Genomic DNA, 140,041 nt, shown 5'->3' with positions numbered 1-140,041 from the left:
GGATTCTGAACTTCACAAGAGAGATTCTGAACTTTACAAGAGAGATTGAGCCCCTATAGGAGTTTGAGCATGAGAATGAAAGGATTCCAATTGTTTAATCCATTCAACTTGAGGTGATCTATGTTGTTTACAATCTTCTTTAGCATCTCAACATGATTCTCAACATGATGTTGGGGGTAAAGGTGCCTCCGCCTAGCTGCCCATGTATTACTACACTGACAGTACCCGCCACTACACACAGCAAGTGGCGGGCACCCATCACAGTCACTTATTCTTTATTCTCTTAGTGATAGTTTGAATAAAGGAAGGCCCGGTCAAACATTGTGGTTGTTAAAGTTCACACTTTTGAGTCTCTCTCTCTCTTGGCTCTTGCTCTCCATCTACCATAGCTCTCACCGCCAAGCTTCTTCTTCCTGGGTACCACTTCCCTTTCAACTGGTATCAGAGCAAAGGCATTGGAGCTTACCCGGCATTCTCTTTAGCCTGGATTCGAAGAGCTTCAACCCGAGCTTCAATGGCAGCCATGGCACCTTAATTTGGAGGTATGTTTTGACCTCCTACCTCCTCCCCAGGCTTCTGGACCCTCATCGGCTTCTTCCCGGGATGCATTGGAGCCCCCTTGACATTGCCAAGTGCCCCCGAGGGCTATTGAAGACCCCCCAGCCCCCACGAATAGCCATCGCAATTTTCAATGCATTTTTAGGGGGCTGGGCTGACTTGCTCCCAACATTTCCCTGCTCTTTCTTGGCTTTCCGACACTTTTGGCAACCTTCTTGACTCCCCGGCATTAGTGCTTGGCTCCCAGTGATCGATTTGAGTGCTTCCCCCTTCAACCCTTTGTTGTATACACAGTCCCAGGACTGTCAAAACAGGGCAGCACTTGACATTTATGTTTGATGCTTCTTGGCATTGCCCGTTTGATGCCTATTGATGCCCAGTGATGCGCGGATATTATGGGATGCTATGTCTATGCTTTGGGACTAATTTGGAGCAGATTTGAGCACCGTTTGAGCTTCATTTAACAGTAAATTGCTTGCTGTAATACATTGGGTTAAAGCTCATTTACTTGGTGTATGCATTGGTTCATGGATACAGGGTGTTTCCTGGAGGTTTGAATGATCATACCGATGTATTTGGAGGTTGTCAAATGCTTATTCTTGGTTCTAGAATGCTTTTGAGCTTGGATTAAGCTCCAACTTGGTCGTTCTTCACTAGCATTTGGCTTCAGTTGGCATGCTTTGGACCGGTCTATGCCTATTGTCACTGCTTGACATTTAGATTTCTTGCATTTATGCTTTGGTCAGATATGGATGCCACTTGGTTTGCCCATGCTTGACAGTTACTTGGAGCTTTGTCTTCGGATGTATTTAAGCATTTTGGATCTACTAAGCATTACATTTGGTTGTCATTACATGCTCTTTGAATGTTTTCAGGCTTATGCTTTACGGATTTGAGATAGCTTGGGATTTATGCTCCGGATGTACCCTACTGGGATTTGGCATGTCTGATGCTATATATTTGATGTATTAGAGTGTTGCTTGCTCTCTTTGCATCTGACTTCACTTCCAGTGGGAGCCTCTTGATATACATAGAGTCTTATTTATAGATGAGCTTGAGCTTGTGGGACAGTTACATGCATTTGCTCTCTTGAGAGCTGAATGTCTGTAGTTTGTCTATAGTGGGGTGATTTGATACGCCTATTGGGACAGGCACCTATCTCTGTCACAGGTTTGTTAGTTTTATATGCATCTCGGATGGTTATGTATTGAGCTTCTTGTTCTATTAGTTGTGCTTGTGCTTGGTCTCTTCTCTTACCCTGAGACCCATTACATGCATGACTTCTAGACCTATGAGATGTCTCTTGCCTGACACGTGATTGGTTTGACAGTTCTTGGTATCTTCTTGCCCCTGGAAACTCAGTGTTGGATGTATCTTGCTACCTAGCAGCTGCAGTGACATATGTATTAGTGATTGCTTCATTTTGGGACAGTTTTACATACTACTGTCATTTATTAGAGCAAGCTGAAATTTACAGATTTTGAGCACTTCTATGAGGGTAATGCTTACTATTTGATGTTATCTTGGTCATATTTGGTGGACATGTGCTTCTCTTGGTGAAATCCACCCTTTTAGCCAGTTTTAGCAGTGATTTTAGTGCATTTTTTGCTAATTACAACAATCTACACTTTTGCTTTTTTGCTTTGATTTGGGACAGTATGGTTGGTCATTTGAAAGACACAGCTCTCTTTAACATTGCCAAGTTGGATGGTACCAACTATGGGTATTGGAAGTCCCAAATATGACAGATTTTGGTTCAGAAGTTGCAAATTAAACCCTTGTGTTTGAAGGGTGTTAAACCTGAGGATATGGATGATGATGTTTGGATGGAAGTTGATGAGCTATGCAAGTCTACCATTATTTTGTCACTCTCAGAAGAGGTCCATCATAATGTTGTTGAAGATGAAAATTGGAGTGCATGGAATTTATGGGAGAAGATTCAAGAGCTCTATGCGCAGTAGAGTCCTGCATCACATATGTATTGATTGAAGCAGTTAATGGACCTTCGCATGAAGGAGGGACCTCCCTTTCGTCTCATTTCAGTCAGTTTCATGCTATCATGAAGAGTCTGTTGTCACAGGGTATTGAGTTCAAAGACAACTTGCACCCGTTGTTTCTGCTTGGCACCTTGCCTGAATCATGGGATGTATATCCGTACTACCATATGCACGAACAAGCCTGATGGGCTGAAAATCAAAGATGGTGAGAGTGCTTTATTGACTAAGGAAATCAATAGGAGAACCAATGATGCTTCCTGCTCTTCACATGCATTAACAGTTAGAGGTGGTAGACATGGCAGGCATGATAATGATCATAAGGGTAGGGACTCTCAGAAGTCCAGATCTAAATCACGTGGTCGCAATAAGTCCCTGGATGGAAGTCTGATCTTACCTGTCATTATTGTGGGAAAGCAGGACATATTAGGCCATAGTGCTATAAAATGTGCGATGATAAGCGCAAGGAAAGGGGAAAAGAAAAAGTGTAGGAAAAGTCTTCTGAGCACAATATATTACCTGCAAAGTCCAGTGTGAAGATAGAAGAGGTTAATGTCATGCAGGCCACTGATTTAGATGATGATTACATACTTGTAGCTTCTTCATGCAATGCCTTACAGACTTTTGAGTTACACTCTATGTATGCACAGTGCTGGCTCATGGATTCGGGTGTGTCCTTTCATGTGACACCCTATAGAGATTGGTTTCATACTTATCGTATCATGTCTGGTTTTGTGTGTCTTGGTGATGATAGGTCTCTTGACATTGTGGGCATTGGAGACATTAGGCTGCAGTTTTCCTCTAGTAGTTCTTTTGTTTTGCAAGATGTACGCCATGTACCTGCGTTGACTCATAGCCTTGTGTCAACTGGACAGCTTGATGATGCATGGTATTTGTATGCGAAGAAGGATGGTAGTGTAATCCGTCGATGGAAACAGCTTAGGATCTATATAGTGGTGTTCTGCACAATGGGATGCATAGTATGCTATATGCTGAAGAATGCTCATGTAGCAAGTGCCACTTCGATATTGTCCATCGTAGGGAAATTATTCACTTACCCAAGGACCCTAGTACACATATGATGAGATCATGCGACACATAAGAGAAGGTACAATAGAGGAAGGCCAATGTGAAAGATAAGTGTTGAAACACGTAGAATACCAAGAAGGGTAGGAATCCCCTCTCAACCTGGATGTGGATACTGAAGAAGGAAGAGAAGCCTGAGGATGTTGGTTTTCATATGGTGCTGAGAACCATGTGGATGAAGATGATGCAACATCCCTACTAGACAAGCAAGGATAGAAGTCACCGCCATGATAGCATCAAGAGAGATGCTGCACAATCCGCCTTGGGAGAGAAAGCCTCCATGCTAGTAGAAGAGCAAAACTCCAAGTAGATGGAACCATGAAATGAACGGCGTGCAACTCCCAAGAAGGATTGGTGCAAGCCTACATGTTAGCCTTCCATTGAAATACAAAACCCTCCAAAAGATATCAAAATTTGCAAGCACAAAGGTGCATAGTGAGATGCTCCAAAAAAACAAAACTAAATTTTTGAAAAAGAAAAGCTAAGTGCAATGCAATGAGTATGTATGTATGTAGCAGAAGTCTAAAAGGGAAAGGCTAAGTGTGTAGCCATCATCGCGTAGATTTAGGTGGAAGGGGGTCCTAGAAGATGCAATGGATGCCCTAGGAATGGATATGTAAAGTGCAATAGGCGAGCCACTTATAGACCAATCATCTAATCCTTCAGGAGTAGTGAAGGATATATGTTGCTGACACTGTCTGCATGCCATATATCCAATAGCCGTTGGGATGGATGCAATAGATGATGTAACAGTGGGAGGCGTAGTCCCATTGGACTGGCTAGTCGTCACATCAATCTACGATGGTTTTCTAGGAGGAAGATCCTAGTCCTTGGTACGACACTTCTTGTCCACATGGCTTGACCTCTAGCAATGGGTGCAAAACCTATTTTTCTTAGAAATCTGTTGCCAAAGGGGTTGTGTTGCTTTGGCTCCATCTAAGGAAGTGGTGGCGTCCTTGTTTTGACTTGCCTTTGCATCTTGCGAGTTCTTGCATAGCTTAAGTCCATAAAGACTTTTCTTCAATTTAAATACTAGGTGTTCCGTATGCTTTTTCACAAATCCCTTGGGCTAATGCATATAAATATCCTCATGCATGTCCCCATGTAAAAAAGTTGTCTTAACATCTATTCGATAAAGATCCAAATCCAATTGAGCAACCAAGGCCAATATGAACATAGAACACTTATTATCCATAAGGGTAAATATATTATCAAATTCAACTCCCTTTTTCTACTTGAAACCCTTAATAATCAATATGGCCTTATATGCTAGCTTACATCAATTAGGGGTAGTCTTTGACTTGTACTTCCACTTGTACAACAATGCATGCTTCCCATAAGATAAGGAAACTAGGTCCCATGTATGATTTTTCTATAATGAATCAAACTCAAACTACATAGCTCTCTCCCAAGAATGAGAATCACCTCTATACATAGCCTCCTCATAGGTAAGTGACTCAATAAAGTCTATCACCATGACGTAGTCTATAAAGGACTCATAACAATCAAGAGGAGGTGAAGCTTTGGTGGAGCATCTTAAGACTAGCTATGGGGCTTGTACTGCTTGTCCTCTCTGTCAAGCATCATGATCCTGTTCAACAAATAGATCCTGGTCCACCACATCATTAGCAACCACTGCAAACTGTCACACTAGGGTTGGCTATACTATAATAGGAGGCTACTCCTAAAATATCACCCTGTGTACCTCAATCGCATGCTCTAGTCTCATATGCATCTTTTTCTCATATAATATAGTAGCATGGCTATGGGTAGCTTTCTGAGCCTAAGCAAAACATCTAATTTCTGCTTCATAGAATATGTATGCCCAAACCTTATGTGAATAATCATTTATGAATGTAGAAAAGTACTTTACATCACCCAATGATTAATAAGGCATGGGACTGCAAACATCTAAATACACAAGAGTAAAAGGCTCACCCATGCATATAGAGCCAAAATTTTTATGCAAATTACAAGTCTACCTACCATACAAAAAATAATCACATGAATCAAAACATGAATAATCCAAGGGTGGAAGACACTATAAACAAGTCAATATTTTCATTTCTTTCAAAGACATGGTGGCAATGCCACAAAAATACATGTGAAAGATTAGCCATAGCCAAAACATGGTCAAAAGACCTAGAGACAAGCAAGGGGTAGAGGCTAGTCTCTGCTAACCTTGGCACCTCTAGTAAAAATAAGACTATCACGATTGACCTTCCATGAAGAATCACCAAAAGATACATGGTACTTGTCATCACCCAATAGCTGAAATAATGATTTTAACCAAAGTTGAGACATGATGTACATCATGAAGCACAAAAGGAGCACCAGTACCCTTCAGTCTAACATCACGTATGCTAATAAAATGCAATGCATTGTTATCTCCTAGTTTAACAAAACCCGTAATAGTATGATAGCTATGAAACCAACGACAATGTTAGGTAATATGGAATGAAGCCCCCAAATCAAGAAGCCAATAGTGGCAATAAAAACATAGAGCATTGGTTAACTAAGCAATGTCATGTGATGAAGAAACAAGAATCTAGTCATCAAAACTGTACTCCAAGGTGTTTATCTCCTCTATCATCACATTGGACTTAGACACAATCTTAGTGGACTTTGCATTTTTTTGCACTTTCCCCTTGCCTTTCTCATTGCATTTATCATTGTGCATTTTATGGCACTATGGCCTAATGTGACCCTATTGCCTATAATAATGACATATCAAAGAGGATCTACGAGCATGTGACTTACTACGTGATTGCCAGGAGACTGAAACTTGCCCCTGTTGGGATGTGAGTCTTTACCACAATTATTATTCCTATTTCCACCATTTCTGCCTCTCACTGTAAGTGCACAAAAAGTGTGGGTTGCATCAATATTGTTTCTACTCTCCACATCATTGCATTTAAACCCATCTTCTAGAGGTTTAACACTCATAGTAGCACAAAATGTATCACATGACTCTAGTAGTGTGACAAGTAAGAACAATGACTTTATGTTATCTTCAAACTAAATCCTCTATGAGATAAGCTGGCTCAAAATAGAGTCAAACTCATTCAAATGTATCACATGACTCTAGTAGTGTGACAAGTAAGAATAATGACTTTATGTTATCTTCAAACTAAATCCTCTATGAGATAAGCTGGCTCAAAATAGAGTCGAACTCATTCAAATGAGTAGACATAGGAGTATCCTCCTTCATTTGCAAAGGTTCATAACCTTTTTTAACTAATACAAATGAGATGTAGGACTCTGCTTGTCATAAAATTCATATATATTCTTCCGTATGCACCACTACTAGTCAAAATAATACTAAAGCACACTTGTTTAGACAAAGATAGTATGATAGTGGGCTTGCAACTCATCAAGTTCATCCCAATCATCTCTATCCTAGTTTTCTAGTTTTATGCCATTGGATTTCAATGGAATAACCTACTTCTTTTGCATCAATACCTGCCATATTTTCATCTTCCAATATTGGAACTTGTTATCATCCAACTTCTCAATGTTGAAAATAGCACTACCATTTGACGCATTGGAAGTACCTACCATTATGTCTGCAAATGACTGCAAACTACAAGAGTGTTGGTTGCTATAATCATAGCAAAACAGCCCCAAAATTGAGCCAAAAAGGAAAAGAGGTGGGGAACAAAATAGTATATGGTTGTCCACAACAATAGGCACTAGAGTTCTCAAAGAAGGTGTCTGCTCTCAAAGAAACTGCTCATAAATAATATTCAACATTGCTATCCACAAAATTACAATAAATGGCCATGCATCTATATACAAATGACGAAAGGATTAAGCTCCCACTACTGCGAGTATCCAGGTAGCAATCATGATATATAAAATGCAACTAGCAGTGTGGCAACCAAGTACCATAACTTTAAAACATAGATGGTGTCAAATACATAGGTACATACAACAATGTGTATCAAGCATATATCCACCACTAATAACCCATTGACAATGGTAGATACAAGGTATCCAAGTGCTCAAAAACCAAATTAGGATGCAAGAGTCAATATTTGCAAGAACAATGTATGTGTAGATCAACTAAGCATGTACATAGGTAAGAGACTCTCATTGTTTCTAAAGAACCAAGCTTCACAATGTAAATACAAGTGTCTCCGACTAAAGTGAGCAAGCAAATCTCAATATATAAGTGTCATAGCATCCAAGAAGCCGAAGTATATTATAAATACATTCGAGAGCATATACATCCAATATGTCTTCAATATGCAAGTGAAGATTAATTGAAGGAAATGTCCAATGCCCAAATAATCCAATTGAGCTCAAATATGAAGCTCAAAGCACATCATAAGCATATCTGAGCACATACATTAATGCCAAGCATCCATATAAGTGTGTAGAATCCCCAAAGCGCTTGTAGGCATGTAATACATAGACCTTCACAGTGTGTGCTTCTTGTCCAAGCTTTGTTACAACAAAGAAACCTTTAAATTTTGTGTGCATGCTTGCCCATTCTTTTAATATACATGGACAGCTAGCCCTTAATGTAGTGATGGAAGCATGATAGGGTTAGGACTTAATGACCCAAGGCTAATGACTCTAAATGTGGCACACCAAGTGAAATCTACCCTAGATATAACCAAGTGCACCTAGGGAATTAGGAAAACACAAATGCTTTGTACCTAAACATACAAGGTTAGGATGTGTCAGTAGAGGGGTGACTAAAGGTGTACCTAGGGCTTAATCAAGAACCATATCTAGGGCTACTTGTAGATAGATTACCTAGGTTGAAGTATCCTAAGTTGTGAGTGTGCTGGAGATCTCAACTACAAGGAGTGCCACAAGGTTCTACTATGGCTTACGCATTATTGGATGGAGTGCCTATGAGGTGGGAGTAGGGTGCCTAGGGTGAGATGTACTCCTCATGGAATGGCATAGTTGTGTGGGACCTAACCTTGAGTTATGGGGTACCAGTCTAGACCAAGGGTTGCATGTGTGATGAAGTATCTATACACCCTTAAGGAGAGGTAGATGCCTATGCTTATGTGCTAATATAATTGGCCTTACAATGAGTGACTGGGTTTTGGTTTGTGTATGTGACTAATGCCTAGGGCTTATGTATGCATGCCTAGCTAGGCTTGGAGATCAAGCAAGTCTATCCCTAACACAATTGGCCCAAGGTTAGGATGTGCTAACTAAATTCCCAAGGGAAATCTCAAGGCTAGATTCTAAAAGTGTGCCCTTTGTGAGTCTCTACTTACATGGAAAAAAGTGTCTTTAGAGATCCATGTGTGCCCATGTCCTCACCAGGACAACTCTATCTAAAGTGTACATAAATAGGTGCTCTATGTTCCAATAGTAAGTTGCCTTATAACCCTTGTGCACAAGTGCCTTTCTAGTGTATAGAAATGTGTCTCGAAATAATGCATTGAGCATTCCTAAGTGAATCAGTGGCTTGTTCATGCCCTAAGATGCCTTAATTCCTAGATGCACATACACCTAACTACCTATGTTAAAAGTACTTGAGTACACAATTGATCATAGCCATGCGCCCCCGCCCCCCCGCCCCCTTATGCATGGCTCCAATCATCTTTAACCATAACCTTCATACATGGCTTAACCTTGCATGCACATGTTTGATCATCTCTACTTGTTGCTTCTAATCTTGCTACTCCTTGCCTATTTTAGAGTTTTCCATGTTAGGAATCAAGGGGCTATATTGAATTAGGTGAGTAATAATCCACCTAGAAAGGAGTAAGGTTTACCTCTGTATGAATTTTTCTTGGCATCTCTCCTGACTATAGTTGGTTTGAATTAACTCTTTCCAATAGCCATAAGGGAGGGTGTTGTAGTTAGAACCCTTGGCAACGATCACCTTTACAACCACAAATTTGATTGCGATCACTCATATTTGAAGATATTCTAGGGTTTTATGGTTTCATCCTCTAATCCTAAGCAATATACTAACGATGAATGCTCTGACATTGAAGTGTGTTGGAATGGGAGAGAGTTTGACTAGGAGCTAAGTGTGTGTCACTTCAATTGTTCATACTAGGATTGTTCAGTCACCTTCATGGACTTGACTTAGATGTCAAGTTCGTTCATAGGTGGCTCAAATGATGCCTTGGAGGATAATAAATTTTTATACAACTTTCATTAAAGCGATAATATATCCATCCAAGGTTTCCAACTCAACATTGCTTTGTGTGTATGGGTCTATGTGCACTATGGTTCTTGAGTTGATACAAACAAGGATGTATACAAGTTTGTAGGGGCTCCTATGCACAAGGTGCATGTGTAGAGGGGGTTTACACATGTATAGGGATGTACACATGGTGCTGGGGTACTAGTGCATGAGGGTTGTGTAGGAGTGCTTATGTAGGGTGTTCCTAGTGTACAAACATAGTGCTTTAGATATCTAGTGTACCGAGTGTTTGGCATGTGAGAGAAAGTGCGAGGTGATGGGCTAGTGCAAGGTGTGTGTACACATGGTAGTGCACAAGGGGGGTGCACATTGTGCATGGGGGTGTGCACCAAAGTCTTGTGCACAAGACTTTCTATCTACAAGACTTTGTGCACAAGGCCATGTGCACAAGGGTCTTAGTATACGAATTTATGTGTGCAATACATGACTTCTTGTGCACAAGAAGGAGGTAGGAGTGCCAATGTACTTGTGGTTAAGTGATTTGCAAGAATTTATGTGCAAGGGTCATGTGCACATAGTGTGTATTAGACTTCGAGTTAAGGCTTATTGTGTGCTAGTACGTGGGAGGTGGACGAGCACACTAGTGCAAAGTGCAAGGGGTTGCACGTGTGCATAAGGGGCATGTGTTATGCTATGTGCACAAGGGGTGTACACAAGGTGGGATGTACAAGGTGTACACTAGTGCATGTATGCACATAGGCATGCAATAGTGCAAGTGGGCACTGTGCAAGGGGGGTTTCATGTGTGCATTGTGCACTAGGTGTGTACTAGGATGATGCACTAGTATACATGTGCACTAACATACACTTATGGAATGCACATGCACACTATGGCGTGAAGAGTGCACAAGGTACACGAATGTAATGATGTGCACTTGTGTACAAGGTGTATATAAGTGTGGTGATCATAGAGGTGTGCACAAGGGGGGGTACAATGTTGTGTTGACTCTTAGCTAAGTGCACTTAAAGAAACATGTGCACGTCCTATTATACATTAACTACAATGCCAAAGTTGTTAAGGTAAGGACAAACTTATTAACAAGTAATCAAGGAAAATTGTCGACCTCCTATTCTACTATATATCAATGTAGTTGTGAGTTTCTAGATACACTAATTTCTACCTTAAGTACTACTCATTGTAGTTTCTCCTTACCTAGGTAGTCTAACTTCTATCTTAAACTACTAGTCATGGTAATCACTAATGTAGATTCTACCTTAACAATTTGTCATTGTACTTTGTGACTATCCATGTATTCTAAACTCAATGTTGAACTTATTGTCATTGTAGTCTATGATTATCCATGTAATACATTGCACTTCTGGTAGTCTATGATAGCACGTGGAGTCTAAATTCTAGCTTACCCATTTTCATTATAGTTTTTTTTCCCATGTTACCTTTACCTTGAACTACTTGTCATGTAATCTATGATTATTTATGTAGTATAGATTTTACCTCAATGACCAGTCATTGTAGTTTGCTATTACTTAGGTAGTCTAAACTGTAACTTACCTACTTGCCATTGTAGTCTGTCATTACCTAGATAGTCTGAATTCAACTTTGACCACCTACCAATATAGTCTTAGATTACCTAGGTACATTGGATTGTACCTCGATACTTTGGATTCTACCTTTACATTTTATTATAGTCTATGATTACCTAGTGCATTGTAGACTACCTAGCATTACACTAAAAATGAACATGAACAAGATGATTTTCATTCCTTACATAATTTAAGAATTAACATGGATAAGATGAAACATTTACCTCTAGGGCTTTCATATCAAGCTTTGCACTTGGAATGGCATCAACCCACAATAATGGCAAGATTTCATGGAGGGAAAAAAAATTTGCATCAATATTCATTTTGTCTCCTACCAAGAAGGGGTCTTTTTGCTTTGTTTGAAGCAGCTCTGTCTTTGACATCATCACTACAATGACAATTGAGACTCCTGCACTTCTCAACGCACTATCTCATTCCTCTTGAAGCTCAACTATGTTTTTTCCTGAAGCAGTATATAGAATTTTTAAATCCTAGCCTTTGTTTTTATAGCTAGTGATGCAGCACATGCCACTTGTGCTAGATATCTCATTATCCAATAAGGACATGGCATTTGACCTCTCATGCTCTTTTCCCTTAGTGTGGTGAAGATTGTGCGTTTTATCTCACCTCTTGAAATGTAGATTAATGAACCTATCATTTGAATATTTGAAAGTCTCAAAATTTCCATCTTTCTTTGTATGCCCCTAGGCTTACTCTTGCAATGCTCTAAACCTAACTCTCTAAACATTGCCCAAGAAACTTTATGGCATGGGTTGCACTATCTCTCACATGCAAAACATACTACAAATTTCCAAGTGATCTTGTTGTTTCATGATAGTGCTTTGTGGACCTTGTGGTATAAAAATTTGCAATCATCAACAAATTTCGACCACAACATGTACAAGTAAACCCTTGATCCCTTTGTTCCATTGAATATAAAAATAATTTAGCCACGAACTTGGGTAGAGCTTCTTGATTGATCTTCTTGACTAATGTCCTAATAGAGCTTCCCCCCCCAAGTTGAGGCCATACTTAGCATGGAGTTCCTCCTTTTCCCCAATAAAACTATTTCATCTTTAGATACTCAAAAATTTTTAAGCTTGTTGCATGAGATAATAACCAACAACCATGAGACTTCAAACAAACCCTTTAAAAAGAAAAGCACATAATCATAGGCAATGTATATCAAACCTTGTTTCTCTATTCAAGACTCCTTCTCTTGTAGAGTATGTTTAGGCTTGCACTTGCAAGTTGGGGTTCTCATATTACTAGCATAGGCATTGTACATCAAACCTTGTTTCTCTCATTGTTTGTTTGCTCAAGACTCCTCTTCTAGAGTATGTTTGGGCTTGCATTTGTGGGATGGAGTTCTCATATTACTTATTTTTGTGCACAAAAAATGAGGTTTAGAAAACATAAACAATGTGTGGAGAAGCATGCATGCATTTATCTAGGCAAACAAATGTCAACTTATAAGTGATTTTACTCAGTAAATATATTACAAATAAGCCAAACACTCATTATTTAGCATTTATCCCAAGCAAAAAAATTACACCAATAGATGGCATTCCTAGTTCCATATCGATGATAATGCTTTCATGCTAATAGAGTGATGAGCACACTAACTAGACCAATATTTATTCACAATGCTTTTGAATGCAAATATCAATGTAGTGGGCATTATTCTAGAGCAAATGAGACACACCAACCTATAGATTCTATTGAGATTTTAATAGCTAGTGTGAAGACAATAGACCGAGTATTAGTTAACTTGTAAATATGCTAGGTGAAGTATGTGATTTGATGAGATCAAATGTCTTTTAAAAATTTTATTAAGATCAAATCCAATATATAATGGAAAATATTCTTTGTAAAAATTTCAAACATATCAAAATATAGTAGAAAATTAATATTTAAATTATTGCATATAATGCATTATTAACCATTAGAGAGGTAAAACTACTTTTATTTGCAAGCCAATGTAGATTTCATTACTCGGGTGAGAGAGAGATAGAGAGCAAGTCAATAGATTTCATTACTCGGGTGAGAGAGAGATAGACAGCGTCAATAGATTTCATTGAAATGGAGTTTACTGCTCACCCACAAAGAGAGAGAGAGAGAGAGAGAGAGAGAGAGAGAGAGAGAGAGAGAGAGAGAGAGAGAGAGAGAGAGAGAGAGAGGAGACGTGCCTCAAAATGGGTGTGTGTTTATGTTTGTGATTGCAAAGTGGACATGTGGAATGAAAATGAAGGATAGAGCACACTAGAGTCAGCATTCAAATTTGTTTATGAGCTCTGAGGGAGATAGATTCCTAGTCTATGTGCAAGAGAGGATGACCTATTCAAAATTGAGGCTACTTGTCAATTTGTTAATTCTTCACAAATGTTTATCGCATGATCTCCTCAAATTGGTAACATCAATAATTCGAATGGAAGCATCAATGATGCAACATGCAGCCTCAATCATCCAAGCAAGAAATGCTCATCTTGCCAAGCAAGGAGAAGAATAAAAGACCATGAATTTGAGTACTCACAATTCCTTTTCTCTTTCCTTTTGACCCTCCAAAATATTGTTGAAACATTATGCCTCAACTTGACTTATATCCTACTTTGCCATTTGCCTTTTGCCATTTACAATTAACAATCAATCTAAGTTTAAGGTACTAAAGGTTATCCTAAATCTTTACTCATAGCAGGTTTATTGAGATAACTACCAATGAAGCTAAGTTGTCATAAAGTATGAAAGTGAAACAAACAAATAGAGTGCAATCAAGGAGAACAAGAGAGAAATGCATAAACACTTAGTAGAATTAGAGTATGAGTGTGTGCATAAAACAACATGAACTTTGAGGCTATCAACTTATTGGTGGTCCTCTAACAAATGATAAGATATATAAACTTATCAACTTACATCTAGTAGCTATGGACTTACAATTGGTAGCTACCAACCTACTAGTGGTAGCTACCAATTATAGTAGATACTAGAAGGCATAGGTTTTGAGTGATATATCTTTAGAATAGCATGGAATTTTTAGATGGTAGTTTTCACAAATGATAAGGTAGAAAAGCTTACCGTTGGTAGCTATAAACTTACTATTGAAAGCTAATAGCCTATTGGTGATAGCTACCATGATCAAGGCACATATAGAAGGCACAATTTTTGAGTCATAGGTGTTCAAAGGAAGTTGGTTGCAACTAAAGTCATTGGTGGTAGTTTTAACACGTTATCAGGACTAAGGTAGGTGATGTTGAGAGTTTGGCAATCACACTTGTTTGTATGCCTCTTTGTATGGAGCCATGGACAAGAGAAATGCAAGTAGTCTAGGAAGATATGCCTAAATCCCATAAGCATAGTGGAGAAAAAGGGAACCATCATGAACCTATAAAGTATTGTACTTTCTTATCACTTGAATTTATTGTCATTGTCATTTTTCCTTTCACTCTAGTGTCAGTGTCATTGTGTCTCACACTCAAGATTGTGTTTGTGAGTCTAATCTTCCGTCTTGGAACCTAATTCACTTGAGTAACAGTTAGTCCTTCTTGTCCATGACATCAGGAATATTGTCTTTGTGTTACACCGTCCATAGCTACCATGCTCTAGATTCGTGTTCTTCAACATGGTATCAGAGCTCAGTTGAGCGTGGCTCATCTCTCCTCTTTGCTCCTCTAGCTTCTCTTAACCTCTGCCCAGCTCAGTCTATTGAGTATGTGACCTCATCTTCCACCTCCATCTTCACTCTGTTTTCTTATCTGCCATAGCCAGCCTACACCCTGTCACATTGGAGCACTTGAATCTCCCAAACCAGGCTTCCTTCTAGAGACTTCTTGTTGGACTCAAGGACGCACCATCCTACCACTTTACAACTAAACATTGTGTAGTGCAGGGCCCGGCATTGCCAAATTCGTTTCATCATTGTCTCAAAGAGGTGCTAAGTAGGTTATACTATTGTTGCTATGCGCACACACCGTGATCTTCCCTACAGCCATAGGGCTTTTGAAGCCCACCTCATAAGCTTCTCCCCCATAAAATCTTGTGGCAAATAAATGTGTCTACACACTATGCCAATAGAAAAACTAGTTGATTACTAAACCCTAGCAGAAGACTCCATAGCCATTTCACTTGAAGCTCAAATTTTTCATCATTTTCTCACTCCTACCACTTGGACCAAGTCATGACCACTCTGGTTTGGTTAACCACTCAATTTTCCAACAAGTCTACACATCAAATCCACAAGGAGGGGAGATTTAAAAGATTTGGAAGACCCAAGGAACAACATCACAATTCAAACTAGTATCTTTTGATACTACACTACCATTGCTTGTCTCTTGACACATCCAAAGCTAGCTCATCCAAAGCTTGAGAATTTTGGTGCTAATTTTATGTTGTTCTAGTCACTCAACATGGGAAAAGACTCACCGACATGTCACTTTGATGGAGTCGGGCTTCATACCTGGCAAACACAGATAACGCTTATCCTAATGAAGAAGGGCTTATGGACAATCACTAGCAACCAAGAGAAGAAGCTCCAAGATGTTACTCTTGCAGCAGCTTGGCAGAAAAGCAACGACAAGGCTCAAGCCATCATAAAGCTTAAGTTGGATGATAGCTACATCCATCATGTAGATACTTGTGAAACCTCTCATGACACATGGGACCAGCTAGAAACCTTGTTTGAGCTCAATCCAAATTCTCTAAATATAGGCTATTAAATTGAATTCTTTAGACTTGATATGAATAGCACTACCTATCTGGCAACTCACTTAAATTACATGGAAAGTATTTTAACTCAGCTTGTAGGAATTAAAATAAATATGGATGAGTATGTATGCATTGGTGTTTTGTTGAAAAGTCTTTCTCCTGAATATGGTAATGTTTTCACTGCATTAATTAACATGCCAAACCCTAAATTGGTTGACATTAAGGCCTCTCTATTAGAAGAAGAAAAGAATATTAGAAGCAAAGAAGAGCCAAGAACTTTAAGAGATGAACAAGTGATATATGTAAACAATAAGAAAGAAAGACCACTTGGTTTGTGACTTTTGCAAAAGTACTGGACACACTGAGAAGTTCTGTCAAGCTCGAAAACAAGTCTCAAAAGGCCTACCTTGTAGCTGTGAAAGAAGAAGAAAACCATTAATAGAAGGACAAGCCTCACCAGTCCTTCTATTCCCACTACTTTGATCGACTCTTTTAAGTATTGTATGAACTGGCCTTAGTGCCCATTTCATAAGATTTGTAAAACTCCTCATGTAACATATGGCACTATAGCCTCTGCACACTTTGTGAAGCCTTTGTTACAACCTCTGGATGTCCACCATGTTTTTAGTGCCCACACTTAGCCTTGTTTGTGACAGTCTTTGTATGATTACCATGTTTGTGGTGTACCCACACTTTGCAAGTGGTTGTTCACTAAAGCCTTTACACACTTTGTGCGTTCTTGGTTGTGATTAAGGAGGGGTGTTGAGAGTTTGACAATCACACCCATTTGTATGCTTGTTTCTATGGAGCAGTGGGCAAGAGAAATGCAATCACTCTAGGAAGAGATGCCTGAATCCCATAAGCACAATGGAGAAAAAGGGAACCATTGCGAGCCTATAAAGTATTGTACTTTCTTATCATTTGAATGTAATGTCATTGTCCTTTCTTCTTTCACTCTGGTGTCAGTGTCATTATGTCTCATACTTAAGATTGTGTTTATGAGTCCAAGCTTCCACCTTGGAACCTAATTCACTTGAATAACAGTCAGTCCTTCTTGTGCATGACATCATGAATTGTCTTTGTGTTCCATCCTCCATAGCTACCATCCTCTAGATCTGTGTTCTTCAACAAGGAGACACATGTCTTGAGTGGTAGGTAGTTTATATTTTGAGTAGTATCCTAGCAATGTTTGAGCTACCAACTTACTAATGGTAGTTTTGTGTAGTATCTAGCAACATGTAGTTGGTAGCTACCAACTTGCTAGTGGTAGTTTTCACAAATGATAATGTAGGCACACTTACCAACTTATTGGCAACATGTAATTGTTGGTAGCAATCAACTTGTAGTAGAGACTAACCAATATAGGTAATTGAACGCACAAATTTTGAGTGATAGGTGTTCTTTGTTTTGAAGTGCCTAACAACATGAAGTTGGTAATTAACAACTTACTAGTAGTAGTTTTCAAAAAAGATAATATGGTATTTTTCACAAATTATAGGGTGTTGTCTATTTTTAGTTGTAGCTAGCAACATATAGTTTCTCTTTAATGTGACAAAAGATAGATGTATTAATATTAAAATGTAAGTAAAAATTATTATATTAGAGAATTTTTTTAAAGCGTCTTAGGAGTAGAGTTCAAATTGCAACCTTTGAGGCTTAGCATAATGGTCACGTTATCCTACCTTCATAATGTTGATTTCTCAATAGTAGAGATATTGGAAGAATTAAGGGAAAAAATATCAATTCTTCCTCCATCTCTAATTTTTCCTTATCTTTCTTTGCAAGCTAGAAGTTTTCCTTAGCCTCTTCCTTCCTTCCACCACTATAAATCAGAGTCGAGGGTGTCTTTTCGAGTTGTGGCTACTACATAGCTTGATCCCCCTTTGGCACACACTTCCCAATCATGGACATGTCTCCATAGATTCTACCTCAACTATCATGCGACATGCTAGGAGCTTTCTTAGAGGACTCTAAAACAAGGCTTTAAGGGTCCTTAATGGGCAAGGAAAGAACTTCAAGTGTCTAAGTCATCTTCACAAATAAATAGGCATTGTCTATTTCAAATTTTAGCAACAACATGCAATTTTTGGTAGCAACCAATTTGTAGGTGGTAGTTACCAACTAAGATAGATGCTAGAAGGCACATGTTTTAAGTGATAGGTGTTCTCCCTTTTAAGTAGTTTCTAGCGTCATGCAATTCAAAGCTACCAATGTGATTGTGTAGCTACCCAACTTGTTCGTGGTGGTTTCCACAAATAATGTGTTGTCTATTTCATAGTAACCCACATGTAGGTCATTACCAATCAAATTAGTAACCCACATGTAGGTCATTACCAATCAAATTAGATACTAGAAGACACAAATTCTAAATGATAGGGGAATTTTGGATTCCCTTGTATTTCTCAATATGCATTTCAATTGCTCTTCAACAAGTATAATCCCCCAAATTCTTGAAATTTTGCCAAGACTTGTTACACTATCTTCATTAGGTCTCTTCCAACAAATGAAGGGTAAGACTAGGAAGTGGCATTTCTTTCATGGACCTATCACTTGCAACAAATTTACGAGCCACATCATGAAAATCACCTCCCACACAAATTTGGGAGCATTTCAAAGATGTTTTTAATGTCTAACTTGTTGAAAGTGATTTATTATACCATCATGATTCATGCAATGCTTTATTATATAAACGTCTTTCCTTGCCAAGAAACTACCCCTACCACTGAGTTGTATGGCGAGCGGGGGTTAAAATGCCGAAGTCCAATAGACATCATCCTCACCTTTAATGGTCACTTCAATAGCTCTAGGCCTAGCTTCCTTGACAATAACTTTTCAATCCTCCAAAATATTTTATCATGCCATTTGTTCTTCACGTCTCCATAGCATGAGAAATCTTGGATGTCCAATTTGCATCTAGCACAATATCTTTGTTTTGACTTGAGAGTATCTCTAGAAGTATTTCAACCCAAGGAGTGGCTTGCATAAGACAACTTCTCACTAACTTGATCTTGCTCCTGGCTACTTCCAACTTAACATCCAATATCTTTCAACCCTTGTACTCATGGGGCGTCATCAACTCAATTGCAACTATAGGTACAAAAGTGAAATGTGTCAATCTCCATGATTTAAAGGACTTTTGCTCTAGAGCATAAGAGGCATGTTTGTTCACACATACATGCATTGAAATCCCCATTGACATACCATAATTACATTTCTTTGCACATGCGAGCACATAGAGGTACAAATGCACAAACAAAATCATTAATCCATTTTACATATGAAAGAGAGATTCCAAATATTGGAGTAGGTTGTCATACATCACAAGCAAGTTCTAGCCAAAGCATGTTAGCAAGGGGACCAAAAGAGTGTAGCTCAATTGGTTAAGTGGTCACCAAAAGGTCTTCACTTAAACTCCTACATCCCACATGGTCATTCAATATAGGTGTTAGAAAAGGGAGAATTGAACCCAAGTCAGTGGGTTATTAAAACAAGTGGCTTACGACTAGGGCAGCCACCTGATTACAAGGGAGGGAGGGAGGGAGGGAGGGAGGGATTGCTAATGATCGTATTAAAATATGTTACACTATCTTTATCTCATTGCATTGGTAGATACATATCACAAACACCCAATTACATTTAAGCCTTTTGTGCTACCTTTTAGACATTTCTAGAGTCCTGTATTTATTCTAACAATATTTCATATGTCTGAGCACAGTACACACTTAATCAAAGCACAATCAATTTTTATATGTTTACATGTGCCACAATGTCATTATTTTTTTATTTGCCAGCGTCATCGTCCCCTACATATACACATCGTTTTCTCATGCATCTACGCTAACATTAATTAGCTATTTGATAATAATTACTTCTTAAAACTAATCAACTAATGTTAAAATTCGTTTTGTAAGCTAAAATTTTAGTTTTGTATTATCATGACAAGGAGGGTTGAGGCATAGGTAGTTGGACATGGTAATTACTTTTAAATAAAACTGAAAATTAATTTAAACATATGAAACTAATAAATTTTATACTTACAAGCGTAATATAAATATAGGTAAGCTTACTAGTAACTAAGTTATTTAAACTGACTAATTTATTATTTGTTAGTCTCCATTAACTAAGTAATTAGCACACTAACTAATTTATTGACTAACTTGCTAGTTCATGAGGATAAACTAACTAATGTACTCACTTAGACTAACTAAGCTGGTTTGAACTAACTAATTCATTTAGTTTGTTAGTATAAACTGACTAATTCATTAACTAGCTATGATAAACTAATTAATCCACTAACTTAGTCTACCGAAGTGTTAGTTTCAACTAACTGATTCATTAACTAATTAGGATAAAATATTTAATCTACTAACTTAGTTGGACTAAGTTAGTTTAAATTGATTGATTCATTTACTAACTAATTAGTAAACTAGTTAATCTTATGTCCATACTTAGTTGTTTATTATTACTAACTAATTAGCAAACTACCTAATTCATTCCTGACTACTAACTAATTTGTTGATCAACCTAGTTTAGTGCTTAATTAGTTGGTGGTAGTTATTTGTCATTAAATAATTTATTACTGGCTATTTTTTGTCATCAAACTAATAATTGTTTTACTTAAAATTGATCTAGTTTTCTCACTTACTTTTGTCTAATCATTACACACTTCAGTTTAGCAAAGGCAATTGCAATTGTCATGCATAGAATCTTTTGCCATTGTATGATAAATTATCCATTTGTCTTTTATTGTTGATGTATCATTCTAGTTTTGAAGTTTGTATGGTAAATTATTCATTTGTCCTTTATTGTTTGTGTATGTGGGCAATCTAATATGAAGTTCTCGAGGTCACTTATGCACTTCATCATTTACGGCAAAATGGCAATGTCGTGCTCTTCATGACCATGTGATATAAAGACACAGACAGTGCACATTTGCGCTACATAGGAACCTTGACACCACCCACACCTGCACGAGCCTAGTGCAAGTATGGTATTCATATAGTTACAAACTTGTTTGCTTAGCAGCAACAGCCACTCACTGCGAGTGGCAAATGACTGCCAGCAACAAAGATACAAATACAAGGACCCATTGCCAGGGTGTCCAGCATCCAGCTCTAAAGAGGATGGTGTGAAGGTTCTGCTGCTGAAAGTCTGTGAGAAAAAGCTAGCATTGCAAGGACATGCCAGTGCCAGCTCTCCCCAACCCTCCATCGAAGAAAATAAATTACAAATGTGATAAGACGCAGTGCAGAATGCCTTTCTCTGCACTCTAATATGAAGTTCTCGAGGTCACTTATAGTGTGATAAATAAATTATGGTATCTCCCCAACCCTCCATAGAAGAAGGCGCTGGAAGCTAGATAAATTACAAATGTGATAAGAGGCAGTGCAGAACGCCTTTCTTTGCACTCTAATGGAGAGAGGCCGAATTTGAACCAACAAACGGCTCACAGGCCTGCTTGTCCCAATTTACGAGTGCTGAGTCAATAATTGTGTGATGCAGGACTCCCTAGGCATCATCTTTTGATGATGGCGGCAATGCGGCCCACTCAACTTCTCTTCCATCCAAGCGATCATCCGATCGAAATCTGCTTCTAACATGCTGTCCCATCATTGACAAGGCTGCCCACATGAAATAAAACATTAGAATCCTCTGATAAACGGTACACAATTTCAGCTTCATTGTTGGGGAAAGCCCATCATTGTACAGGCGTCAACTTTATTGTCATGCAAGTAACATTCCCAAAATTTTATTGTCAGCTACATGTAAGTATTTGCTGTCGCAACAATTTGTCAGTTTCCAGACATTATGACGCAACAATCGTGGCCATACAGATAAAGATAGCCTAGAAAGGGGCGGAGAGAGAGAGAGAGAGAGAAAGAGAGAGAGAGAGAGAGAAGAGATGACCTTCGGTTACTCTCAATAAAGAAGACCACCATCTCTCTGCAGGGACTTCCTGCATTGATAGCTCCTTAGTGATGTCCTCATCATGTTGCCCTAGCAGGACATCTTGCAATGTTCTGGCAGCATCCCTTGTCCTACACAAAATACCATCCACAATCCCTCTCTCAGCAACAGCCTGGAGATCTTGATGTGAAGAAGTAAGTGACCTGGCTAGGTCTAACGGGGCAGCAGCTGCCCAGTTTTTCTTGTCTGCGTTCTTGACCGTATCTGGCTCGACATCTGCTTCACCCATGACGATACTCTGCACATTTAAAACTGCGATTAGGAGATGTGGTCGCTGCCTTGAGGATAAAGAGGAACAAAACACTTCAGGATAAAGTTTGTGGGACTGTTGATAATTGTGTATTGATCCTATCCTTCACGTCTGACCACAACCATGGGTTCTGAACAGACCCACCCTTAGATATTCCGCATTTGCAGCTCCTGTGCTTTGCAACATCCCAGAAAATATGCTGTTTTCATTGAGCAGCAGATTTTTTGGGGTATCCATTTCCTTCACCTACAAATACAAATGGTTAAAACACACAAAGTCGCTGAAACTACAAATGGAAATTGAACATTGGTAGTCTGCTAGCAGACTGGGTGGATACATGAATAGAATACCTGCCCAGCATCCAAAACAAGGATTCGGTCACAATCAATGATGGTGTTGATTCTGTGAGCAATGATCAGCATTGTGCATTTTTTGAACTCTTCGCGAATCGTCTTTTGGATGAGAGCATCTGTTCCGACATCTACAGCAGCTGTAGCCTCATCTAGAACCAGCACTCGAGAATGCCTCAACAGGGCACGTGCAAGGGTAAGGAGTTGCCTTTGACCTACGCTAAAGTTTTTCCCATTCTCTGCAACCTTCAATGATTAAGGCAGTATCTCAGTTATCTAATTTAGAGTAACTAGAGATCCTTCAGAGACAAGCCTCAAAAGATAAACAACAAAAACAGTTTTTCAAACAAAACATGCCTCAGCATCAAGTCCCAAAGAGTTTCTCCGAATCACATCTTTCAGGTGGGCCCGATCCAATGCTTCCCATATGTCTGCATCATTATGCTCTGAATCGAACTGTGCCTGTTTTGCACATGTATCAGTACAACATGGATGCGAGTAAATTGGTAGAGAGCAAAGAGGATGATTCATTTGAAACGACTGGAGTGTAGTACCTGAGAAAAGAACAGGCATCTGTGGTATGATACTGAGAGATTTTCTTAAATCATTAAGGCCGATCTTACAGATATCGAGCCCATCAATAAAGATGCACCCACTCTCTGGCTCAACTATTCGAAAAAGGGAGTTAAACATACTGGACTTTCCCCCTCCTGTGCGTCCCACTACACCCACCTTTTCTTTTGGTTGGATGCTTGCAGTAAGGCCGAGAAGAACAGGAGGAAGATCAGGGCGATAACGCATCACCACATTCTCGAATTTAATGGCACCTTTAGAAGGCCAGCGAGAGGGTGGTCTGTTGCTCTCTATGATGAGAGGCGCTTCAGGAGTCAGGTCAGTGTACGTTCCAACCCTTTCGACTGCGTTGAAACTATTCTCACCAATGCTTGCTTGACGCAAGGTGGATGTCATCAGATTGGTTATATTCAAGGCATAGGTCAACAACAGGCCCATCTGAGCAGCAAAAGATGCTTGACTAGCACGGTGATTAGCTAATACAGCGAAGGTTGCCGTCATCCATATCATCAGACCTCCTAAAAACTCCAATCGAATCCCTAACCATCTATTTGAGCTCATATTAACCAGTGTAAAGCGAACATTATTGTCCATGGTATTTCCATTGACCTTTGCCATCCGGTCATGTGCCTTGTATGCTCGAATAGTAGTCAAGCCATTCAAAGCCTCCCCAAACTGTGCGTAGACTGGAGAGCGAGTAATTGAATCCAAACGTTTTACTTCCCGAGCAGTACTCTGGGGATGCATGCACATCAGACATATATCAGTTTCAAGGCAGATGATCTCAAATCAGGAAGATCACACACAACCATTGTCAAGACAACTGATCCTATTTTAAGAGAACTACAAGCGATCCTGAACTAGAAATTACTCGTGGCAGATTTCTTTACCTGATAATAAAGATAGATGGCATAAAACACAATGAGTAATGGTAATATTCCCCACAAAGAAATCGTATTCACTAATCCAATCATCACAAAAGTTGTTGATAATTGGAAAACAGAGCTTAGAAACGCGTTTGCTGAGATGGCAACGTTCCGATCGATATCTCCGGTGTCTCTTGCAAAGCGGTTGATAATTCGACCCAGAGGAGTCGAGTTGAAAAATGACATAGGGGCTCGCAATATAGCAGCAAGCATACTGTTGTGCAACCGTTGAGCTGCTGAAAGACTGCATGTTATTACCCAAAGAGAGTTGGCTAGTGTAGCGAGGATCTGTAGTGCACAAGCCAAAAGTTCTAATACATGAGTCGTCTACAAAAGAAGTGAGTAATTGACTCAAGAAAAGAAGAAAATCAAATTCTATGACAATGCAATGTACGGCGTACAAACCTGAAGAGAAGAAAATAGTGCATAAACACCCGTATAGAATAAAGGTCCATGGATCTTGATAGAGGTACTGTCTGTCCAAACAGAAAGCCATGTACTGCTAGATGCACGGGCCACTTCCACCATAATGTAAAAAAAGAATAACACACCAACAACCCACCCACCACCCAATGCATTTTCGTACCTGAAAGTTCAAGGAATAGTTCAAGTAAAGACATTGGTGAGCTCATTTAGGTTATTTAGAAGCCTTTGGCATGCTTCATGCCAGCACAGATTGTTTAGAGATATGTACATGAAATCTTCCTTCTCAGCCAAGAAAACGAATTCAGATATTTGCAAACATTTGTTGCTAACTTCTTATGAAACTGCATACAAAGAAACAAAGGCAGTGCATGTTGTTCTCAGTTTTCTTACAACTGATAACCATGCTCCACAAAATTTCTCCCTAAACTTGGTTCAGGTAATAAGTGCTCCTCATTGATCTACAACAGTTCTAACTGTAAGCACAACTTGCATTGGTTGCAGTAACTCCTATAGCGTTTTCAAATGATATTGCTTAAAGAGATGATCACAGAGGTCTATTGTGGCAAGTTGAATAAACATCATAGCTGAGCCTGTGCGATAACTCAAACCCGTTACTCTATTGCAATTTCCAGGAAAGTAATTTAATGTGCAAAGTTTGAATCCTAACATGGTGATGACAAGACCGCCAAACAAAGAACCCACTTGAACAAAGATTCAAAGGAACAGAGAGGTCAACACATAACATTACAAAGAGCTCATGTGTATGAAGCCTGAACTTTGAAGAGGACACGAAGAGGTATAGAATCATTGATGGTTGGATGTTTAATCTGAAGAGATTCTTTATGTTCAATGTGTTTCCTTGGTTCTTAATATCTGGACCAACTTAGACAGTTAAACACAAGGATCAAATATTTCCAAAACTTTGTTCCAGAGACGGGCCTTCTGGTTTCATGTTTCCATAGTGGTCGTTTGTAACCCTAAGTAGAGCTGAGATTATCTGTCAATCCTCAGCAATGCAATAGAGAGGAAAAAAGAAGAATCTACTGGAGATCTTTCTGCAGTCAGATCTGCCTCCAACCAGTAACAAAGTTATCCTCAGAAGACAAAGATCTTTGGAATCCAGAATCAGTTCAGAACACCAGTCATAGATGGGAGCTGGATCAAAGCAAGAACTGCTTGTCAAGAAAATCGGCCTGTTGTAGATCAATCTGATGAAAAATGAAGCCAACAAACCATAGTCACAAGTAACACAAATGGCAATGGCAACTGCAAACCCTCCCACACAGCCATCAACTTTGAGGTCCTGAAGATGTCAAAAAATCATCCATCACAACTTATCAAATGGACTGCTAGGGTTACCTACTCAAGTAAGCCATCCATAATACCTCATATTATGAGCTGCACAGTCAATTGGCAATGCATTGCCTAAGACCAAGAGGTTGTGGGTTCAAGAACAGCAGGATAACTTCTCTTCGTGAGGGTTTTACCATGATTGACAATGCTGTGTTAGGCGTTGCTTTACCCCTTTCAAGGAGAGCCAAGCTATTTTCTTACATGGTTCGTTTCATACTACTGTTAGAGCAATCATCAGTCCTTTCCTCGATCCACCAAGTCCTTTAAGAGCCCATGGTTGAGGAATGTGCTGGTCATCAGTGCAGATATAAAAGGAAGAAAAGTAGACCACTAAATTGCCCTATAGTATGTTGATTTGGACGTATTGTCTCCCAGTTGTCCTCATCTTCTAAGTTAAGCTGTTTCTGTGCAGCATTAATAAGCTGCTAATGTCTGAGGTATCTCATTTGCCATTCTATAAGGCCTTTGACAATATTTCACTCTAGTGTATAGTTTAATGTGTTTCCATTGAAAAGGTTGCTGATTGCAATCTTCATGTCAATTGTTTCTATTGCAAATACAATGACAGTACATCAGTCTTCACTACTTTAACCCCTCGCTGTCAGGATGACTGAGTCACTCTTGTTTCCATTTTCATTTCATGTAACAGCCTTTATTGTTCCCTTTTTTGCCCTTTGGCAATCATAGGTGTTTTAGAAGCATTATTTCCAGACACACCCGTTTCTAGGCTTCCAAAGGAGAATGGTGTTTCTTGCCATCCCCATTTTCGGGACATGCATTTTGGACCCCAATTTTTTTGGGACAAAAATTCTCTTCTGGCCACAAAAAAATATTGTGTGTCATTTGGGTAATTCTATACCTTGCAAGTTGCAAGAATGTGAAATTGTGCATCCTGAAACTTGTGTTTTTGAACTAGTCATATCCACTGCCTCAAGATTGTTGAGTGACTAGTATGCTTAGCACTAGTTTGAAAGTTGATAGTCTACATAATGAGTATGTGTGTGTATACACACAGAAATGTACACATTTATACACATACATTATCTATGCATATTATTTATATATTCCAAAACTCCATTTGCACACAAGTTTCAAATGGCCGCAGCTCCGTTTCTTCCTGTTTCCAAAACTCATCTAAACTATGATTAGGCTTAACCATTCAACATGTTTCCTACTAGCAATGTTTAAAAGGGTACACAATTTTCTCCAAAAGTAAGACCCAAATATAAAACACCTGAAGGCAACATTTTTGTGAGCAAGAGGAGACTGGTGACTGCATCATACAACAAGAAATGGAGGAGATAGTTGAAATGACAATGTGAAATGTTGGAGCCCTACCCCCTTGAAGGACCAGGGGTGGTATTCGGCAAGAAGAGCCATACATGTCCTGGATGCAATCCCAGAAGCCACGTATTTTTGCCAATGTGTCAAATGAGATCTGTTGGATAGCAGCTGCATCTGAAGCAAAGACTAGATTGCCTGGAGACTCAACAATTTGGTTTTTCAGATGTACCAAGCTATGACGTAATTAATGATCTTCCAGGAGGAAAAGAACATTGAGTCCAAGTGGAGCCGTCAATTTCAGAAGTAATGATCCATGCTACCCTTTATTTCGACACAAAGCATGTGCAACTGCCATGAGTGTCCTCATTGCTCAAGCTAGTGCTCGCTATAGGCCATCTATGAAGTTTGAACAACAAAAAGAACAACAAATAAAATAAAGAATTAGTGGGATGGGACACTGAAAGACTGCATGCCACACCAATCAAGTTGTGTCTTGTCAATACTTTTATTCTTGGGTCAATTATAAGAACATACCATTCGCCAAGATCCTGCAGAGACAATACCAATCGTAGACTCTCTCCCATCGAGAGAGAACAAAAAATATGAAATCTCTTTCCCGGTTGAGATGTAAAATCCATTAATTAAAATATTTTCCTCTCACATCTTGACTCATGCTCTAACAGCCTTATCATGCCTCACAATGTATCTTTAAGCTATATAGTCTCTCTAATTTTTGGTGTGTATTCTTTAGAATCCTCCATACCGTCTACACTTTTATACCCTCAAGACCTTTAGGATCTTCCACACTCTTTCAAAAAATCCAGTTCTCATACCTCATCATTCACATAACGTCCATCACATTGACATAAGATTGTGTTGTTCATCCCATAACATAGTAACGTCCCCGTCATCACACATGAATGTGTCCATCACAACCACTGATTATGTCCATTACATCTACCTATGAATATTACATAACACAATGACTAAAGATTTGTCCATGACAGCTCATATAATGGAGCTGCCTTTTTTTACCCACTTCACAGGGCTGTGTCTTCACTGTTGCCATTTGATCTGGACATGATTTTATAAATTTTAATTTTTCTGTTTCACTATGGTTTTCATGCCATTCGCTGTTTCCCGCTGTCAGAGTGCAGTGAATGTGGAAGCATATGACCAGACTGAAAGAAAATGAACACAGAGAGAGAGAGAGAGAGAGAGAGAGAGAGAGAGAGAGAGTATATTAACATCTCTAAAAGGCCAATGTGGCCTATGAGACCAAAGCAGTACATACAATGATGGTGCGTTCCTCATCTGGAACGAGAAAAAAGATGAAAAACATGCCTATAAGACTGAAAAGGAAATGAAATAGTGTCCTATAAAAGGGAAACATGTCAGTGATCTGAAAGTGAGAGTAGAGAAAGGAAAACTCTCCATCAATGATATGTCTGTTCTCTAGGGAGGTGTATCTCTGCATGGCTGAGGCATCTCGGCATCTGTCTCCTGTGGCGCTCAATGATGGCTTTAATTTGTCTGTGGTGTGGTGTAGAGAGAGAGAGAGAGAGAGAGAGAGAGAGAGAGAGAGAGAGAGAGTTTCGCCCACGCAAGCCGCTTTGGAGACGGATATTTGCGAGGAAGAGGTTATGGACGTTTTGTTGCACCTGCCGAATGATAAAAGTCCTGGCTGGGATGGTCTCACTAATGAATTCTTTCAGACCTCGGCCACGCAGTTGGTGAAGCCATTGGTGGCCATGTTTCAGCAGGTGTGGGAAACGGGGGTCATGCCCTCCTCATGGAAAGAAGGCCTTATCAAACTAATTCCAAAGGTCCCTTCGCCGTCAAAGTTGCAACACTGGAGACCAATCTCTTTGATGGGCTCCATGTATAAAATCTACTCCAAAGTGCTGGCGAATCGGCTCCACAAGCACCTTCCAGCTATTGTGCATCCTCTCCAATATGGTTTCATTAAGGGCCGCAACATTCTGCATAATATCTTAAATGTGCAAATGGCTATTGACTATGCGCGGCACTCCGGTCAGGAAGTGGTATTGATCCAATTGGACTTGGAAAAGGCGTTTGATTATGTGGACTAGTCTTTCATTGCAGACCTCATGTCGGCTATGGGCTTTGGTACCCGAATGTCCCGATTGATCTACACCATTAGTGCTGAGGCTTCCTCCAGAGTTATGCTTAATGGTGGAGTTACAGAGCCATTTGTCCTTGCACGCTCGGTCAGACAGGGTTGTCCTTTGAGCCCTCTCTTCTTTGCCCTGGCGACTCACCCGGTCCTTTCAATGTTATCCTCCATGGCAGCCTCTGCTCAGCTGGTCGGGCTGTCTCTTCCGTTGGGTCAGCACTTCGTTAGCCAATCTTTGGCTGATGACACCTTTATGATTTTGCAGGCGGACAGGGACAACATTCGAAGGGCATTAGATGTTTGGACACTCTTTGGTCAGGCCTCTGGGCTTCGCATCAATGCCCTTAAGTCAGCCATTCTCAGTTGTACGGAGCCTGATTTGCAGTCCTTAGGCTGGCAAGGCCAGGTGGTTTCCCGTGGCTCCATTGTCAGGCATCTTGGATACCCATTGGGGGTGGATGTACGGCCAAAAGCCCTGCTGGAGTGGATTTCACAAAAATTGGCGGCGAAGTTTATGTATTGGAAGTCGCAAGCGTGGCCATTCCATGTCCGCCTCAAAGTGGCCCAGACAATCATGCTTCCAATGCTAACGTATTTCCTGCCTTTGTTGCCATGGACGCCTGCTACTTTGAAGGCCCTCACTCATCCCATCCGTTTCATGCTATGGAAGAAGGATTCACTGCAGGCCGGCATTTCCTGGATTTCATGGTCACACGCATGTACCCCTAAGCGCATGGGTGGAGGAGCTATTTTGGATGCACACACTCATATGTTAGCTCTCCGTTGGTCCCTTTTTTATGCCATGTGTGTGGATCATCACCCATGGACCATCATAGCCCGTTATTTTCTTGAGGACAGCGGGCTCCGCCATGGCAACACACGGCTTCGGGCCTCCTGGTGGCATGTCCTTAATGCTGACTCTCGTGTTTCCAGTCCCTCTTCCTTTTTGTTACTGCACTTGGTCGGCTCTTCGAAAGTGGTGCTCCAAAAGGCCCGTTGGCACCCAGTAGGGGACCGCTTGCAGACTAACTCCTTTCAGCTGGAATTGTTGGCAGTATCGAGACTCCTTTCATGGGAAGATAAACATCAACTCAGACCAAGATTTAATCGCATGGCCCTTTAGGTGTGACGTCGGTTGCGGATGCTACCCTTGCCACTCGCAATGTCCTCGTATCATTTCGGACTGCTCGGCGACTCTTTAAGATCCCGCGTGGATACCGTGATTTGTGGGAGCAGCTTTCGTCGAAGCTTCAGGGTCGGCAACCCTTTCCTGCCTTGACTGTGGATCGCCCTTGGCAGGACTGGGACCTTGCAGGCCGCCTGAGTCTGGAAAAGGCCTCTACTAATCGGGTGTATCATCTTCTTGTTCAAGATCACCAATGGCTGGGAGAGAAAGCTAACACTGTTTGGGGACTGCGGAAATCGCTGTCATGGTGGCACAAAACGCTGATGGAGGGCTGGCTAAATAAGACACCTTTCAAATGCAAGGTTTTTCTTTGGTGGGTGATGATTGGTGGTCTTCCTCTGGCCTCGGCCCTTGCCAAGCGTCGCATCTCGAATGGCAATTGTTTCTTCTGTACCACACCGGCGGAATCGGCCCGACATCGTTTTCTCTCTTGCCCGCTCGCCCAGAATATCTGGTCACTATTGTCGCACATTTGGCGCGCGGTGGTGGAATCCTCGCTAACTCCTTTCGACTGGGTTTTTGTGCGCCCGAAGTATCCCGCACCGCCACAGTTGCATGAGAAGATCTTATTTCACTTTTTCAGATATTGGGAATGCTGGCACATTTGGACCACGCGCAATGCTTTTCTCTTTGATTCGGCCTCTAATGTACCCCGACATATTGCCAGGCTTAAAGGGCTCTTGCATTGCCAGCTAGATATCATCCGACACTCCGACTTGCTCCCTCGGGAGGATTTGCATCCGTGGCATATGGCAATTGCCTCTGGGTCGTTGCCATGATTGGTGTAACCTTTTCAGTGCATTACTACGGGGCTTCCCCACACGTTGGCCTAGGGCCCTCGTGTATCTTGTAATCAGAAAAGAGAGAGAGAGAGAGAAAGAGAAAACCTCTTCACACGATGGCTTTGTGTCATCATGTATCTTGTAATCCAGTAATCTTGTATTTTTTTCGTAATTAATACAATTACCTTTTACAAAAAAAAAGAGAGTTTCGCCGCTCCCAATCACTCAGACCTTCCAACGCAGAGGTAGGGGTTTTTATATGAAACCTCAATCTTTGCATACCCCAGAAGTGGAAGATAGAAGGACTTCTGATTCAGCCTTGCAATTCGATGCCCGTGGAAGGCTTGTGCCTCCTCGAGATGTTTTTCGCTCCCAGCAACTGCAATTGCCTTCCAGAGCTTCGATTGCGGGTCTGCAGAGAGCAGATCTTGTAGATGTTATTCGTACTAAAATGGAGAGATTCCAGGCTGCCAAGGTTATAGATGTAAAAGGGAAAGGGAAAGCAATGGTTCAGTAGTTTTTCTTATTTTCTAATTGATCATGAAACTTGCTTTGTGGAATGTAAAAGGTATTTCTTCAGGCAGCAAGCAGTATCGGTTGTGGAAAGTTGTGCTTGCTGGAAATTGGGATGTTTTTTGTGCTGTGGAGCACAAACAGCATTCTTTGGCTGGATCTTCTTATGTGTATAAGGATTATGCGGTCTTTTTTAGTGGTCGCGCTCCATACAAATCAGGAGTTATGTTGGCTGTCAAATCCTCCCTACAACCAGCATTGGTTTCTCAAGATACCCGCGGCCGATTTCTGATCTTGGAAATATGTTATGAGGGGGAGGTTCTGTGGATTGTAGGCGTGTATGCTCCTTCTAATGCACGGGATCGTCGTCAACTTTGGGATGACCTGCACTGCCTTGCCTTGGCTCGTCAAGGCTTTGTTATGGGTGACTTTAATGCCTGTGTTTCTGCAGATCAGGCGACCTCTCCGCATTAGGTATGGATGGTCCTGAGTGGCAGGCTTGGGATGCTTTTGCAGCAGCATCTTTGAAACAAGACATGTGGTCCTGGTTGTATCCACCACAAGCAGGATATACTTATCACTCTTTTCAGCATCCAAATACTTGGGCCAGACTGGATAGAATTTACATATGCCAAAGTGACTTCTTTCTTCCTGCAGCCATTGATATGCGGGTGGAAAGACAACATGTTCTGTTAGATCATTACCCTTTGGCCTTGGAAATGAGCCACAGACCTGTTCATGCATTCAAGGCTCTCCTTGCCCATTTGCCTCTCCGGTTAATCAATCTTTTTTGCAGCAAAATTAGTTTTTGGTAGATGTTCAGCACCTGGTAGCTTCTTTTAGCTTGAAGGTTCTATCTACAAGAATGGAAGCATGGGGGGTTTTAAGGGATAATGTGCGAGCATTATCTCGACAATATGGTATTCAACATGCTTCCTTGTTTTGAGCTGAATTGCAACATGCTCAAGCTTTATTAGCCCATTCCTTGGCTTTGTGTCAGACTAGGGTTTCCGATGATGACCTACTCACTTGCATTGAATGACTGAAAGGCAGGGTCCAATCTCTTCAAGAAGAGGAGTATGCAAAATACAAACTGTTAGCCAGAGCCAAAGCTTTACATGATAACAACAATCAAACTCATCAATTTTTTGCTCGTCTGCATCAGAAATATGCTCGGGAAAATATTGTGCGCGTAGAGGACGAGCAAGGTGATATGGTGACTGATCCTGCCTCCATTATTCGGATGACAGTTGACTTTTATAGGGCCCTGTTGGGTCCGCAAGAGATCCTTACAGATGATGTTCTCTCTCCTCAAACATACATTTGTGGCCTGGTTAGTAATCAGGTCGCACCAGAATGGGTAAATCTAATGGAGGCCGATATTTCTGAAGAGGAAGTGGAAGAAGTGTTGTCTCACTTGCCTCCAAGGAAAAGTCCAGGCTGGGATGGGCTTCCTAATGAGCTGTTTTCAGCCAATGTGCAAATGCTTAAGGACCCATTAACTCGATTGTGTCGCAGGTGTGGAACTCGGATATGATGCCTTCAGATTGGAAGATTGCAGTCATCAAGTTGCTGCCCAAAGTTCCCTCTCCGTCCTCTTTGAAACAATGGAGACCCATTTCAATTATGGGATCGTTATATAAAATCTTGTCCAAGATCATTGCCAACAGATTGCAAAAAGTATTTCCGCACCTCATTCATCCACGTCAATATGGCTTCATTAAAGGTCGAAATATAATGCACAACATTTTGAATGTCCAGCTGGGAATCGATTATACCAAAGCGTCTAGCCAGCAGGTTGTTATGCTCCAACTGGATATTAAGAAGGCATTTGATCATGCCAGTTGGTCATTTTTGCGGCAATTAATGTCTACAATAGGTTTTGGCCCCCGTATGATTTCTCTAGTTGATAGCATTAGTCAAGGTGATGTGGCCCATATCGCTCTTAATGGAGGGATTACGGAGGAAATCGCCTTATCTCGGTCTCTTCGGCAAGGCTGTCCACTCAGCCCCTTGCTGTTTGCTTTGGTAACCCACCCGATGCTCTCATTATTGGATAAGTTAGCAGCTCAAGGTGAGATAGTTGGCTTATCTCTTCCTAGCGGTGATCAGCTGGTGGACCAATCTTTGGCAGATGATTCTTTTATGTTCCTCAAGGCAGATCCTATTAATGTCAATCGGGCAATGGTGGCTTGGAACCTTTTTGCTTTGGCATTGGGTCTTCACATTAATACTCAGAAATCCACCCTTCTCTCCTGTACAGAGAATGATCTGCAAGCCTTGGGATGGAATATAATTGTGATCCTGAGGGGCAATATAACTAGACACCTGGGATATCCTATTGGTGTGGAGGTTGCTCCCCGTGCTTTGTTGGATTGGATGGCATCCCGAATCCATGACACGTTCATGTACTGGAAATCTCAGAGTTGGCCTCTTCATGTTAGGCTAAAAGTGGCCCAATGCATCATGATCAGTATGATTTCGTTCTTTCTGCCATTGCTACCTTGGACTAAGAGGTCCCTTTTGGAATTGGTCCAGCCTATCAGATTTATGCTGTGGAAAAAGAAAGGCAATCGTTTGGGACAGGTATGGATCTCCTGGCAGCATGTGACCACTCCAAAAAGGATGGGGGGTGCAGCTTTGTTGGATGTTAATTTGCATATGGCGGCTTTGAGGCTGTCCCTTTTGCAGAGTCTATGTATTCAATGTCATCCTTGGTCAGATATTGCCAAATTCTTCATAGAAAAGACTGGCATCTCTCATGGAAGCACGGTTATTCATGCTTCTTGGTGGCATACACTTAATTCTACGAGGCCCATAAAGGTCTCCCAGTCTTTTCTCCTTTCTCATCTAATTGCTTCATGGCAGGAGATGCTTTGTTTTGCTGTCTAGCGTCCTCTGGATATTCGTAAGGGGGAAAATTCGCTGCAAGGAGAAATATTGGCTTCCTCAAGGTTGTTGGATTGGCCACACAAAGATTTGCAACGAGATAAGTTTAATCGGATGGCTAGGTTAGGGTTAAAGACACTTTGTAATGGTGTTATTCCGGGGCAGCCCCGCCTTTATTCTTTTAGGCGTATTCATCAGTACTTTAGAGTGCCTCATGGATATAGGGACGTTTGGTCGTCAATACAAGACTATCTTCAGAGGTTCCCTCCTTTGCCTACGTTACAACCATTGCATCCATGGCGGGATTGGAAGTTTATGCTTCCTGATGACTTTCAGAAAAGGTCAGTGAATCAGATATATCATCAGATGGTGGAAGCTAAAAGATGGGTCACGAGGAAGGTTAATAAGTTCTGGCATCTCAGGGATAGCAAAAAGAAGTGGCGGGACAGATTTATCCAGCTTTGGAAGTTTAAGGTTCCGTTTCAGGGTAAAGTGTTTATGTGGAGGCTGCTCATTGGGGGTCTTCCAACGGGAGAAGTGCTCCGTGCCCGAAAGATCTCTGCAGGCCGCTGTGTTTTCTGTACTACATGCGATGAGACATTGCTTCACCTCTTTGTCTCTTGTCTTGTTGCGAGACAGATCTAGAATTTCATTTCCCGTGTGTGGTTCTCGGTGTCCCAACAACGCATACCAGTTCGTTCGTGGATTATGGGAAATATGTCCTCTATGCCCTCCTTGTCTTCAGATTGTTCCTGCCTATTCCATTTCCTTAAATGGACAGCCCTGTGGCACATATGGCGTACTCGCAATGCCTTGTCTTCAGATTCGGCATTGGGCATCCATGGGCATGTGGCCCGTGTGTGTGGATTGGTCTTATGGCAAATCACTTCTATGATGTCAGCAAACCTGGTCCTTCCGGACATTACTGCTCCCTGGCTGGCAATTGTTCGCTCTACTCCAGTTGTTCTTTCTGTCTGATTTATTTGAATTGGTCATGTAATAGGTTGTTCTGAGAAGCCTGCTCACATCTTGTAAATTTCTACAGTGACAGTGTGGGAGAGATTGAGTATGCTGACCTGATGGTCTGATGTAATAGCATGTAAGAGATACTATGAGAATGTTGACCTGATGGTCTCATGTAAATATTTACTACTTAATTCAATTATCTTTACGAAAAAAAAAAAAAAGAGAGGAATGCAGAAATCTGCAGTGAATGAATGCTGAGATGAAGGAAACAAATATGTACAACAGTCTATCAAGTGTATCTCCACCAAGGATCTCTCTCCACCTGCAAAACTCAAGTGGGAATGACAACTGGGGCAGGCCAGCAACGTAAAGGCAGAAATAAAATGATAAAATATGCAGGTTGGCCAGCCAAAAACTGGCCAACTGAAGCAGATAACAATAAATAAATAAATAAAACTGCAGCAAAACTGCTGCCAGCATGCCACATGGCACTGCCCAACTGCTGCACACCTTCCGAAGTTCCCAGAACTCCTGGCAATCAGCTAGCGGCTGCATCGAACTATCTAACTTGATCCTGGAAATGCATAAATCTTCCCGAGAGTAATAACTATACAATTATACATTGCTTGGCCACCAGCCTAGAAGCTAAAGGACTACAATTGGTAAAGTCTCAAAAGAAGAACCACACAGGAAGAAAACCAAGATGTTTAACCAAAAGAAGTCACGTAAACAAGAACCAAAGCATAAGGATGGAGGTACAACACCTTTGCCATCCAAAAGGAAGCTAACATATCAACAGTTAGTAGAATATACAAGAGAAGAGTGATGTTTCTCTTATGGAGAAAAGGGACACATGGCTAGTCAATGTCCGAACAAGGCAAAGAAGGAAAACCAGCCCCAAAAGACAGCTCAAGCGAATGTTGTGCCTAAGGAATCCTTGCAACAAGATAAAACTCCGTCAAAGAAAAGGAAGCTTTTTATGAATTGCGGTAAGATTGCTAATCATCCTATTCGCATTCATTTCGATATAGGGGCTACATATCATTATATCCATCCTCGAATTGTTGAAGCACTAGATCTACCAAAGGAGAGGTTCGGAACACCAAAAATGTTAGGTGTTGCTTTTCAATGAGTGGAGTCTCAAGTTACTTCCATTTTTGGAAAACTGCGAACTGAGATAGGAGATCATGTAGATCATGAGAGTTTTGTCATGGGAGATCTTGGTCAATGTGATGTTGTATTAGGAATGCCCTGGCATAGAAGAATAGATCCAATCATTGATTGGAATCAAAATAAATTTAGATTCCCTTTCAAGGATAAAGATCTTTCTTTTGATATGGGAGTGGAAGAAAACTCTATTTCATGTACAAATTGTGAGAGCAAGAAGAAATTGAAGCTCAGCTGAGAGTGGAGTAGACAGTGTAGAGTGTGAAAGCACAACACCTAATGCAATAATCTAAAGTGTAAGGTGCAAGCACAAAGTACAACCCGTAAACCTTAGGGTTGTAAGAGGGTGTTTACGCCCGAAGTGTCTGAAACACAATAAGTGCCAAAAATTATGTAACATAGGCATATAAAATAAAAGGAATAAATCTGGGGAAAAAAATCTCTCGTACGGAGAGTAAAAAGTGCCCTAGTGTCCTACTCAAAATCACCCACACTCCTTTGTGAGCATAGACGTGAGTCAAACCCAACAAACCCCCCTGGAGTGAAGAGTGATCAAAATACAAGGGTCATCCACCAAAGGAGATCAAATTTAAAGCATTGTGAAACGCTTCAAATTTGTCACAAGGAAGAGCTTTGGTGAAGATGTCTACCACATTTGTCAATGGATTGATCTACATTCATTTTCAGCTTATAGACCCATTTTGTTCCAATGGCTTTCTTCCCAATAGGCAAAGACACTAAATCCCATGTTTGATTCTTTATGATGGAATCAAACTCGTTTTGCAATGATGCCATCCAATGCCTTCTAGAGCTGTCCATTACTGAGGTGCGGAGGTGCTAGCTGCCTCACAAGCATCCGGTAATACTCTGGACCTTTGCTCTGCTGAACCTGATTGAGCCTGAACTAAAGTCGGCTCTAACTGGAAAGCATCAAGGTAAAGCTGCAACAACTAAGGATGGTCTACCAAGTCATCTTCCTCCATCCATTTGGCATCCATTGGTGAATAATTCTGAAACTTTACGAAGTACCTTCTAGAACCCTCACCCCTGATCTTCCTCTCTTTGTGTGCCAAAATTTGCTCTAGTACCAATATTTCATCAAACTCTTCAACCTCCGACTCAATTTCAACAGATACATCCTCTGGCACATCTCTATGAAAAGGTCTAAGCAAGCTCACATGAAAGGCATTGTGCATCCGCCAGTATGGAGGCAATTTCAACCTATAGCATACATCACTGATCCTCTCCAACACTTGAAATGGCCCATAGTATCTCATAGACAGCTTTGGATACAATCACTCTTTGCCCTTCATCTTTTTCAGCCATACCTTTTCAAATTGCAGCAATACATAATCACCCTCTGCAAAGTGCAAAGCACGCCCATGACGATCATCTACTCTCTTTTACTTATTTTGTGAAAACTAAGTAAGCTGAAAGATGATTTTTCATTACTTTGGAAATAGCAGAAGCAAATATAACAGGGACAAATTCCCCTTTCAATTTTACATCCAAGTTATGAACTTTGCCTCTATGGAAGAGGGTCACAATCTTATCGTGAATATCAATCACTGCATGCAGACGATGATACCAAGACATACCAAGCAAGACATCACATCCTTCCAATGGAGCAATAAAGAACTCTTCGCTGTCCATATAACTTTGAATATGCAAACGAAGCTTTCCACTGATAGGAGTGACCAGCTCTGCATGTCCCTTGCATGCCATACCAATCTCATCCATGGGCCCCATCTCATCCTCTCTGATGCCTAAACGGGCTGCCATATCAACAGAGATGAAATTTGACCATGCCCTTGGATCAAGAAAAATCAATGCATGTTGATCTCTGATTTTGCCCCGTGTCCTGTAAAGTTCAGTACTATCTTGATTAGGTTGATCTACCACTACATCAAGCACTAAACCAGCAGTGGTTTTGCCTTTCTTTCCCTTATTATCATACTTTTCAGCTTGCTATTTATTAGGACAGTTGCATGCCATATGCTCATCCTGTTCACAAATATAGCATTTATTTGCAGCCATCAGTTCCCTACATCCCGAATCACTTTTCCCACTCTTTCTCTGCAATCTGTTGGTCTTTCCAGCCCTATTTTCACATCTTCCCTGGTTTTCAGCTTTATTTTCAGATTTACCCTTTTTCTCAGCCTTTGCCTCTTTGACATGTGACTTGCATCATCATCGTGGGATCCTGCATCCTCTCCACACAGCAATGTGTCGGCTGTAGTAGCAGTTTCTATGAGCTGAGACATGTTGAAACCAGTGGACTTAATGCAAAAATCCCGAATACCCTTTGGCAAACCACAAATATACTTCTCCACCTGCTCATGGAGGGGTACTGTGCGATAAGAAGTAATTGGCAACAATGCATCCCAAAACTTCTTATTGTACTAATCCAAGTTCTTGCAATCTTTGGAATTGAACTAATTCCAAGCTGTCATAATGTCTACTTCAAAGGTACTTGTCAACCAATTTAAAGCAAACATTTGCTTGAACTGGACCCAAGTGGTAGGTGACTTCCCTTGAATAAGAAGTGTAGTCCACCACTGCAATGCATTTCCCTTCAAAAATGTGGCTTCCTTGCATATGTTAGATGCCTTTGTAAAGTTGCCTCCAAAATAGGCTGCATCAAACTATTGAATAAAAACAAGTGCTTTTAGTCTATCTTGTGCACCACTGAAAGGCTCAAACTTCACGCTTTTGCCACCTTCATCATAGTCCTTTGGCGGACCTATGGGAGTCAAGTTATCATAAATGGGCTGCTGCAAAAGGGTGCATTGGCTGTATTTGCATAAAAACTAGTGCAATCTAAAGCATCTACATGACCAGCACCAAATCCTTGTGCTTCCTCCAAGTCCCTGGGGGTGCTAATACATATCCATAAGGCCCGCTTTGTGCCCCAAGCATCATGTCTATGCTACCATACATGAAATTAGGCATTCTACTTGCATTACTCGGATACATTGGGTGTTGTGAGCCATGCATTGGCTGTTGCATACCAGAGGGATTTGTGCCATACATTATCGTATGCGGTGCCTGTCCAATCATAGCATGAAAAATGGTACCACCACCAAAGTATCCTTGCTGTCCCATGCTTGCATGTGCATAATTGCCTTGTTGCCCATATTCCCATGGATTGGCACTACCAAGTTGGCCATGCATTTGCACTTGCTGCCCCACGGATACGAATTGTTTGTGCTCATCAAGCATTTTGGACTCTTCTAAAGAAGGCTTAGGCATTTCCTTCGGTTCTTGTGGCTGTCCCAAAGATGTAGAAGGTGTCTTATTCTCTTTGCCTTTGTTATCCTTCTTTAGGGCATTCAAGAATCGAGTAAACTGGGGATCCTTTGCCTATTCAATAAAAAGATTTGCTGTTGTACGCATTTGATCCTTGAAGCTATCATCAAATTCTCCAGCCCCTTGCTGGCCATCAACCTCTTTATGCATTGAAGTGCCAACATTTGGGTCATTTCCAACATTTTTAGCATGCTATCCATGCTGAGAACCATGCCCAACATCAGTCATTGCATTTCCCCCTTCACCATGTGATTGACCAAGGGGTGATGCATCCTCTCCACTTGATCCCGTATCACCACGTGAAGGCATGCTTGCTATAATTCACTGCTGAGAACAATTTCAGCAATAATGCAATAGTCCCAAGTTGCAATCAAGTACCATGGGCCCATCAATTCAAAGGATTTGATGGTATCCCGGAAATGGAACCATGTAACCAACCTTCCTCCTCGGATAGGGTGGTAAATCCCTGATTACAACTTACAGCAGCAAACAATTAATGCAAATCTGAAAATACAAATTTACCTACTGATTTTGGACAATGCACACCTGATTGGCCCCAAAATTGGTGCCCCTTTCGGCATTTCTTTAGCTTTTTATTGAAGAAGAAGTTGATTTACAATGGAATTCTCCCAATCCATTTCGGTATTTCAACTCCCTTTGCTGTCCAAAGTGACCAATAAGTCTTCAATCTATTTTGCCCCTTGATTCGGGCACTTAATTGGCCTTCACCCACTTCATAAATGATGGAAATGCCCCAAATTCAATGGCTAGCTAGTGTTGAAATTCACCTTTAGCCTTAAAAAATCTAAGTCTTGGAGCTTCCAATTTCTAACACGCTTCCCGAGGCTGCTGTTAAATCCTAATTTCTGCTATAAATTAGAGTTTACAACAAAGAAATTTGCAATTTCTTAGTCTCTAAGGATCCAAATGCTGAGATCTTCGGAGCAAGACTGTGAAATGGCTGGGAGATAAGAGAGAAAGATGTAGAGAGAAAAAATTCACAATTTTGTCGCAAAGAATGACTGAAAATCAGTCAAATGCAGCTGCTGCCTTGCCACAACAGCATGTAGATGCAAAGAACTAAAGAAAATCAGTTATTTACTACTGCTGCCCTATTTCAACAGCCTGTAGATGCTGTGACCTGCTGCTATTGATTGGTCTTCTCCTTCCCCCTGACTGCCTCAGAAGGTCCTCCAATGGCTGCAAATCAGACCAACAGCATTTCCTTCCTCTCTCTTGCACACTAAATATACTAAAAATGCCTCTCTCCAACCTCTAAAAACGTTTTTCAATCTTGCATGGGCATTTTTAACAAGTGGGAGCCTTCCCAAATGGTTTTTTCAGCATTATCCATAATTAAATATTAATTTTTAGTCTTTAAATACTGAAAATTTATGTAATAATTATTTTGGTGCCTAGAAAAATAATCTGACTAGCCAATAATTAAATTGGCTATGCAACTTTCATTCCCAAGTGTCTCTATGCCAACTTTGACAATCAGATTGGCATTAGGTACCATTAAATACCACTTTTCTAGTATCACCAACTAACACTTATAGCCAAATGAATGACCTAGACCAACAACTGGCACCAAATACCACCAAGTACTTGTACGGCATAACTTATAGCAACTTTTGCATTTGACATCCCGTGATTTCCTTGGGTCTTGGGCTCGTAAATTTACTCTAACCCTAGTTACACCTCACATGTGTAACATTTACTTAACCATGTGATTAAAACTTAATCCACATGTTAAGTGAGGTTTCAAAAATACATGTTCTCATGACAATCACCCTCATCCATCTTCACTATCTGAAGCTCTTTCTTCAAGACAGAGATGTAAGTCTCTTTCTTTCCAGCAAACATCTGCTCCAAGGTCAACCAAGCTTCTCATGAAGAAGCTACAAACCGAATGTGAAGGATAATAGACCATTGAACTGCCAATGCAATCAGCGACAAAGCTTGTGCATCCCGTATATCCCATGCCTTTTGTACTGCTGATCTCTGGGGAAGTGGCTGAGTTGGAGCAAGTTGAAAAGGCTAAGTTGCTCGTTGCCCACGTCCTCCTAGAGAAGAAGTAGCAAAAGCCACAACTCTAGGCCTAACTTCTTCACCACTAACATAATCCCAAAGATTCTTCGCAATCAACACATTCTTCATGATGAAGGACCAAAGTGAATAGTTATTACCATCCAATCTATCCTCCTTGGATGCGTAAGTAAATACATCACCTGCTTGATTTGCCATGATAAAAAATGTTGATCAAAGAGAAGAGCAATGTCTCTAGCTGGACCAACCTAGAAATCTCAGAATTTCCAAAAATTACAACAAGTACCTTGCTGTAATTAGCAAATTGAACCACACTTTGTCAAAACTGTCTGAAATGCATACAGTCCAAGGTGCACTAAATTCTTGGCAGCACTGTAGATGCAAAAGCCGCAAAATATCTTGTCCCAAAATGCTTAAAATCATTCTGTTCAGACTATCATAGATGTACATGTGTCAATCAGTGAGCTAACTGCAAAAGCCCTAAATGTTTGGCCCAAAATGCACAAAATCTCTGTTGTAGTTGTGTCCCAAACACGTGCTGAATTTGAGATTGCCTGCCCGGGTAAAAAGTCCCTTCCCTAGAAGTGAATCTAAATTAAAAATTTATTTTTAAAAAAACTTGTACCTCGATTTTTGAGCTGCTGGACTAGCGGATGCAGATGGAGGTCGAGCTAGAGGCAGGATGGCGGCCTGTGCAGGTGGCGTGCTGGGGAGCTAACTGGCGGACTAGGCCAGGTGGCGACTAGTGGGTAGGCGTGCACCAAGAGCAAGACGCTTCAAGCTGGGGCGACTGTGCTGGTGGCAAGCGGACAGGTCGCAGCTGGCGGGCAGGTCTCAGGTGACGTCTGGGCACAAGGGGCGGCACAAGGACAGCATCAACAAATGGGCATTGGCTGACTGGGCAGCACTAGGCTGACTAGGCGGCGCAGAACAAAGGGAGGCATTTGCTGCAGAGAACGGACAGTAGGCCTGGCAGGGCAGATTGGCAAATGTAAGAGACACTACAGCACCCCCGCCTTTTGGTGGTTCTGTTGGAGATGGTGGAGCTTCTAACAACGGTAGAGGAGCCGGAGATGAAGGCTCTCAAGTTGATACCAAATGTGAGAGCAGGAAGAGATTGAGAGTGGAGTAGACAGTGTAGAGTATGAGAGCACAACACCCAATGCAATAATCTGAAGTGTAAGGTGCAAGTACAACACACAACCCTTAAACCTTAGGGTTGTAAGAGGGTGTTCACACTAGAAGTGTGTGAAACATAATAAGCACTCAAAACTGTATAACATAGGCACATAAAATAAAGGGAATAAATCTGGTGGAAAAAACCTCTCGTACGAAGAGTAAAAAGTGTCCCGTTGTCCTACTGAAGATCACTAATGTTGAGAAATAACAAATGATGTATACTCCAAGAAGAGATGTCCTGAATCCCGTATGCACAGTGAGGATAGTGGAGAAACTGGAAAGCTATAAAAGCATGTACTTGGTTCACTTTTTAATGCAATGCTATTGTACTTTGTACTTAGAGTCTATAACTCTATCTACTCAAGATTGCGTTTATGAGTCCAAGCTAATCTATCTTGGAACCTAATTCACTTGAGTGAAAGTCTGTATCTAGTCATTAGTCTTCGTGTCTCTTGCTTAGGAGTTTAAGCCTCCATAGCTAAACTGTGTTCAAGTCCCATTTTTGTCAACATGATATCAGAGCCATGGTGAGCTCAGTGCACAGTGAAGATAGTGGAGAAGCTGGAAAGCTATAAAAGCATGTACTTGGTTCACTTTTTAATGGAATGCTATTGTACTTTGTACTTAGAGTCTGTAACTCTATCTACTCAAGATTGTGTTTATGAGTCCAAGCTAATCTATCGTGGAACTTATTTCACTTGAGTGAAAGTCTGTGTCTAGTCATTAGTATTCATGTCTCTGCTTACGAGTTCAAGCCTCCATAGCTAAACTGTATTCAAGATCCATGTTTGTCAACAACTAACACTCCTCTGTGAGCGTGAGGCGTGTGTCAAATCCAACACAAATTTGTAAAGTAATGAAAATTTCTATCTCCTCGTTCTTGATGTTTGTCAAAGATTCTAACAAAGAGTCTAGAATTGAAGAGTCCCATCTCATATATAAATGAGGAGTGAATGAATTTCTTAAAGGAATATAAAGATTGTTTTGCAAACACTTTACCTAACAAGTTACCACCAGAGAGCCCAGAAGATCATCACATTGACCTCATTCCTAGGAGCTCGCCTCCAAATACGCCACCCTATCATGTGAGTCCAACACATCAAGAGGAGATTATAAAGCAAGTAAATGAGCTCTTGGCAAAGGGTTTAATAAGACCTAGTTCCTCATCTTTTTTCTCTCCGGCCCTCTTAGTGCAAAAGAAAGATGGATCTTGGTGCATGTATGCAGGCTACAAGGCCCTCAAGTAAATTACAATTCGGAATAGATTTTCCATTCTAAGAATTGACGATATCTTGGATAGGCTAGATGGATTCAAAGTATTCAATCGGATTGACTTAAAGAGTAACTACCATCAAATAAGGATTGCTCCTCAACATATTCATAAAAAAGTATTCACGATAAATTTTGGTTTATATGAGTTTCTTGTGCTACCACACTCCTACAACCTTTAATAGAATGATGGAAAGAATCTTTAGAGATCTTTAGAGCATACCAAAAGTTTACAAGTACTTTTCTTTGATGATATTTTGGTTCATACAAAAGATAAAGAAGAGCACAAGCAACACTTAAAAATAGTATTTCAAAAATTCAATATACACAAACTTTACGTAAATGGCAAAAAGAGTGAATTTCTTTACGAAAAAATTCATTACTTGGGCTATATTGTATTTAAATATGGGATTCGAATGGATCCAAAAAAATCAAGGTTATTGTAGAATGGCCAAAATTTACTAGTGTTCATGAAGTTCGATGATCCTTGGGATTGTATTCTTATTACAATAAATTTATTAAATGGTTTGCAGTGGTTGGTCCATTGCATGATTTGACTAAGCAAGCAATGGCATTCCGATGGACCAAACTAGAGAAGGAAGCTTTTAAAGCTTTGAAGTCCTATATCAGCAAAGGATATGTATTGATTATTTCTAATTTGTCAAATTCTTTCTTTATGGAATGTGATGCTTCAAGAGATTGTGTTGGTGTAGTCCTAAACCAAGAACATACATGGCTTATGCAAGTAGATGGTTACAAAATGCAAAAAAGAATACTACTACTATGAAAAGGAGTTTGTGGCCATCATTCGACTTTTAAAAAATTGGAGACACTATCTTTTAGGTAAAGAATTTCTCATTAATACGGACCATGACAATCTGATACATTTTCTCAATCAACCAAACAATTATGAGAAGCATTTTGATGGGCCAATTATTTAGCTCAATTTAAATTTCAGATATTACATATTCCTGGGAAGCAAAACAAGGTAGCTGATACCTATCAAGAAGACCTCGGATTCAAACAATGTCCATGATTCATTATACACATTTAACCAGTACAAACAACATGTACGCTTGTAACGAAGACTTTGAAATCATTTAGAGAGTTTACAACTTGGTAAAAGGGTAAACTCTTATGTTATCAAGGATGGATTTCTTTTGATGGAGAATAAGTTGTGCGTTACTAAAGATTTTAAGTCTTAAGTCATAGAAGAATATCATGTTGCTTCTTACATGGGTCATCATGGTATTTTGGCCACAATCAAACATGGTAACCGCAAAATGCATTTCGCTGACACTAAAACACGAAACAGCTAAAATGCCTGAAACATTTCACTAAAACACAAAACTCCCAGAGTAAAATGCAACGTGAAACATTTTAAGAGTGAAACTTTTCACAGCTACCTTGCGACCAAGGCACTTGAAATGTATTTTCTTTAGGCCAAGTCTTTGATGAGACATTAAACTATTTATCTAAGAATATCTTCTGTGCAAGCCTGCAAGGCTTTTACAACCATTACCAATTCCAAGCTAACCTTGGGAAAGCATTGCTATAAATTTTATTTTTGACTTACCAAAATCAACAAATGGCAATGATAGCATACGGACTATTATTGACTAGTTTAACAAGCAAGGCAATTTTATTCTCGTCAAGAAGACTATCAAGTCTCAATAAATGGCTAGAATATTTATTCAACAAATCTTGGAAGTATCATACGTTACCACCATCCATCCTAGTGATAGAGATCCTCAAACCACTAGTCTCTTTTGGCGGGCTCTTTTTGAGAATTTGGATCCAATCTTCTTATGGTTAAAGTATGAGATAGCTAATCCACAATATTGGATATGTTGGAGTGCTATTGCCATGAAACCAACCAACAATGGGAGAAGTATTTACCTTTGGTAGAATATGTCTATAACAACACAATTTATACTTCTATAAGTAAAGTATCATTCGAGATCATATACGGAAAACCACTTTTACTACCTATTCTTAAAACAAAGGAAAAGATATTTCATGCCAATGAGTTCATGCATGCTATGGATATAGCTTTTGTCCAAGTCAAATGAGCTATCCAAAAATCTCAAGAAAAACAAAAGAAATCAACAAATGAGTATCAAAGGCATTTGATTTTATAAGGAGATTGGGTGTGGCTAAAATTTGACAAAGCTCATGTAAGAAGCTCTAATAAGATTTGTCATACAACAAACCTATCGCTCCCGACTGACACGCCGCTGCTCTCGCCCTTGCCATCGCAACCCATGGAACCCCCCCCCCCCCTCCTCGTTGACTGGCCCCCTGTCTCTCTCACATGCCGCCCGCCATCGCGTCGCATCTCCAACAACTCCCGCCATCGTGTCGACAATCCTCCCCGCCCTCCCCGCCCTGAGACCGCCTACCCTGCCTTCCGCTCAACAATCCTCCCCCCTCCCCCGGCCCTGCGGCTGCCTATCCACCCTGCACCCCCCCAACCCCCGCACGCCCCGAATCATGCCCGCCCTATATCCTCCCCGCCACCTGCCCTAGGTGGGGCGGACGGGGCCCGCCCTTCTCCCCTGGCCGTCCGCTACCCCCGTTTCCCTCCCCCCCCCCCCTGCCTTTTCCCTTACCAATCCCCCACATGTTCCCCCATCCCCCCCCCCCTCCCCGTGCGCTCCCCCACCTCTTCCGCCTTGAGGCCTGGCCAGGCGGTCACACCACCTTTTTGAAAACATCAAATTTTTCCTCCCCCCCTCCTCACCATCGACTCCCCCCCACCTCCAGTTGCTCCCTCCCCCTGCACCAACTCCCCTCCCCCCCAGTAGCACAGCAACGTGATAGGTAGATTCCCAATAAGGACACCGGCGCATTCTGCGAGTGCCCCCCAGTCAAACACCTTGCGCATCATCCTCTCTAAGGAATAGCTCTTAGCCATCTGTGCCACAGAGCTTGAGTTGAAAGAAATTGCAATCTTCGGTCAGGTCGTTGGACACTCCCCATCGAGGTCCCAGCTGTGGGATTGGCTCCACTCCACGTTACGCATTGGCACACCACAGATCGTGGAGGCAGTCCTCATGGACCAAGGGATCTTCATGGTTCGACTCACCTCTACAGATGCAGCTCGTGAGTTAGTGGAGAGCTCGCCCTATGACTCCACAAAGGGGGTCATCTACATGGTTCCCTGGTATAGCGGCTTCACAGTGGAGATATTTGCACTCCACAACAGATTTCTCAGACACCCAGTCACCTTACTTTTCCCCAGACTGGTAGTAGAGTACCGCCAGTTAGTTGAGGACTTTGAACGGCTCTTCAGCACAGTTCTTCCTGCCTTCTTCACGGATGCATTGACAGCTGCAGGAGTCCCAAAGATACGAGTGGCCGTAAAAGACACAAAGAGTATATCAAAGTTCGTGGAGATTGAGGCAAGAGGTCACTCCTTTAGGCAGCAGGTCATTGTGACTGGGCAACCAAGGCATTGTCTGTGTTGCTACGACTTTGGGCACCAGGCAGTAGATTGTACGCGTTTTGGAGCCAAGGTGGCTCCGCCGACAGGCCCGTAGGTAGACACTGACGGCTTCACACAGGTCTAAAGACGATAGAGAGAGAGACGGCAGGGGGAGCCGTAGCCAGCTCCTCAAATGCAACCTCGACAATAGGAAGCAGAAGGGCGAGCGATGGCCCCTCGGCAGAGCACTCCGCAGCCCGCCCCACCCGACAGGACCGCAATCCTCCACAGCCACCACCCCCGCCACAGACTACCTCACCTGAGATCCCACAGCCCCGACATCCACTCCCCCCCACTTCCCAGGCTTCCCCCATTGACTCTACCCCACAACCCCTCCCTTCCAGGGCCACCAACCCCTACCACATATCTCCGACCATCCCACCATCCCTCGACCCTCGTCCCCCCACCACCTCCCCTGCCGACCACCCCCCTGATCCGCACCCGTTTCAAGTGATCCCCCCCAAGCCCACCCGCCCTCCTTACACAGAAGGTAATGAGCCACACACGCTTATATCCTCCTCGCACCAGCAGTTTTCCCCCTCCCACACAGCCACCAGCTCATCTGCCCCTACCGCTCGTCACACTTTTCCAAGACAGACACAACTATTACCACAGGAGTTCTTCCGCAGTGGCCCATGGTCCTACCTGAGAGTTACGGAGCACGGAGAGTTTCCACTACCTCTAGAGGTGGGGATCTTCATGGTTCGCAAGTCAAGAGAGCAAGGTCCATCTGCTAGCACCATCGGATGGACCAAACTATGCTTTTTTCCTTCAGTCCTCTCACTCAGGGGATTGAATGACGACACAGATAGAGAAGGAGTTGAAGAGTCAGGTGGCGGACCACATCTCCCGGTGGATGGGAGAAGGACTAGCACTGTTTGCATAGTAGTGGCCTGGTTGCACGATGGACATTAACTGGTGGGTTGGTACCGAGACCCCACACTTGAGCATTATCTTTCGAGCCCCTTCACAGTGGAGAGCTCCGAGGGATGTGATCGAGTGGCCCCTGGCACAGGCAGCCTGTTTCTACCAGTGTACAGAGTCACAACTCGCAACATGACTAATTGATGCATTGATAGTACCACCTGGAGCATCTATCACCCCTATGGTCCAGCCGAGAGCCACCATGGGGGACTGGAGTTCGCCGTCCAAACCTGCAGCAAAGCGTACTTGCATGCCCATAGTTTCTCCTCCTCATTAGCAGCCTCCACACCGAACAGATGTCTATTTAGTCAGTCATAAGTTTCCCAATGAGCTTACACCTTGCATCCTGGAATGTGAATAGTCCCAACTACAGTGGGACACGTGGTTCCAATAAGTTGATTATTCGGCAGGAGTTGCAGCCTGCCCTTGCCGGACGGATCGACATTTTACTTCTACAGGAGCACAAGCTCACTCCCTCCCAAGCCCACCAGGTAGGGAAGGTACTCCCGGGCAGCTCACACACTTACTAGGAACACGCCATAGATGCCCACGGCAAGAGTGGAGACGTATGCACCTCTATTGGCCAGAGTCTCATCGCCTGTGTACGAGACCACAGGACGATAGTGGCAAGGAGGGTTCTATGGATCAGATTGGATATTGGGGACTTGTGCCTTGGAATCCTCAATGTCTATGCCCCTATGGAGGTTAGGACACGCAGCAGGTTCTGGGTGGAGATTGCGGATGGACTCCCAGAGGTGGACTCCTGGATCGTTGAAAAAGACTTCAACAACCTGGAGGCTTTGAAGGACCAGCAAGGCAGAGAGAGAAACCGCCAGGGTATGGCCAGGGAGGAGCTAGAGGCATAGGAGGTATTTCTATTGGCAGTAGGAGCACGCGATGCCTGGAGACCCGGCCTTCCACAGGAGGGAGAGGTTGTTGGACTTCTCTTGGGGATACAGGCGGCTAGGTGGAGTCCTGCTGGAGCAATTGGACAGGTTTTATGTGGAAGAGTGGGGAGTCTCTCGTGGAGGCCAGATTGAGTAGTTGGCGGACACCACTTGTCCAATCATTGCCCGGTTCTCCTAACACTAGATTCCCCAGCATCTGCCCTAGACACACAATCCTGTCAGATCCCTAACTCGATCTATACGAGAAAGGAGGTGACGTCACAGATAGAGCAGCTTTGGACTAGGGAGTGGGGCAGGAGGGACCAGATCGCAAAGGAGGTTGCAGAGGTCCTAGCTGAGTCGAGTAAAATCTGCCAAGAGGCAACCATACAGGCCAAGCACTAGAGCTGGGAGGAGAAGAGAGCACTCCAGCGGGACCTTGCAGCCACATAGAGATTATTACCAAAGGCACCAGGGGATCCCACCCTCCACGCACAGGAGGTGCGCGTGCAAGCAGCCATTGTTGGCCTAGAGGACAGGCGCTCAGAGTTCTCTTTCCACACCTCAGCAGCTTTCTGGGCGCAGAAGGGGGACACGATGTACAGGGAGTTTTTCCAGATGCACCAGCCTTACACCTCAGGAGAGCAGATACGCAACCTTCGAGATCAGTATGGGAGGACTCGTTCTAGCCCAGACGAGATGATGGAGATTGCCACTGACTACTACAGACGCCTTTTCCAGCAGGAGACAGCCTCAGCTAGAGAACAGCAAAGCAGGTCTGGGATGACATACCGTCCCTCATCACAGAGGAGATGGGACGCTACCTCCTAGTCCCCTTCACACAGAAGGAACTAGAGGAGGCTTTCCATACACAGGACGGGCAAAAATGACCGGGAGAGGATGGTCTCTCTAAGGCCTTCTTTACTACCTACTAGGAAGTGGTGAAGGACCCCTACTAATGGCCTTCCAGGAGATTTTTACCTCAGGACAGATGCCAGGGAGCCTTTCGGCAGGCCTTATTAGTCTTTTCCCCAAAGGGGGAGACTGGTTGGAGCTTTTCCAATGAAGACCGATCACCTTATTGTCAATGTTTTCCAATGAAGACCGATCACCTTATTGTCAATGGCCTATAAGACACTGGCAAAGATGATTGGTAGGCGACTACGCCTCGTGCTCCAAACATCATCCATGAGACACAGACAGGATTTGTCCAGGATAGGAGCATCCTAGACAATGTATTCACCTTCTTTGAGGCGACAGAGTGGACTCAATACAATGGGCAGGGACTGGCCATACTACTCTTGGATTTCAAAAAAGCTTATGACAAGCTGGACTGGGATTTCCTAGAGGGCACCATGGTGAGGTTGGGTTTCCCCCAAGCTTGGATCCGCAGGGTCTCTGCACTTTAGAGATCAACCACCAGCACGGTTCTCATAGGTGGTAGGCGAGAGGAGGAGTTTCGACTGGAGAGATCGGTCCGGCAGGGTTGTCCCCTGGCCACGTGCCTGTTCCTACTCTTTGTAGAGGCGATATCTCACTTCCTCAAGTCATGTGTGAGCAGATTACGCGGCCTCCAACTTCCAATGAGAGAGGAGACTGAGTTGTTAGACTCAGAGTATACAAGATAGACGCAGCAATACCTCAGGAGTGGCTTGCTCCCCCGATACAAGAGCCGATAGAGCCCGAGGAGGTATGGGCCGCTAGGTATTCACCAACAGACATCCCCCTACAGGTGGCAAGTAGAGTGGGCGGTGCTCCACCTGGGACCTTCTTGACCGTACAGGAGGGGGGGCATCTTGCTCTTGACAGAGGGCAACAGGATGAGGGGATAGCTGTCCTCCATGGAAGAGAATCTGGGTGATTGGCCTTTAGGGGAAGACATGGCGGCTCGACCCTTTTGTCTTTTGGCAAGAGCTCCGAGAGTGGCGCCTCTAGATCTGGGAGAGCAGACCACTTGATGAGCTAGAGTGGGATCCGAGAGAATGGCACTGCGGTCGCCAAGAAGCCACCGAGGTTCCTGGAGTACACCGCCAGCCTCCAGGATTGGCAGACACGTACTGATGCAGGAGGATATGGATTGGGCGCTGTCACGTAGCAAGTGTTGGGCGGAGCATAGCATCACGAAGCCTTTTCGATGGACCTTCTGGCGCCGCCTATGGGATTCATGGAGGCCAAGGAGGATATTGTATTTTTTATGGCTGGTGGCGCATGTGGCTTAGCGATGGGAAGCTAGCTTGCCCAAATGCAAGAGGGAGGTTGCAAGCGCTGCACACAACAGTCTCTGGAAACCCCAAAGCACTGCCTTTGGTCGTGTGAGGCGGCGCAACTCGTGTGGAGAGGAGCATGTTGCATCCTTCACCATATAACACCGAACCTTGGATGTATCTCATGGGGAGCTTTTTGCTCGTAGGCGATCAGTCAAGGCCGTCACCTTCTGTATGAGGCCGGGATGGAAGACATGATATTCATTATCGAGACAGGGTCATGTGCAGTGGTCAGTTTAGAGGCTCTACCCATCCGCCAGGTACTGAAGCCCACAGCAGACCGCTTTGAGGTATGGGAGATCATAGGGAGTCTTACTAGTTGGCATATCTGGAAGGCGCAGTGTCAGGTGGTTTTTGGCGAAGAGAGACTTTCAGTACGGGCGACCTTAGCAGAGCTCTGGGCCTCTATAATCCACTCCCTCCGCGGCCGATGGGATCAGGTGCAAGGCGAGTCCAAGGCTCGTCACAAGCTCTGATGTCATTTCACGCACACTTGGGGCGGCCAGGACCTGTTTTTTGTGATGCAGGCAAGCAGCCCGAGATGGCGATACACCCCTCCTCCATGGCTTTTTACCCCCATCCCTTCCAAACCACCTTGAGAGGCTTGTATACATGATGTACTTATGACTTCCATCAGCTCTAGCTAGTCTATTGAGCATGAGCACTCCGTTGTAATCAATTTTTTTTAGTAATATAATCAACCACATTTTACTTGCACAAAAAAAGCTCTAACAAGCCTTCATCCCAAGTCACTAAGCTCGTAGCAAGAAATTATAGGTCATACCAAGTCACTGAAAAGATTATGATGTTTATCACAAGTTAGAACTTCCAGAGCAATTAACACTGCTTTTTATATCTATCTACTGAAGCCTTAAAAAGAACCTCCACCATTGGAACTTGTTATAGAGGATCCAACTGAAGTAGATGAACAAGAAGAGATACTTCAATCAAAGCAAATAGTCTTTCACATAATCAAGAAATGCAAAAAAATATTTCGAGAAAGTTTCTTTTGAAATTTAAATTTTGCTCTCATTTAGATTCTAAATGGATTCCAAAAGAGTATTTTAAAGACTATCTAGAACTACTTGCACCTTATGAAAAAGTTGTAAGACTAGAAATACTTCAAGTAACGTCTTGGGGACAAAACGGATTTCAAGAGGAAAGAATGTAACTAATCTTTTGTATATCAATTGTTACAAAGACATATTGGTTGAATTATTCAAATTAATTTGATCCTCGTACACTTTGAAAGGCAATTTGTATTATTTGAGTATTTTGAAATATGATTAGATATTTATCTTTTTATTCAAGAATTTATACTTGGGTTGTCATTGACAAGATAGCCAAGAAAAATTATTAGTTTAGTCAAGTGGTCAAATTGACCAAAAAGCTCAGATGACTAAGACTTTTTACACTTGAGTAGTCACATTGACCAAAAGCTCATATAATGAGTCATAGTAGAAAGTGAAACCAGAGCATTGCTCATGATCAAAGAAATAAACCATAAACTAATAAACTATATTATGAAGCTCTCTAGAATCTAAACCAGATGCTCATGATCAAAGAAATAAACAATGAACTAGCAAACCTATATTATAAAGCTCTCCAAAATCTAAACTTGGTGACTCTTAAAATTCAGGTGATTACTATTTTTAGACGTTACTCAAATAAAAATTATGTTCACATCAAAGACTCTTGAATTTTGCAATGAACAATTTTCTCTTCAACAGTCATCTCAAATTCTTAATCATTTAAGAGATTTCTAGAGTAGAAGGTCTATAAGCTTTTTTCTCTATAAAAGTCACGTAGCATCTAGAATAAGACGTATCATTTTGAAGAGAAAAGTGTCATTACACTTGTGAAGAAAAATACCCTAACATAGAAACACAAATAACACCATACGACAAAGCACAAACTAATAGAAGAATACTATTAGGGTTAGGGTAATTCAGAGACAATGAACACAAAGAATGAATGAAGTGATATAACTATTCAATATACAATGCTCATGCAACAAATATACTATACAGTGAATGAATATTGTACCTTGAACTCCTATATCTCAAGGATCAAGGCAGGGGTAATGAGCTGGAGAGTATGTCGTACTTTGAACGAATCCTGAATCACAACAAGGCAGCCTCCGAATATCAAATACCAGCGAACACAAGCTAGGAAGGCTGGATTTGATGCAAACGACAATGCAAGAGAGAGAAAGACTAAAAACACACGTGAGGAGAGAGAAAAAAGTGAACGCAAGCTGCAAGAGAATAGCAAACGCAAGCTGCAGGAGAGAGAAAATTTGCACGGAGGCAGCTAGAGCCTGCAAACACAGTAGTATGCTAACATGGCAGACTGTACGACAACTGAATGATGGACAAAAACATTCATCTGGCTGAAAGCAACAACAAACTGATAATGGAGGGCTGGAAATAAGCGCCAGATGAGTGAAGATTGCAATAGACAGCTTACACTGTGATGTCCTCCGCGAACAGAGTGTTAGCAACAAGCCGAAAACACCTGAAACTTGCAAAAACAAGATTAGAGCTGAATGGAGGGCAGCATACCTATTTATAGAAAGTTTAGGCCCTCCCAAGTGGGTTTGTGCTTATGGGATACAAACACTCTCTAGGAACACGTTTCTTTTTAAATAAAAAAGGTTTCTTCCTTAATTAAGCATGTTTTGGGATTGTTTTAAGTGAAGCTAATCATTTTTAACTCAACAACACTTGTCATTTGTAAGCTCTACTTTTCATTTTTGAGCACCCAAGGCCCGCATTTGTATATTAAAAGTCTCTCTCTTCATTTCTAATAAGCTCTCGTGCTGAAATTTTAAGCACATGCTTTGTACTCTCCTATATATTTCTCATCCAAGAAATACTTTCTACTTACCTTGATCTAGTCCAAGCACTAAAGAAGAAAATCAGCTTACTGCTTGGAGTACGCAGAAATTAGGGTTTCAAAACTCAAATTTGTACTAGATAAAACTAGCAAAAATCAATTGGCTTTCAAAGCTGCCATTTTCTCTACAAGGCTAACATGTAAGGTACCATCTTTCTCACACTGGTGGCTCCTACACTTGTTGGCCTAGAAGCCTTCCCAGCTTACATGTTATGCAACCCTTTGCTCCTATGATATTGCTATAATTAGTCAAACCTAAAGGGAAAAACATACTTTGCTCCTATGGTCTTGCTTTGATTAGTAAAATCTTGAGGGGGTACAATGTTTCTTTCCAAATAAAGGCTGTAAAATCATTTATTCTAACATAGATTCATTGAACTTTTACTGTGCTGGTGCATGGAATAAAATGTACTGATTTGGTGGATGTTATGGATGCATACTTGTTTTAATTATGGGATAAGATCAGAAATAAAAACTCTCTGTTTTGTGACACTGCCACAGCCACAATATTTGAGTTTGCTTCTTGCAGCCCAGAAGTGGAGCCAACTGAACACTGACCCAACTGTGCATATAAAAGATATGTCCAACTACACTTATGCAGTAGCGTAATATTCATATGCACAAGCACAACTACCCACAAGGTCATGAGTGCAAGAACTGTCTCAGTGTGGGACCCTGTGTCTTGCTGATGCAGCAGATAAAAGATAGAACACAACGTCATGGATGCAAGTACATCCTCAGTGTGCAACCATGTTTCTTGTTCATGCAGCAGATAAAGCACAGGAAATTGAACTACAATGAGTTCTTATAAAGAAAACAGATCTGGCCCTTTTCAGACAGCCAATGAACGCTCTCTAGGACCCCCTGAGCATGAAGTAGCAGAAGGCCAATGAATTTAGGCAATCCCATTCACCCTCTTCTATGTGGCAGAGGAAAGAAAAGAATGCAGGGAACTTCAGATCTATCATCCCCCACTAACAACCCCCTTGCAGTGCATGAGCTCCTCATAACAGCCTGAGCATGAAGTGGCTTAGTGGTGTAAGAGCCAAGAACTATACACAGTCCTAGAACCCATAGGATAAGGTACAGATCATACCATTGTTAAGAAAAACATTTGTGGATCACATAAAAGAAGTTTGTTTTAAAGTTGAAAAGTCAAAATCCAAATATAAACATTGGGAGATGTAAAAGATAATATCTCATGTGTATGCAAAGACCTTTGCAAGACACTCCAGTTGATGATCCCTGTCTCACGTTCCTCTTGCTTAATGAGCACAGACTTTCCACCTTTCCTTCTCATGGAATTCTCTTTGAAGGGTTTAATACTTTCGTGTGTCTCTTCGCTTGTAGTAGAAATTGTGCTGAGGGAATCCAATGACTTTCTGGTGTCAATGTTATTCATGCCAGTACTTTCTTCCATCTTTCCAGCATTCTCCATAAGCTGCTTGAACAGTTGACCTGTTGTTATCATCTCCTCATATGTGCCTTGCTCTTTTATTTTGCCTTCATGAACAAGTACAATAGTATCAACTCGTGACAAAAATTGCAGCTGATTGGTTACAAGGACTCTTGTTTTGTTGCCAAGTTCTTCATGGACACACAACTCAAACACCTGAGAAAGAAGCATAATGTGTGAATGATGAGCAATAAAAACAGACTTAATTCCAGTCCTTCGAGATGCTGTATAAAGGGAAACAAGGCTTCATCAATATGGTTTTTGGGCTTTGGATGTAAGCACAACACCAAAATAAGAAACATAAATACCTGGCGAGCAACATGTGCATCGAGAGCACTTAAAGGGTCATCAAAAATGTACACATCTGCATCTGCATAAACAGCCCGTGCAATAGAGATTCGTTGCTTTTGTCCACCACTTATATTGACTCCCCGTTCTCCTATTTCTGCAAGATCACCACCCTTAAAAGGCAATGACCAGGATTCCAACTTCCAAGTCACACACTTGTGCTAAAACTCGTTTTTTCCTTCACAGTTTTATTTCATTTAAAATGTGTTTGTAGAAATACTTACTGGCAGCAGCTGCAGATCATGAGCCAAACAGCTCACATGAATAGCTCGTTGGTACCGCACAGGATCATAGGAGGAACCAAACAGAATGTTTTCACGTACCTGTAAACCCAAGTCTTGAATATGTGCTGAATATGCAACATAAAGAGATAACAAGAATCCTTTTGTTTACAGTCCAAACAATGCATCATTCAGAAAACAGAGCTTGTCACTTGCTTGCATCTATCACAAAAGGCAGAGTTTTAGGTTCCAGACGTTGTTAGATGGTCAGGAGATCTGAACAACAGGAAGAAATATTGATTTATCTCAGAAAAGTGGAAAGTACAGCATCGTTAAAAGCTCAATCTCCTCTTGGTAGCAACCAATCTTCTCTCAGTGTGACCAGAATGATATGGCAAAATATTTGACAAATGCAGAACATTCATTTGAGTCCGTACGGAAAAACATGTTGTCATAATCAGATGCAAGGCTAAACCTCTAGAATCTAGCTTCCATTCATTCCAACCATTACTTTTCTACTTTTCTGATGTCGCTTCTGTCACCTATAGACATGTTATCAACTCAGACTTGCAGTGAAGGCAATGTACACAGGAGGTGCAAGGGACAGACGAGACTAGACTTTAATTTCAATTCAGATACTGTTTCTATAGGGAAGACCTCTTGAAAAAAGAGTCCACTTAGTTTTTGAGCTGAAACTGACAGATATAGAGGAGGATAAGGCTACATTTCCACTCCTTATAGAGCATCTAGATGATACAATGCCGTTTGGGAAGCATGGAGACTTCATGTTTCTGATGTCATTCCAGAATGCGCCAGAGACACTTGCATTGTCAGATGATGTTGATAACTTGCTGAAATGAGAGAATAGAGAGCTACTTGAGACTAGTGCACCTTCTGTACACTGGCAGGATTAAACAGCGCAAGTTCAAAGCAGTCTTATATGACTTCAGAGCTGCAAGCCATGCAAGAGTGTTCACACTTGCAGGCAATCAGACACACTAATGAAAAGGATACTAGGAATGCATTGACCAGGACCCTATTATGGAAGCTGAACCCATTATGGAACTCAAAAATACTATTGTTTGAAAGGATTGCTATTGTCAAGACTATTTCATTATTAACCGGTTATAGTTCAGATTCAGATAGCAGGAGCTGGATCATGAAATACTCTGGACAATAGCCCTACATGAAAGGTATTAAAAAGCTTCCGCTGAACACGCAACATGTCTGTGACATGATTTTTCCAGGACTTTGGACGAGCCACATCTTTGACAGTTTCTTTTCCTATATCTTCTAGCGAGCCCTTTGAAAAACATGATCTATGCTTATCAGCTTAGGTGATCTGTTTGAAGTGACTTGCCTATGTCTTCCTGCACTTGCTTGATGAGTCAATCCATGTCATGGGACCTTGTCTTTACAATCGACTATGCATACAAGCAGTTATGCTACGTGTTCACTTCACAGATATTACATTAGAAGTGATTGGAGAAAAGTGTGATACAAAACATTGATGGTGTTTGACCTTGAAATTGATATGTTGGATTTCCACTTACAGTTCCATTAAAGATCCAAGAAACCTGAGAAACATAAGCAACACGGCCCCTAAGTGTAACTTCAGTATCCCCCACTGAGGGTATCTCTCCAAGCATTGCTGAGATAAGAGAGCTTTTCCCTTCTCCTGTTCCTCCAACAATGGCAACCAAACTTCCCACATACACTTCCAAATTCACATTTGAAAGCGTATTGTGTTTTGCCTAGAACAGAATTTTCACCATCTTAGAGTCAAATAGAAAGTCACCTGGCCATCTACAATGTGATTCAACTGAAATTACTTTAGATTTTGCTGAAAAAGAAGTGAAACCTTTCTATCCCAGACAAAATTCCCATTTTTTATAGATATTGCAGGATGGCGGTCATCAAGTGGAAGATTTGGCTGTAGTATACGATCCTCAGAAAGGAGAAAATCTTCCAGCCTTTGCAAAGAAACTCGAGCATTGGCAAGCTACAGAAAACAAAAAGCACCACAAAATTTTGGACCGTTAAAAGCAGCCACATGATTTCAATCACCATAGTAACTCGAGAATTTACAATCTACAACAAAACAAAATATGGTTAAAAGCAGTCGTGTTCATGAGATGATTGGTAGCTTGATCAAACAACAGTAGAAGCTCCTACAAGTTCATTCAATTATAATTCCATTCCATTGGAACAAGAATCCATATCTGGAATGCAGCTTCTAAGAAACTCCAGGGACAACAAATATAAGTCATGCTCAAGCTTATGTTGGAAATGCAAAGCCTATCTTCCAAACTTTACAAGGATGGTCAGGCAAGAAGCATTAAGTACCTGAGTTATTAAGCTCGGAAGCATGAAAAGAGGAAACCTCAGCACTGCAAAAAGTGAGAGAGAGGTAAAAGCTTTGGCTGGAGTAAGATCACCACCAAACAAGGTGTATGTCCCAAACGCAATTACCATCACCAGAACTGGAGCACTGTTTAACAGGAAACCATTTATCTGCACAAATCCAGTGGTTGTATTAGTGCTTCAGAACAACCTGAAACAAGCTACCAGAAAAGCTACATTTTTAGCCTAAGGCACTTCATTTCAAACACATAATTAACTGTTTACAGAATCACAATTCAAAAACACTGTTTTCTTTCTTCGAGAAAAATATATTTCTATCAATGATAACTTGGAGAAATTCCTCCTAAGGTACACAACAAAGTACAAAGAAGGCCCTGAAAAGAGCAACTGAGAATATCATAAATAAATGTTGGTGAGAACAACCAGTCTGGTGGGCTATCCTGCCAAACCATGCGAGGGGCTAGGTGAAAGAGGGTGCCAAAATCCCACGTCTGCAAGAAAGCACCTATCCACCTCTTCATCCTGTCACGACCACTCTGCAGCCTCTCCCATTCCCCACAAAGTACAGATGCTCTCTGTCCAAATCCTAGAAAAAGTCTCTGAAGATGAAACACCATAGAGGTCAGTAGCAAATGTAAAACCTCTCCTACCGAGAGTAAAAAGTGCCCCAGGACAAAGTGCCCCAGTGTCCTACTGATCACCAACACTCCCATATGAGAGTAGGCGTAAGTAAGGCGTGAGTCAAATACCCAACAAACCCCCCTGGAGTGAAGAGTGATCAAGAGCACAAGGATCATCCGCCACCAAAGGATATCAAATTTAAAGCATCTCGAAATGCTTCAAATTTGTCACGAGGAAGAGCTTTGGTGAAGATGTCTGCCACATTACTGGTGGTAGGACAATAGACAAGGCTGATATCACCTGCATGTAGCCTCTCTCTGACGAAGTGATAGTGAATCTCAATGTGTTTCGTGCGAGCATGAAATACTGGGTTCCGTGCCACTACAATGGCACTCTGATTGTCAGTGAACAATGGAGTAGGCTCAGTAACAGATACATCCAAATCAGCTAGCAAGCGTCTAAGCCATACGCATTCAACTGTGGTAGTGAAAGCTGCCTTGTATTCAGCTTCACATGACGATGTGGCAACAGTGGATTGTTTCTTGCTAAGCCAAGAAATGCAAGAAGAGCCAAGAAAGAAACAATTGCCACTAGTGGAGTGACGTGTATCATAATCACCAGCCCAATCAGAATCACTGTAAGCATGTAACTGCAGTGGTCCCCCCTTGGCATAAAGCAACCCAAGAGAACGAGTACCCTGCAAGTAGCGAAAAACACGCTTGACAGCTTGCCAATGTGACATACATGGCTGATGCATATACCTGCTCAAAGCTGAAACTGCAAACTGTATGTCCGGCCTAGTATTGCATAGATAGATAAGACATCCAACTGCAGGAGCATATGTATGTATATCAAACAAATCACTGTCATCATGTAATGACAGTTTCAGTCCAGGTTCCATGGGAGTACAAACTGGCTTGCAATCCTGTAAGCCAAACTTCTCAAGAAGCTGCCCAATATACCTTGACTGTGATAACCCAATACCTCGAGCATTATGTATGAACTGGATGCCCAAGTAGTAATGCAAAACTCCCAAGTCAAACATGTCAAAAGTTTGCTGCAAATTTTGTTTGAATGCTGAAATCTGATCAGCATGTGTTCCAGTGAGCAGAAGGTCATCAACATAAAGACATAAAATCAGCATAGATCCCCCTTCTTTACATACGTAAAGGGTAGACTCAGATGAGCTGTTTAGAAACCCCTTGCGACTGTCCGCAGCTCCACTGTCTGCCCATCAACGGACCTTCCACGTCATACAGTCCGCCTGTCAACGAACCTGCCACACAACTGTCCTGCGCCGCCAGACTGCCCGCCGTTTTGAAATCTCCACGTCAGCTCTGCTCGTGACTCTTCGCCCGCCTGTCTGACTAGCACACGCCAGTTTGCTCCACGTCAGGTAAAATTTTAAACAAAATTTTTTTAATTTCAGCCCAGAACACAGTTCTGAACGAGGAGGTTCACACGCGGCAAGCACAGCACAGGTGTGAGATAAATTTCATGCAAATTTCTGGACTGGATCGTCAGAAATTTTGGGGCTTTTGTGTATTTTGAGGACAATTACATTTGAACCGCTGATACAGTCACAGAAAGACTGTTTTTGACAGAAATTTTGGCAAAAATTTTGGGGATTTTGAGATAACAGTGATGCAATGCACTGTTTGCACCTTGGGAAGCGTGCATTAAAAGACAGTTTTCTGACAGAGTACGCCCTTGCACATTAATTGCAGAAACCTATTTGCTGCAATTTCTGAAAATTTGCAGATTTCCAGTTCATACTGCTTTGACATTGCTCATTTTGTCTTTGGAAATTTGTCATCATGGCAAATCAGGGAGGTGATGTTTTTACGTATGTATCCAAGGAAGACAGACTGGACGGAAACAACTATTCCCTTTGGTCATTCATGATGAAGAATGTATTAGTAGCCAAGAATTTATGGGATTATGTCAGTGGAGAGGAAACTCGACTGGGAGTTGTAGCTCCCGCTACTCCTCCTCCCCATGGCGCACGTGGACAACGGGGACCTCAGCCCGCTCCACCTCAGCCACTTCCTCCAAGAACTGCAGCTCAAAAAGCTTGGGATACCCGTGATGCACAGGCCTTGTCGCTGATTGCTCTGGCAGTTCAGCGGTCCATCATACCTCATATCCATTCGGCATCTTCTTCACGAGATGCATGGTTGACTTTGGAGCATATGTTTGCAGGAAAGAATGAGACTCGGATCTCTTTCTTGAAAAAAGAGTTGGAAACTCTGAAGATGCATGAAGGTGATTCTATGCAGGATCACTTAAACAAGATTCAAGACTTGAGGGAGCAGCTCATGAATGTAGATGAGTATTTTTCGGATGCACAGTTGATATCCACCACCTTGAATTCCTTACCTCCTTCGTACTTGTCTTTTCATACTGCATTGAACCTCACCATGAGGATTGCTGAGCACCCACTCACTTTTATTCAGCTGGTTAGCTTGCTTCTAGAGGAGGAGCAAACACGGAAAAATAGTGGTGTGGATGCTATAGTCTCTGAGCAGGCTTTTGTGGCAAGACAGAAAGGCAAGAACAGCAAGGTGAAAAATGCTCACAGAGTTCTGGCACTTCAGGCATATCGCAGAATCAATCACAAGGGGGGACGCAAGCAAAGAAAGGAAAATGTCATTATTGTAAGAAGCCCGGGCACTATATCACTGAGTGCAGAAAGCGCATTGCCAAAGAGAAGAAGGAGGAGTCAGGAATGTCTGTTTCTACTACTCCTTCCACTGCTAGTGAGTCCGCATCCTTTGTTGTGGACAGGGACTATTGTTTTTACACTTACAGTTATGACATCTCTTGGGCCGATAGAGCACTTAGCTCTACAGAGGATGCTGACACTTGGTTCTTTGACAGTGGTGCTTCTAGACATATCACATCTCGCAGAGATTTGTTTGCTTCAGTTAGTGCACCTCCCGTTGGGAAATCGGTACAGTGTGCCAATAATGCATCATACCCTGTTCGTGGTATTGGGGAGATTCAGCTCACAGCCATTGATGGCTCTATTCTCCGCCTGCAGGATGCTTTGTTTGTGCCTGGAATAAAGAAGAATTTGCTTTCTATTTCTTCTTTGGCACGCTGTGGTATGCAGGTCACCTTTGATGATGACCGTTGCATGGTTCGAGAAAAAGAATGCATGACTTTGGTCTTGACAGGATCTTTGTGTCATGGTTTATATGAGTTGGATGCTCTTTCAGTAGATCAGTCAGCATACTTGACATCCACTCTTACTCCTGCTATGATACAGGCGGAGTTATGGCATGCTCGCTTAGGGCATGTAAACTTTGGCAGCTTGATGCTTTTGCAGCGTACTCTGATGCTGGATGGCTTACCTCTCTTGGAGAGACCTCCTGAGCACTTATGCGAGGGATGCATTTTGGGAAAAATGCATTGATTCTCATTTCCTCATGATGTTGCTTTCAGAGCGACAACCAGATTGCAGTTGGTGCATTTAGATGTTTGTGGGCCTATGCAGACCATGTCATTGGGTGGTTGTTATTATTTTGTGACATTCATTGATGACTTCACACGTTTTTGCTGGGTCTACTGTTTGAAAAAGAAGTCAGAAGTGTATGATGCATTTTTGGCTTTCAGTGCACTTGTTGAAAACCAATCTGGATGCAAAATTAAGACTCTCCGTTCGGACCGAGGGGGGGAATACATGTCCTCTATGCTGAATTTTTTTTTGCAGCAGAAGGGCATAGTACATCAGTATACTACAGCTTATACTCCACAGCAGAATGGGGTAGCAGAGAGGAAAAATCGGTCACTCATGGAGATGGCCAGATGTATGCTGAAGGCAAAGAGCTTGCCTCATAGTTTTTGGATGGAAGCAATCATGTTTGCTTGCCATATTTTAAACAGATGCCCTACCAAAGCCTTGAAGACCATCACACCATTTGAGGCTTGGAACAGCCGTAAACCTTCTGTTGGTCAATTTCGTACCTTTGGGTGTCTTGCCTATGCCCATATTCCACAGGTACTTAGAAGAAAATTGGACAACAAGGCTGTTAAGTGCATTTTTATGGGATATAGCAATGAGAGCAAAGGCTACAGACTCTATGATCCCGTTACGAAGAAGGTTTTTGTCAGCAGGGATGTTGTTTTTGATGAAAAATCAGAATTATCCTTGGCTGGTTTGGACACATATCAGGCTGCCCGTGATGTTTTTGAAGGGCTGCTGCCCATTACTTTTGGTGATTCAGCTGGAGGTTCACAAAATGAACCTAATATTCAGCAAGCTGCTCCTATGGAAAGTGCAGAAATTCAGCCATTGGCTAATCGGAATATTCAGCATCATGCTGAAACAGAAATTCAGCAAGAGCTTGCACACAGCCAGGATGCTAGACAGCTACCTAGATGGTATTTGCAGACTATGCAAGATAGTCCTTTGGATGCACCCATGGCTGGTCGTACTAGAAGGCAAACTCGCTTGCATGATTCAGCACATACCATGGAGTTTATTATGGCAGCAAGTACTTTTGATAATGAAGAGCCTAAATGTTATGAGGATGCACAACACAGTGTGCATTAGATGTCAGCTATGCAAGCTGAATTAGATTCTATTACTAAGAATCAAACTTGGGATTTGGTGTCCTTGCCATTTGGGAAGAAAGCCATTGGAACGAAATGGGTCTACAAATTGAAAAGAAAAGCAGATGGATCCATTGATAAATACAAGACACGGCTGGTAGCTAAAGGCTACGCACAGAAAAAGGGCATTGATTATGAGGAGACATTTGCTCCTACTTCCCGTATGACGACCATCAGGTCTATGATTGCTTTGGCTGCACATTATGGTTGGACAGTACATCAGCTAGATATCAAGACTGCATTTTTACATGGGGAACTTCAGGAGGAAGTTTATGTACAGCAGCCCATTGGTTTTGCAGTTGAAGGCTCAGAACATTTGGTATGCAAGCTTAAAAAGGCACTATATGGTTTGAAACAAGCTCCTAGAGCTTGGTATGAGAAAATAGATGCTTTCTTGCTTGGTCAGGGGTTTCTAAACAGCTCATCTGAGTCTACCCTTTACGTATGTAAAGAAGAGGGATCTATGCTGATTTTATGTCTTTATGTTGATGACCTTCTGCTCACTGGAACACATGCTGATCAGATTTCAGCATTCAAACAAAATTTGCAGCAAACTTTTGACATGTCTGACTTGGGAGTTTTGCATTACTACTTGGGCATCCAGTTCATACATAATGCTTGAGGTATTGGGTTATCACAGTCAAGGTATATTGGGCAGCTTCTTGAGAAGTTTGGCTTACAGGATTGCAAGCCAGTTTGTACTCCCATGGAACCTGGACTGAAACTGTCATTACATGATGACAATGATTTGTTTGATATACATACATATGCTCCTGCAGTTGGATGTCTTATCTATCTATGCAATACTAGGCCGGACATACAGTTTGCAGTTTCAGCTTTGAGCAGGTATATGCATCAGCCACGTATGTCACATTGGCAAGTTGTCAAGCGTGTTTTTCGCTACTTGCAGGGTACTCGTTCTCTTGGGTTGCTTTATGCCAAGGGGGGACCACTGCAGTTACATGCTTACAGTGATTCTGATTGGGCTGGTGATTATGATACACGTGGTTTTGTTGACGGGCGAACTGTCTGATGGGAGCTTCGGACAGTCACATGCTGTGGGAGGAGTCAGGCAGCACTGAGGAACAGCGCCTGACTGCTGACAGGATTGACGACGGGCTGTACCTGTGCTGAGGCAGCGCTGAGGAACAGCGCCTGACTGCTGACAGGACTGACGACGGGCTGTACCTGTGCTGACGTGACGTCTGACAAGGTTTGACGTCAGGCAGTGTCAGACCCTGTGCGCTGGAGACACATTGCGTGGAGCTGTGTGTCAGCGGCCTGGAGCAGGACTGGCGTGGGCTGCAGACTGCAGACTTGCACTCTGCAGGCAGAAGCTGAGTTCAGAGCTAAGCTCTGATACCAAATGTGAGAACAGCGGATCGAGGTACAGCAGGGATTCAGTAGACAATGTGAGAGTGAGAGACAGAGTTGAAGCACGACACCCAAGAGAATAGACTGAATGAGTGTAACTTGAAAGTACAAAGTACAACCCTTAAACATTAGGGTTGTAGGGGGTGTTCACACCCGACACACACTAAGTGCCCAAATGTGTGTAACATAAGCACATAAGTACATACGACAATAAGACCATAAGTCTGGGGGAAAAAACCTCTCCTACCGAGAGTAAAAAGTGCCCCAGGACAAAGTGCCCCAGTGTCCTACTGATCACCGACACTCCCATATGAGCGTAGGCGTAAGTAAGGCATGAGTCAAATACCCAACATTGAGCTCTTGGACAATCTCACAAATAGTGCCCTCTGGTGACAACACCAAATGTTGGTGTCAGCATCAAATACAACAGCAAACTGTAGGCAACAGCTCTAGGGTACCAAGCGAGAGCTGCAAACAAGTGGTGAAGCCTGGAATCAAGCGCCACATAGTAGCAAATGGCTAGCAAAAGCTCTAACCGCGATATCCTCCACAAATGGGGTGTGGGCAACAGAGATACACCTCCTAAAACCTGCAAAAACAAGATTGAAGGAGAGTGGTGGACTGCATGCCTATTTATGGAAAGTTTGGGACACCCAAATTAGGATTTTGCATCTCTCTAGGATCGCATTTCTTTTTAAAATAAGAGGTTTTCTTTATTAATTAAGCGTGTTTTGGAACTTTTTAAGTCAGGCTAATGCATTTTTAGCTCAACACCCCCTCTCAAGCCCAAAACTAAGCCATGAGAAATAAGCCCGTGATATAGATTTTCTTTGTATCCCAAGGCGCCACCCCAAAGCAACCAGGGCATTGGGCAAATGGTACACATCGGCAGCCCAATGATCTACCAAGACTATAGAGGTAATGGTTATCTTACCAAGGAAGCCCAAGTGATCACCCCAAAGAGGCAAAGGCATCGGACCAAGGGTGCTAGGAACCTACTAAGTCCTACAAAGGCAAATTGAAAGAATCAGCAATGGACTTTTTGATTGTTTTTGTTTGTATTTTTTGGAGAGCTTTTGAAGTGATTTGTTTAAAAGATATAGCATTAAGTGATGGTTTTAAATCAGTTTCCATCCCATTGAGTCACTATGCCCCAAAGTCCGGGAAAATAAGTATGGATAGCCCCACTACCTTCGTAAAACAAGCAAAACGATTCCACACACTGCTAAAGTAAGTGCCTAGGGATTTCTAAGTGTATGTGTGTGTGTGTGTGTGTGTGTGTGTGTGTGTGTGTGTGTGTGTGTGTGTGTGAATCATATGAAAAATATGTAGAGAGAAAGGCAAAACAAGAAAGCAAGCAAGACGAGCAAAGCTAGCATGCAAGCATAGGAAAATTTGCGTTTGAAGACTATCATGTGCAATGCCACGAGTATAGTGGATCCGGACCACTCGAAGGGGTGACCGAAAAGAGATAAATATGCACACATACATGTTTACATGAACACAATGCCGATGCATGAGATAATGCAAAGAAAGATGCAAGTTTTATTGCTCATCAGAATGTGATGCAACAATGCTAGTTCGATAATGCCCTCGCAAGGGAATTATTCACTTTCCCAAGCATCCTTTTACAATCATGACATCCTAACAGTGCGAATGAAGTTACAAATGTCCGTAATAGATAATATATAAAAAATAAATATCTGAAAGTGAAAAGCTATAAATATCATCACAATCACTATTAAGATAAAAAAATTGCCCCCTCTTAAATAGGAAGGAGAAGTAGAGAAGGGTATATCAAGCCGATCCGCAGTAGAATAGAAGATACTGTAGAGCCGGCCGGTTAACTGCCTTGGTCAAAAGATTTGCAAAATTATCACTTCACGACACAAACTCTAGGCGAATGGTGCCTAGGTCAACCTGCTCTCTAGTAAAGTGATACTAATCCACCACATGCCGTATCTAAGGGGTGATGATAGGATTACCTGCAAGGACAATGGCACTCCGGTTGTCACAATAGATAATTGTTAGTGACTCGCATCAAAACTGTAATGCGGCCAGCAAGTTTCACAGATACATGACCTCCGCGGTGCCAGCGAAAAGAGCTTGATACTCTATCTAGGCTGTGGAGGCCGCCACTATCTCCTAGTTACAACTAGCTTGAGAGATGGTTGTCGTGCCCAAGATGTAGAGATAGCTTATATGGGAACATCGAGTGTTAGGATCTTCCACCTAATCAAAATCAGTGTACCCACATAAACCACGGCTATAAGTTAGTCCATAATTATAGGTACAACTTAAATAACTTAACACACAAAGAAAAGCAATTTAATGAGACATTCTAGATGCATTAAAATACTGACCAAGCAAACTAACTAAGAATGCAAAATCTGGCCTAGTGTGAATCAACCAGAGTTATTTTCCTACAACAGAATGATAAAAATAGCCCACAAAAATCAAGAGATCAGCTTGAGGGGTAGGCTTTTCTATCTTGTCATCAAGAGTGTGCATATAAGTATGACTATTGAAAACTATAAAGTCCAGAAAAACAAGCCAAGCGCCGAAAAATGCATCATACGGAGTCTTTTTAGAAATTGTTGTAGTCGGACATTGATTGAAAATGTACATAAAAGTATTAATCGCCTCAACCCAAATACGCTCAAGGAGCTTTATTACGAACAGTATAGAGCGTATCATATTCATGACTCTCCGATTCCTACGCTCTACGGCTCCATTCTCGGCAAGGGAGTTGATAGAGGTAAGCTAGCACGCAAAGCCCTGCTCTTATAGAAACTCAAAAAACTTGTGGGAGATAAACTCCCTACTAAAATCTCTTCTCATATTACTCACACAATGACCAGTTTGGTTATGAATGAGCAGTACCTAAGCACTGAAATAAGTAAAAGCATCAAACTTGTGCTTAAGAAAGTATATCCACATGTATCTAGAGAAATCATCCACTATCAAAAAAAAGTACAATGCACCATTTAAGGCAGCCACGGATATGGGACCACAAAGATCTACATGAATGAGCCTAGGGGTTCCACAACACAAGTGATGGACTACTGTGGAAAGGGTGTACGATGCTGCTTACCTAGACATGCTTAACAAACCTCTCGAGATAGTTGTAGGTGTGAAAGGCTCTCAATCATCCCTTGACACGACAGCTTACAAAGAGAGTCGTAACCAAGATGTCTTAAGCAAAAACGCTAGAGACGCTTAGAGCCTATGGGCTTCCGTGTGGTGACCAAAGCTTGGAAGCAATAGAATTCCAAATCATTGGCAATCGACTCAATAAAAGCCATTAAGTTGTGCCTTGCCGTGAGCAATCACTAAACCAATCTGAGTCTAGGACCTCGACTATGGTCGTCGTGAAAAAAACCGCTCGCTCCAACTGGCAAAGCTATTGAACAAACAATAAGTTCACCCCAAGCGAGGAGACATGATAGACATCATCCAATGAAGCGAGATTTGGATCCAAGTCAATGGAAAAACTAATATCACCCTAGGCCTGAACCTTGACCAAGTTGTTTCCTATGCGAACACTCTCGGCTGCTGCTCGCTCCAACTGGCAAAGATGTTGAACAGACAACAAGTTTATCCTAAGCTAGGAGGCATGATAGACATCATCCAGTGAAGCGAGATCTGGATCCAAGTCAATAGGAAAACTAACATGACCCTAGGCCTGAATCTTAACCAAGCTATTTCCTACACGAACACTCCCGGTTACATTGGCTCAAAAAATGAATACTAACGTGCGCTCGACTGTGACGATTGGGCCTTTGCAAGCACCTTATCAAGAGGCAACTCGCAAATGTGAACGAGACTCGCATTTGATGTCTCTAAAGAGATGATGTGGGCCTCTGCAGACCAATCAAACAAACCCTCTAGAGTTTAGTAGTTCGCTGATTGTGATGACTGACTGGTGGCAGTGTGGATCTAGACTCACCACTGCCCCCTGTTGAGGGTTGCCACCACCCTACTTCCGTTGTTGGGGGTTACTTGACTAGGATACAGGGGTCTGATTCTTAAATTTTGGTTGTGTGTCTCTCACCTTAGATTGACATTCATCATCATAATGGCCAATCTTTTGACAACGTTGACAATACCTATTCTTTCTAGATAAACTTCTACCATCCAGGTTTAAGTGTAGATTGATTGGTTCCTTGGGATTCACTAGCCCTGTTGTGATTCTAATTTTGATTTTAATTCAAGTTTTGTGTGTCCTTGCCCTCTTGCCCCCTCTGAGAAGATGCAACTAGAGTCTCTCTCTAGCGAAGACGTGTTATGAAATTGATTGAACAACTGTGCATAGCAAAAGAGCTGATACTCAAACTCATAAAATGTGGGCATATGAGGCTGTGAAATCACATACTGCACAAAATGGAAATATTTTCTTAGCAGCTTATTAAGAACAGAATAACCTAATAGCTAGAGAACTTAGGAGCTCCACTGGTTGAGAACTCGATAAGGAGGCACTGATACTCAGTCAACTTGACTTTCAAGTCATCCTTATCTATGATTTTGAAATTTTAAAAATCATTATCTAAATTGGTGCAAGGGGTCCTACCTTGAGCCGCATAGCAGTCAATCAAGTGCACACAATGCTTAGAGGCTAGGTCGAAATACTAAAGCGGAGAGTGAAACTTGGACAGTAAATCTTGCATAAGCTCAATAATAGCGGAGGCATTAGGAGCCTTCCATGAGCAAACAATCTCATATGGAACAAGTACAAGATCATGTTGGGGTTTCAACCCTTGCACTAAATCCCATAGGTTCTGAGAGTCTAAGACATGTCTCATCAAATTTGACCAAGTGGTATAGTTTGATCCATTGAAACGAGTCTTGTCATTAAATGCATACTTAGCGGATAAGAAGCTAGAACCATGAGGTGTCTATGAAGTTGGATAGATGGAATAGGATGGAGGATAAGATAGTGGTGGTGGTGTGGTGGATAAGGAGGAGGGGTAAAGATGGATAGGCAGAAATAGGCCGTTGATATCCAATGAGTGCCTATTGCTACGGAGGTACTGAAATGGACGTAAATCCATATGATACTATAGGTGTAGGTGGAGGTACTGGGACATGATAGCCTTGTCCAAATGTTAGCCAATGCACAATATAATGATTAGATAGTCCACTAAGTAATCCCATAGAGGCAAACTGCAATACCAAATGATCCACACTTAAGTATGTCTGAGATGTACTCTTAGAGGTATAGCCCGAAAGAGTGGGGGTGGTAGGTTAAGCCTCCATCACGAGTACACTACCTGAAAACGGATATATAGAGGTCCTAAAGGTTGTGCCTAAATGTATAGAACCCCCAATATGATGTGTGGTGAATAAACTGGTGCCCTTAATGAAAGCCCAAAGGAAGGTACAATGAAAAATGAGGGAGGGATGGGGGTGGGGAGCCCAAACGGATTTGCGATGGATGTTGTGGAAAACATGGTTGGTTCCTTTTGTCCATTAAATGCACTAGATGAAGATGTATCTACTCCATATTAACCATGAGAAAAAAAATCATTTGAAGGAAAATAAAAGGTAGAAATACTTACAAGTTTAGCCTCTTACCTAATTTTGAGTTCATGAAGAAATAACTATATTCCTTGTTACTCACAAACCAAAGCTTGTTTTGAAGAGTTCCTTCTTGATGAGTATCTCACGATTCAACCAAGAATACATGATTAGTTGGCATAGAATCTGAAATAATAGGATTCGTACCTAACATTGAAAAAAAATATTGTGAAAGTAATGTGTAATCCAAGCCAGATTCCATTTTGGGATGGCCAATCCGTAGTGGAGATTTCAAAGGTCATCAAGATCATTAGTTCTGTGTATCAATTCTAAAGGAGAAAACTCAGGCTTACCTTCAACCTCTTGCTAAGCCCTATGCATAAGGATGAGATCATACTCAACGGTAGAAATTTAATATGGTCTATAGACTCCATGGTAAACCAATGGTTCTCCACCCATGTCAAATCGGATAGTAGCAAGCTGACACACTTACTCCCGATTATTTCTATCCATGTTTGGCTGTGGAGACTGGAGCGATATTGCGAATGTGTTCAAAGTCATCTGACCCTTTTGTTGCTCTTGCTTTTGTGAATGAGCTTTCTAATCAAAGGCCAAGGTTTCTCAAAGAGTACCTAGCTCCAATACGATGTGAAAAAATGCTCTAAACGCAAAAAGCACAAAACCAATCGTACGACAAATCATAGACTGATAAACATAGAACACAGTTAGGGTTAGTCTTAGGGTAACTCACAGACAGTGAACACAATGAATAATAAAGTGAATGAATAATAAATATACAGTGCTAATACAAAAAACACACTATGCAATGAATAATAAACCTTGAACTCTCATATCTCTAGGATCAAGGCAGAGGTTATGAGCTGTAGAGTATGTCGTACTTCGAACGGATCTTGAATCACAGCAAAGGCAATCTCCGAGTTTCAAACACCAACAAACGCAGCCAAGGAAGGCTTGATCTAATGCAAACAACAGTGGAGGAGAGAGAAAGACTAAGAACACAAGCACCTGAGAGGAGATAAAATCTGAACCACAGTTGTTAGGTGCAACCATAGGAGACAAAGGTGAGAGTGTCAGGACAACAACTAGAAACTAAAAACACAATATTTAAAGGAGAGAGAAGATCAAGGCAATAGTTCCATGCATCAGGGCAACAGCACCAGATCTGACATCAACATCAAATGCAATAACAAACTATAGGCGACAATTTCAAGGTACTAAGCAACAGCTGCAAACAAGTGGTGAAGGTTGGAATCAAGCACCAGATGGTAGCAAATGGCTGGGGGAAGCTCTAACCACAATGTCTTCCAAGAACGGGTTGCGGACAGTGGAGATACGGCTCCTAAAACTTGCAAAAACGAGATTAAAGAAGAGTGGTGGGCTGCATGCCTATTTATAGAAAGTTTGGGGCACCCAAAATAGGGTTTTGCATATGGGAGATAGTAACTCTCTACGATCGTGTTTCTTTTTAAAATAAGAGGTTTTCTTCATTAATAAAGCATGTTTTAGGGCTGTTTTAGTCTGGCTAATGCATTTTTAGCTCAACAATCCCTTCCTGGAAAATTAAATTAAGCTAAAATGCCAAGCACTACATTAAAATTTCACATCCCCATGATATCCCAAGACACCTTTTCACTTATTAGGATCCTATCTCAATCATAAACAAATAAACTTCGTGATGAGACATCTCACTTGGCCAATGCATGACCTAGAAAATATCCAACATAAAATTATGTATCACATGGTTGCGAGAAGAACCTAGTCAAAAACCACCACTCTTATAGGCTTTTAAAAACCTTGTAGAACTGCAATATAGGAGCCTCTAGTCGTGAAAAGAGTTACCAAATACTTCTCATGTTGAGCTCAAGATGCATTACAAACTAATTAGCTCTTTAAAACACCCCCAAAATATCTAAATTACCAAAGTTTCATTAAACGAAGAGAAGTTCTAGAGAGTTTTTGTGTCCCACATGCAAAACCTTGATTTGGGAGGATCCTTCTACATCTATAATAGACAGGCTACCTGTCATTCAGCACGATTCTTGTGTGCAAGTTTCTCCCTCTCAGATGCAAATTTCATCCATTAGCCCTTATCAATAGGTTGACCAATCCCTAGCAACTGCAGCCCTCCACCTTCTAGCTATCAGAAAGAACATGCATGCTTTAATATCATGTCAAAATACGTGACAATGCAAAGAGATAGTAGGGTTTGTAGGGAGTAACACGAAGTGTGTACGGTAAACACTGAGAGAGAATAGAAACTCATAAACATAAGAAGAACACGGTGATGATGCATTGAACAATGCTATGAGAAGAAAAGTTCATATAGTGGAGCCGAAGCTCAAAAGATAACTGCACTCTCCTGTGTGAATCAAGCAACAACATTGTGGGAAATTTGCACAGTGTTCAGTCCTCCGGGTTGTGAGCTATCAAAGTAATCACTGGAAGGTGAAAGAAAACTGTCAAGGGAACGACCGCAGTCCTCTAATGCCATCGGAGATATGGAAGATGATCACCAGCTGTCATGGGAGCGAACCATAGTCCTCTAATGCCAAGGAGTAACCTAGGCAGCAAAACACAAATCCCAGAGTGTTGCAATTGTCAAACACAAGGAGAGTGTTGAGCTAAAACACACTTTTCAGTCGATTAGCATTCTTAAATAGCCCCAAAACACACTTAATTAACGAAAAACCCTAAAAAGGGGAGTGGTCCGAGATAGTTTCAGTGGCCTCCCAAAAACCCGAATTTTTTGGGACACCCTTCATCTAGAAATAGACAGGCTGCCCCCATTCAGTCTCATTCCGTCTGTGCAAGTTTCACACTCTCCAGTGCAAATTGCAACCATCAATCTACCTCCACGTGGTTGTCCAGCCTTCGCAACTGCTACCATCTCTCCTTCCAGCCTCGCAGTGCCCTGGCGCCTTCTTCCAACTGTTGCCCATTGTCTAGCGCCATCTCCCAAGCTATGTTTGGCCTCCAAATGCCATCACCAGCATCTCCACCATCAAGCAACATCCTACAGCTTGCGTTTGCGCCTTCCTGGAGTCGCCTGGCATCATCTCTCCATTCTGCAATTGTCGCCTCTGTCTCTGGCAGCCCTGGTGTCAGTGTTTTGCACTTTTCCTCTCTCTTCACACTCCTACTGGTGATCACAGACTTAGAATTCATCTCCGATGAACATCTCCGATGGATGTCACTCTCCGACATTGCTCTGCCCTTGAGCACACTGTACACTCTTACATTCATTTACAGCATTCATTCACTTCAGAGTTGTGTTCTCTCTCTCCCTTCTTCTGTTTGTGTTTGAATTTCCATGTTTGAGTTTTGAGTTTTACGTTTAGCGTTTGAGTTTGAATTTCTATGTTTGAGTTTTGAGTTTTACGTTTAGGGTTTGAGTTTTGCTCTCTATGTCTGTGTCTATCTCTTTGTGTTTCTGTCGTGGTCGTACACTCTATGTCTCCTCATTGCAAACCCTAGCATTTTCACATGGTATCAGAGCCAATGCTCTTGTAAAGAGTATCCTACCGATATTGTGGAGAGCTAGTCTTTGTGCAAGGCACACAATACGACTCGTAACCGAATCACAATGTCCTAGACACCTTCTTCTCCAGTTCCTATGATGTCCTATTAGGCTTCTCCATCACTGGAGGCCTTCAAACAGCATTATGGACTCAGTGAGGAGGATGACACTCCACCTTCTTTTTCTACTCCTATTCCAGATTTCACTAACATGACAGAGGAGGACTTTGAGGAGTACTATCGCAACAAGTACGATGATGTTTACACCTCTCCTACCAGTTTTGCTACCACTTTCGGATTGGTTGGTGAGGCTGGCCATCTCTCCGATCATGGGGGACATACGGCATTCGAAACGTTTAGCAATCCATCTTCATCATCCCAGTCAAGTCCAATGTCAGGTTTGTACAATCCTTTTGAATTGCATGAATCAAAACCCTCACCTATTTTTTCTTTTGAGGTGTAGGATCCGGATGGCTTTGCGTATGTGAACTTTAATAGAGGGGGCTCACGAAGCAGACGAAACTCAAATACATCTACAACTTCTGTTTCATTTGAGCATGTCACATACACTTCTCACTTCCCTCCCATCCCACCCTCTTCTATATCACACCTCTCATCATCTTTCCAAAACCTTGGATTACACTCCACATCTGCATCACACACCCTAGGGGTTGGATCTTCCATCTCCGCTCTTAGTACCTTCTCCTTCTCTACTCCATTCTCTACCTCTTTGCACCATGGTACTTCGTTAGGGGAAATGCCACCCTTTAACACAATGCCTCTCACCTTTCAGCAAATGAGCACACCCATAGCTCCTGGATCGACTATGATGGGTATCCCCCTCACTATCTCCAACTTCACATCTCACATGACCACTCAAACACAGGGGTTTCCATCCTCAGCTTATGATACGTCTTCACACTCTCCTTGGGTTACACCTACGCAAGGATTCCCATCTTCTACTCCTCGTGTTCTCATCCCACCTCCTTGGGTTACTCATGTGGCTACCATGCCCATGCCTAGTTAGCCCAACCCTACCAATGGATCCACCTTGAACACTACCCGCATGCCTGGTGGGAACTCTAGGGCCCATTCCCAAGTGTACTCCACTCCCCCATCCTACGCACACTACCCTTTTTCACACTATCCATCTCCGAGCACTACCACTCCTGATGCAATAGCCAAGAATGCCTTCACAGATAAGACACATTTTAACGGGTCAAATTTCATCACTTGGTCGAATTTCATTCAACAAGTGCTTGATTCGCAAGGTCTTTGGGACCTCATCATTGGTTTAGAGCCTATACCCCTCGACTAGCTCACCCTGACTACATCCATCAATGGAGAGCCCGCAATGCCACAACCAATGTTGAGCTAATGCAGGGATTGCTTTTTGAGTTTCACTCTCAATTCCAGCACTTCCCGCTCGTGTCAGAGCGTTGAAGTCACCTTATCGACTGCTATGCGGCTCGAAATCGTACTCAGCACATCAATCTCGACTTTGAGCTTCAAAAGTTCTCTATCAAGAAAGGGGATGATCTGAAAGTCAAGCTAGCTGAATATATGCGATTACTTGCCGAGTTCGCCACCACTGGCTCTCCAAAATCAGATGATGATCAGGTTACATTCTTGAATAAGTTGCCCGAAAAGTACTTCAATTTCATTCCAACACATCATCTCCCAACCTCAATTGCCAACCTTCTACGAGTTTCAATGCTAGTTATTGTGTTACGTGAGGCTGCATGATCAAGTCCACAAGAAATCCTCATCACAGCCTTATTCAGAGAGAGGGGGTTGGTTGCCTCTTCTTCAGGAGGGAAAACCACCAATGGCAAGAACTCGCAAGATACGAAGGCAAGCCAATCAAAGGGTAACTCCTCTTCTTCAAACGGAACCAAAGAATCTAGACCTATCTAGCAGCAACTCCCTAAGAAAAAACGGATTTGCACACACTACCGGAGAGCATGCCATGTGGACGGGGAGTGTCGCTCCAAGGCCCAAGGTCTTCCATCTAAAAAGTCTCAGCAGACCACTGTGACTACACAGTCTAGTGGAGCTACACCTTCCACTCCTGCTTCATCTGCTCCTTCAGCACCTGTTATTGCTGTTGGACATGTGACTCGAGTACAACCGCAGCAAACCATCTCTTTCACTATCCCTGAGGGATTGGCTGATTGGTCTGCAGATTCCAATCCCATTGCACTTCATGCATCCATCTCACCTTCCTCTCCACCTCGTCAGACATTCCCTTGGCAAAGCCTTGCTACTGGATGTACGTGATGGTGGCCACCTTCTTAGACTAGCATGTCTCTAGGTCCTTTCGGATACCCTAGGTCAGTCTAGCATTCATTTTTCGCACTCTTAGAGTCGGGCCCATAGGATTCATTGTCCTTAGTTTTTCCATTCTTTTATCTTCCGCTACATGTACTCACACACATACACATTCACTGCATTTATTTTGAGTTCGGTTTTATTTCTGTTATGTTTTGCTTTGGAGCATCTCACCATTGACCTCTGTGTTTGTGAATTCTCATCTCTTTTGCAAGGTTTTGTCTTTTAGTGTAGGGCTAACTTGCAGATTGCTTTGATCCTACTTGGGCTAGAGACGTGGAGATGCGCACCGTTCCTTTCATGGTTTCATCATCCTAAGAGTGCTTGCTCTTCTTCCAACATGGCAGTTTCTCCTCCCAAGGCGGATCGTGCAGCATCTCTCTCAATGCTATCATGGCGGTGACTTCTACCTTGCTCTTCCAGCAAGGTGCTTCATCAACTTCATCCACTTCATCTTCTTTCATTCCTTACGGTTCTCGGCACCATATGAAGACCGACATCAAGCTCCTCTTCCTTCTTCAGCATCTATATCCAAGTTAATAGAGGGTTCCTATCCTTCTTGGTATTCTACAGGCTTCAGCACTTTGTCTTCGACATCGGTTTCTTCCCTCTATTGTACCTTACCCTTTGCATTGTATGATTTTATCATCCTTGTATAAGGGCGCTTGGGCAAGTGAACAATTTCCCCCACGAGGGACACTGTCCAAGTGGCACCTGTTGCATGAGCATTCTTCAACATGTAGCATACTTTGCATCTCATTGTGCAGAGCACCACTTGAGCGGATCCTAAGCTGTTTCCACCGGCGGTTGTTGTCACCACACCATCATACTCCATCACATGGATACCTCATCACCTATTTTTCATAGTCATCGACACCCTTGATTGGATAGGTAAGCTTGTATTGTTTTGTGATGTGTTGGGTGTACTCTCCCTACTCCCGTCTTCTGAGTCACTATTACTCAATCGGCCACATCCCATAAAATTTAACTCACTTATTCACAAAAAAAAAAAAAAAAAATCAATGTAGTTCCATCCACCTTTGTAGGGCTTGGTAGGCCATTGGACAACCGATGTGCACCCTTTGTCCCATGCCTTGTCCTCCCTAGGGTGACTACTTGGATACCCTTGGTAAGATAAACTACGCCTCTGTAGTCTAGGTAGGCCACTGGGCAACCAACGCGCACCCTTTGTCCAATGCCTTGGCTGCTTTGGGATGGGATGCCTTGGGGTCAATAACCATCACAGTGGTAGCCTAACCTTTCGGCTCAGTTTTGGGCTTGAGAGGGGGTGTTGAGCTAAAATATGCTTTTCAGTTGATTAGCATTCTTAAACAACCCCAAAACACAATTAATGAAAAACCCTAAAAAGGGAAGCAGTCCGAGAGAGTTTCAATGGCCTCCAAAAAACCCTAATTTTTTGGGGCACCCTTCTACATCTAGAAATAGACAGACTGCCCCCATTCAGTCTCATTCCATCTGTGCAGGTTTCACACTCTCCAGTGCAAATTGCAACCATCAGTCTACCTCCACGTGGCTGTCCAGCCTTCGTGACTGCTGCCACCTCTCCCTCCAGCCTCGCAGTGCCCTGGCACCTTCTTCCAGCTGTCGCCCACTATCTGGTGCCATATCCCAGGCTACGTTTGGCCTCCAACTGCCAGAGAACAGCCTAGATGCTGATCCCAAGTGGATAATGACGACACCAGATGATGGAGGATAAGCCGGCGGGCTGGAAAAATGCAGGTCTCAGCAGCCTCTATGGCACACGAGTAATGCCAAGTGATGGAGGAGGACCCAGGCTGCAAAAACACAAGTCCCTGCAACCCCTATGATAGACGAATGATGAAATCACTGACACTCGATGATGGAGACTGTCGCCCAAGGCTAGGATGTTGATGCCAAGCTGGAGATGATGACGCCATCTATGGCACACGAGTAATGCCAAGTGATGGAGGAGGACCCAGGCTGCAAAAACACAAGTCCCTGCAACCCCTATGATAGACGAGTGATGAAATCACTGACACTCGGTGATGGAGACTGTCGCCCAAGGCTAGGATGTTGATGCCAAGCTGGAGATGATGACGCCATGCAAGAAGAAGACATCCAGCTGAAAAACTCAAGTGAAGGTGGAGCCTGAAGGAGAAGGGTGCTAATGCCAAGTAGATGATGGTAACGCTAGGTGGAAGATGCTCCAAATATAAGGCCTGATGATGGAACAGGGCACCTGAAGCAGAATTGGAAGGGTGAAGACAGCCACGAGCCACAAACCAGAATGTCAGGCAGTGGAAGGGGCTGGTGAAAATGAGCCCAGATCTACATGTGGCAAGAGGCCAAGTAACCATGTAAAGGAGTTTCTTTGTATGAAGTGCCAGTTAGCACTTTAAACTACCAAGTCAGGCAGTTGTTCCAACTTCCTAATGCATCTCTTCATGTGTAAGGGGCAACATAGAAACACAGCATGTAGTCATGAAATGTAGGCCTGAAACCAATGATAGCTAATTTCAGCAGCAAACTTAGACACCAACAACATTAGTACTGTATCCTTTCATGATTTGCATGTCTCATGTTGGCTTCAGCTGATCCAGTAACGACTACCATAGTACATCAGTCCATATTTTTCAATAGTCTCAAAAATCGACCAATCTGGATTAAAAAACACATTGTAAAACAACATATCCCCTTTCACAACATCATAGAAAATCTCAAACCAAAGCATTTATACTTGCAAACAAGTGAACTAAGACCTGTAAAGAACAAATGTTAACGCAGCTTTTAAGGATTTAGACCATCTTGCTAAAGTTGAAGAGAGGAAGCATATAGTTTAATGCTGGCCACACGAAAAACTAGTCCATCTACATTACAACCAACTCCAGTACATAGGCATCAACATGGGGTCAATGAGAAGAGGTTACTGATCCAAATGTCATTGCACTTCTAAACCATCCAAGCTCATCATTACGGATGTCTAGCACCTTCCTGTTAAAGCTATTCTCCCAAGCATAGCATCTACACAAGAACACAATAAAGAAGTTCACACCTGTACCATAGTGATAGGAAATTTAGGGCGATGATGCTCTAAAACAAGCTGCATGCTCATAATAATGACATTTATCTTACTTAACAATGTCCATGGCAGCAAGGATTTCGTTCATGAGTCCAATACGCTTATCTGTACGCAACAAACCTTCTCGAGTAAACTTCTTCATCCTGTTTATCATTACAGCCTATAACACACATTGATTAGTGGTGTACCTGATGACACTCCAGATTCTAGAGGAAATATTCAGTTAAAACATTGCAACTGACAGAAGATTAAGTTTATGAGCTTATGTTGAATTTATCAATTCAGAGATATTAAATGGGATGGTAATCGGATACCTGCACTGGGAAAAGCAACAATAGCACTGAGGCACCAGCAAGACAAGAATATCTAAGCTGTCTGAATAGCAGATATATGGATATGACTATGCGTATGGGGGCTGACCAAACAGCATGGAGCTGTTGGAATACTTGCTGCAAAACAACCAGAATTGATCAAGAATGGGATAGAATACCAGATGTATCGAAAGTCATGCAATGTTGGATGATAGGAGGACTTTAAAAATATAAGAGCATAAGCATTCTCTTTCTGACATATAGATCAGTTTGTTGCATATGATAAGAAAATAACTGAGCATATTGGTCCTATACATGCATAATCAAGAGTCAGAGGTAGCTCTGTCTCTGGCTGAGATCCTGGGACAGACTCCAGCAGTGGAGCACCTTGCCAAGGGAAGATAACTGAATGCTTCTCTACCATATGCAGTCTCTGCCATGTTTATGCATGCCAATGTACTACCTCTTTATACATCTTATTCCAATATACACTGAAAGATCAAATGAGCACAAATCTTCTCCTATGACAAGTAGTGCACCCTCAGATTAATTACTTTAGAAGTGAGCATAGTGCTCCAATGCCTAAGTTATTCCCCAGTGGTAAGCAGTGTCCCCACATAGATTTACAATGAAATCAAGAAAGAGATAAGATAGATAAAGATTTTACAAAGTGAACAAAGAAATGATAAAGTAGGACACCTTGGTAAAAACACTGTTTTCTCAAGAAATCTTAACTCAGACTTCAGATGGCATTGAAAACACCTCTCCTTCCACAGATATCACCATCTCACTTGTCCATGCCAGCGTGCACCTAACAATACAGCTTCCACAATTTACCTTACCATCCACACCTCAAAATCATAAGGTGATGGATGACCTCAAGCCTACCCCTTTCGTTGGAACTTACTCACATGGACCGAAACCCAATCCAACAATGTTTAGGTGTATAATGCACCTTCAAGATCAAAAACTTCAACAAAAAACATAAGACACCAAAAAAGCAGCAGTGCATACCTGAAGAGCCTCTGCATCACTAGTCATTAGATTCATAATTCTTCCAGAAGTGAATCCTCTGCGACCCTCTTGAGTTATCCGTAATGTTTTACGGAAGATGGCTGCAACCTGAACAAGGAATTAAACTAGAGTACCAAATAAACATAATAAACAGAGCAAGATTGCAGTGCAAATGTAACCATTTACCAAAGTTGCTCGAGTTCGAAATCCAACACGAAGAACATTTTGAAAATATTGGCCCTCACAAATAACTCCACCCATCTGCAAATGTGAACCCACAAATTGAACAAATGCAACAGAGACCAGAGACAACATCAACATGCAGAACCTCACAATTCTGCCCATCTGTGAAAGTAGACCAACATGCAGAACTTCACAAAGTCAAAGGCAGATTCTTACCACACCAGCAAAAATTGATGCTGCATACATACAGCCAATCCATGAAGGATCTCCTCGCTGCATTGACTGGTAAATTGAAAATGTAAAAGGCCAACCACATGATATCTTACTGACGGAAAGCAAAGGACTTAGCTTATCAATATTCACAAGATTTTGATCCGAAACAGAGTCAAGCTTTAATCAAAAATACCAACCTGCAGAAGTAGACTCAAGAAAGTAGGCCCAACAAACTGGGAGGCATCACTACCAATCTGAAAACAGTAAGCCTGACCAAGTAAGGACCTTATGGGTACAGCTTGTACATTGAGTTTAACATTTATCCCAAGAAAACCCAAACGAAAAGGTCAGCTGCTTCAACCTTATTTTACTTCATATATTGAGCATCAATCTGATCAAACATATGATTCAGTAACATATTTCTCCTTATTGTCTACTCTTATACTATTGAATGTCCAAGTTTGGAAGAGATGTATTAATGTTGGAGTTCAACAAAATGTGCCTTACAAAAGTATGCCGGATGGATTCTCATCTAACAATATCTCAAAATCGTTTTTTGATGTCAGTGCTCTTTAAGCAAGTGTGCCACAAAACAAAAAATAAGAAAGAGCTGCATCTAAGAGCATATGCTCTCCTTGACCACCCAAGCAAAGTGAACTATTGACCATGAATTTTGTTTGCAAGTATCAAAATCACATGCAAGAAGAGACCTAAGAGATGACTTGCCAGCACACTGTTGTAAAAAGTAGGCATTACTGGGCGAAAATTAAAATGTTATGTAAGTGCAAAATTAAGCAATACAATGGATGATCCCCAACTAGACTACAGGCTAATTGACCAGCAACATGTTTCTGACAGCATGCTTTTTTGCAACTCTCTTGTACTTTCAGAAATCAGATCTATTTATCTATCGAACTGCAAGTTGTCAAACAAGTAGAACCTTTGGAAACTCAACACAACCATTGCAAATGAAGAACATATGACAAGTAAAGAGGCATAAGTCTGGCAAAACAGATTCGGATATAAGCTAACTTATGTTTCACCTACTGTGAGTCATGACATGTAAGCTTTATGCATATCTATTGATTAACACAACCATTCAAAATGAAGAAGAAAGGACAAGTAGAGAGACATAAGTCTGGCAAAAGAGATTCAGTAATATGCTAACTTATGCTTAGGTTATTGTGATAAGCTTTGTGCACTGCTACTTAACCATAAAGTTAACAATCAACAAGCTGATCTTTTCATTGAAACTTTCTTTGCAGACATAAATAATATTTTGCATACCTTGAAAAGGCCACCCAACCAGAACCTATAATTAAAGAGAATCAAAGAAAGATGTTAGAGTTAGGGATAAGTTTCAGATGAATTATTAAAGAAAGAAATATGACACCTAGCAGAACTAACCCCAATCCACAAAAGATATACCTGGCTCCCAAGCTCTTATTTAAAGCTCTCGCCAGAGAAGGCCTTTCTTTCAAGCACTCTTCTTCCCAACATTGCTGAAACCTAGAGAAGTAGAGGATTGTAGTTCAAAACCTTAGATGTCTGATAAACATTTGAACACACCCCCAAAATAATATGGGGACAGCCATAAAAATTACGGACTTTCTGTAAAGTTGTTCCGTCTGGTCCCACTGATCAAGTTGCCAGATGTCTGATTCCACTAAAGGTCGTTTAAAACCCTGCCTCATAAGAGGAGTCATCCAACTAAAAAGCAGCCCTGCATAAGAACAAATGTAATAAAACCAAATCAAAGAGATGTCTTAGGATTTTCAAAAATTCGAATTAAGGTCAAAGCTTGACACAGAAATTTTTGGCCTGTGTCACAGGTGATCCATCTCCCACAAATACAGGAATGCAGATTTCCAGAAAGCAGACTTATGAACCAAACTAGTACACAAATGCACAAACATGTGTAATGCAGGCACATGTACGTGCACCACAAAGGTGCCAAAGACAAATCAATATTCTGTGATGTGACTTTCAGACTTCACCTTATCAAGTGAAGTATGTCTTATCTTTAAGGACAGGTGAGCAGATAGAATACCACAGAAAGAGAGACCATTGCTTCTGCCACAGTGAGGCAGTGGAGTCAGAAGGGCAGCCCATAATTGAAGAACTACCAGACAGGTGAGCAGATAGAATACCACAGAAAGAGAGACCATTGCTTTTGCCACAGTGAGGCAGTGGAGTCAGAAGGTCAGCCCATAATTGAAGAACTACCAAACTGACAATTCCAATGCTTCCTCAAAAACTGGTTTTGGGCCAGTAAACAAAGATCATGAACTAGAGCCTCGGATAGGTTTTAGCCTTTTCTTAGGGAGGTGTGCAACAATATTTATGTCATGGCCAAGCCCTAGAGCACACTACCATTAAGATTTTATGCCCAGCTCCAGCTTGGTTGTACCCACTTTTGTCCTGGGTATCCCATACTTTTGGACACTAAGCCATCTCAAATACATTTCCATCAGTTGTGCATCTGTCTTTATTGTGCTCTCGTTTTTATCTGGCCAAAAGTAAGTGACATTAGTGTTTCTTGCGTCTGACAATGAGTGAATTGATAGTGTGTTGCAAGTGTATTCTTCTGCAATATTTTAGGGCCAGCATTCATACCATAGCTACGTTTTCAAGTTTTCTACAGGTATCTTTGCATTAGATAATCAAGGCCCAAGTGACTTTTCCCGCTTTTGATTCACATCAAGATTCAACGATGAGAATTATGGCGTCGGAAAGAAGAAGATTGCACCCACACTAGGATCAAATATCCTCATCTCGTTTGTCTTATTCTTCCTTCACTTCAGCTTATCAAAAAGCACATTGGACCAATTGTTGTAAGAACAATGTATGCTACTCTGAAAAGTACTTTTGATGTTCTGGAGAGGACGTTGGTCAAAAAGGATATCTCACCAATTTTTGTTGGAAGTCTGCATGTTACTCTGTAAATTGTTTTTGGGGTTCTAGTGAGCCACTCATAGTCAGTCCTCTAAACTCTCATCTATGTTGACCCTCTCAACTCTCATACCACTTGTAGCCCATATAAAGGAACCCTATTCAGCACTCCACACACATGATACAATGATAAAAACGCCCAAGAGTTAACCCGAAGCAAGCCACTAAGTACGCTTCCAAAATGATATCAAAGGACTAGGCTCTCAATCCCAGCCTTGGTGAGATTGGACTTAATATAAACTTTGAGTGGCAATGTGAAGCCCAACTTGAGGAGCTGTATTTTGGTTGGCAATTGGCAGCAAAACAGACTAATCACAAGTTCCTATCATCCTGACCTGGTTCACATGCCTGGCCTAACTGACTACGACAGCCTAAGACCTGACACACAATCAACCACTATGGTAATCTTGGGTCACATTCATTCCTGCATGCAGCAAGTCTTCATTTGTGGACAGTTTCACTAACAGCATCGCCGAGGCTAATGGTGAGCCACAGCTCACTCATCCTTGGCATTTGTCTCCCTAGGTCCATGGTGCCCTACCACATGTTACATAGCATCCGACAGCTTGGCACTCACTGAGGCTATTTGATAAACTTAAAACAAACTAATCAGGTTAAAATGTTCATTTGAAACACAAGGCTTAAGGATTCCAAAAACTTAGGAAAAGATAGCACTTTACAACTACTAATTGCACATCTATATGCATTTCTTGACTTTCGATGAACTTCTTTTTCCATCAAGTGATTGGCATTGTGCCCATGATGCATTTTTTGTTAAACCAAAATGACTCACTTTGGAAGACACTACTTTCATCCAGATTTTGTTAACATTTCTTGTATTCATGCTGTTCATCTCCTGGTTGTGAGCTCTATCCAAGTCTAACAAAGGCAAAAGAGCTTTGACAGCTATCGGTGCATTTGCATTACAATTTCCAGCTTAGTCAATCAGTTTGTAGCTACTCAGTCGGTTTCTCCCATTTCCAGCTATTTATAGCTGTCACCAGCCAGCCTGCACACATCTTCAGACATCACCAGCACACACACACTCTCTCTCTCTCTCTCTCTCTCTCTCTCTCTCTCTCTCTCTCTCTCTCAGCCTTGTGTTCACTTTTCATCTGCCCATTTCAGTGCCCTCACTGATGCATAGCAGCTACGTGTAGGGGCTGATCAGGCCAACCTCGTATCTACCATTTGTTTTCAGATAAGTTTAGTCCCGTGCCTTCTTTCTCTGCATTCTTTCTTGTCTCTCTCTTGCCTTCTCTCCGTGTTTGTGATTCTCTTCTGTTGCACTCTGTCACATGGTATCATCACCAAACAAGAGGAACCAGATCTGCCCCAAAGTGGAGATGACATTGAACTGCTGATTTGCAATCAGTTTTGCTGCATTTACAGCTCCTGCCATCCAGGCAACATCAAAATGCAACATCTTCACCATAATTTTGACAATTCCAGCCCAACAAACCTTCTACAGCTTGCTGCCCTCTTTTCGCAGCATTTTATACAGTTTTCTTCCCTTTCTAGAGCATTCTGACATCAAAACAACATCAGTTTCTTTATGTGTTTTTTGCATTTTTTGTAGGTTCTATTTAAGGACAGATGGCTAACCAGTACAATTGGCAAGACATGGTGGATCATCTCTCATGATGACCATGAGGACCAAAGAAGCCACAATCATAATTGTGAAGACCGACATACGAACATTGGTATGATTGTCCCAAAGACCGTTATGATCGAGAAGATCGCAAGGATCGTTATAAAGACGAAGGAGATCAGAGATCCAAACAGGATCAAAGACCAGAGTACCTTAGTGTTTCCACCACCAAGGGACCTCACCTGGCTATCATGGCACGGTCTGTGCAGGTGTCTGTGATTCCTTGCCTCCCCAAGAAAGAATGTTTTGATGATTCTAACTACCCTTCGGTCATGCAAAGTGGAGTGCCCATAAGCACACTCCTCCTCAAACTGTCGAGACAATTGATGTCCTAACAAAGGAGGGAGCATGGCAAAGTAAATGATTGAGTTGTCCAGCTCTGCCAACTCACAACATAGTAATCCACATGAAAATGCCTCATTTTCCACCTTAGAGTAATTTTCATCTTTATTCCAAATCCTGTTCCATTCCACAAGTTTCAAGTATATAAGAGAGAGCAACTAATACAAATCCGCACCTACTTTTTGGACTACGATACTTTCCCATTCGTTTCTTTTGTCCTTAAAATGGGGCAAGTGAAAGAACATGGGATTAGAAAATCTAGTACAAGTAACAAGAAGTTTTATGATGTATATTTTCCTATTAGATGACAACTCACTTGATATAACATTTGCATGTTGTTCCGGGCAAATTTGCTCCTTTCCAGGGAGAGCTTGATAATCTGCATGGTTTTGAGGCTCCTCATGTAACAAAGGAATGTAGTTTGTGTATGGAACCAAGTCTGGGAGATGAAGCACAAACAGAAAACCAAAAATGGCCTGCAAATAATACAAATTAGAATGACATCACAAAGCAAAGTCAAAAACATTTGATGTACATGCAATAGCTCAAATAGCACGGCTACAGAGAGAGAGCACTGGGGTCCACTACCCACAGATAGGCACAGATACTCTTTAGATGCCTCACACGGTGGAAGAAGAGAACATTCTTGGCCCAGCTGGAGCGAGACCTATATCAGTTATTCTTGAGCCACGACTCTAGAGAGGCTTGGAGGCTTTTCAGAGAGCATTGCCTGACCACACCTATTACGTCCACTGCTGTATGGGAAGAGTATGCAGCTAGTCTCTATACTGTGGAGGGTCAGCCACCTCTTCCTGACCCACTTGAGCCTTGTCCAGAGACCATAACTTTCTTTACAGAAAGTAGGGTCCGAGAGGCCATTGACAGACTTAGCAGAAGAAAGGCATAAGATCATGATGGACTAGTAGCCGAACACTTGATCCATGCTAGAGATTTGGTGGCAGGATTCCTAGCTTACATGTTTAACAGAGCCATGTGTGAAGGCCTACCAGAAAGTTGGAGCACGAACACTATTTTGCCTATCCTCAAGTCAGGGGACCCTACTCTACCCAGTAACTATCGGACTATCATGGTTGGGCATACATTGGCTAAGTTATATGCTTCCATCCTTGAGGATGAGTTAAGCAGGTGGGCAGAGATGTGGGGTCTTAAAGCACAGGACAGGCTGGCTTTAGGAGAGGCTTCTCCACATTGGATCACATCCTCGCACTCAGAGAGATCATTGAGGAGGGAAGGGCCCATGGCCGACGGACCTACTACTGCTTTGTGGACTTCCGCAAAGCCTTTGACACAATACCGAGAGACAGGCTGATACATAGATTGCATGCCATGGGAGTACCGAAAGAGCTCAATTGGGGTATTTTGGCACTATATGAGAGAGTTGTGGGCAAAGTCTAGACACCTGAGGGCCTTCGGCACCTGCTTACTCCACCATTGGGGTGAAGCAGGGATGCCCCCTCTCTCCGACATTATTTGGCTTGTACATTGATGGGATTGCTGATTACATTTCACATGAAGGAGATAGAGGAGCTCCACTAGCTAGCACTTGGATACCTCTCCTATTGTATGCAGATGACATTGTATTGATAGCTGACTCTCCAGAGGGTCTACAGAGACACTTGGATGCATTACACTCCTATACTTTGGACAGTGGGCTTTCAGTGAACCTTGGTAAAACCAAGGTGATGGTATTTAATACTACACCACAGTGGGTCAGGAGATCAACACCTAAATTCACATATGGATCTAAGGAGTTGGAGTATGTGGATTCTTATACATGGGAGTCTTATTCACAAGGCCCACCTTTTCTATGCGAGAGGCAACAGACACTAGACTCACTCGCGGATACACACCACTAGGTGGTTTGGAGAGGATGTGCTCACAGGTGCAATTCCAAGAACCCCACACAAAGCTATGGCTCTTCGATACACTGGTCACATCCACACTACTTTATGGAGTACAAATATGGGGGCCCAGTCTTGACCACCGTAGTAGATCAGGGCGCACTTATGACAGATGGAGGTCGATGGAGAAACCCCTAGTATCCATGATGTCGGCCTGGTTTGAGCTGCATGGCTTTAGCATGGACAAGTTACCCCCCTTCCAATTCTCCCTTGATGCACCATCTCTTGATCTGAGCAGGTTAGAGATTCGCAAGATCATCAGAATGGATCTTACCCAGTTGGATATCAAGCGGACATGGTTGATATACTAGGGCAGGAGCTAGGGACAAAGATGGCTTTCTACCGCGAGCATTTCCTTCATACTACAGATAATGGATTTATTGCTCGCCCGAGATACATGGACACCCACCTTTTCCATGGGATCAGATGTACTATTGGCAAATTGCACGCCTCCTCACATTTGCTAGAGATTGAGACTGGCAGATATAGATCCATCCCATCAGAGGAGCACATATGCCAGATATGCCAATTAGAGCTAGAGACAGAGGAGCATTATATCTGCCACTGCCTAGCATATTACGAGGTTCGTGGTCATTTCCACTGTCTCTTAAGAGACGGATTTGAACCACTATCTAGAATCATGGATTTTACCAATCAGCGATGCCTTGGCCTCTTTCTTCTTGAGATACGACGGCTTCATGACATGCGCCTCAGGAGTACAGCTGCTCCAGGACACCGAGACCCTCCACAAAGGCAGCTCACAGACTTCTTTGCAAAGGAGACTCAAAAGACTTCAATACAGTTACAGCCACAATCCACATGAGAGCCTCTCTCACCGCCACAGTCCACACATAGACAAGGAGTACTGATTGATCGAGCCGTTCAACTTAGCTGATCCAGACGTCCTAGGTCTCGACACAGACATCAACGACACCTTCATAGGCAGATACAGGGGATTATTGCTCGGGCTAGAGCTAGGCTCTACATACCCACATGAGATTGTACCATTTGGAGCTCATTGTTACTAGATAGAGCTCTATGTTTTACACATAGCCATAGTTAGTTTCCTTTCTTATTTTGCTTTGTGCTACATATTTTGCCCAGATAGTTGTACCATCATACACATGATTGTAACTCATGGTCTCATAGGTCATTTTGGCCTTTTGTAGACGTTAATATATCATTTCATCTCTCTCTCTCTCTCTCTCTTTTTTTTTTCGTAAAAGGTAATTGTATTAATTACGAAAAAAATACAAGATTACTGGATTACAAGATACATGATGACACTAAGCCATCATGTGAAGAGGTTCTCTCTCTCTTTCTCTCTCTCTTTCTGATTACAAGAGACACGAGGGCCCTAGGCCAACATGTGGGAAATCCCCGTAGTAATGCACTAAAAAGGTTACACCAATCATGGCAACGACCCAGAGGCAATTGCCATATGCCAAGGATGCAAATCCTCCCGAGGGAGCAAGTCGGAGTGTCGGATGAGATCTAGCTGCCAATGCAAGAGCCCTTTAAGCCTGGCAATATGTCGCGGTACATTAGAGGCCGAATCAAAGAGAAAAGCATTGCGCGTGGTCCAAATGTGCCAGCATCCCCAGTATCTGAAAAAGTGAAATAAGATCTTCATATGCAACTGTGGCGGTGTGGGATACTTCGGGCGCACAAAAACCCAGTCGAAAGGAGTTAGTGAGGATCCCACCACAGCACGCCAAATGTGCGACAAGAGTGACCAGATATTCTTGGCGAGCGGGCAAGAAAGAAAACGATGTCGGGCCGATTCCGCCGGTGTGGTACAGAAGAAACAATTGCCATTCGAGATGCGACGCTTGGCAAGGGCCAAGGCAAGAGGAAGACCACCAATCATTACCCACCAAAGAAAGACCTTGCATTTGAAAGGTGCCTTATTCAGCCAGCCCTCCATCAGCGTTGTCTGCCACCATGACAGCGATTTCCGCAGTCCCCAAACAGTATTAGCTTTCTCACCCAGCCTCTCTCTCTCTCTCTCTCTCTCTCTCTCTCTCTCTCTCTCTCAACATGTTTATGTTTCTCTTCCGTTGCGCACTCACATGGTATCATCACCTTAGTAAGGACACAATCTGGAGATGTCTTGCAGAAGAGCAAGTTTTCATTGTGGAGGAGCAGCCTAGATCTTCAAACTACCATCAAGAAGGCTCTTACACAAGATATTTGGCGCCACGCCATGAAGAAGGAGCTCAATTCTATAGAGCATAATCAAACTTGGGAGTTGGTTCCGCGTCCCCCGAAGCAAAATGCGATAGGTGTGAAGTGGGTCTATAAGACCAAGTACCTTGCAAACAGTTCCTTGGACAAGCACAAAACCAAGCTCGTTACCAAGGGTTTTGCTCAAAGGGCAGGTTTGCATTATTTTGGGACTTTTGCACCAACAGCTCGGATGTCTACAATTCAGGCTATCTTGGCTCTTGCAGCCCACCACCACTAGTCTATTTATCAAATGGATGTAAAGTCTCCCTTCTTGAATGGTGTCCTTGAGGAAGAGATTTATGTTTCACAACCTCCCGGTTTTCTTATGTAGGGGAAGGAGAACCATGTCTATACATTGTGAAAGGCCCTCTATGGCCTAAAGGAAGCTCCTCGTGCTTGGTACCAGAGGATCGATCGCTTCTTTCTACAAAGTGGCTTCCATCGATCAACTCATGACCCCAACCTATACTTCAAGGTTGAGGGTGACAAGTGTGTTTTGCTCAACTTATATGTGGATGATCTTATCATTACAAGGAGCTCTACTCAAGAGGTTGATCGTACTCGGGAGACTTTGTGACAGGAGTTTGACATGACGAATCTTGGGATCCTACATTTCTTCCTTGGCTTGGAGATCTATGAGATGGCACCGGGCATTTTTATTTCACAACACAAGTACATTACCAAACTTCTCTCGAAGTTTGGTTTAGCCGATAACTAGCCTATATATTGCCCCATGGACCCAAATTCCAAGCTTTTGGCAATCGGAGCTCCCCTTACAGATGCCACCTATTACAGGTGTCTTGTTGGCTCCCTCCTGCATTTTCTTTATTTGTTGGCTTCTTGTGTGCATTCCTAGGCGAGTTTCTCCTTTCCACACTCTGCCTACACCTGCCACACATTATCATTGTCATCTAGGATTTTTCCAAAGTCTCCCTTATTTTTCTGGGATTTTTCTCTTCAGTGACCAGCATTTATTGCTGATGGGCCAACATTTATGGCCCCTAGAAGAGCAGGTCGGCCAGTGTTTTGGTGTTTTGGCTATTTATACCCACACCCCCACTTGGCAAACACACTCTTCAGTCTTCAATCTTCCCTTTGCAAGTGCACACTCCAATACTCCAACTCTCCATGCTTGGAGCTACCATCGTCATCAGCCTAATTTGTGCCCTCCATGATGCTGTGGGCTGCGTGAAGAGACTGATCAGCGCATCTCCAATGTATTAACATTCTTCTTTAGTCAGAGTAGTATTCTTCCTTCATCTTCTACGTTGTGTGTGTGTGTGTGTGTGTGTGTGTGTGTGTGTGTGTGTGTGTTTCTCTTCTTGCACACTCTCACATAGTTGTCAATGCAACTGCAAGGAAAGTTGTAGGGTACATCCACCACTAATAGCCTCATAGTGAAGCAAGGAAAGAAGAGCAGGAACAAGAACCACTATTGGGTTTGTGGGAAGAAGGGGGAAATCTCACTGAAGATTGTCCGTCCTCACAAGAAAGCCCAAAACAGAGACAAAGCTTGAGACCCACACTGAGGTTGCCACTGGCCAATATGGCCTCCCCCATCTCAAAGCTTCCCTTTCTCTATACTATCTCAACCTTTTTCAAAGCAGCTCAAATGGCTCTTCAGCATCATGTTGCTTGTAATATGGAGAGGACATTTCATCGGTAGACAGGCAAGGGGAACACTACAGCTGGTAGGTAGACTGAGCATGGCACATTTTCATGATTGGGCAGCCTCAATCCAAGCAAGGCAAACACGCTCTAGTAGGCACATCAACATCTTGGGAGGCTAGTCAATTGCATTGCACTCATTAGACTGGACCCAACATCATTTGCACTAGTCAACAAGTTTCTGCCTTGCTCCCTATAGATAGGGCTTTCCTCTGCTATGTATTCCATCACATTTTCTTCAACTTTCTTCTCCTTTTGTTGTCATTGGGTGACTATGGTCATTTCTATTGTCACAATCAACTATAGCTTAGGGTATCCTCTCATGAGCTTGAGATCGAGACAAGGAGGGCAGCCCACATAACTAGAGTTGAGTGGATCTACAAATTATACTAGGAGGAGGTGGAGAACGAGGAGCACTACATCTGCATATGCAAAGCCTATAGCATAGTCCAAGCCAAACACCCCATGCTATTTGGAGGAGACACCTTCCTCATAATAGTCATGGAGTCCCCACACCAGCACTATAATCCAGAGCTGAGCGGATCTACAAATTATGCTAGGAGGAGGTGGAGAACGAGGAGCACTACATCTGCAGATGCAAAGCCTATAGCATAGTCCAAGCTAGATACCCATGCTATTTGGAGGAGACACCTTCCTCGTAATAATCATGGAGTCCCCTCACCAACGCCACTTGGGCTAGTTCCTAGTTGGGATTCAAAGGCTCCACACATCACTACTATAGGAGGCTAGCACTACATAGAGAGGGGGCGTCAGTCAGACCTTACCGATTTCTTCCAAACAATAACCACACATACAACACCTAAACAGAGAGGGGTGACAATCCAAAGAGCTAAGGAGATCACGCCACCCGCAAATACAAGGGTACCAGACACAAATGCTACATCAAAGAGAGACGAAGGAGCACTATCAACGTGAGCAACAATTGACAGAGTTGAGGGCCCAATCTAGATGCTACCCTCATACTATTTCATTCAAGATGTATGACATACTCTGCCCACCAATTCTGACTAGTTGGAAATAGATATACGAATATCATTTAGTCACATGGCCAAACATGTACTACCTCATCCTCACATCGTATCCCTATATGAGCACTATTTTGTCTTGTACACCACCTTAGCTTCTTCTACAATATATCACTAACCATCTTTCATCACATCACATTTTGATGTCTAGTGATCATCAACTTGTACGTGATTTTGTCTCATACACCGTAATCTTTTTTTTCCTAAAAGGTAATTATATTAATTACGAAAAAAATACAAGATTACTGGATTACAAGATACATGATGACACAAAGCCATCATCTGAAGAGGTTTTCTCTTTCTCTCTCTCTCTCTTTTTTCTGATTACAAGATACACGAGGGCCCTAGGCCAACGTGTGGGGAAGCCCCATAGTAATGCACTGAAAAGGTTACACCAATCATGGCAACGACCCAGAGGCAATTGCCATATGCCACGGATGCAAATCCTCCCGAGGGAGCAAGTCGGAGTGTCGGATGATATCTAGCTGCCAATGCAAGAGCCCTTTAAGCCTGGCAATATGTCGCGGTACATTAGAGGCCGAATCAAAGAGAAAAGCATTGCGCGTGGTCCAAATGTGCCAGCATCCCCAATATCTGAAAAAGTGAAATAAGATCTTCTCATGCAACTGTGGCGGTGCGGGATACTTCGGGCACACAAAAACCCAGTCGAAAGGAGTTAGCGAGGATCCCACCACCGCACGCCAAATGTGCGACAAGAGTGACCAGATATTCTTGGCGAGCGGACAAGAGAGAAAACGATGTCGGGCCGATTCCGCCGGTGTGGTACAGAAGAAACAATTGCCATTCGAGATGCGACGCTTGGCAAGGGCCGAGGCCAGAGGAAGACTACCAATCATCACCCGCCAAAGAAAAACCTTGCATTTGAAAGGTGTCTTATTTAGCCAGCCCTCCATCAGCGTTTTCTGCCACCATGACAGCGATTTCCGCAGTCCCCAAACAGTGTTAGCTTTCTCTCCCAGCCATTGGTGATCTTGAACAAGAAGATGATACACCTGATTAGTAGAGGCCTTTTCCAGACTCAGGCGGCCTGCAAGGTCCCAGTCCTGCCAAGGGCGATCCACAGTCAAGGCAGGAAAGGGTTGCCGACCCTGAAGCTTCGACGAAAGCTGCTCCCATAAATCACGGTATCCACGCGGGATCTTAAAGAGTCGCCGAGCAGTCCGAAATGATACGAGGACATTGCGAGTGGCAAGGGTAGCATCCGCAACCGACGTCACATCTAAACGGGCCATGCGATTAAATCTTGGTCTGAGTTGATGTTTATCTTCCCATGAAAGGAGTCTCGATACTGCCAACAATTCCAGCTGAAAGGAGTTAGTCTGCAAGCAGTCCCCTACTGGGTGCCAACGGGCCTTTTGGAGCACCACTTTCCAAGAGCCGACCAAGTGCAGTAACAAAGAGGAAGAGGGACTGGAAACACGAGAGTCAGCATTAAGGACATGCCACCAGGAGGCCCGAAGCCGTGTGTTGCCATGGCGGAGCCCGCTGTCCTCAAGAAAATAACGGGCTATGATGGTCCATGGGTGATGATCCACACACATGGCACGAAAAAGCGACCAACGGAGAGCTAACATATGAGTGTGTGCATCCAAAATAGCTCCTCCACCCATGCGCTTAGGGGTACTTTGAAGGCCCTCACTCATCCCATCCGTTTCATGCTATGGAAGAAGGATTCACTGCAGGCCGGCATTTCCTGGACACCGTAATCTCTCTCTCTCTCTCTCTCTCTCTCTCTCTCTCTCTCTCTCTCTCTCTCTCTCTCTCTCTCTCTCTCTCTCTCTCTCTCTCTCTCTCTCTCTCTCTCTCTCTCTCTCTCTCTCTCTCTCTCTCTCTCTCTCTCTCTCCTTTTTTTTTGTAAAAGGTAATTGTATTAATTACGAAAAAAAGGTACAAGTTGACATGATTACAAGATACACGATGGCTCTAAGCCATCGAGTTACAAAAGTCATGGCAAAGACGCAGAGGAAATTGCCATATGCCAAGGAAGTAAGTCCTCCCGAGGGAGTAAATCAGAGTGCCGAATGAGATCTAACTGCCAATGCAGGAGACCTCTAAGCCTCACAATATGTCCCGGAACATTAGAGGCCGAATCAAAAAGAAAGGCATTCCGAGTGGTCCAATTGTGCCAACAGCCCCAGTATCTAAGAAGTAAGTCCTCTCGAGGGAATAAATCAGAGTGCCGAATGAGATCTAACTGCCAATGCAGGAGACCTCTAAGCCTCGCAATATGTCCCGGAACATTAGAGGCCGAATCAAAAAGAAAGGCATTCTGAGTGGTCCAATTGTGCCAACAGCCCCAGTATCTAAGAGAGTGAAACAAGATCTTCATATGCGACTGTGCCGGTGTGGGGTATTTGGGCCGTACAAAAACCCAATCAAAAGGGCTTAGGGAGAAACCAACCACTACTCGCCAAACCGCTGACAAGAGTGACCAGATATTCTTCGCGAGAGGGCAAGAAATAAATCGATGACGGGCCGATTCCACACTGGTGGTGCAAAAGAAACAGTTGCCGTTAGAGATGCGACGCTTGGAAAGGGCGGAAGCAAGAGGAAGACCACCAATCATGACCCTCCAAAGAAAGACCTTGCATTTGAAAGGTGTCTTGTTCAACTAGCCCTCCATCACAGTTGCCTTCCACCATGACTGAGATTTACGCAATCCCCATACAGTATTAGCTTTAGTAACCAGCCATTGATGATCTTTAATCAGAAGATGATACACCTAGTTAGCTGAGGCTTTTTCCAAATTCAAGCGACTTGCAAGGTCCCAATCCTGCCAAGGACGATCCAAAGCAAGGGCAAGAAACGGTTGTCTGCTCTAGAGCACTAGCAAAAGCTGTTCCCATAAATAACGGTATCCATGAGGGATTCTGAAAAGCCTCCTCGCTGTACGAGATGATATCAACACATTGCGACTGGCAAGGGTGGCATCCGCAACTAAAGTCAAGCCCAAACGTGCCATGCGATTAAATTTTGGTCTGAGCTCATGTTTGTCTTCCCAGGAAAGTAATCGCGAGGCTGCCAACAATTCTAGTTGAAAAGAGTTTGTATGTAAGCGGTCCTCCGTTGGATGCCACCGAGCCTTCTGGAGGACCAATTTCCAGGAGCATACCAAATGAGCAAGCAGGGATGAGGAAGGACTAGAAAACCGAGAATCTGCATTAAGAACATGCCACCAGGAGTTCCGAATTTGGGTATTACCATGCACAAGCCCGTGATCCTCAAGAAAATAACGGGCTATAACGACCCACGGGTGATGATCCAAGCACATGGCACGAAAAAGAGACCAACGAAGAGCCAGCATATGAGTTTCGGCATCCAAAATAGCCCCACCACCCATGCGTTTGGGGGTACATACATGTGACCAAGAAATCCATGAAATGCCTGCATGCAAGGAGTCCTTCTTCCATAACATGAAACGAATGTACAGCATTCAAAGTAGTAGCAGTCCAAGGCAGCAATGGCAAGAAATATGTGAGCATTGGCAACATAATTGTCTGAGCCACTTTGAGGCGAACATGGAAAGGCCAAGCCTGCGACTTCCAATACAGAAACTTAGCTGCCAGTTTCTGTGAAATCCACTCTAGTAGTTGCTTTGGCCGAACATCAACACCCAAAGGGTACCCAAGATGCTTGACAATGGAACCACGGGGAACAACCAGTCCTTGCCAGCCCAATGACTATAAATCTGACTCCGTGCAACTGAGAATGGCTGATTTGAAAGCATTGATATGAAGACCAGACGCCTATGCAAAGAGCGTCCAAACATCCAATGCTTTACGAAGATTATCCTTGTCCGCCCGCAAAATCATAAAACTGTCATCAGCCAAAGATTGGCTAATGAAGTGCTGTCCAGAAGGAAGCAACAATCCAGCCAATTGAGTCAAAGCTGCCATAGAAGATAACATCGAAAGAACCGGATGAGTCGCAAGGGCAAAGAAGAGAGGACTCAAAGGGCAACCCTATCTCACTAGAGCGTGCAAGGACAAATGGCTCGGGAACACCGCCATTTACCATAACTCGCGAAGAAGCCGCACACTAATGATATAGATCAATCAGGACATCCGAGTGCCAAAACCCATAGTAGACATAAGTTCTGCAATGAAAGACCAGTCTAAATAATCAAACGCCTTTTCCAAGTCCAATTGAATCAATACCACTTCCTGATTAGAGTGCCTTGCATAGTCAATAGCCATTTGCACATTTAAGATATTATGCAAAATGTTTCGGCCCTTAATGAAACCATATTGAAGAGGATCCACAATGGCCCGAAGATGCTTGTGGAGCCGATTCACCATCACTTTGGAAAAGATTTTATACATCGAACCCATCAAAGAAATTGGTCTCCAATGTTTCAACATTGACGGCGAAGGAACTTTGGGAAGCAGTTTGATAAGACCTTCTTTCCATGAGGAAGGCATGAACCCCGTTTCCCAAACCTGCTGAAACATAGTCGTCAATGGTTTCATCAGTTGAGTAGCAAAAACCTCAAAGAATTCATTGGTGAGACCATCCCAACCGGGACTTTTATCCTTGGGCAGGTGTAACAAAACATCCATAACCTCTGCCTCACAAATATCTGTCTCCAAAGTAGTTTGCATGTCATGTGGAACCTGATTGCAGACCAAATCATAGAAAACTGAACGTGCATGAGTAATTGGTCAGAAGGTGAAGGAGAAGAACCAAGAAGGTCGAGAAAATAATTCCTGCACACGTTCACAATAGTCTAAGGATCAATGACCATTTGACCTTCTGGATCCTGGAGTCTAGTCATATTTTCTCGAGCAGGAGATGCATGTAGAGCTCGAAAGAACTTATGAGTCTGACAAGCACTATCTTGCAAAGTCTCAGTCAAATTTTGCAATTTGGCCTGCTGATAAGATTTCAACTGAAACTCTTTAATAAGATTGGCCAAACGCATCGCCAGTGGCAGCAGAAATACATCATCCGGAGTGTCCATTAGCAGAGAACGAACCAAAGCCAGTAAGTCCTCCGCTGCTTGTCGACGCCGCCGACAAAGAGAGGTATGATGGATCCCATACTGCCGAGCAACCCGCTGCACATTAGAGAGCAATCATTCAAACGAAGCATTGCCCTCAGAGGAGAAGTCCAATAGGAATCTCTCAATCAATTGCTGCATATAGCCTTGAAAGATTGAATGCTTCAAATAAGACGAGTTGAAACGCAAAGGGAGTCTATCCAGAAACTGCTTAAAAGATGCAATGGGTTGTGCAAGCATCTCAAGCTGTAGAGAGAAATGGTCCGACAAGGCATATTGCTGCAACACTTTCATTTCGAGCATCTCAGGAAGAAAATCATCATTCTGCATGATGTACATGCGGTCCAACCGCGACCATATAGTTGCATACTGCGCAGAATGGAAAGTAAACCCTGTAGAAGAAGGGTGTAGCCAAGACCAGAGATCTTGCTTAAGTACGACAAGAGCAAATGCATTCCACACACGACTTTCTGGAGCGTCCATCACCGAATGCTCTGATGTGGACTATGAAGAATCAACACACATATTAAAATCCCCCATCAAAAAACCCCATCTACCAAGTGACAAGGAGGACTGCAAAGTATTCCAAAGATCCCGGTGGGATAAAGGATCATTTGGAGCATAAAGGCCAAGTAACCATAAGATCTCTCCTTCAAATAAAACTTCAATCACCACAAAACGGCCATGTACATCATTTTTAAGAAGAACAGGCTAATATTTCTCATGTACAATCATAAGCACACCAGAATAATCCATGGCATGTGTCCCCGCATAAAACAAGCGAAAGCCATGGCAATCCACAACTTTTCCTGCTTCACCGTGACTCTTGTGCTCAACAGCACACAAGACATCCCACTGATTCTCATGCAATACAGTCCACATGGCCTTCAAGCCATCCAAACAAAAAGGATACAAGTCTGACATCACACCTACTGGCTAGCCATCCAAACATCTGGCCTTCAAGCCATCCAAACAAAAAGGATACAAGTCTGACATCACACCTACTGGCTAGCCATGAAAATCCTATCAAGCACAAGTCAAAGCCAAAAGGCTACTATAAAATAACACACAAAAATCATGGGGGCTGCGGAACTAGAGAACAAACAACATCCAACCAAGGTGCAGCCACATCAAGGAAGACCACATCTGCTGAAATCATGGAAGAAATTCGCCATAAGATTAATCACAAACACAGACCTTATGACCACGAATACCCAAGGCCAAGTCAAAAATAAAGGCATTACGGGTACACCAAATGTGCTAGAGGGCTTGAAGCCCAAGTCTAGAACATAAAGGACTTCAGCTACCAAATGGGAACCCTATCTATCAAGAATCAAAGGAATAGTGCCCAAACCTCAAACGTGCACTAATGAGTTATTACCTACAGTGAGACTAAGCGCCCTCTAATCATGGAGTTCTTAGATATAGTTACATATGTATGTCATCATTCATGTGATTGGTCCTTGGATGCTCCATTGTCCACTAGCCATGGCTTCTCGAATAAAGAAACAAGGTCAGTGTCATCCACCTCATAGAGATGGGACCAAGACTATCTTTGATGTCATGGCTAGTGTAGCGTTCTAATCCTTCAGTCCTCCATCCCAAACCAAATGTGGTGTACTACTTTCAATATTTTCCTTTCAAATGAGTCATCTTCCCACACTATGGACACTTGGGATGACTCTTGGGCTTCTATGTTTAGCCTTCTCTCATTGCTACTCCTTCGATGCATTTCCTTTCTTTTCCTTTTGACTACTCCCCCTGAAGATGTCCAAGATCATGCAAAGATCACACAGAGGATTGTTATCCAAGAAGCAAAGACTGTGCCTAGATGGATGTTGGATACCTTGCAGGACAGCAAACAAGCTTCCCCTCTTCCTGGATGTACTAGAACACCTTCTCATCAAGCATCAACGAATTTTACAGATCGTGCTTTATTGGCCATTGCTAGTGGTGAAGGACCTCTCTGTGTTGAGGATGCTTTGGAGGATACAAATTGGTTGGATGCTACACAATCAAAGTTGCAAAGCATTGATAAGAACAACTTGGGAGTTATGCGACTTGTGTAAAAGCAAGCATGCCATCATCACTAAGTGGGTCTTTAAGCTTAACCATCATGCAAATAGTAATGTTGATCACTACAAAGCTAGACTTACGGCAAAGAATAATGCTTAAGAAACACGGCATTGATTAGGAGGAGACCTTTGCACCCACATCGTGTATGACAATGATCCATACATTCATTGCTTTGGCTGCACAGCATGGTTGGAATGTACATCAGCTTGGCATTAAGACTCCTTTCTTACATGGCGACTTGAATGAGGAAGTTTATGTCAACCAATCACCACAATCTATACAAGAGGGTATGGAAAAGAAAGTCTACCAATCTTGTATGGGATGAAGTAAGCACCATGGGCATGATACGAGAAGATTCATTCTTCCTTAATTAGGCTTTCAAAACGGCCCAACTGAGAACACCCTTTACATTAGACAACAAGGACATGACCTCATTTTGATCTTGTATGTTGATGATATGCTCATGATTGGGGGCGATATGCAGAAAATTTTTGCATTTAAGGCTGATTTACAATAAGCATCTGCTATGATGGATCTTGGCCACTTCACTAATATCTTGATATTCAATCTGATACTCTTGAGGAGGGTATTGCTTTTGAAAGGGATGCAATGTAGGTGCTGTCAACAATGTTATGACAGCCTTATTGCACTTTCATATATATATGAATAAAGAATATGGGCGGTCACTGTACACGGGCAGGCCCAAGGGCCTTTTACCCCAACAACCTCCCACTAAAAGGCCAATGGGCCAAGGAGTGAAAAAACAAAACAAAAGAAAAGAGACAGGGTGAGGAATCATGACATCTCACCCAACACCCAATCGGAAAGCAAGATGTGCAATAAGTGTCAGGAATCTCTGAGTCCAAGACATCCAAGAGGCAAGTGATCCCACAACTCCATACAACGAAGCAATCCAGCACAACTCATGAGTGCAAGGCTATGCATCATTATCATCAGAGTAGCGCATAGCATCAGCGTGGCGCATACAAGATAACGGAGAGCATCCAAACTCTCCAGAGTCAATCATTGAAAGAGGGCCAACATCCTGGACACAAGTCTGATGGGGTCTCAAGACAGTATGCGGCCTCAGCGAAGCGGAAAACTGACATACGGCTGTAGAATCAGCCATGAAGCACACTGAACGCGCATCAAAAGGCCTGAGAGGTGTCTGTATCTCATAAAAGACAGCATGACGGCTGCATAGAACCTGCTGGGCATCTAAATCCCAAAACCTATAAGCCGTAAAGTCACCATCTCCATAACCAAGGAGTATGCATCTGCGTGACATAGGCTCATGTGGCATACTGACAGATGCCTAGCAGCCAAACATCCTCAAGAGATCATAGGAGGGTCTCATGCCACTCCATGTCTCATGCGGAGTAATAACATTCAAAGAGAAACACGACGTCCGATTAACCAAGTAGATTGCCATCATAAGGGCCTCAGCCCAAAAGCCATAAGACAACCTAGCTGTGGTAAGCATAGAAGCAACCTTAGCCTGTAAAGTCAAGCACATGCCATGAGCAATCCCATAATACCGTGGGCACAAGAAATCAATGCCATACTGTTGACGAGAGGTCTGAAAGCTGGGAGAGAGAGCATGACTCTCATAATCCATCTGCAAGCACCTAGGCCTGCTACCAGCAGAATCCATAAACCTGTCAAGCATAACTGCAGCATCCTCAATCCGTACCAAAGGGTAAGCCCAAACACGGTGGATAGCATGATCCATGAAGGTCACAAAATACAACGCTTCACCAAGTGACTGGGAAGGCATAGGTCCATATACTGCAACATGGACTAGATCTAGAGGAGTATGCCTCACACGATCGCCATAAGCTAAAGAGGCTCTGCACGGATCATGAGTACAATGAGAGCAAGTAGCATAGGGAAGAGCAGGCAATAAGCCCATATCACATAAAGCATCCATCTCAATGTGTCGTACATGGCCTAGGCGACAATGCCATAACAATGCATGTGGTATCTGCTTAACTACAACCATAGAATCTCCCACATGAGAGACATGCACTACATAATCACTACCATATCTAGCACCTCTGGCCAATACCAAGCAACCACAACGGATTTTCCATGAAGTATCCCCAAGAGAGACATAATATCTTGCACCATGCAACTGACCGACAAAGATCAGGCTCTTACTGAGCGTAGATAGTGCGGCGTAATCTATTCTACTCTCTAATCCACTTGAAGCATTTACGCTTCACATGCCCTGTCTTTCCACAATGAAAGCAAACAGAACCTGTAAAACCTGTAGAAGAGGACAACTGCTCTGTAATAGCATGAGTAGGGCTGTCCAATACATCCAAGGAGCTCAAAGAATCAGGGGAACTCTCATTAGAGAGAACAGGCTCATCAAGAGGACTGTCTGCATGACTAGAAGAGCTGGAAGTCGTCATAGCATACTGCAAAGGAGACTCATCCAAACCAGAAGGGGAGAACACAAAGACATCAACCACGGATACAAAAGCTCCCACACAGACAAGCCTAGCAGACAAAAGCATGACATATCCAACCACTGTAGCTCGCAACCATAAAATCATAAGCATGCCTTGGAGCCATAAATGCATAAGCATCCCCAAAACATAGGAGTATACATAACTTTGCAGTGTCTCATACCATGTACTGACATACATGTCCAGCCAAGAACGGCAGGTGGCAAATAAACCTGCAAGAATCAAGCTCCAATAAAAGCCGAAATATCTGTGTAAAAGCATCCAGGTAAGAGGCTCTGTAAAATATATAGTAGCAGACCATGTGCATACACGGGTGGCCATAAAGATCAACTGCTCCCTGACATACATGGACAATAGCAACCCAAATAGCATAGATACCATACAACAAAGAAGCAGGACGGCCATAACTGTAAATCCCAAGCACTATCCAAGTTCACTGATCAGTAAGTATTCCACATATCAAATGCAAACGAGCAATCACAACTCAATAGGCAACTGCCAAAACAAGGGAGCAGTTCACTGCTCAATACCTGTAAGTGCATCCGAGTAATAGCCAAGATCCATAATCGGAGCATCAAATCCCATATAGCATCCAAGGTCGTAACGGAAAAAGCCAAGTCAATGTTGCTCAAGGGGATACTCAAACCGTGTCATGACAGTGAAATGCCTGCTGTAAGAAAGTGACAGTGAACCATAAAATCGAGCTCTAATCTCAGCTCAAAACAATTTCGGAGCATAGAATAACCATATGGCATCATCCAAATGCGTAAATACATCAACCCAAGTAGCCGGGAGCACCCCATACGCAATAGGCATAACCTCACAAATCATTAAATAGCTTCAGCCTTGAAGTTTCCAGCAGCATATAACCTCTTTAAACTGAACAAATCAGTGCTCAATCCAAGCTCAAATCCATAGGTAAACCATAAGCATACATTCCCGTATGTATAGCACCAACCGGGCATAATTAGACATCAAATGCCAAGACCTGTAAGCATAAAATTGAAGTAACAGGTGACTACCCTGTTTTGGACAGATCTAGGATTGTTCAAAGCAGTCAATGGCTGAGCTAAATCGGCTCCAAATGCGTCTTACATAAGAGGCATAACATCCACAAGTGATCCGGTATCAATAGACATCAATAGAAGCATCACATAAGCCATAGGCATACAAATACATGCTATCTCAAACCTGAAATCTGTTGCAGAATATTCTGTCATTAGAATTTGGCAAATCCGACATCACCATCGCGTCCGAAGCGTGCCAAAACCCCAACTTAGACTCTTACCTTACCTGAATCAAGTTCCGAATGTCCGAGATATAACAAAAAGAGTGATTTTTGAGCCATTTTTGCAAACAAGCGCAAATAAAATGTAAGCATGCTGCTGTACTTGAGGGGCCAAATCAGGGTGGGTAGGGGATAAGCAAGAGCCCAATGAAGGCCTACAATAGGCCTACACAAGCCTAGGACAAGTCCAAGCAAGAGGTGAAGAGAACAAGCTTCAATGATGGAAGCTATAGCTGCCTCTTCATGAAACCCTGTTGTTCACGTCAAAGAATGGCTGAGAACTGAGTGAGAAGCAAACTCTCATACCTTGTGTAGATACAGGGGAAGGCCGGGAAGCGCTCACGAAGGACCTGCTCTGATACCAATTGAAAGGGATGTAGGAGACGCGAGAGAGAAGAACACACACAATGTAGGTGCTGTCAACAATGTCATGACAGCCTTATTGCACTTTCATATATATATGAATAAAGAATATGGACGGTCACTGTACACGGGCAAGCCCAAGGGCCTTTTACCCCAACAACTTTGAGGCAATCCAAGTGCATTGGACAATTACTGCAATGCTTGCAGTTTGAGGACTACAAACCTATCTCTACTCCAATACAATCAAGCTTCCATTTTAACCTTGAGGATGCTAGTGATCCTTTTGGCACTTCCCTTTATCAACAAATACTTGGTTGTTTGATCTATTGCTATGTCTCAATTGAGCAGATTTATGCATAGCCCAAGCTCATGACATTGGGAAGCAGTTAAGCATGTCTTTGATACCTAAAAGGCACACATGCTCTAGGGCTGTTTTACCCTTGCAGCACCTATACTTCCTTGCATGCTTTTACAAATAGTGACTAGGTTGGATGTTTTAACATGAGTGTACACTAGTGGAAACTATTTTTTACTTAGCGATGATTGCATCTCTTGGCTTGTGAAAAGGCAGCCTACAATGGCCACTTCAAGACGTGAAGCTAAATATAGGGCAACTTTTACAGCTACAATTGAGTGTGTTTGGCTCAGACAACTTCTATCAAACCTACGAAAGTGTCCACAAGTGAAAACTGTTTTTTACTTAGCAATGCTTGCATCTCTTGGCTTAGAAAGAAGCAACCTACAGTAGCCACTTCAAGCTATGAAGCTCAGTATAGGACAGCTTTTACAACTGCAATTGAGTGTGTTTGGCTCAGACGGCATTTATCAAACCTGCATATTGCACTTTTGTCAAGTACATGAAAGAATTTGTTGACTCTCCACCCACATGCCAATCAATACTAAAAGAATGGAATCATTTTGGCAAGCAAATGTACATCCTATCCAATCTGACCTAAATATCCAAATGCTAAAGAGATTGGCATGTAAACCCAAACTCATAAGGAACTATGACCACATGTCTTGTTTCAATGACAAGGCTATTAGAGCATCCCATGCCTAATACTCAAGACCATCCATAACAAAGTGAGGCCAAGTTACATGGTCTGTTGACACACAAACATTAAAGTCACCCATAACAAGCCCTTGATGGGTCATAGAAGGGCACTACAATTCTTTCCAAAGCTAACAATGGTCCTAGGTTGTATTAGGAGCACACACCCACCAACCACAAAACCTCCCTCTCATACATAATCTCTACTACCAAGAATCTACCCCAAATGTCCTAACAAACCAATGATGGCTGCAATGAAGATCAAACAGCCAACATAACTCCAAATTTATGAGAAACCCGGCCACTTCATGCTCTTGCATATCCATCTTAGGATCCAAACCACACTGCAACACCTCAAGAGCATGATCACATTCGAACACAAAGTGGCCCAACTGGACACATCTAAAAGAGTGTCCTACAAAAGTCTCCCATTTCATCTAAAAAACCAACATATGCAGCCTTGGTTCCTCAAAAGCAAATTTTATTGGGCCAAGGTTTTCCGATATCCCAAAGCATGCAAGCTCTATTTCTATACGTGAGGCAAATTTTATTGGGCCAAGGTTTTCCGATATCCCAAGGTCTTCCGAAATTCCTCCATGGGCTTGTTGAGCTAAGAAATGCATTCCATGCTGATTAGCCATTTAAACAGCCTCAAAACAAGCTTAATTTAACGAAAACCCTAAAACGAAGCATGGTTCAAGAGAGAGTAGTGAAACCCTAATTTGGGAGGGTCCATCCTCATCTATAAATAGATAGGCTGCCCCCATTCAATCTAATCCCTTTTTGTGCAGGTTTCTTGCCTTTGTGTGTAGATTTCAGCCAACAGTCCCCCACACCCATGGCTGTCCAGCCCCTTCCTCTACATCTAGCACTCCTCCATCAACATTGGCGACCGTTTCTAACCCTCTTATGCTTGCGTTTGGAGCTGCTACATCTTGGCGACTGCATACACAGATTTGCATCAGCCTTCCACAGCTTGCAATAGCCTCTCCTCATCAGGCGGCAACTCCACTTCATCATCAAGCAGCTCCTCACTGGCTGCATTTACAGCCTTTGACTGTCACCAGCCCTCTTCCACACACCCCCTATTTGCATTTAGGTGTTCAGCATCAACTGACACTTGCATTTACAACGTCCTCTTCTTCCTACACTCCGACCGGTGGTCACAGACTTGGGATCCATCTTCAATGGACGTCACTCTTTGACACACTACTCTGCCCTTGGGCACACTATATACTCTCACATTCATTTACAACATTCATTCATTTCAAAGTTTTTTCTCTCTCCCTTCCTCTATTTGTGTGTGAATTTTTGTGTTTCAATTTTGAGTTTTGCATTTAGGGTTTGAGTTTTGCTTTCTAGGTCTATGTCTATCTTTTTGTGCTTCTATCGTGGTCGTACACTGTGTTTCCTCGGTGCAAACCCTAGCGGTGACTCCACAGTTTTCTTCACATGGTGTCAAAGTTGGTACTCTTATAAAGAGCATCCTGCCGATATTGTGGAGTGCTAGTCTTTGCATGAGGCACACAATACAACTCGTAACCAAATCACAATGTCACAGACACCTTCTCGTGACCCCATGATGTCTTGTCAAGCTTCTCTATCCTTGGAGGCCTTAAGGAGGCATTATGGATTCAACGAGGAAGACAACACTCCACATTCACCCTCGCCACCACCCTCTATGTTTACACCTATGCAAGATATTCGAGATTTCATTAACCTCACAAAGAAGGAGTTTGAGTACCTACACAACAAGTATGAACTAGAAGAAATCCCTTCTTCCAGTTTTGCTACTCCTTTCGAACTAGTTTGAGAGGCTGGCCACCTTTCTAATCATCGAGGCATTATGACATTTGGAATGGCTAGCGATCCATCTTCATCATCTTGGCTAGGCCCTGTGTCAAGTTCGTACAACCCTTTTGAGTTGTTCAAATCAAAATCCTCTCCTATTTTGCCTTTTGATATGCAGGATCCAAATGGTCAAATGTATGTAAATCTTGATAGAGGGGGCTCAAGAAGCAAACATTCATCATCAGGTATACCTACATCTTCTATTTCATTTGAGCAAGTCAATTACTCTTCTTCTCTCCCTCCCATCATCCCACCCTCTTCTCTTGAAGCCATATCACATTCATTTCAAAATCTCGGCTCACATTCCACATCCACCTTTACCACACTGGGAGTTGAACCTTCTATCTCCACTTCTAGTACATTCTCATTCTCTTCCATATTCACACTCCCCTACCACTTTATATCACAGTGCCTCATTTGGGACATCCCACCTCTTAACATTGTCACCTACCCTTTCCCACAAGCCACTTTGTACCATTGGGCTTTGTTACAGGGAATGCCACCCTCTAACACAGTTCCCTCTAGCTTTCCTCATGTAGGCACATCTTTTCCAACTGCAATGGCTGTTATGGGCATCCTCCTCACTACCCCCCCTACACACACACCATGACCTCTCAAACACAAGGATTTCCGTCCTGCTTATGGTGTGTCATCACACTTTCCATGGATCACTCCTATGCAAGGATTTCCATCCTCTACTCCACATGTCCCTATTCCTTCACCATGGGATACTCATGCGGTAACAATACCTATACCTAGTCATCCCATGCAAACATTTAGATCCTTCGTACACACTTCTCATATACCTAGTGGGCACTTTGGGACCCCTTCCCAAGTGTACTTTCCACTGCAGTACCCACTGTGTCCACCTTATTTGAGCATTATCACTCCTGTTGTATCGGCCAAGAATGCCTTCACGGACGAGACCCGTTTCAACAGGTCGAATTTCACCACTTGGTCAAATTATATGCAACAAGTGCTCGAGTCTCACAGTCTTTGCGACCTCATTACTGGTCTTAAGCCTATGTCTAACCCTCACCTAGCCCACCCTAATTACATCCATCAATGGAGAGCTCGCAATACCACAACCAATGTTGAGCTAATGCAAGGTTTGCTTCCTGAGTTTCACTCTCAGCTACAACACTTCCCTCTTGCATTGGAACATTGGAGTCATCTCACTGACCGCTATGTGGATAGAGATCGTACTCGATATATAAACATCGACTTTGAGCTTCAAGAGTTTTCCATTAAGAAAAGGGATGAGTCAAGTTGGCCGAATATCGGTGGTTACTAGCTAAGTTTGCCACTATTAGCTCTCCAAATACAAATGGCAATCAAGTCACGGTTTTCTTCAACAAGTTGCCCAACAAATACTTTCATTTTATCGAGCACATTATCTCACTATCTAGATTGCCCACCTTCTACGAGTTTGAGTTTCACTTCTTGCATTATACGAGGTTGCATGATCAAGTCCACAAGAAGTCCACACATATCCATTTCAAGGGGCGAGGGTTGGTGATCTCTTCTTCGAGCGGGAAAACCTACAGTGGCAAGAACTCAAGCTAAGAAATGCATTCCATGCTGATTAGCCACTTAAACAACCCCAAAACAAGCTTAATTTAACGAAAACCCTAAACGGGACGCAGTTCGAGAGAGTTTAGTAAAACCCTAATTGGGAAAGATCCATCCCCATCTATAAATAGGCAGGCTACCCTCACTCAATCTAATCCCTTTTTGTGCAGGTTTATTACCCTTATGTGCAAATTTCAGCTATCAACCCCCACACCCATGGCTATCCAGCCCCATCAACTGTTGCCACACCTTCCTCTACATCTAGTACTCTTCCATCAGCATTGGTGATAGTTTCTGACCTTCTGCTTGCATTTGGAGCTGCCATATCTTGGCAACTAGATACACAACTTTGCATCAACCTTCCACAGCTTGTGACAGCCTCTCCTCATTAGGCGGCAACTTCTCTTCATCAAGCAGCTCCTTATTGGCTGCATTTACTGCCATGAGGACATGTATTTTTGAAACCTCACTTAACATGTGGATTAATTTTTAATAGCATGCTTAAGTAAATGTTGCACATGTGAGGTGTAATTGGGGTTAGAGGAAATTTACGAGCCAGGGACTTGTGAAAATCACGAGATGTCAAAGGCAAAACTTGCTATAAGTTATATCGCACAGGTACTTGGTGGTATCTGGTGCCAGTTGTTGGCCTAGGTCATTCATTTGGTCACAAGTGTCAGTTGGTGACAGTAGAGAACTGGCATTTAATGTTATCTAACGCCAATCTGATGATCAAAGATCGCCCAAAGACACTCGAGAATGGAATTGCCTAGCCAATTTAATTATTGGCTAGTCATATTATTTTTCAGGGCACCGAAATAATTATTAGATTAATTTTCAATATTTAAAGACTGAAAATTAATATTTAATAATGGATAATGCTGAAAAAACCATTTGGAAAGGCTGCCACTTGTCAAACATCCCATGCAAGACTGGAAAATGCCTTTAGAGATTGAAGAGATGCATTTTTTGTATATTCAACCTACAAGAGAGAGGGACGAGATGCTACTAGTCTGATTTGCAGCCATTGGAGGACCGTCTAAGGCAGCCAAGGGCAGGAGAAGACCAATCAATAGCAGGTGACAACTTCTATAGGTTGTTGAGACAAGGCAGCAGCAGTAAGTGACTAATTTTCTTCAGTTCTTTGCATCTACAAGCTGCTGAGACAGGGCAACAACAATAAATTACAAATTTTCTTCAATTCTTCACAAAGAAAGTCCGAATTTTCTCTCCTCAATATTCTCTCTCATCTCCTAGCCTTTCTACAGCCTTGCTCCCAAGATTACAGCACTGAGATCACCAAAGGCTAAGAAATTTCAGATTTCTCTACTCTAAACCCTAATCTGCACAGCAAAAATTAGGGTTTAGCAGCAGCCTCAAGAAGCATGCCAAAAATTGGAAGCTCCAAGACTTGGATTCAACAGGGCTGAAGCTGTTTTCAGTCAAACTTAGATGGAGATACTACCAAATCAATGAATTTAGGGCCTTTTCCAACTCCCTCAAAGCGAATGAAGGCCAATTGACTACTTGAATCAAGGGGCAAATCAAATTAAAGACTTGCTAGTCATTTTGAACAACAAGGGGAGTTGGAATACAAAAGGGATGTTGAGCTAAAAATACATTAGCTTCACTTAAACAATCCCAAAAGATGCTTAATTAAGGAAAAAACCTTGTTTATTTAAAAAGAAATGCGTTCCTAGAGAGTGCTTGTATTCCATAAGCACAAACCCACTTGGAAGGGCCCAAACTTTTTATAAATGCCCTCCATTCAATTTTAATCTCATCTTTGCAATTTTTAGGTATTTCAGCTTGTTGCCCACACCCCGGACGTAGAGGACATCACAGTCCAAGCCGACCATTGCTGTCTACAATAGTCTGGCACATGTTTCTAGCCTACCACACACTATTTGAAGCTGATTTCAACATGCTAATTGTTGTTGCTGGTTTTTCTTGCGTTTTTAGTCTCTCTCTCTAGCAGCCTGCATTTGCTGTTTTCTCTCCTACAGCCAACGTTTTTAGTATTTCTCTCTCCTCACCTGCATTTTTAGTTTTTCTCTCTCCTACACTGCTGTCTGCATCAGATTCAGCCTTCCTTGGCTGCATTTGCTAGTGTTTGACATCTAGAGACTGCCTTGCTGCGATTTGGGATCCATTCAAAGTACGACACTCTCCAGCTCATTACCCCTACCTTGATCCTTGAGATACAAGAGTTCGAGGTGCAGTACATAAGCATTGTATATTCAATAATCATATCATTTCATTCATTCTCTGTATTCATTGTCTTTGAGTTACCCTAACCCTAACTGTGTTCTTCTATCAGTCTGTGCTTTGTCATACAGTGTTATTTGTGTTTCTATGTTAGGGTATTTCTTCACATGGTATCAAAGAGAAGTTCTCTGAGAGAAACTTAGACCTTGATCTAAAAGCTCTAGACAAGAAGCAACAAAAGGGCATATGACTTCAAACACTATTTCCGCACCACTTCTCGCATCCAAGCTAGATCCATCGAGAACCGAGTCGGAGTGGGCCTCACAACTTGCTTCACAAGCTCCCGACATGACCGAACAGACATTGCACTACCATGGAGTTTCACAACCTTATGAGATCACTGTAGTTGAGTATGATCTCATTTTGAAGCATAGAGCCGAAGAGCAAATAGAAGGTAAGTCTGAATTTCACCCTTTAAATTCGGTACCCAGATCTACTAACCATGCAGGAAGGGCAAAATCTCCACTTGGGACTGGCCATCCACAAGTGGAAACTGGCACAGAGTACACTCCACTGCCTTCATACTTATTCTCTGCGGTGCCAAGTGTTAACCGTTAGACGAATAAGATAGAAAATCTGGAAAAGCTAAAGCAGAAAACAAAGGCCAAGGCAAAGTGAAACGGAAGACGAATGCGCGCCAAGAAAAATCTAGAAACACGAGAAGCGCAAAAAGTCCTAAATAAGGGAAAAGGCGCACAAGGGAAAGCACAAGTCAATACTTATGTAAAAGAGCGCAAGCGCATCGTGATTTAATTTAAGGAGCGCCGAGCTCTCACCCGTGCAATTTGTAAATCTTGACGGGCAGTGGAAAGGAAGCTAGGAAGATAGAAGGACAATGGAAAAAAGGGCCTAGGCCACGGCCGGCCATGTAAAAAAGAGGATAAGGGGATGACTACCCAAAAGGGATTTAGGGTTTTGTATATAAAGTTGAAAAGTGAATGAGAAGCTCATTTTTGTGTGTGGCCAAAAGTGGCTCTCCTCTTCTTCTTCTTCTTGCTTGCTTGAGCTTGTGCTTGAGAGAGGGAGTGTGAGAGTGTGAGGGAGTGAGTGTGTGAGGGTGAGGGACCGGGGAGGAGAAGCTCTCCATCTTCTCCTCTCTTCTTCTCTTCTCTTCTCTTCTCTTCTCTTCTCTTGCTCGTGACAATGGAGCTTGGAGCATGGAGCTTGAGGATGGAGCTTGCTTGAAGCTTGCACTTGGATTGTGGAGCTACCGGAGTGTGCAAGAGAGGAGGTAACTCGATCGGCATGGAGGTAAGCTCACTACACCAGTAGATATGGATGGCGCGTCGGCTATGTGAGAGGTAGCCATTAGTGCTCGGCTTGGAACGCTTGAAGCAATAAGCGGTCCGTGGGTCTTGGCGGTTGAGCGAAAGCTCCCACATTTTGGTTCCGTTGCTGGGACCAATGGATTCAAGCCTTGAGCGCTTGCGCGCTTCAAATCAAGCATTGAAGTAGGGTTTTTCCCGAACCAGTTGAGGTAGACAGGTAGGAAGCGAGGAAGTTTGAAGATGTATTCGATCTCCTTAGCAAATACGTTTTTGTTGTTTTGGACTTGGAAAGCATGATGGAGTAGTGTAGGTATTTTTTTTATAAATTTTTCTTGCATTTAGGAAGGATAGGAGCAAAACATTGGAGCAAACAGTAGGGTTTTCTGTTGTTGTATAGCAGGCTGAAACAAGGAAAAGAAGGGCAAGAAATGAAATTTTGGGTTAAATGTTAATAAGGGAAGCAAGATTGAGGTGAGTGCAGGCCTGGACAGGGTGATAAGGGGCCAAGAGTAGCAAGAAAGGCCACATTCTGCATTGCAGGGTTTCAGGAGAGCAGAAGAGAGGAGAAAAGCTTCGTGAGTGGATCCGCTTCGATCTTGCCATCCGGGAGATATTTGCCCAGCCCAGGTAATATTACACCTTCCCCTACATGAGTAGATTGGATCTGGAGCTACTCGACCAGGGGGAAGGCCTCCAACGCTCAGCGTGGCGAATTTCATGAAGTCCGGCGAAAAAACGCGCCACACTCGGCGTGTCCGAGTGACGGCAATTCTGGGCGGAGTTCCAGAATCGGCCCTCAGACCGCTCGACCATTCAGCCCTCGGCCCACTACCACTCGGACCACTTAACTTGGCCCATTACCCCACTGGGACGACTCGACTCAGCCCACGCGACTCGGACACCCACCGCTCGGCGCATCCGAATTTGACATTCGGACCAACTTCAAAATTCGGCCTCGGCCCATTGGACTCGGCCCTCAGACAACCAGACTCAGATTGGCCGAATTTGACATTTGGACCAGTCACATTCGGCCCTTTCTACTCGGCCCTCGGACGGGCCGAATCGGACACTCGGTCCCTGCAATTCGGACCTGTTGAGACGAAATTATATTTTTTCAAATTTTAACCTGAAGATAGTGAAACTGACCGAGAGACCATATAGAGCCAAAACCATATCATAGATCGATCACTGGGCTGAAACTTAGAGCAAGTAGTTCAAAATTTGGCTATAAACGGTCCTTCAAATCACGTATGGCATTTACCGTAACGGCCCTGCGGGCCGGGGGAGACTGCCCCCCCCCCCCCCCCCGGGACCCCCGCAGAGGGGGCTCTACCCCCTCCGCATCTCCCCCGAGTAGGTTGGAGAGAAAACACGCACCGTGACAGGTCCTTCAAAATAGACCCTAATGTAGTAATGGCTCTACACGAGCATGGATCCTCACTTGCAAAAGAGCAACCAAAATCCCATACCCGAACAGAGACAAATAGAGACCCTAGAACCTCAATGGGCCAATCTAGCCAACAAGGGCAAAAAGATCACACTGCAAAAACACATACGTGTTGCGTTCGGACTGCATCTAGTCAAAGCGGAAAGCAACAACATCAAGCTACAACAGCGAGAATGACTAGATATGACAGTCCTGACGATAGATGCTCTAGCACTGCACTGACGATCCCAGACACCAGTGGAGAATCCACATCTGGTCGTGCAGTTGGGGATTCAAGGGCATTTGTCAGAAGGCTTAAATTTACAAGCCAAGACCCAGAAGACAAAGACATAGTACCACTTGCTTATCTTAGGATCAAACTCGCCGCGAAAAGAAAGCATACAATCGATGCTCTGATTGATAAAGGAGCAAATTTCAATATCTTGACTTATGAAGCATGGACCCTACTAGGCCAACCAAGCTCACACCGACTAATGCAACTCTTAGCCCTTACGGGAAACACCCACAAGCACTCATAGGGAAGTGCAAAATCCTTGCGACAATTGAAACTGAAAGCTTGCCTACCCTATTTCACGTTCCTTCAAATAATGCTAATTACGGGAAGGAAATCCTCCTAAGAAGACCCTTCAAAAGGGCGACCAAGTGTGAGGCCGATTATGTAGCACAGAGGATACACCTAACACTACCGAGTGTGAGAATAGTCACAACCTTTAGCAAGGGTAACCTCATCGAACCTCGAGGGAAAGGCAAGGAAGGTGCTGACATAACAGCCAAGCCTGCTGACGAGAGCAAGGACTTGTTGGAAGAGTTAATACAAGCAGAGGTCGAACAACGAGAACCAGTGAGTGAGGCCATCCCTAAAACAAGAAGGTCAAGAGACAATACCAAGGACGGGCTTTGAACATACAAATATCGTAAAAGACCCCAAAAGAAGCCCAAGCCTTATAGACGAAGGCATTGATGGAGAGTCAGCACAACACCGCGATGGATATCCAAAGCGTTGCTATGTGCTCAGGGGTATTACGCAGGTAACCGATGGATTTGGGTGTCAAAACCCCCTGCTAAACCTCCTCTGTCGATTAAAGGCAAGATCGTATCAAGAGCAAAGAAGCGTAGGAGGAGATCTAAACGAAAACCCAAGTCTCGAGTCAAAAACAATGGAATGATCGAGCCCCTCACAATCGAAATCAAGAAACCAAATGGGACCACTCAAAGGGTAGATCCTCAACCTAGCGTGCTTGACAAGCAGATATCAAATGTAATCCTTGAGGTTATACAAAAGCCATTAGTGCCTAAAAAGCCTTTGATTTTCCAAGAGGATAACAGGCATCATAGGCACAACATTGCTCATGGCAAGGTTAAATGCTCAACAAAGCAAATAGCAAAATCATCTAACAGCCACGAGCAAATCGCCCAGCCAGTGTCAAAGCCACTTAGGGGTCTCAAGCCTCCTACACCCTCTTCCCCTAAACGGACACAGGAAGCACAACAGTCGTCAAGTGCGGCTACTCAATCCAAATCTCTACCTACATCTGAGCTTCCAAATATCCAAGAGGCAAGACATGACACCACCCTTAGCTCTCAACCTAAGGATATGCCTGTGCAATCCACTGTGGCTAGCTCAACTGATGCTCGATCTACATAAGTGAATGCTCTAAGGGAAACAAAAGACATGACCACTTCCAATCGACCTAGGGACTTGACACTGCAATCTACTAACAGTACCCAGTCCACTGAAATAGCTGCTACTACTTCCAATCAGGGATCACAGCAGTCACAACCCCTGGTCGTGAGAACGCCCCTTACGGAACCTGTCCTTGACAACTTCAGCACTTCCAAAGTGCTTAAAGTCTAGGCTGAAGGAGTTAAGCAGAAGGGAATTGGCTGAAGAGCTAGACTCTCCAAAAAGGGAGGCAGTTGTACCCTCACAACCTAGCGAGGCTATTCAACAGGCCACGGCTATATCCCATGAGGACACACTAGAGAAAGAGAATGTTGAGGCCCAACCGAGCACATCAACAGTTGACCTAGTCCAAGGTCTTGAGTCGTTGAGATATGCACCTTCGCTAACCAAGAAAAAGAGGAGAAAACAACGAAAAAAACAACAGTTACAGGTGGTTGTGGACCCCAAGAACATTGAGACCATCCGTATGCTCTGAAAAATCAAAGCAGCCGTTACCATCAATGGTTGCTTTCAACACTCAATCCACCGACAATAGAACTCGCATTGACCAATCAAGAGTGGATACAACGTTGTCACAATAGGGTGACAAATTCATACCAGTCACATCCAAGGAAAACCATGATACAATAACAAATCCTCAGAAGAAACATGGAAATCCCGAGAGCATAAGAAATCCTAGCATTGACCAATCTTGCTCATTTAGACCTGAGCCCCCAACTATGCTAAAGCCTAGGCAAACTCCTAGAACCTTGCATGAGATAGCAACCGAGCAAGCCCTCGTTGAACATAGAAGTATCGCAAAATGCTTAACTGAGTTGGATGCTAAGCTCAAGGTGTTCGCACGTGTCTACGTCCTTGCGGACATGGGCGCATTCCCTAAGGAGCAGCTTGGAGAATACTTGCCATTTTCCCTACCCTAGGAAGAGCAAGAACATCTTAACGAGCACTACGACAAGCTCCTGCATGAACGCATGCGACTCATCTCTGACGAAAAAGCCTACGAACTACGCTTAACTGTAGCATTCAATGATGTGCTCTACCAACCAAATCTCTTAGAGATAGAGCAACTAAAGCGACAATCGGAGGATCAAAATCAATTTGAGAAACGTTGCCGTGTTGCAATGGCCAAACTAGGAGCCCAAATCATGACAAGTCTCAGAAGAGCGATTGGCCAAATGGCGGTCTCAAAGAGACCCAACCTATGTGGCACCGATTTCCTTTCGAGTGCTAACTACCATTTGGGGTACGGACTTAGCTGAAACTAGCCAAGAGAACTCTTTGGCTGATAAGGTTCTCACTGAGGAGAAGCTACATATTGCAAGTAGACTCGGACAAGGTACCATGATACTTGACGTTGCAAAATACCTAATGTTATTAAGAAGGCTGCCACGAGTATTGGATGTGTGTGCCACACTCCAGTACAATCCTGAGTTCTACAATTGGTTTTTATCCTCGTAAAGTGACATGGATTCGTAAATATGTGTATAAATAAACAATGACTTTTGTGACCCTGTATAGATAAGATCAGCACACACAAGCAATGATAGTCAAGCGCAGGGAGAAAAGTTGGGTTTAACAGGCTGAGCTCCTCAGGTCCTCCTCTCACCACACATTGGGAAGTCATGTGACCATTTCCGCCTCCAGGAGGAGGGCATGCAACCCTCATCATCGCCATACAAAGCTCTGACCAACATCCCTGATGGTGTAGATGAGGCACCGTCCCATTCTATACACCTTTCCCTTTTTTTCGGTCTATCCTTCCAGGGATGAGCCCTGCTCCACTCCATGACAACCAGCCCACACAACTAAGCATAAGCCAAGATCTACTAATGGCTTGAGGCAAAACGAACATCATCATGGGGGCCATCCCTCTACAACAAAGACTGCATGCCTCACCTCTCCCCTCCTCATCATATACGCTTGATAACCCACTGTATAATCCCTTCCATGCGAATAGTTTTATCCTGCCTCAAGGCCTAATCCTTGGTTCGCATTTTGCAGGTCCCCCTACGGTAGCCGACATGGAGCACCCAGTGCAGCTGGCTTGCAAGGATGCTATCCGCCGTCGAAGGGAGAATGCAGCACAAGCTCCTCTGCCAGGGCGCTATGAACCTACCCTTAAAAGGTATGCAAAGAAACGAAGCCCTAAACGACACCGCCCAGGACGTAGGCCGAAAACCCCCCAAGCCAAGAGGACGAGAGCTCAAGGAAGCACACAGGGTTTGGCAACACCAGTCGTGCGGACCCCCAACAGATACTCGGGCACCAGATGCTCGAAAGAGAAGAGAGCAGCTCAGGACAAGCAGGAATTTGACGCATTGTTTAAAAGCATTCTGGAAACAGTTGCGGCCAAGGACTACACCATCCGGGTCCCAACCGACATCTTCCCTGCCCAACCTCACAAAAGCCCCGCACCAACAAAACCTCAGTCGCCCGACCACCTGGATTCGCCCCGCCTCGTACAAATAGAGTAGCCCCATGTTGTATAAAAGGCTTATCAAATGCTACCTGGCCATGACTTTTTGTCTTTAAAGGGTTGAATGCTGACATGTTTCCCAATTGTACAAACTTTTCATATTTGCATTGAATATATTTCACGTCTTTAGCAAAAAAAAAGCTAATCAAGCGGAGGTGATAATTATCTAAGTCAACACCATGGAATTCAGACAAGTGATGTCTCCTAGCGTTGCACTAGTTTATTATAGTTGCAGCATATCCCATGCATGTACTCTCATGAAGTGACAAGTGGATGCAAGATGATACAGGTCTTTGTGCGAAAGTGTTCAATGTCCAAGCCACCGCAAGACCACCGACCCCACAAAGAGCCGCGACAAAGCCACGCTACCGAAAGCGAAAATCACCCTTGCCGACCGCCCACATCCCATGGCCCAAAGCATAGTCATGGGCTACGCTCTCTTTCTGGGTCAAGATCTACAGTTGGCTCACGGCAGTTGTTACCTTAATTGTACCGACATCGCGTGTCGCAAAGAGGTTTGCAATATCTCAAGTGTATCTCCCCATCTCAACAACTGCTTCTCTAACAACGAGGCTAGGGCACAATCATCACTGTAATATCCATTTCCTGAGCCTTCGAAGCTTGACATTTTCCAATCCATTGAAAGGCTGATAGCCTTAACATATTGCAATGGTTGTACTCATACAAGTCCAAAAAACAAAAAAAAAAAAGAGAGAAAGAAAGAAAGAAAAAGCACAAGAAAAAGAAACAAAAAAAGAAAACAGAAAAGAAAAAAAGAAAAGAAAAGAACGAAAAGATAAGAAGCACCCACAATCATAGCACAACACCTAGGGGTCCTCAAATTAGGTACGTCCAGTGACCTTAGTCGGCTAGCTCCGTCCCTAATCCCCTAGCCCTTTAGCATCACCCACAATTGTTCAGGGCACATCAAGGGCAGGACATACCTAGGGAGCTTGTCTCGCCTATGGTTTGCCTCATCAAGCAAGTCCACTAGCTCCCAACTACCGAAAGTGTGGTGTCTCTATGCTCAATTATGCTACGTCGTGCAGTCACAACGCAAAGGATGTCTCATACACCTTCACGCGTACTTCTTCTCCACCTAGATAACTTTGCTTCATCCACACATTGTTAGGAGAAACCAGCCCGCGGTCTTCTAACTACATAATATCTAAGTATGCACGACCACTCATATAATATCTGCACCAAAATATATACATAGTTTGGGTCCTCAAGTGCAGGACAATACTCTCAGCTTGCTTAGAGTTCGACCTGTCTCCCAAACTAATTGAACTATGTCTTGTACACGATAGAGAAGACTAGCACTATCCCTAGAGAAGTTTTCAAATTGCAAGCATTGAAGACTCCAACGAAAGTGTCGTTCGCTCTTTATCGATACCCAGCTAAGAATGCTTATCCTTTATCATCCTGCAAGCCCACAAAGAATAGTCATGTGCAAAATCCCCAACAAACCAACACTTGTGCTGGCCATCAGTGTAATTCCCAACAAAGAACAGCCCTACCACCAACTCCAACAACCCTTCCACCAGCCACCTAGACCACCAACGTGTCCCCAAGGACCTTCCTCCACACCACCACCACCACTCCTCCACAGCAACCACAGGCGTCCTTGCCACCCACGTCTTCGGTGCATGCTAAAGCCTGCTACCTACGACGGTGAGTGCCATGAGATTGGCACTCGTCTAGGAGAGGGGTAATGTTAACCGTCAGACGAATAAGGTGGAAAATCTGGAAAAGCTAAAGCAGAAGACAAAGGCCAAGGCAAAGTGAAACGGAAGACGAATGCGCACCAAGAAAAACCTAGAAACACGAGAAGCCCAGAAAAGTCCTAAATAAGGAAAAAGACGCACAAGGAAAAGCGCAAGTCGATACTTTTGTAAAAGAGCGCAAGCGCATCGTGATTTAATTTAAGGAGCACCGGACTCTCACCCGTGCAATTTGTAAATCTAGACGGGCGGTGGAAAGGAAGCTAGGAATATAAAAGGACAATGGGAAAAAGGACCTAGCAGGCCATGTAAAAAAGGGGATAAGGGGATGACTGCCCAAAAGGAATTTAGGGTTTTATATATGAAGTTGAAAAGTGAATAAGAAGCTCATTCTTGTGTGTGGCCAAAAGTGGCTCTCCTCTTCTTCTTCTTCTTCTTCTTCTTCTTCTTTTTGCTTGCTTGAGCTTGTGCTTGAGAGAGGGAGTATGAGAGTGTGAGGGAGTGAGTATGTGAGGGTGAGGAACCGAGGAGGAGAAGCTCTCAATCTTCTCTTCTCTTCTCTTCTCTTCTCTTCTCTTCTCTTGCTCGCGGCAATGGAGCTTGGAGCGTGGAGCTTGAGGATGGAGCTTGCTTAAAGCTTGCACTTGGATCGTGGAGCTACCGGAGTGCGCAAGAGAGGAGGTAACTCGATCGGCATGGAGGTAAGCTCACAACTCTATAGAAACAGAATTTGTATCCTTTTTCATTAATTTGTCTATATAATGATTTATTAAATTTATTTCCTTTGCACTAATTAGATATAAAGAAAAGTGCATTGGAGCTGGCCACTGATGAGTGGTCACAGGTTATGGTGGACCCACGTGGTGGGTTAGAGAAAAGATAGTTCACACTTACACCTATATGGCCCGATTGGGCGCCTGTGACCAGAACTCACGCATATCAGGGTTAGACTCGCACACAGAAAGGATTGATGCCTTGAAGTGTGGGCTAGATCCACCAGAACAGACAGTTACAATCAACAAGATGACATGATCATGAAATGCTTGTATAATGTGCATGTGTGGGCTGAAAGCTTGAAATGCACATTTCTTTGCATAGGAAAGTCACATGAAGATTCAGATACCGTTTTTGCGATGTACACGGAAAAAGCTTTCATATAACACCCATATTGGGGGATCCCTAAATTTTAGGAGATCCCTAAATTTTAGGAGGTCCCTAAATTTTAGAAGCCTCGAATTAGCCTAAAAATGCTAGTCCTAAAAAATAGGTATGTCATTCTAAAAATAGTAAGTTCTGTACTCTTACTGTGCTTACTAAATTTAGTTGTTTCTATTCTTGACAGTATTCAACCCAAAAAGAAAGGCCATAGAGAAGAGACAAGTATCAAGACACTTGTCACACAAGTTTCCAAGTGTCCCACCACTTGTCACATCTCATGGCATGTGCCTGGACACTTGTCTTGTGCTACTCCACTTTCCCCTTTTGTACTAGCTCTTCCCTCTCCTATAAATAAGAGCTCGTTTTTCTTCATTCAGCATCATTTTTCTTTGCTTTAAACTCATGTACAGCACCCACAGATAGCCAGAAACTGGCCCCATCCATCCCCATCATCATCTCCCACTTCTCCATTATCAAATTCCTCCATATTCCCTCTTCTATCACTGCTGTTTTACAGGAGAGCAAGCCTGTAAATTCATTACAGCACCTCCTTTTCAAGCTCTTTCTTCCATTTTAGCAACAAGAAGCAAGCCCTATCCATGTACTACTGTTCAACGATGGAGAAAGGCTGATTTCCCCTCTTTCTTCTCTCATACTGTAAAGAAATCAATTCTTATCATTGCATAATAGATAATGCATGTGTGTTTGTACATCTTTGCATGATCTTGTGAGAGTGAGAATTACTTCTCCTCACTCTCAGGTTGATTGTAACTGAGCTCTTCCCTAAGGGACTTGGGTTGAGCAGAAATACATTTCTTCGGGGGGGGTTTGCCCATCTTCAACCCTTAATCTTGTCTCCATTACTTTTACATTTTCATGGCTGTAATTTTGTGAGTAATTTTCATTTTCAGCTTTAAGTGTTCATTCTCTTTTATATTAAATCTCGAAAACAAGTGAATATCATAATTGTTAAGCATACTACGTTGTTCGGGGCGTTTACAATCTTATCCCACATTCCTGACACCTCATGGTTCTACCTCATCTTCTGCTAAGCATGCATTCAATGACAAGACTCATTTTAACAGATCAAACTTTACAACTTGGTCGAACTTGATGAGGCATATCCTTGACTCACAAAACCTATGGATCTTGTGCAAGGATTGAAACCCCAACCCGATCCCGCGCTTGTTTCATATGAGGTCGTCTGCTCATGGAAGGCTAGGAATACCTCCGCTATTGTCGAGCTAATGCAGGGCTTATTTCTTGAGTTTTTATTTTGACTTATCATCAGAGCGATGGGCACACTTGACTGACTGCTATGCGGCTCGCGATAGGACCCGTCGAATAAATCTTGACCATGAGCTTCAGAACTTCAAAAGCTCTGACCGGAATGACTTGAAGTTAAGTTGGCTAAGTATCAATATCTCCTTGCCACATTCTCCACTACAGGGACTCCTAATTCCTTTGACAATCAAGTCACATTATTTCTTAACAAGTTGTCGCATAAATACTTCAATTTTATGCAGCAAGTGGTTTCTCTACCCCATTTACCCACATTCTATAAATTTGAATATCAACTATTCCGTTATGTATGGCTATTCGATCAATTTCATATGAATAATCCCTTAGAGGAGACTCTTATTGCTTATTCTCAGAAGGGGCAGCAAGGGAAGGGTAAACCAAATAAAACTTCAAATCAATATCAAAATCCACCAAGGGAATCACAAGGAAACTCCCAGTCTCAACTCAAACCAGAGTGATAGAGTTTACCTAAGAAAAATAGATATTGTCAACATTGTCAAAAGGCTAGCCATTTTGACAACGAGTATCAATCAAAGGCAAGACGCACAGCACCAAAACCCAAGTCACAGACCCTCAGAAAGAGGAAAGATCTGGCTCTAGAATTGAGCCGATCCCATAAGGCTACACAATCCATAGATGTCCCATCTACGGGATCCACCTTAGGCCGGGAAATAGGAACAGAAACAAGCTCCCAAAGATCGAAGGACTCCAAGATACACTCCACCTTGTAGGACCATAGAGAAAAGTTGGAGCCATCCAACCGGTCCTCTTTGGGCAACTGAGGAAGTACGGATACCTGTACAAGGGGAACCAAAGGTTGCATCTTCGGCCCACTGGAAGGGGCTCGCCGAGATACATGAATAGAAGGGGGACGGGAAAGAGGAATAGACCCCGAACGACGGTCCTCGTGATAGAAATCACGCCTCCGTTCAAATGAGTGTCGAGACAAAAGCTCGTCATCTGAGTCATCAAAGCCCGTAAACTAATGAGAAGACATCTTCGATATCTGCAAACACCAAAACATAACAAGGGAAGGTTGCCAGCGCCGAAACACAAACACCAGAAGCTCCTGAGCTGGCCGCCTTGCACAGAACACAAGGATGATGTCACACGCAAGTGCTAACGATGCAATCACCACAGAAAAACAACCACCTGCCTCAAAACGCAAGTAGAAATGAGGTCGCCAGCTTAGAGGAGTGCCGCCAGAGGTTGAACGCAGCCACAGAAGCTGAAAACGCAGCTTGGTGGAGTGTCGCCCAGCTAGAGGAGGGCCGCCCAGACTGAAAACGCAGATTTTGGGGATGACGCCAGCAGCAAACGCAAGTAGGTTGACACCAAAACAGGCCGCCTTGATCAAGGAGATGGTGCAAAAGGCGACGCCTCAGCTGTTGGAGACGTCTTGACCAGCAAACGCAAGGTTGTGGGTGTTCTCCCGCGTAGATCTCAGCTCCGTGTACTCTCCTTCAGCTCTGATACCATGTGAGAGTGCGCTGCGGAAGAGGGAATACGAACACGGAGGGAGAGAGAGAGAGAGAATGCAGAAAATAAGGAAGAGAAATCTGCACTGACTGAAATGAATGCTGAATACAAACGGGAAGGCGGAAGGAGACTGATCAGTCCCTGCACACAGCACACAGCGTCAGTGAGGGCACCAGATCAGGCTGATGATGATGGCAGCACCACCATGGGGGAGGAGTGTCGGAATCTGCAAGAAGACAAGTGATCAAGTGGGGAGGGGGGCTGCCTATAAATAGACAAAAGGACAAACCCTAACCCTAACCCTAAAATGGGTGCAAACCCTAAAAATGCCCTAAAATGGGCACCCCACATCAGTGACCAAAAAAGTGGCCGGGCAGCCAGTGGCTGCCCACTAAAAGAGGCCAAAAAGAAATACACATCTTAAGACAGCCAGTCAAGAGTGACTAGCCTCCCCCATCATAACACATGACAGACATGTCAGAGCTCCTAATGTCCTCGTCTGACTCAGACTGAGGCTCACAGGCAGGAGATGACAAGGCATGACAAACATGACTGCTAACATGACTTCCATCTAGGCAGCAAAAATGATGACATGGCAACTGCTGGGCAAAATTGCAGCAATCTGGAGCTGAACAAAGGTAGACATGGCTGACCTGAGAAATGGACTACACACAAAACTGAATGGCAAACACAATCAGAGCTCCTCTATCTCCGTCAAACTCTAATGGAGCCCACAATCAGAAGATGACATACTAGCAAAATAAAATGGCAGGCTAACATCCCCTCTCAAATCCTAGGAATGTCTGAAGACCCAACAACCTCGTGTAATGAAGCATAGAAGCCTTTGGCAAAGGCTTCATCAGGAGATCCGCTGCATTGTCCTCTAAGGGACAATAGGCCACCGCTAACTTAGAATCCACAATCTGCTTGTGGACATAATGGTATTGAACCTCCATGTGCTTCCTATGAGCATGAAACACCAGGTTCTTTGGCAGAGCTAAGGCACTCTAGTTATCCACATGCAGTTATGTGGGTCCTATTTGTGAAAAGCCAATCTTGCCAACATCCAATAGAGCCAAACTGCCTCCATAGTTGGAGAATAAAGCACTCAATACTCAGCCTCTATAGAAGATAAGGCCACAATAGGCTTCTTTTTACTGCTCCATGATGAGATAGCTTCAAATCCAAGGGAGAAAGCATAGCCAATAGTGGATCATCACAAATCCACATCACCTGCCCAATTTGGTTCACTCCATCCAGCAAGAGTGGCCCCCTCTCCAAACATGATTCTATAGGATCAAGTCCCATATAAGTAGCACAATACATGCAAAATAGCTCACCAATGGAACCAAATATTAGTCTTCATGAAAGAAGACAACACCACCACCACAAAAGAGATGTCTAGTTGTACTTGACCAAATTAATGATCTAACAAGACACCTATACCTAGTAGCATTTGGAAGGGGATCTCCGATAGAAACCAACTTGGACTCAAGGTCCATAAGGCACAAAATAGACCGTCACTTAGCCATACCAAACTCCGAAAGAAGCTTGAAGATGTACCTGTGCTAGGAGATGAAGATACCATGTGCCATTTGATAGAGCTCCAGACCAAGGAAGAAGTGAAGCATGCCAAGGTCCATCATATTGAACTCCTATCACAATATCTCATGAATCTGATAAACCTCTTGTGAGTCACTACTTGTGATAATCAAGTCATCCACATACAAGATGACTAAAATATGCCTATCATCCGCAACCTTATAATAAAAGTTAGGGTCATGATTTGATCGATAAAAGCCACTTTGTAAAAAGAATCAATCAATCCTATGGTACCAAGCCCCAGGAGCTTGCTTCAGGCCATAAAGAGCCTTACTGCAATTTGTAGACATGATCCTCCTTCCCTTACACAAGAAAACTTGGAGGTTGTAAAACATAAATCTCTTCCTTTAGGACACCATTCAAAAAGGCAAATCTGACCTCCATCTAAAAGACACACCAGTAGTGATGGGCTATAAAAGCATAGATAGGTCAAATAGTAGGCATCCAAGCCATACGTTCAAAAGTTTCCAAATAATCCAACCTTGCCCTTGGTGCAAATACCTTGGCAACAAGCCTAACTTTATGCTTGTCCAAGAATCCATCAGCCAAGTGCTTGGTTTTAAAGACCCAATTCACACCAATTACCCTCCGCTTCCATGGATGAGAAACCAACTCCCAAGTTTAATTCCGCTCAATAGAATCAAGCTCATCATGTACAACACAATGCCAAATATCCTATGCAAAAGCCTCATCAATTGTAGTAGGATTATGATCTTGAAGAATCTGAGATATAAGAGCGTAGTTCACACAGAGTGAACTATCCTATTGGGTCCATATCCTGGTTGATCTATGTGGACTAGAAGGGTTGTAAAAAAGTGAGTAACACTTGTATCCTCCATGAGCCATCAATACCACCAAGGAATGGTGAGAGTCTCATCCTCTTGCAAAGGAGATCGAGAGGCCTCCGATACTTGTTGCTGCCAGCATGATCATTCTCCAAAAGTCATCACCATCTTTCCATAGCCTTCATCGAATCCACTCATCCACAGTGCAATATAATAGATAAGATTCAACTTAGATGTTACTTTCAAGATAATGCTCTTTGTTGAAGTTGGAATTATGATGATAAAAGGACACAGCAAACATGTGTATATTTAATCTGGACACTTTTATGTATGGTTGAGGTGGTTGTGAAAAGTGGGGTAGAATATACCACTAAATCAACACGTTTTAAAAGAGTAAAATAGTTCCCAAGGAAGAACATAAAAGTTCGAAGAAGTAGACAGGCTACTCTTTCTCTTGTGTGAAACAATACCTGATAGAGTAAAAGGCTAACATTAATTGAATGATTTTTATTGCTAATGGGATAAAGCTTTAACGTCAAAAAGAGATGTTAAGGGAAAGTAGTGCAATATATGAGGTTCCATATAGACATATTTGGTTCTATGAGGGTTCTAGCATTAGTGGGTCCTATAGATCTTCTTCTTCTTCTTAGTTTATCATTCACACAAGTCCTCAATAGAACACCTTTAACTCTATGTCTATGACAAACTGGCACCAAAAGCTTAAAAGTAGACTCTGCCAATTTATAAGATAGGTTGATCTCAGAATGCAGTACCTGACATACAATGTGGAAGGCACACAATGTGAAAATATTTCTGCAAAAGATCAGGTTCAAACACAGGTTACTTTCTATGCATTGATTAGAGTTGATCGAATACTTTGTCAATGTCTATTTTAGACAAATACAGTCGCACTACCTGTTGTAGAAAGGCCTCAACAAAAAGATGAATCTATAAAAGGTTGCTTGTGCGACCAAGAGATAAATCAGTCCAAAACGTGTGAACCACCGAAAATCCTTGACATAAACCCTTGTTTCAACTGACAGCATGCACAGCATGGAAAGCCATGTTAAGCTTTCCAATGCCAGAGACAAGACCTGGAAAACACAAAGTTTGCACCCAAACAAACCTCAACCCCCTGCTGCAGATCCTTGGGAACTCTTCTTGTTTAATTCTGAGACTGAATCTGTTAAATAGGTTCAAAGGAAACACAATCGAACCTCAAATGGAGCAAAGCTCTTTGGTCCATCGAGATTGACTGTTGAAATGCCTAGTAGCAACTTAAATAGTGGCCAAAGCATTAACACTGCTGCAACAAAGATCAAAATCCCATGCATGTACATCCGCTTCAGCTGGAACCTCTGCAAATGGCGTCCTTGGACAAGAAGCCAAATCCGATAGCATAGCAGGCAGAAGAGAACTAGCTGGGAAATGTTGACAATGACGCCCTCAACGATACATGGTGTATATGCACCAAAGCCACTTGGAAGCTCGGTTTCCCAAACTCCTCCAGGAAGTGGACGGCAAAATGTCGCCATGAGATTAGAGGTGGTCTTCAACAGCCAAAAAAAAATTATGTGGTTTGCTAGTGTTTAGTTAGGGACTGGTCTCAATAACTATTTCAGGAAGGAATGATTGTCTGATTATGCGTGAGAATGAAGGCCTGTGCGTTCCTCATCGTGGAATCGAGCTTCAAACTGCAAAAGAAGCTTGCGCTTTTTTACTCGTGGCGTTCGACCTCGAGAGCGCCGAGCGGCCATTGATGTCTGGTTTTTCAAGGTCTTCGTAGGCATACGTCAAGAACGGAGTCCTTCGACTGATTCTCGGCACGGTTACCTGAATGGCCAGGGCATTTGATTGACTGATTCTCGGCACGATTGCCAGAATGACCAGGGCATTGGCAATGACTGAAGGGAAGATTGGATAATGGAACTTTCTAGCAGCTGGCCAGTGACTGGCCATTAGAGCTGCATGAATCGCTTTCGACGACGAAACAAGTTTGAAGAGCGCTACATCTTTTCAAGGGCAAAAGACGTGCTCGTCCTTCGACGACATGTATTCAAATTTTAAAAACATACAACCACATCGAAAGCAAACCTCTCTCTTGAAAAGTAGTTTCAAAGTAGAGTGCGTAGCCCATATTCAGCGAGCATGTTTTGAAGAGTCAACAGTAAATAATATAAATTAATTGAAAATAAAGATATTTCCATAGCATGTTTTAAGACAAGTTGGAGCAAATATTTATATTTTAAAAGTATGGGAGAAAACGACTAATCTCTAACATAATAAAGATAGAGCAAACTAGGTTTACAATTGGGCCATATGTGCAATTAAACATTACAAAAACTGAATTAAGTATCAAAGATTACTACATTCAAGCAAAAGCAATTTTTAATGTCTTATACAATGAAAAACAAATGCCAAATAGAAACATCACACACCATGCGATCAAAACCTAAAGCATGTAACGAAGAGAGCAAGGATTATCCTTAGCATCATGGCACAAATGAGAATGCTACATCAGCTCACAAAAAGAGAGCAAGTATTGAACCTAAATTTTCTTGAAGTTTCTTACGAGTAGGACCAAAAAGAGAGGATAGATACATTTGATTTGATATAATAAGGTAGTTGCCAACATGATGTAGAGCCCAAATGCCCAAGGAGCATGTGACATAGAAAGCCACCGAGGCACTTGCCAGAAGAGACCCCAGGTGGGAGAGGAGAAGAAAAGAAGAAGAAGTGTGGACTCTGAAGAAGAGAAGAGATAAGCCACACTGCACAGGATGTTGGTTTTGGGGAGAGAGAGAGAGAGAGAGAGAGAGAGAGAGAGAGAGAGAGAGAGAGACGGTCGAGGCTATAGCCTACTATCTACAAGGGCTACAAGTGCTAGGGCCTTGAGCAATGGGTAATAGGTATTACTAATTAGCCTATTAGGTAATAAACAAGAGGGTAATAAAGAAGAGGGAGAAATCAAAATAAAGAGAGAGTCTAGTCTCTCAAGACTAGAGAAATTAAATAAGAAAATAATAATTTAGAAAAAATAAAAAAGAGAGTCAAGCCTAGAGGGACTCGAGACAGCCCTCAAATTCGGAGGTTGCAAACCTTTCAAAGGGACGCTTTTATTTAAAATTATATTTATCATTTAAAATTCTCTATCTTTACTTTTAAAAAATGAATTGAATTTTATATGAAAGGTTTCACTTAAGCCTATCCGTCTTTTGACAAGTGAAAATTTATTGAGCCTTTCTTATGAAAGGTGCACATCTTTAAGCATTTCTTTGGCGAAGGTTGATTTTTGTTTTTAATTTTCTTTTGAAAGTTAATAAAACTTTAACACTTCTATTGTAAAAGGCTATTTCTATGAAAAACATTTCTTTTGAATGCTACATAGGTTATTAGCCTTCTAGAGAAGGGTAAAACCCCCTTGCAACCTTCAAATTTGAGGGTTGTCGATGAGGATGGTGGGCGGGAAACGATAGTGCAAACATTCACAGTAGATGTCTCAGGCTAAAGAAATCACAGTAGATGTCAAAGCAATCTGTAAAGCTTTGTTCTCTGATATATGTGCAAGATCAACGGGGCAAAGAAGCAAGTTGTCGAGGCGTCAGGCAACCATTGCCAATGGAGTGCATCTGTGCTAGGTGCCATGAGTTCTCAACTACTGCTAATTTTTCTGCTTTATGGGAAAAGTGCCAACAAATGAAGAATTTAGTCGATGGTTCAATTCAACTTATCAAGCTCATCGCTTCTTGCATTACTACAAGTTCATTGGAAGGGGCTTTTACAAATTCCTTTTTGGGACCCAAAGGGAGAGATTGGGTTCTCTCACATGCAATTGTTTATGCATTAAATTCCATGTCCTACCATGGTAAACTATGTTTTCTCGAGAGGAGATTTTATTCATCGGAGTGTCCTATATCGATCAGTTCCCTTGACTTGTATCGGATCCTATCTTGAAAACAGAGTTTAAAAGTCTATTATCTGCATTGGCAAAAACTCTCTATACGATAGCATCACTGCGTTGAGCCCACAGAGATCCTGAAAATCCAAGATAGGAGAAGATTTGAAGTGGTTTATGAAGTTGGGTTTTGGCAATTTCCTGACATTTGCTATCAATTTCATGAGTCATGTCATTTTGCAATAGCTTGTCCTAAAAAGACAAGGAAGGAAGAAAGGTAGGAAGGGGTTGTGCATCAAAAGACTAGGACCCATAATCCCATGGCGGTGGAGGAGAACACTAAGCAAAAACCTCTTGAGCAAGTTAATCAACAAAAATAGTTTGACGTTAAGAAGGCAGAGAAACCAAAGAGCAGCAAGGCTCTTACTTCAACCCTTGCTAGCACTCTTACTTCTATTTACAATTTGCATCGGAGTGAGTTTGACACTCAAGAATGATTTTATAAAAAATTATTTGAACATTCTCGGTATGGATTTTAATTCTTGACTTTTTTGGAGCGCCCAACGCTGTGATGTTATTTTTGTCTTTTTTCTCTCTTAACAAGTGTTTTTTACTCCAAGCTTTGAATTTTACCAATTGGATGCAGTTAGTATATTTTTAGGCCATCAATTTTGGATTCTCCTTGATCCTTGCATGTATCTCACTTTTCACTTCTTTTAACACATGTTGCTTTTTTTATATACGCTCATTGCTTGCTGCTTCTTGCTTTTGTAGCTTTTTTGCAAAAAAAGTTAACATTATCCCCCTCCTAGACAAGTGCCAATCCCTTGGTACTGGTTAAGGCACTTGGGACTTGCATGGAATGGTCAGAGGGAAGGCAAGAGGTTACGTGTTGATGAAAGAAGGGGTGGTTGTTGGTTGTTTATATTAGCAGGAAAAAGTTATGTGCGGTGAGCAGGGTGTAAGTGGGTGGATGTGTGATTGGGAGATGGGTCTACGCCAGGTGAACTAAGATTTCCTAGGTCTATTCCACACTTGAGGATCCAATCAATGAGAGGTTTGGGTGCAATGAGGTAGTGTTCAAGGTGACATGTTTGCTAATTTCTTGGGATGTCCTACCCTTAAGAACCTTGAATGAATATGAGGGAAGTGGAGGTTGAAATAAGAGAAAAGGGGGTTTTGGATGTTGAAAAGGGGCCAGTGGATCATGACCATAGGCTGTTTTCCATGTGGGAATCCCTAAGGATATTTAAAAAAATACTATTTCTTACATCTTTGAACTTGGGCTAATGAAAGCAGGGGCCTCATGAATTTCTCAAGAAAGGCCTTGCTCATAATGTATATCTTAATCAAAAAATCTTAATCGACAAGTAAGTATTCACTATTGTTGAGGGTAAGAAGAGATGATTATACCTGGTGAATTGGCTTTTGTTCATGTCTTCCAAAAAGTTCAAGTAGTAGATAGGTAGCATGGTAGCTCGGAGTATGAGCATGGATACCCATTTATTCCTACATTTATATTAAAAAGCAAGGGGTGGAGTCCCCCTTCCTTAGTTGCTTTCTTTTGACTTAGTAACAACATCAAGAGCTTTAGATAGTTACAGGTTGTCACAAAGGCCGGATTTGGGCAATTCTAAAATGTGTCTACAAACTTCTTGAATGAAGGCACCAAGTTCGGCTCTTGAAACTTGAGCCAGTTCTCAAGTCAACTGGCTTTCACATTGAATATTAGTTGAAAGTGGTACCTTCCATGTGTGTTAGGGTTGTAGTCAATATCATGCCTTCATGGGTAGGGTGAATGCACGAGATGTCCTCTTTCCTCCACAGAAGGCCATCCATGCCTCATTGCTCTCCTTCAAGATAGTGTGTCTCCAAGTTGACTCTAACTCAAAGCCAAGCATCAATCTAGGCTTTTCAAATACCTTATTTTGCTAGTACCTTGCCTCCTCTCCTTGCCATGAGTCAAGATCTTGCAGCTTTTGATCCAGACATCTCATGCCTAACACTGCCCCAATCTCCTGCAGCTTTTGATCCAACCATCTCCTACCTAACATTGCCCCAATCTCAATCACCTGCTTCATGACATTTGTAGGGATTATCTAATTGAGCTTTGCCATTCTATTGAAAAAAAATATCATTGGTGCATCCTGTGACCATTCTTTGTTTTAGTTCTAGCTCTTGTCTAGTCATGGTATCTAGTCTTGTCTTGTCTTTCATTATACTCTTGTTATTCTATCAGCTTGTAATCTTGTAGTACGAGATCTTGTCTAGTATTGTATTGTATCTTGTTCATCCCTATCAAGGGAGATCTTGTAATTCTGATATCTTATATCCATACCTATGGTCCTAGATTGTGTGATCCTTCATATCCTACCAAGTCTTGTTGTCTATACCTACAGTTTGGGGTTGTGCGATTTTTTGTATCTTGTTAAGTTATCATTGTACCTTGTGCCCCTACATGGATTATCATTGTACCTTGTGCCTCCCTTTAAAACCTCCAACAACAAATTCAAGACTTGGATGAACGACAAGTGCAACTTCAAATAGAACACCTTATTCATCTAGGCCTTGCATTTCAAGAGATGCAAGACCAGATTCGAGACTTGCAGAACAATAAAGAAAGTGATCAGATGATTCCACATGTTTATTAACCCCCAACAAGAGAACCCAAGATTAGCATGCTAGAGAAGTTCAATAGTGACCATTTGAAGTTCACATGATACTTGCAACAAGTAAAGCTCTATATTTGCATGCAACTGGATAGGTATCCAAATGATGCTTCCAAGGTGGGATTCATTGGGACTTTGCTTTATGGTCAAGCTTTATCATGGTTCACTCCAATCTTGGAAAAGAATATGCCAGTACTTCATAACTACGAGACATTTTGTTGCGAGCTCACTTCCACATTTGGAGATGCACATACTGGTTGAGTAGCAAAAACAAAACTTTGAATGCTATGACAAGGTAACCGCCTTGCCTTTGATTGCATCTGAATTTAAGCAATTAATCTATGACCTCACCTGGCATGAGGAGTATTTTATCATCCAATTCACATGGGGTCTTTGAGATGACATCAAGGACCTCATGCTCACTATGCCCGAGGCAAAAACACTTGATGATTATATCATGCAAGCCATCCAATGCGATAATAGATTGTTCGAGAGAAGTGAGAAGAATTAAGGCCTCACCAATGGAACCTAGCCCCAATCATAGATCCAATCAAAGAAGAAACTGAGCCCAAACCAATGTGAATAGATAATATCAAATTCAAGACTTTGACCCCATAAGAAAAGCAAAGACGAAGAGAGAATAATCTATACCTATACTGTGGAAACCCTGGACACATCGCCCTAAATTGCCCAAATAAGAGGGCAAGAACCCCAAGAGTTGCTACAACCATCCTCGAGCAAGAAAACGAGGATGTTTGAACGAGACCGTACAATTGAATCTTGATATAAGAAAGGGTCTCTTGATTCCAGCCACACCCATGGAAACTTTCTGTGTTGCGTAGCCTAGATGATCCTGCTGAGAAAGACCCTTTTCCTCAAAGTCATGGTCAACTCTGGGACCTCCACATGTTTCATTGATGATGGCTTTGTGAATATGTACTAGATTCTAGTACTCCAAAAGACCAATCCTGCACAAGTTGAAGTCATGGATGGAAGACCTCTAGCATCTAGAGATATTACCAAGGAAACCTGACCACTCATGGTAACTCTTGGTGATCAAACAAATCTCGTATATGTTTTAATGTCATTTCTAGTCCCATAAATCCAATCATCCTTGGGATGCCTTGGCTAAATAAATAGAACTTGAAAATTGATTAGGTTAAGCAAAAGATTACACATCGTAAAAATTAAGGAAAGTTGGTATATATAGGAGCCAAAGCCTTTATGCAAACAGTAAGGCAAGAACCAATCTACATGATATATCATATACTAGCTCAAGAATCTAGTAAGGATAAGTCAATCAAGCTACCAAGCTAGTATCAAGAATTCCAAGATGTCTTTGAGATACAAAATGCAGATCTCTTGCCCAAACATAGACCATATGATTGTGCTATAGAACTCCATGAGGGGGCTCAACCACCTTTTGGACCCATCTACAGGCTATCCTTGTCAAAGTGAAGCAATGCGGAAGCGAATGACCATGACAAAGAGTGAACAAAGAGAGAAAGAGATAGTGAGACGCAAAAAATCTGCAGTGAAGAATGTTGTATAAGGATGCAGAATTATACATGGGTGCAAAGAGAATATTTGTGTATGTCTCTGCCTTGAGGACCTCCATCTTCGTCAACCCCAAGTGTTGTCTCCGTCACTAGCAAGCTGAAATTTGTCAAATACAAGTGATGAAGTCTACTGGAAACTTAGTCTTAAAAAGGCTGAAAAAATGGCCGAAAAAAATGCCCAAAATAGGATGGTTGGCTTCATTTAATGCAACCGACTGCAATGGATTGTCTGACTGCAGCCATATGGTAGTGCTAACGTGGTAGGAGATGACTCTCAACACCCCCTCTTAGATCCTAGACAAGGCAATAGATGGAGCGATGTGGAATGTCGACGAAGTAAAGCCTGGGGAAGTGCCTTCATAAACAAATATGCTAGATTGTCTTCAGTCTTACAGTACTCCACATCAATGTTTGCATCCAAAAGCTTATCCATGATGAAGTGATACTGGATCTCTATGTGCTTCGTTTGGGCATGGAATTCGGGATTCTATGCCAAGGCAATGCAACTCTCATTGTCGTACCACAAGATAGTAGGACGAGTCTAGGGATAGCCAAGCTCCTCCAGCAACTATCGAAGCCACACAGTCTCACATGTGGTAGAAGACGCAGTCCGATACTTTGCCTTAGTCGAAGATAGTGCTACTGCAGGCTGCTTCTTGCTACTCCAAGAGATAGCACCAACACCCAAGGTAAAACAATAACTTGTAGTAGACTGCCTTTGATCCACATCACGAGCTTAATATGAATCACTCCAATCTACAAGAACAAGATCAGAAGCACTTGTACCTGCTGCTAGATAATGAATCCCTAAGTCGGAGGTCCCCCTTAGATACCATAGTATCCTCTAAGCAGCCTGCCACAATGCACCTGCTGAGGCACACTCATGAACACAGCCAAGAGACTTACAACAAAACATAGATCAACCCGTATGTTGAGCAGTCAAATCAATGAGCCAATCAACTAACGGTAGTGAGTAGCATCCGCCAAAGGAGAATCTGCATGTGAAGTGGCCTTCCAGTTTGGATCCATAGGAGTAGAAATGGACCGAGAATCCTCTATCTCAAAAGTCACCAAGAGCACATGTACATATCTCTGCTCAGAGATGAAAATCCCCCTTTGAGACCGATAAATCTCATGGCCCAAAAAGAAATGGAGAAGTCCTAAATCTATCATCTTGAACTTCTAGTGTAGGGCTACATTCATCTCTTCAACCTTATAAGTATGAGCACTTCCAATAATCAAGTCATAAACATACAAAACAAACAACACATGACCTCCCTTAGAAGTGTGCACATAAAGTTGCGAATCGGCCCTAGAACACCGATATCCCAACTTGGCCTGGAAAAACGAGTCAATCTTCTTGTTCCAAGCATGTGGAGCTTGCTTAGGCCATACAAGGCCTTCTTTAACCTGTAAACTTGCCCATATAAGGAACCAAAAACAAGAGGCTACTCTACTTAGATCTCCTCTTGCAAATCACCATTCAAGAAGGCTGATTTCACATCCACCTAAAAAACAAGCCATCTCCTATGACCATCCAAGGAAAGAACAGTACGAATAGTTGCCATGCGAGTTGTAGGGGCAAAAGGATCATGGAAGTCAACACCTGAGCGCTGTGCAAAATCTTTATCAACAAGGCGAGCCTTGTGCTTGTCCAAAGAGCCATCACTATGGTACTTGGTCTTGAAGACCCATTTGACACAAATCACCTTCTTAAGAGAGGGACGAGGCATAAGGAACCAAGTGCCATTCTGCTCAATAGCCTCCAACTCGGTTTCCATCACCTTCTACCAATGATAAAACTGTAAAGCCTCCATCATTGATGTAGGCTCTCTATCCTGCATAACACAGGACATCAAATAGTAGTTAGAGCAAACAAGCTCCGAAGTATGTGCCTGGTGCTATTGTGACCTCCGTGGTCCATTGTGCGGTTCCCACTCCTCAGGGACTCCCTCGATCCTTGAGTTGTAGAGGGTGTCACATGGGCCCGATTAGGAGGAGGCCAGAACTCTTCTCAACGCTCTCCATCTATTGAAGACTCGAGTACATCCATCGATGGGATCTCCAGTGGGGTGGTCGGTGGAAGAGAAGACTCAAAATCTGAAGAAGAATCTCCATCAAGTGGCTCTTGCTCCAAAGGAACTATCTTGGGAGCCCAACTCTCCCCTGGGATCTCCAAGTATGGGGTGCTCCTCACCCCCCTCTATGGCCAGAACTTCCACGAACCGCACATCTTGGCTTGTGTAGACATCTTGCTTTACGGGATCATACAAGTAATAACCTTGGGACTGGGAGCTATAGCCAACAAAGACTTATCGTTGGGAAGTCGCCTCAGATTTGTCACACTGCGTCTTTGGGATGTGCACATAGGAGTCACACCCAAAGATCATGAAATAAGAGACATCAGGGATAGTCCCAAAGTAAGCCTCATGTTAACCCTCAAACGAACAAGGTGGAAAAGATGGAAAATCTAAAGCAGAAGACAAGGCCAAGGAAAAAGTGAAATAGAAGACGAAGGCACGCCAAGAAGAATCTGGAAACACAAGAAGTGCGGAAAAGTCCTAAATAAAGGAAAAAGGTGCAAGAGAAAAAGTGCGAGTCTATATTGTTGTAAAAAAGTGCAAGGCGCACCATGATTTATTTTAAGAGTGCCAGGCTCTCACTCGTGCAATTTGTAAAGGTAGATGGGCGGTGGAAAGGAAGCTAGGAAGATAGGAGGACAATGGAAAAAAGAGCCTAGGCCATGACCGGCTATGCAAAAAAGGGGATAAGGGGATGACCGTCCAAAAGGGATTTAAGGTTTTGTATATAAAGTTGAAAAGTGAATGAGAAGCTCATTCTTGTATGTGGCCAAAAGGAGCTTTCTTCTTCTTCTTCTTGCTTGCTTGAGCTTGTGCTTGAGAGAGGAGTGTGAGAGTGTGAGAGTGCAAGGGAGTGAGTGTGTGAGGGTGAGGGACCGGGGAGGAGAAGCTCTCCATCTTCTCCTCTCTTCTTCTGTTCTCTTCTCTTCTCTTCTCTTGCTCATGGCAATGGAGCTTGGAGCAAGGAGCTTGAGGATGGAGCTTGCTTGAAGCTTGCACTTGGATCGTGGAGCTACCGGAGTGCACGGGAGAGGAGGTAACTCGATCGGCATGGAGGTAAGCTCACTACACCCGTAGATATGGATGGCGCGTCGGCTATGTGAGAGGCAACCATTAGTGCTCGGCTTGGAACGCTTGAAGAAATAAGTGGTCCGTGGGTCTTGATGGTTGAGCGAGAGCTCCCACACCTCAAAAGGTGTCATCTTGTCAATGGCTAAAGTGGGCGATCGATTCAGGATGTGGATTGCTGTAGCCACTGCCTCGGCCCATAGAAACTGAGGTGTCTGTTGGTGTTCCATCACGGTGCGCGCCATCTCGATCACACTTCGGTTCTTTTGCTCCAAAATGCCATTCTCTTGAGGAATATTGGTATTAGCAAACTCTTGGTAAATGCCCCTATCTACACAAAAATGAGCAAACTCATTAGAAACAAATTCACCACCCTTTTTTGATTGCAAGGTCTTCAATCTTCGGCCCGATCGATTCTCCTCAAAGAAAAGCCAATCCTTGAAGTGGGAGAAAGCCTCCGACTTCAGCGTGAAGTAGGCCCATGCCATCTTACTGTAGTCATCTACGATAACATGAAGTACAAGCTCCCCTTCAAGGACTCATTCCTCATCAGGCCACAAAGATCCGTAGATACAAGCTCCATAGGTGAAGTAGACCGCCTCAAAGCTTTGTTGGGAATCACATCCCTACGTTGCTTCCTACGAATGCAGGAGACACATGGCTGCTAACTCACCACTATGTTTGGCAAACCTTGAACAACAAGCGATCCTCGCGATGCCTTTCAAAGATACTCATAGTTCATGTGGCCACACAGAGCATGCCATAGCTCGGATTGTGTCTGATAGGTAAGAAGAAGAGAGGTAAGAGTGAAAGAAGACTTTAATTTGTAGATGCCATTCTCCTCATACCCTAAAGACCAAACCTTCCTCAATCCATGATCAAGAACTCGAATAGCATCACTCTCAAACTCCACCAAGAGACCAAGAGAACAAATCTTATGGATCGAAAGCAAATGATACCCTAAACCTGGCACATGCAACACCGCGGAGGTGTGGATACCATCATGTCCATATGAAATCAACTACATCTCACCCCATGCAATAATACACTTAGAAGAAATATCTCCTATGAGAATCTACCCATGTGATGGTCACAAATGGGCAACACCTCCTATTGAAGGAGTCACGTGTTGTGAGGCACCACTGTCCACGATCCACTCTTGAGCTTGGGGAGCTATCATTGTAGCATTAGAAGTGTTTGGTGTAGAGTCCTCAGTGATCACTAAGTGTAGAAAAGCAGCTGATGAGGGTGCAACCATTGCTCCAGAATCCTTCATGTCCTTCTTGTCCTTGTCGAGGCAATCCTTCTTCCAATGGCCAATCGTACCAGTTTGTGCTTCTCTTGATGACCATTGTATATCCAACATGTAATTGCTTTGTAGAATATTATAAAGCACTACCCTGCCATAAAATTTTGTTTCCTTTATAACCGTCGCTGATTTCTCTACACGTGTTGCTATTGTCGTCGTTATCTATGTTGCAAAGTGTTGCTATCTGTGTCACGATAGTTTTTGTGATAATTTTAGCAATGGCCTACCTGATGATGCAAACCAGCCTTCTAACTTCCTTCTGCCAAGCTATTCTCGAGGATATGAGTAATAGCCAATTCACTTGCTATAACCACCCATTCCTTTCAACAACCTCTCTCCATATTTGCTTGAACCTTAAGGGTTACATGCAAAGCTAGAAATTTTTGAGTCACTCCATTAAATCCCCTTCCCCACTACATTCTGATGATGATAACTAGCAATTAGCTACTATCCAAATCATGTACATCAAGAAACAAAAAAAAAAGCAAAGAAAAG

The 140,041-nt window shown here is 42.7% G+C and overlaps 1 protein-coding gene across 2 annotated transcripts; it reads right to left on the bottom strand.

Annotated features, from left to right (window-relative positions):
• Nucleotides 1-20,980: 20,980 nt before the first annotated feature.
• Nucleotides 20,981-128,936, bottom strand: LOC148027439 (ABC transporter C family member 2-like). 2 transcript variants are annotated; one of them, XM_087689128.1, is made up of 28 exons: nucleotides 128,183-128,931; nucleotides 127,881-128,059; nucleotides 127,739-127,778; nucleotides 87,529-87,688; nucleotides 83,876-83,990; nucleotides 83,696-83,776; nucleotides 83,555-83,579; nucleotides 82,465-82,521; nucleotides 82,271-82,336; nucleotides 82,058-82,132; nucleotides 81,872-81,979; nucleotides 80,861-80,995; nucleotides 80,600-80,706; nucleotides 80,395-80,488; nucleotides 59,471-59,638; nucleotides 58,986-59,126; nucleotides 58,678-58,878; nucleotides 57,128-57,226; nucleotides 56,864-57,016; nucleotides 56,317-56,711; nucleotides 24,536-24,716; nucleotides 24,095-24,418; nucleotides 23,164-23,939; nucleotides 22,989-23,079; nucleotides 22,632-22,877; nucleotides 22,426-22,527; nucleotides 21,972-22,269; nucleotides 20,981-21,685 (listed from the first exon to the last, which is right to left on the bottom strand). In XM_087689128.1, exons 1-28 carry the CDS (start codon nucleotides 128,498-128,500, stop codon nucleotides 21,573-21,575), a joined length of 4,848 nt encoding a protein of 1,615 aa, XP_087545254.1. In that variant the 5' UTR covers nucleotides 128,501-128,931; the 3' UTR covers nucleotides 20,981-21,572. The 2 variants fall into 2 exon arrangements, 1 of the variants encoding a protein (XP_087545254.1); XR_015692596.1 differs by lacking the exons at nucleotides 20,981-21,685; nucleotides 21,972-22,269; nucleotides 22,426-22,527 and having other exon boundaries at nucleotides 22,673-22,877; nucleotides 22,989-23,093; nucleotides 23,186-23,939; nucleotides 128,183-128,936.
• Between the last annotated feature and the right edge of the window lie 11,105 nt (nucleotides 128,937-140,041).

The sequence above is a fragment of the Lygodium microphyllum genome, chromosome 12 (genome assembly GCF_053477565.2).
Source record: "Lygodium microphyllum isolate KBCC chromosome 12, Lygodium_microphyllum_v1.1.10, whole genome shotgun sequence".
In the NCBI taxonomy this organism is placed as follows: Eukaryota; Viridiplantae; Streptophyta; class Polypodiopsida; order Schizaeales; family Lygodiaceae; genus Lygodium; species Lygodium microphyllum.
Note: the sequence above shows the minus strand (reverse complement) of the source record. Positions and strands in the feature narration are given on the sequence as shown.

Coding starts and splice junctions, on each gene's coding strand:
- LOC148027439 (XM_087689128.1), bottom strand. CDS start 128,500: ATGGCGACATTTTGCCGTCCACTTCCTGGAGGAGTTTGGGAAACCGAG. Junction 128,060..128,182: donor AGAGCTTTGCTCCATTTGAG/GTTCGATTGTGT, acceptor TGTGTTTTCCAG/GTCTTGTCTCTGGCATTGGA. Junction 82,337..82,464: donor TCTTGAGTCTACTTCTGCAG/GTTGGTATTTTT, acceptor TCAATTTACCAG/TCAATGCAGCGAGGAGATCC.